The sequence below is a fragment of the Lotus japonicus genome, chromosome 3 (genome assembly GCF_012489685.1).
Source record: "Lotus japonicus ecotype B-129 chromosome 3, LjGifu_v1.2".
NCBI lineage: Eukaryota > Viridiplantae > Streptophyta > Magnoliopsida > Fabales > Fabaceae > Lotus > Lotus japonicus.
The window spans coordinates 82714109-82827624 of NC_080043.1; the positions used below are offsets into that span (position 1 = coordinate 82714109).

The 113516-nt window shown below is 36.3% G+C and overlaps 6 protein-coding genes, 1 long non-coding RNA gene and 1 pseudogene across 13 annotated transcripts; 5 read left to right on the top strand and 3 right to left on the bottom strand.

Moving 5' to 3' along the window:
- The first annotated feature begins 8323 nt into the window (after positions 1-8323).
- Positions 8324-10480, top strand: LOC130744855 (uncharacterized). Its single transcript, XM_057597017.1, has 3 exons — positions 8324-8895; positions 8980-9844; positions 9902-10480. The coding sequence occupies exons 1-3, from the start codon at positions 8324-8326 to the stop codon at positions 10478-10480; spliced, it is 2016 nt and encodes a 671-aa protein (XP_057453000.1).
- A 3215-nt stretch (positions 10481-13695) lies between these two features.
- Positions 13696-15917, bottom strand: LOC130744856 (uncharacterized). Its single transcript, XM_057597018.1, has 3 exons — positions 15593-15917; positions 14602-15511; positions 13696-13759 (listed from the first exon to the last, which is right to left on the bottom strand). The coding sequence occupies exons 1-3, from the start codon at positions 15915-15917 to the stop codon at positions 13696-13698; spliced, it is 1299 nt and encodes a 432-aa protein (XP_057453001.1).
- A 2035-nt stretch (positions 15918-17952) lies between these two features.
- On the top strand, positions 17953-25800 carry LOC130746510 (seed linoleate 9S-lipoxygenase-like). Of its 6 annotated transcripts, none has more exons than XM_057599154.1 (10): positions 18151-18277; positions 20068-20497; positions 22707-22996; positions 23095-23188; positions 23356-23679; positions 23775-23860; positions 23983-24090; positions 24184-24473; positions 24569-24832; positions 24907-25800. In XM_057599154.1, exons 3-10 carry the CDS (start codon positions 22823-22825, stop codon positions 25658-25660), a joined length of 2094 nt encoding a protein of 697 aa, XP_057455137.1. In that variant the 5' UTR covers positions 18151-18277; positions 20068-20497; positions 22707-22822; the 3' UTR covers positions 25661-25800. The 6 variants fall into 6 exon arrangements, with proteins under 6 accessions (XP_057455134.1, XP_057455135.1, XP_057455136.1 ...); XM_057599156.1 differs by having other exon boundaries at positions 22707-22931; XM_057599151.1 differs by lacking the exon at positions 20068-20497 and having other exon boundaries at positions 17953-18277.
- A 19787-nt stretch (positions 25801-45587) lies between these two features.
- LOC130746505 (seed linoleate 9S-lipoxygenase-like) lies at positions 45588-51388 on the top strand (annotated as a pseudogene). The gene is made up of 9 exons (XR_009022134.1): positions 45588-45931; positions 47287-47576; positions 47691-47931; positions 48838-49161; positions 49314-49397; positions 49522-49629; positions 49722-50023; positions 50118-50381; positions 50456-51388. The product of XR_009022134.1 is annotated as a seed linoleate 9S-lipoxygenase-like (transcript).
- Positions 51389-67807: 16419 nt separating this feature from the next.
- LOC130746509 (seed linoleate 9S-lipoxygenase-like) lies at positions 67808-72825 on the top strand. The gene is made up of 9 exons (XM_057599150.1): positions 67808-68128; positions 69498-69784; positions 69998-70238; positions 70438-70761; positions 70845-70930; positions 71006-71113; positions 71213-71493; positions 71585-71848; positions 71926-72825. The coding sequence occupies exons 1-9, from the start codon at positions 67888-67890 to the stop codon at positions 72677-72679; spliced, it is 2586 nt and encodes an 861-aa protein (XP_057455133.1). The 5' UTR covers positions 67808-67887; the 3' UTR covers positions 72680-72825.
- Positions 72826-79662: 6837 nt separating this feature from the next.
- Positions 79663-85364, top strand: LOC130746506 (seed linoleate 9S-lipoxygenase-like). Its single transcript, XM_057599148.1, has 9 exons — positions 79663-79973; positions 82126-82415; positions 82506-82740; positions 82847-83170; positions 83318-83403; positions 83539-83646; positions 83726-84033; positions 84134-84397; positions 84469-85364. Exons 1-9 carry the CDS (start codon positions 79742-79744, stop codon positions 85220-85222), a joined length of 2601 nt encoding a protein of 866 aa, XP_057455131.1. The 5' UTR covers positions 79663-79741; the 3' UTR covers positions 85223-85364.
- Positions 85365-86777: 1413 nt separating this feature from the next.
- Positions 86778-90243, bottom strand: LOC130746512 (uncharacterized). Its single transcript, XM_057599157.1, has one exon. The coding sequence runs from the start codon at positions 90230-90232 to the stop codon at positions 88079-88081; it is 2154 nt and encodes a 717-aa protein (XP_057455140.1). The 5' UTR covers positions 90233-90243; the 3' UTR covers positions 86778-88078.
- Positions 90244-96217: 5974 nt separating this feature from the next.
- Positions 96218-97948, bottom strand: LOC130746513 (uncharacterized). The gene is made up of 2 exons (XR_009022135.1): positions 97099-97948; positions 96218-96993 (listed from the first exon to the last, which is right to left on the bottom strand). It is a non-coding gene; the product is annotated as an uncharacterized LOC130746513 (long non-coding RNA).
- Positions 97949-113516: the final 15568 nt, after the last annotated feature.

Below are 113516 nucleotides of genomic sequence, written 5' to 3' on the forward strand. Positions count from 1 at the left end.
AAAATTTGTGGGGTGAAGCTTTACATACTGCTTGTCATATACTTAATAGAATTCCTTTTAAAAATTCTGATAAGACACCTTACGATCAACGGTACCTCGCATACACTAACAAACCAATGTTAGTAGCACCAGCACAATAAAAGTAACAAAAAAATAAAAAAATAAAGTAAAGTCTTAAAAGTAAGAAATAGGTTCTATTATTCTAGACTAAAGCGCAATCCCCGACAACGGCGCCAAAAACTTGATAATTCCTAGGTAAGTGTACCTATTCGTTAAGTAGTAATAAAATATCGAACTCAAAGATTGCGGTTGTCTAAATCAATTTAACCTATTAAATAACTAAAAAGACTAAGTAAAAAGGTTTGGGGATGAATAATTGTTGTTGAAACAAACTTAATTAATTGCAAAGTAAAGTGAAAAGCAAGGACGTAGTATTGAAAACAATCAAAAGGGGAAGTACCTGGGGTAGGATTTCATCAATCTCACTTATGTCCTTAATAGACTAATTAACTCATGAATTATCTAACTTATTTATGGTGCTTGCCTAAGTTTCTACGTGATAATCTTTTAACTACGCAGAACTTCCAATTAAACTGCTAACACTAATCTCTTAGTTCCTAGACGAATTCAATTGGAGAATTAAAGTACTTAGTTACTAGCCAACACAATTAGAAGTTACCCTTATCTCTAAGGCGTAGGCGTTCTTAATCAATTCCTCACCGGATCCCTATTTTCTACCGATTTCTCAATCGCATACAAAATAGCAAAGTTAATCTTCATGCATAAAGATTCATAGATAAATGATGAGAAATTCATAAATAAAAATAGGATTTTTGAGTCTAAAAAGTACATCAAAACATAAGATCAAAAGAGTCAAATCAGACACTCCAAGTACCTACGGAGGTTTAGCCAAACATAACTTCCATGATCAAATAAATTATTGAAATAAAAAGAGTTCTTCAAAAAACTCAAAGTGATGCTAGAGTAAACTCAGGAAAAACTCCTGAACGGCACAAGAGCTGCTATCTCCCATCTATCAATTTTTTTTCCTCAATCAATATATTATCCCTAATATATATCCCTTTTTCCTATGTTGCTGCCGTCACCTGTTTCTCTTCTTTTGGTCACGTGATTTCTATCTTTTCTGGCTGATTTTGTTTTTAGTTAACACCTGCCACGTGTCGCTGCCCCAATGGTGCAGACATTATAAAGGAGAAATCCAGCGCTTTACAGCTCATTATCTTGTGGTGGACCTCTGGCATGATCACACCACATGGCAAAGAAAGAAGATGCAGCCGTCGGATCTGCGCACGTGCATGGTAATTTCAGTGGACGCTCAGCGCAGATCAACATCCCCCATTTGATGATTTTCCTGGAATTAATATTAAGTTATTAATATTAAGTAAATAAAAATAAGATAAATTAGATAAAAATCCAGAAATTAACAACCTAAATCCTAATCAAATCTAAAATTCAAAAAGTCCTAATTAAAGATAGATAAAAACTAACGAAATCTAGCAAATCAAAATAAAAACTCATAAAATCCTAAATTAATTAAAAATACGAAAATTATATAAAAATATCCTAAAAATTAATTAAAACCCAAAAATAAATTAAAAATAAAATAAAAGACCCATAAAAATACCCTTATAATCCCGGGTTATCACTAGACCAGTAAATGAGTGCTCTAGTTCTGGTTTGTCCTGCAGTAATGATGCTAATATAGATGTTGAACATGTACCTAGAAGAAGTAAAAGGACTAGAAAAGCTACCGATTTTGGTTCTGATTTTTGCACACTTTTACTTGAGGATGATCCTAAAAACTATAGTGAAGCTGTTAGATTCCCGGATGCTCCTTTTTGGAAGGAAGCTATAAATGATGAAATGAACTCCCTAAGAGCTAACAAAACTTGGTTCTCAACTGATCTTCCCCATGGTTGTAAGAGTATTCGTTGCAAGTGGATCTTTCGTAAAAAACTAAGAACAGATGGTTCCATTGAGAAATATAAAGCTAGGCTAGTTGTTCTTGGGTGTAGCCAAGTAGAGGGTGTTGACTTCTTTGATACTTATTCTCCTGTTTCTAAGATCACTACCATTAGAGTTTTCGTTGCTCTTGCTTGTGTTTATAATTTAAAGATTCATCAAATGGATGTTAAAACTGCCTTTTTGAATGATGATTTAGAAGAAGAGATTTGCATGAATCAACCTGAAGGTTTTGAAGAACCTGGAGTAGAGAATAAAGTTTGCAAACTTGTTAACTCTTTATATGGTTTGAAACAAGCTCCAAAACAGTGGCATGAAAAATTTGATCAAGTTATTCTTTCATATGGTTTTCAAATTAACAATAGTGATAAATGTGTGTATGTGAAAATACTTGATGATGGTGAATGTGTTATTTTGTGCTTGTATGTGGATGACATATTGATCTTTGGGAGCAACTTGCATGTTATTGAAGATGTGAAATCTTTCTTGTCTAGAAATTTTGATATGAAGGACCTTGGTCCTGTAGATGTTATTTTGGGCATTAAATTGATAAAGAAAGATGATGGCATTGTTTTAACACAATCACATTATGTTGAAAAATTGTTAAAGAAGTTTGATTATTTTAATGTCAAACCTGTTTCTACACCTTATGACCCTGCTGTAAAATTAAAGAAAAATACAAAAGAAGGTGTTTCACAACTTAAATATGCTCAAATTATTGGTTCCTTGTTGCATTTGACAAATTTCTCTAGACCTGACATTGCATATGTTGTTGGTAGATTAGGGAGATATACTCATAATCTTGATGAATCTCATTGGACTGCATTAGAAAGAGTTTTTAAATACCTCAAGGGAACCATTGATTATGACATTCATTACACTAGTTTTCCCGGTGTTATAGAAGGATTTAGTGATGCAAATTGGAATTCTGATTCTGATGAAACTAAATCAACAAGTGTTTATGTTTTTACTTTGGCTGGAGGTGCAGTATCTTGGAAATTGGCAAAGCAAACTATTATTTCACGTTCTACTATGGAAGCTGAAATTATTAGTTTAGATACTGCTACTAATGAGGCTGAATTTCTCAAAAATCTGTTATGTGATTTGCCTTTGTTAAATAAGCCTATAGCTCCAATTTCAATGCATTGTGATAGCCAATATGCTATAGCTAAGGTTAATAGCAAAAATTTCAATGAAAAGAGAAGACATCATAGAGTGAGACATAAATCTATTAGAAATTTGATATCTCATGGTGTTATTTCTCTTGATTTTGTCAGGTCAGAAAATAATCTTGCGGATCCGCTTACAAAAGGCCTGACACGTCAACAAGTACTTGAAACGTCGAGGGGAATGAGACTAAAGCCCATAAATTAGTCGCAACAACGGACACCCGTCTCCAAATTAATGGCGATCCCATGAAAGGAGTTCAACGGGTAAGAACGAAGTTGTTTGCTGATTATGGTACACCAAAATATTTATATGACAGAGCTGTTATGTGTCCCATTCCTATGGCATGGTGTACTTTGAATTTTAAACTATGGCAATTTCAAGGTTGAGGTTGGAATTACTTCTTAATGGACCCAATGACAATGGTTTGTAGGGGTGATGGTCACGGATCACCCTTTGAGGGTTCACCTAGTGAGTGTGGAGGTGGGGCCGCCTTTGTGAGATTTTGGGCTAGTCTCTAATTGACACTCACGAAACAAGATACATGCGCAAGGCCGTAACGCCTAACCACTGATGAGAACTTTGATTGAACAACTATATTGTATGTGCTGTATTCTAAAGTTTGGTTTTAGTGGATATGGCTCAAGACAATCAAGTCTCCATATCTACTCAAGCGGAGGTACATATGCACTAGGTGTGAGGCTCAAACCCGGAAGGTTCCTCATGCTAAATATACAATGTCATGTGCTCTTTGAATGTTGAAAAATATTTCTGGATTTTAAATTATGTGGGGGATTGTTGGAAAATTTCATATCTAGGTAATTTAAAATTCTATTTGATGTTAGTGATATTTTATTTTTAAAAGCCATATATATCTTTCTGATATGTTTTTTATTTCAAAGCCCTTATCCTACTTTTAGGGATTTGGTTTTCTCAATTCAGTTTTTATAGCTGATAGAAACTTTCTCCACTCCCATCCCATTGCACGTTCTTTATTTTTTCCTCACGTTGCCTATTCCTTGGCGGCACGTTGGCACAAAAGCTTTACAAAAAGGAGTCTTGAAACGGCTTTCTCAACCGAGAAAAACATAACATACAATTGCCTTCTTCTTCCCCTAATTTTTCACTGGTTTTTCCATTAATCAATATTGAAAGAGCACAGCTTGATCATCAGTTCAGGGATCTTTCGCTGCACACGACAGATTCAACGGGTTGACGTATCTTGGGAGAGGAGCGCATCAAGTTCTTAATCTACCCATTGCAGTTGGGGCGTTTTCTCTCTAAGGACAGCGCCTAGCGTGCTTCAACCCAGGCTACTCTGAACTCATTCTCTTGTTATTTTAATTATAGACTTCTTATTTGTATGTTATTTTGCATTGTTTGCTTCCTACCTTGTCTTGTCTGCTGTTTGCTGGTTTTCACGTGTTCTGCTGTTGTTTGTGTTTTCCACTGGTCTAAATTTTCTAACATGGTTTGCTCCTTCTACAATCGATTCTCCCAGAGAAACTTGAGTCTGGCTGTACAATCTGTCTAGAGGAAAACAGTATTGTGTTTCGGAGTGCGGCGAGTGGAGCCAAGGGTTGTAGCAGTGGAAATTCTCATGGCGGAGACCTTTGGTTGGCCAGGAGGTGGGTTGGCTTGAGGTGCTGATGCAGGATTTGGTGGGATGCAGGTTGTAGCGGGGGTGCGGGACAAATGGACTTGGCTTCCAAGTTCAGACGGCGTTTATTGAGTTAACTCTGCTTACATTTTTTTTGCAGGAACCAACGTTAACAGAACCTGATCCTGTTTTCTCTGTCATATGGAGGTCTTTGGTCCCTTCTAAGGTGAAGGCTCATGGATGGAGGTGTCTTTTAGACCGTTTGCCAAGCTCAGAAAATCTTTTAAAGCGGCGTGTGCTTGCAACGGCGGAGGAGGCAGTTTGCAAATTATGCCACAGTGAAATTGAGTCATGCTCACATCTTTTGTTTTCCTGTACAGTGGCAATGGATATTTAGAGGGAGGTCTATAAGTGGTTGGGTATTTCCACTGCACTCCCTCAAACTGCTAGGAGCCATCTTCTGCAATTTCAATTTGGAATCTCAAAAACCAGAGGCGTCAGTGCATTTTGATTGGGGACAACGTGGACTATCTGGTTAATTCGGAATGATGTCGTGTTCAGAGGTGTGGTACCATGTACTCCTAGTGCGTTGGAATTAATTAAGTGGAGGGCATGGCAGTGGGTTCGGGCCTATAAAAGTGGCTTCACCTATTTAATGTTTGAGTGGTATTCTAATCCACTACTGTGCGTCCAATGTATTTGATTGGGTTTACTGATATACTTGGTGGTTGCAGTTGGTTATCAATTGGGGTTGTAACTTACTGATATTCATACTGTTATTTTGTTTTCATGTTTTGGTGGTCTGGGTAGTGGGTGTCGAATTTGGAGGTGGGGTGCATAACACCAAATTGTTCTTTGCTGGCTTGTGTTGGATAGGTTGGTGGGTGGTCCTTTTGTCTCGTAGGGGGTCTTTGAGAGTCATCTCTTGCTGTTTTTGACTTTAGGTACTTTTTGTTATTTATTTGTAATATGGGTTGAGTACCCCCTGTACTCACTTTAATGTAATATTTTGGCTTATAAAAAAAAAACGTAATTTGTCGAAATTGATTCTCTCAAAGGAGGGTTACGCTTTTCCCTTTATACCCCATCTTCAATGGTCTTGCACCCTCATTTACTGCTTCTATGGATTCAGTGCCCCCTCCCAATTGGCCCTCAAGAAAGGTTTTGGCTTCCATTTTCTATCATGTGGGAGGATTTTTCGTGCACTTGGATCAGTGGCGGATCCAGGACCCCGGGGTCAGGGGGTTCAAAATTTTCAAATGAGCACATCGATAAAAAATATAATTAAAAACAACTGTAATATGTTTATACAAATACAAATAGTAGTGAGCATGAAAGTTAAGAAGCAAATACAGCCATTAACTAAATCTAACAGCAAAACATCAGAAAATTTCTTATTGGGGGCATCAGATAACACAGATCTAAAGCTCTTCATTTGGACATTTGGTATGGCTGTATCCATAAAATACCAGGTATGATATCCTTATCAGCACTTGTGTCGAGTGCTAGTGTGATGTTATTTTTGAAATCAATCAATAGCATTAAAAACATGTGGCTTCTGTAAAATTACATGAAACTCATCCTTCCTTCTCAAATGTAGGCTAGAAATTTGAGGATTAAGTTAACTTTTCATCATTGTACAGATTTTTCTTGAAACTTAATCAATAAAACTAATAAAAGTATAATTATTATGCATTCATGCAGATTTGACAGACCATGAGTTGTCAGCCTTAGCCAACAGCACTAAAGGCACTAATGGCCTTAAGTCCTTAACTGAGTTGATAGTCATCTCAATTCTCAACTGACAGTCTTAAAACATGGTAATAAATAATATCATTCAGTAAAAGGAAAATTTGCAGTCTTGCAACATCCATCAATATAACATCTTCAAAATTCCACATAACATCAAGTTGCACCATGGAAAATAGAAAGATTTATAAGTAGGTATTCCAGATTTAGTATAAGCTACCCCATTTTTATGGTAAAATCAATACCAGAGACACAGCTTATGAGTTCCTCAGGGGAGAAAAGGAAAAAACTAAATAAGTAAAGGCATGTTTGTTTTCCATACTTGCAAAAGGAAAATGGGTATTTTCTTCACAAGATAGAGTAGACTTAAATTAGATTAATACATGAAGTTATATACAAATCATTCATGACAGACTTGAGCAATCTGAAATCATTTCCCTTCACATTCCAAATTTCCAATCTCAAACCAAGACAACAAGCTTATTTTCCAGTCTAATTTCACTTCAATTTCATATACACAAACTAAATTCAGCAAAAGGAAAAGCAAGACAACAAGCTTATAACTCAATTCCTACATCAGGACAACAAGCTTATGCTAAATAAACTAAACTCAATTCCCTTCATATATGATATACACAATTCCTAACTAACTAAACTCAAACTCAATTCCTAACTTTCAGATTGCTTCAACAGCAGCACAATGATTTGATAAAAAGTGTTGGGGTTTTTCAATTTGGGGTTTTCAATTTGGGGGTTTAAGTCTTCAATTTGGGGTTTTCAATTTCTAACTAACCTTCAAGCTTCAAGTCTTCAACAGCAGCAGAGAGAGAGAGTGGTGGTGCGTTGGGCGGCCGCCGGTGGGCGGTGGTGGTGGACTGGTGGCGTTGGTGGGCTGTGGCTGCCGCCTGGTGGGTTGCAGCGTTGAGAGAGAGAGAGAAAAGAGTGAACACTGAAACAGTCGAACCGTGAATCAATGAGTGGTGCCGTGGTGGTGGCTGGGGCCTGGTGTAGTGGTGGTACCGTGGTGGTGGGCAGGTGGCCGGTGGTGGTCTGGAACTCTGGATCGTGATTCGTGAGTGAAGGTGAGAGTTGAGACCGTGAGAGAGTGAGTGCGTGAGGAAGAGAGAGAGAGAGAGAGGAGTGAGGAATGAGTGACTGAGTGTTGACTGGGACCTGGGTGCAATTTTCAAATTTCAGGGGGTTCAAAAAAAAATCACTCTTGGGGGGTAAGTAGGAAATTTTTTTTTCCAGGGGGTTCAGTTGAACCCCCTCAGTTCAACGTGGGTCCGCCCCTGACTTGGATGCAACGTTCATAACCCAGTGGCATTTTTTAGCAAGGCATTGCCGAAGTGCATATGACGTGCATGTTATTATAATTAAGGGAGTTAAGTCCTTGGTATCTATTTGAGTTTTATTTTTTGGTGGTGGATTTCATTTTATTTTATATAACAAAATGAGTGTCACTTTATTATTTAACATTCATACTCATTTTAGTCATATCATACTTAAAAATATCTAAACGTAAATCATATCACTTTAACTTATGTACTGTAATTGGGCTTACAACCTTTGTATTATGTGGGCTTACCGAATTTGTACTATTGGGCCAGGCGACCCATGGCCCGAACGGGTCAAAACATCATAATATATAAAGAGGACACCGCCCACGCGGTGGAGGATCCAACACTTTTTACTCACTTTGTTACTTTGCCTTGTTCTACTTTTGTTGCTTAATTTCTTAACCCTGACCGGAGTTCTAGACCGGAACATTGGCGCCCACCGTGGGGCCGAGGAATTCAATCCTAGGCTTCAAACTCACTAGACATGGTGAATCGATCTGGAGCAAACGGAAGGGACAATCATGTTAATCATGAAAATGTTCCGCCCGACATTTTGCAACAGATCATGGCGGATCTAACTGATCTTCGTCAACACAATCAACAACTACAAACTCAACTTGCTGAGATCAATCAAGATCGGGGCTTGCATGAGGGCGATCGTAGAATGGCAGAGATGGTGGTAGATTTTCAACCGTTCACAGAAGACATTGCAAACACAACCGTTCCGGATAACTTGAAGACTTTGGTTCTTGATTCTTATTACGGAGATTCTGACCCAAAAGATCATTTGGTGTACTTCAACACCAAAATGGTCATTGTGGGCGCTTCAGATGCTTTGAAGTGTAAAATGCTTCCCTCAACTCTCAAAAAGTCAGCAATGACTTGGTTTACAACGCTCCCACCGCGTTCAATTGCAGGGTTCATGGATTTATCGGCGAAGTTTCTGTCCCAATTCTCAACTAGTCGCGCCCAGAAAGTGACTCCAGCAGCTTTGTTTAATTTGCAGCAGAGGCATAATGAAAGCCTTCAATCCTTTATGGGGCATTTCAATCAACTGTCAGTGCATTTGGAGGATAAAATGCCAGAAATTTGTATTGCAGCTTTTGAATTGGGCCTTCAATCAGGAAGTCTGAACAGCAGTTTGAGTCGTAAGCCCGTGGAGACAATGGCGGAGTTGCGAAGCAGAGTTCAAGGTTTCATTCGAGAGGAGCAAAGTGATCGCATAAAGAGAAACCGCAAGAGTGCGGCGGTTACTGGCCAACAACAACAGTCAGATTCGAAAAAGGCGGCGGTTAACGACCAACGTTCGGGCGGAGCAGTTACAAAAGGAGAGAGAAGTTATAATAATTCAAGTCGTTTTGATAACCGCTCTAATTTTCGAAATCGTGCTCAGCCTTATGGAAATCGTGGTTATGGACAGTCGATGACGTGGACCAGAAACCAACAAGACAGGTCGACCTCACTTGCGGTTAATTTGACTGAAGCATTGCACATGTGTCTGGAGGCAAACACAATTCGTTTTCCTAAACAACCAAAACGCCCGCCAGGCAACGTGGACAGAAGAAAGTGGTGTGAGTATCACCGAATCGCGGGACACAATACAGATGATTGTTTTACCTTAAAGAAAGAGATTGAGGCTTTGATAAAGGCAGGTTACATGCGTCAACTGGATGGGCGAAAGGAGTCAGAGGGAGCTGGAACCTCTACGAAGCGTGATGACACAGGGAAGGAGATTGAAGAGTCTGAACTAAAGAAGCAAGCTGGAGGTGAAACTAAAGGGCGCATTCATTCTATATTTGGAGGATTTCGAGGAGGCGGTATGACTAATTCTTCAAGGAAAAGGTATGTTCATTCCATTAATGCTGTCTATACAAATGATTGGGGAAGCTGGGGAATCAATCAGCCCGATATCACATTTACTGTTAGAGATTTTGAGGGAGTTCAGCCTCATGAAGATGATCCCATTGTGGTGATGTTAAAAGTCGCCGATTACGAAATTGAGAGGGTACTGTTGGATCAAGGGAGTTCTGCAGATTTGATTTATGGCGATGCATTTGAAAAGTTAGGGCTTACGGAAACTGATCTGTTACCGTACGATGGGGCGTTAGTTGGTTTTTCAGGTGAGAAAGTATTTGTTAGAGGATATGTGGAGCTAAATACTGTGTTTGGTGAAGGTAAAAATGAGAAAGCCTTTGCCATTAAGTTTCTTGTGGTACAGTGTACATCGCCGTATAATGTGCTTATTGGAAGACCATCGCTCAACAAACTGGGGGCGATTATCTCAAAAGGACATTTAACAGTTAAGTATCCATTGGATAAGGGCGGAGTTGGAACTTTGAAGGCTGATCAGGTGGTTGCTAGGAAGTGCTATTCTGACAGTTTCAAGCAGTATGGTCACATGGGAAAAAGAGCAGTGAAGGAGGGACATAGAGTTTTTGGAGTTGATGTTGATCAAGACGAGGTTAGTTTGGATCCAAGAGAGGGCTTTTCAGATTTCAAGGTGACTCCAGAAGAGGAAACAAAGACAGTGAAAGTGGGCGAAAGGAATCTGAAAGTTGGGGTAAACTTAACTCCAATCCAGGAAAGCAGACTGGTGCAATTGTTAGCTGAGAACATGGACTTGTTTGCTTGGAGTGCATGAGATCTTCCAAGCATTGATCCAGAGTTCATTTGCCACAAATTGGCATTGAATCCTGGTGTGAAGCCGATTGCCCAGTTGAAGCGTAAAATGGGCGAAGAGAAAGCACTGGCGGTTAAAACAGAAACTAACAAGTTAATTGATGCAGGTTTTATAAGGGAGGTGAAGTATCCTACTTGGTTGGCTAACGTTGTCATGGTCAAGAAGAGTAATGGAAAATGGCGAATGTGCACAGATTATACAGATTTAAACAAGCATTGTCCAAAGGATTCATATCCACTCCCAAACATAGATAAGTTGGTCGATCGGGCTTCGGGATTTGGAATGTTGAGTTTGATGGACGCATATTCGGGCTATCATCAAATTCGAATGTACGCGCCAGATGAAGAGAAAACAGCATTTATGACAAACCAAGCAAATTATTGCTATCAAACCATGCCGTTTGGGCTTAAGAATGCAGGAGCAACTTATCAGCGATTGATGGACAGAGTCTTTGAAAATCAAGCAGGGCGTAACATGGAGAATTATGTGGATGATATGGTGGTCAAATCAGAGGAAATGGGCGGTCATTGTATGGACTTGGCTGAGGCTTTTGGAGAAATCAGGAAGCATAACATGCGTTTGAATCCGGAAAAATGCTCTTTTGGAATTCAGAGTGGAAAATTTTTGGGCTTTATGATGACTAGAAGAGGAATTGAAGTTAATCCCGATAAGTGCAAGGCAATCCTAGAAATGAAGAGCCCAACATCAGTTAAAGAAGTACATAAGCTAACAGGAAGGATTGCGGCTTTGTCACGATTTTTACCATGCTCAGGGAGTAAGGCGGCTCCGTTCTTTCAATGTTTGAGGAAGAACAAAGCTTTTCAATGGACAGGTGAGTGCGAACAGGCTTTCCAAACTCTAAAGGAGCATCTGGCTAAGCCTCCCATATTGTCAAAACCAATTCCAGGTATTCCGTTGTCAATTTTCATTTCCATATCAGATAATGCTGTGAGTTCTGTCTTATTGCAAGAATGTAAAGAGGAGTTGAGAATTATATATTTTGTGAGCTATGCTTTACAAGGGGCTGAGACAAGGTATCAAAAAATAGAAAAAGCTACACTAGCTTTGATTATCACCGCCCAAAAGTTGAGGCCTTATTTTCAAGGTTTTCAAATCAAAGTCAAAACTGACTTTCCCCTACGCCAAGTACTTCAAAAGCCTGATTTAGCAGGGCGTATGGTTTCTTGGGCTGTCGAATTTTCAGAATTTGGTATAGTATTTGAGAAGAAGGGACAAATAAAGGCGCAGGGCTTGATAGATTTTGTGAATGAGATGTCTTCGGAAGAAAAAGTATCAGAAGAAGTGAAATGGTTTTTGTCTGTTGATGGTTCATCAAATTTGAAAGGAAGTGGAGCTGGTATAGTTTTGGAGGGACCAGGCGGAGTAATTATTGAGCAATCTCTCAAGTTTGACTTCAAGACGAGCAACAATCAAGCAGAATATGAAGCAATAATAGCAGGGGTGAGGCTTGCTTTGGAGATGAATGTACGCTGTATTGTAATAAAAACTGATTCTCAGCTTGTGGCAAATCAGATAAAGGGAGATTATCAGGCGAAGGATGTTCAGTTGGCTAAGTATTTGGTAAAGGTTCAAGAATTGTTGAAGCAGATGGACAAGTTTCAGGTAAATCATGTTCCGAGGGAGGAAAATACAAGGGCTGACATACTATCCAAACTTGCAAGCACAAAGAAACCAGGTAACAACAAGTCTGTGATTCAAGAGACTTTGAAGGGTCCAAGTGTAAAGGAGGATGATGTTATGATGGTAACGGGCGGAGCAACTTTAGATTGGATGGATAGAATTCGAATGTGCCTGGAAGCGGATGGATCAGATTTAGCTCTGTTTTCAAAGGATCAGATACGAGAGGCGAGTCGTTATACAATGATGGGTGGACAACTTTACAGGAGGGGCGTAGGAGTACCATTGTTAAGGTGTGTTAGCAAAGAGGATGCAGAAAGGATTATGTTTGAAGTGCATGAGGGAGTCTGTGCCAGTCATATAGGAGGAAGATCTTTGGCTTCGAAGGTGTTGAGGGCAGGATTTTATTGGCCAACTTTAAAGGGCGATTGTATGGAATATGTTAAGAAATGTGAAAAGTGCCAAGTTTTTGCTGATCTTCACAGGGCACCTCCTGAAGTTTTAAGTTCAATGAGTTCTTCATGGCCATTTGCAATGTGGGGCGTAGATATTCTGGGTCCATTCACTCCAGCAGGAGCGCAAGTCAAGTTTGTTTTGGTGGCGGTGGATTATTTCACAAAGTGTATTGAAGCAGAGTCAATGGCGAAGATTACAGCTGAGAAAGTTAAAAAATTTTATTGGAGGAAGAAAATCTGCAGGTTTGGAGTGCCAGCAACCATTGTTTCTGATAATGGAACACAGTTTACAAGCAGGAAGGTCAAAGATTTTTGTGCAGAGATGGGGATTGAAAACAGGTTCGCCTTAGTGGAACACCCACAATCTAATGGGCAGGTTGAAGCAGCAAACAAGGTGATTTTGAATGGCGTGAAGAAGAGATTGAGCGAAGCAAAAGGATTATGAGCAGATGAATTGATCACAGTGGTTTGAGCTTACAACACAACACCCCAATCCACTACTGGAGAAACACCTTTCAAGCTTGCTTACGGAGTTGATACAATGATTCTAGTGGAGATACAAGACATGACTTTTCGAGTGGCTACATATGAAGAAAACCAGAATCGGGAAAATGTTCTAGTGGACTTGAACTTGGCGGATGAGGTAAAAGCAGAAGTCTGTTTAAGGGAGGCTGCAGTCAAACAAAGGTCAGAAAGGCGTTATAATACACGAGTTGTGCCTAGGAGCATGAAAGTGGGCGATTTGGTATTACGCAGAAAGGCAAAAAGTCCAACTGATTCAAAGCTGACACCTAACTGGGAATGTCCATATAGAATTCTGCGAGATTTGGGGCAAGGGGCTTACCACTTGGAGGAGTTATCTGGGCGCAGGGTTCCAAGGGCATGGAATGCACAACACTTGCGCTATTACTACAGTTGAAGTTGTGTTCTGTTTGTTTCGTTTCAGTGTGTTTTATTCTGTTCAAAGACTACGTCGTGTTCGTTGTTTGTGTTTTCTGTATTTGTTTAAGTGTCAAGACTATGTGGTTTGTCTATTAAGCCTTGGTAGCATGCACTCTTTTCTCTACCCATTAGGGAGAGTTTTTAACGAGGCATAACCTTTAAAAATTTCTTGAGTGCTTTGTTAGCATTACTTTTCAACTTAGATCTATCAATTGGGCGATTCCAGACAATTGAGAAAGAGTAAGTCTCTTAAAACTAGAGCGTTTGGCCATGAATTCATAAGCATAGCCTTAACTTGGATTAAGCTTGTCCAACTTAAGCACAAAGTCTCCAAGCGAGCGAATTTCTATATCAGAACAAATTGCGCTTCTGATCTTTTTATTTTTGATTCACTTCAAAATGCAAAGGCCTTATGAATTCAAAGAATAGTTGTTAAAGAAAAATCAATTTTTTCTTGAAATAAAAAATTTTGATAAGCCCAGGGCTTCGAGTTTTGGAAGAATTTGTTAAAGACTTCTTTATAAGGTAGGCAACTTGTTAAGACCAACGGTTTGCGGATAAACGAATCCAGATGAAAGGTATTTTCGCAGTACATTATTTTCATATTCTTATACTGTTGGAGCAGTACTTTAAGTTTAGAGAACACAATAATCTTCAAATTAGATTACTGAGTTATTACTTTTGAAGAAGGAATGGGAAGATTTTAGATGAGGATAAGTGATATTAAAGCATAGTATAGGGGTGACACTTAGATTCTGAACTTAAACTTTGTGGCGTTAATATTAAAAGGGGGCGTTACATTTAATTTAAAGCGGGAGATGCAGGAAGTAAAAAGCAGTAAACTAAGTCAACCCTTTGGTATAAGACCAGCGGGAACAAAACATCATTTCAACTTTTCTCAAGAAGGGTCAATTGCTTTCCCCTTCGCCCTCTTTGTCGTTGTTGTTGTTGTCCTTGTCTTCTTCTTCTTCTTCTTCTTCTTCTTCTTCTTCTTCTTCTTCTTCCTGTTCTTCTTCTTCTTCTTCATCAAAGTTGGGTGTGACTAACTTTCCTTCAACGATCCTAGCATAAGGATCAACGCCTTCGGTCTTGATAGGCATGTCAGGATTTAGGAACAAGATTTGTTCCTTAGCTTTGTTAAAGCCAGCTTCAAGTTGGGAAAGAATGGAGGCTTTCAAAGACGTCGCTTCAGCAGAGAGGTCATCAATAGTCTTGTTCAAAATTAGTTTTTCTGAAGCCAAAGAGTTCGCCTCTTCCTTCATTTTTTGTGTTTCTTCTTCTTTCGCCTTCAACAATGCTTCATTTTCTTCCAAAGTCTTTTTCAGTTTTTCCAGGTCCAGAGCTAGATCAGCGGCTTTCTTCTCGTTAGCCTTGTTAGATTTTTCCAACAGCTTCATCGTGGACTTCAGCTTTTCATTCTCTTTTTCTTTATCTTCAAGCTTCTTAGCACTAGAAAGCCCATCAAAGTTGTTGGATTCAATTTCTATCATCTTGGAAATGGCAGCAATTTCCAAACTCTTAGTCATGACGGCTTGGCAGGCCTCTTGAAGCCCAATTTTCCTCATCTTCTCCTTATCAGCTTCAAACACAAGGTTGGTCTCCACAAGTGAGTTGAAATTGATGCGGGAATCCCACAAGGAGGTGACTTCTTCTGAAGTCATGTCCTCAAATTCTTTCAGTTCGTGCTTCCACGAGGGAGGTGGAGCGCTTGAGGAGCCATATTGATTCGCCCCCTTGGTTGTAAATTTTTCCAGCGAAGTTTGTATGGTGGCTTTCTCAGCAGACTTCTCAGAATTTTGATGTCTCTTTCTTCTTTTCGGGGCTGGATTCTTTTCAGTTTCAGATTGACTCCCTTTAGGTTCGTTCAGAGACTTAGCAGGGGATCGCTTTTTCTTCAACGCCTGTTGTTCGCGGCGGAAACGGAGAATGTCATCTTCAGAAAGGCGAGACATCTTCGCTGAAAATTGTAAAATAGGAAAACAACGTTAGGATTTTACATGGGTTTTGGGGCGATTTAAGCCAAAAGGAATGTTCTTACCAACATATTGGGCTAAGTTTCTTTTCTTGAATGCTTCATAGAAATCATAAAGGTTCAAGTGAATCGTTGACAAGAAGTCAACTTCATATTTTTCAACAGGGGTGAGAGAGGATTCAGGAACTTTGTGGATAAGTTGGGGCTTATCGGTCCAATAGAAATGGAATCGAGGGGTTCCATCGTCAAAGTAAAAAACATCTTTACTTCGTTCGGATTCTTTTAGTTTGAAAAACTTGGATTTCCAGTGTTTAAAGTTGCTTCTAAAGAGGGTGAATACCCCACGCCCCCTGGCAGAGGATAAGGAAATATATTCCCCTTTCACCTTCATGCCTGTGGTTTCAAAGAAAGAGAAAAACTTTTTGCACGTTGGTATTATGCCTAAGCAGATGCATAGTAATCAAAGGCTCGAAGGTAAGCCCAACCATTAGCAGAAAGTTGAGTAGGGGCGATATTCATCAAGGTTAGGCTTGAGCAGGTAAAATCTGGAAGGGGGAGTTTGTAGTCAAGGTCTTGAAACATAGTTTTAAAGAAGTAAGTATGGTTTTTACCGTTAGGGTCAGGTTCACCGAAACAGCAGGGTTCGTCAGGGGCGCAGGCAACTATGTCTAAATGGGCGTCATTACCGTCAGCCCTAAAGTTATATTTGGTTATCAAATCCATTACTTTGGGAATAGTACAGAAGTCGGTGTATCTAGTAGCAACAGCCCGAGAGATCCATAAGGAGTCAGCGGCTGGAGGCTCTTTACGTTTCTTAGGTGATTTACGAGGATTTTTTGCAACCATTTTTGAAAGCTGGGTTTCCTGAAAATCAAGAGGAAATGGGGTTTGTCAGGTAGGAATTTTCAGTGAATAAGTGACGAAGTGGTTTGGATATTTAAGTTTAAGTTTTGGGGGAAATTATCTACATTCAGAAAGTGATAGGGTGCTTTAAGTTTGACAGGGAAGGGGTTTAAGAGAAATTGGAGGAAGCAGGATATGAACAATAAAGAAAAGTAGAAAAGATGAGTAAAAGTTAAGGGGAGAAGAGTTTACCAGGAAGGGAGATGACAAAATCTGGAAGGAAGTAGGAAGTGTTTCTGGTGAAATTCCCAGAAATTCTTCAAGCACTGGAGGCAAGGTTGCAACTGTTGTTTGAAACTTTAGAGAGAATTACTGGGGGTAGGAAGGATGGAGATTGGTAAGGAAAAGGTTTTTAGGGTCAGACTTTATAGTGTGGTGAAGAGTAGGCGTGTCAATTCACCCGTTAGTAGGGGTGGTAATTTCCAAGATGTGTCTCTTGATGGTCCATCAATTTCTACCTACGAAGCGTTTTCCAGAAATGAACGGGTGTGTAGAGTTTAAGTTAAATAATTATTACTTTTGTACCGTTTGTGAAGAAATGTCAGTGGGAATTTAATGCTGAGTGGATGTGGGTTTTGGGGAACTGTCAGGCGCCGTTTCATCATGAGGTATAATGGATAGTTTCAAGTTTCAAAATATTTGCATATCTTTTTTGTGATTATGACAGGAATATGATGGTGAAGTGACAGGAAAAGATCTCAATCAGAGTCTTAAAAAAGAGAGCAGGTGAAGTAACTTCAATAATCGACAAGGGCGAAGCTTCTTTTTGCTTATTGAAAAAGGCGAAGCTTCCTTTGCTTGTTACAAGGGCGAAGCTTATGTCGTTTCTTATGTGTCATCTTTTGCATGTAACAGTTATCTAAGTTTAGCGTTACTGACTTTATATGTTAAGGGGCTTTGAGTATTGTATTGTGGGCTTACTTATAAGACACGCTGCACCTTAAAATGGCTTTTAAGATTAGGTGTCTTGTGGGCTTGTGTACTGTAATTGGGCTTACAACCTTTGTATTATGTGGGCTTACCGAATTTGTACTATTGGGCCAGGCGACCCATGGCCCGAACGAGTCAAAACATCATAATATATAAAGAGGACACCGCCCACGCGGTGGAGGATCCAACACTTTTTACTCACTTTGTTACTTTGCCTTGTTCTACTTTTGTTGCTTAATTGCTTAGCCCTGACCGGAGTTCTAGACCGGAACAATTTACATTTATCAGATTTAATTCTGACTATACTCAATTCTGATAAGATTCAATTTCAGTAACGCTGTCGCTGATCCAAAATCCAAACACACCTGCAGTCATATTCATAAAAAAATGAATGTAGCAGTAGTTGCATAATTTATAAACTATATATAGTACTTGTTTTATTTATCATCAACGCTTGTCCAATTCAAGTGCAGTCACATTGCCCACTTGTTTCTTTTAATTTATACATAACTTCCCGGTAACATGTATGCCTAGGTACTTGCTTTCATCCAAGGCTAAAATACCATAAGCCAACTTGACTTGACTTCAGTGTTCGCCTATAAAAATCTCTGCCTTGTTACTCATACGCCACAAGCCTCTTCTCCCACACTTCCCTTAATAGTAATATAGAGTAAATTTCATAGCTAGCAAAAATGTTTGGTACCAAGCGCAAAAAAATCAAGGGCACAGTAGTGGTTATGCCCATAAATGTATTGGACTGCAACGCCATAACGACTATCACTAGGGGCGGTGTTCGAGGCATTGCTAAGGGTGTCAAGAGCCTCGCCGTCGACTTGGCCGGCCATGCATACGATGGTGCCCACGCCATCCTCAGCCGCGACATCGCTATACAGTTGATCAGTGCCACCAATAGTTATGGTTTGTTCTCTTTTAATTTAACTCTAATCCTTCTTCCACCATTGCTTAAATATTTCTTCTTTCCCAGTTTTGGATAATCGTGTTTTTTATTCTGCTATTAATGGACGCCTAAAGATATGTTTTGTTAAAAATAATTGAGTGATTTTTTTTATAGGCAAATGTTAGTAGTTAGTAAATTAGTACAAATGATTTCTCCTCAGGGTTTGAACCCTGACCCTTCACCTGTAATTACTATGTGAGCTACCCACCCACCTATTGAGTGGTAAAAGGTAATTGAATAAGCGAATAAGTTGTACCAAAAAAAGAATATGCAGTAGCCTAGCCTCTTCGTTGCCATCTTCATTTTAGGTGGAGTATTGATACATAAATCTTTTGTGGTTTGGAGGGTAGCTAGGATAAAAAATTCGTGAACCATATCCTAATGTAATATGCTATTTGATACGGTAGTATGATAAGACATTTTTTTAAAAGTCAAATAAAATTAAAGAAGCATAAGAGATGCTTCAACCCAAATATAACGATTGGTGCGTCAGCATGATAAAATAACAGAATTCTATTCATTATCATATCTCGTTCATCATGTGTAAAACTTATCATGAAGGGAGTTGAGTTAGAACCCAACAAGACATGATACGAATCTTCTATTCCCTTTTCATTGTCATCATAAATCTATTTATTTTAATTTTTATATTTTTTATAATTTATAATATATTTTTTTGGTTAAAAGAGGGAAAATAATAATAATAATAATGATTTATAATATATTAATTTATGAATGTAAAAATATTAATTTTATTATTTTTCGAATATTTTTAGTTTCTAATACTAAGTTAAAATTATTAAGTTACTCATATAAATTTATAAAAAGTGAACTAATTTATAAATGATGAATATATAGATTTTACTCATGAAAATAGACAAATTCTTCCATTATCACTGGTTAACATTATTGTTTTTTTTGAAAGCAAAAGGATAAATATATATATATATATATATATTGGGTTTGTTAACTTACTCCCACTTGTTATTTAGAAGGAGTAAGTTAACATTCAACACCTTTTCTGTTGGACAAAAAACTCCATCAATTTTTTCTTAAAGAAAACTAACTTCAGGGCTATTCATGTAATTCAATTTTATTTAAATTTTAAAATTAACCATTTCTCTCTACTCATTAATTTCAAATTAAAGTGACTTTCTCCGTCTTTTACCTCTTCAACTCTTTTAAGAAAAAAAAAAAACCTCTGCAACATTAACTCAAAATCTCAAAATTTCTCGGTCTCCTTCATGGTCTCACTCTTCCTGTCAATCCCAGCAAACAAAATCAAATTACGTTTTTTTTTAATGTAAAATCAAATTACGTTAACATATCGAACGTAACTTTGGGGAATTTGGATCCTCTCCTGCAATATTTCTCTCCTGCTCCCTCCTGCAGTATTTTGGACCATTGGATTAATCTAATGGTAAAAACTAAATGGGTCTCTAACAAAGGGAAAAAAATATGAGCAAGTTCCAGCGATATATTTTCCTTGTCGGTGACGGCGTCAAGACACTCACCCCTCCTTTCATCGCTGTTATGGTCATCTTTGGCGGGGATCTTGCTGGTCTGGTGATCATCATCATCCACGACCTTCGCTCCTCAACCACTACCTCACCCACATATGTTCCAAGCACCATGATTGTTTATCCAACTTAGCCAGATTCATTATCAAGTTATAGCACATACACTGCTATTCAATTTCTGAAATCGCATACAAAAATTGGTATTGACACCTTGTTGGAAATGTGTGCAGAAATTGGTGAATGAGTTGCTGCACAAAACGTGTTTGATGAAATGCCCCAGTCAAACTCTAATACATCACCCATTTCAAAATTCATAAGATCCCCAATTCCACACTCATACCACTGCTATGCAATTTCATTTTAGAAGGAGTGGGAGCACGCTGACGGCAAAGTAGAAGTGGTAGTTGGGGATGAGGAAGAAACCGTTAGGAACTGGGAATCTGGGATGACATGATGATGGCAGTAGGAGAGGAAGGGGTTTTATTATTATTTTAATGTGTGACATGTGAACCGTTGGATTCATCCAATGATCCAAAATGCTGCAGGAGGGAGATGGAGAGAGCATAGTGCTGGAGAGGATCCGGACTCAACTTTGGGGAAGAAAAAGAAACTGAACGTGGTTTATTTTTAATGACAGAACGTGGCTTTGCCTTTGAGGAGGTTACATTTTTTAAATTAATTTAAAAATAAGACTGAAATGAAAATTACAATGAAGCCCTTAATCTTGTGTTGTTTTTCTAACTTTTAAGAGTTCAATGATTTGGTTTTTTAGTCAATAAAAAAAGGTGTTAGTTGTTAACTTACTCCTTCACAAAATCAAGTGAGTGTAAGTTAATAGCCCCCATATATATATATAAGAGAACTGAGGTCAAAGCTCAGGAAAAGCAGGGGAAAATATGATTAGTACATTAAAAAAACTAATCATTGATCACTATACTCAGTCCCAAAGAAAACAACCAAGAAAAGCCCAAAAAAATCCTAATCCATCGAAAGAACCTATCAACACCCAAAAAGAATCTCAGGCAAGCCAACAAGACCCCTCTAATCAACATTGACTAAGCCCACGAGAACTAATATTAGCTGTTATGCCTTGGAGAGCCTCGTCTTCAGAGCAAGAAAGAGACAAACCTAGTCGAACCCCTAAGGCCAAAGCCGCTCTCGCCCGCGTCATAACACCCAAAGCTCCCTTGACCCTTTGAGAGTAAAAAACCACCAATTGTTTCTATGAAGAATCCAAAACGCCCTCCCCCGAACTTCGGACGGAAGACCTCTCATGCACCAAAACCATAGACGAACTCACCCGTTTCCTTGGTCGCCCACGGGGGTGAGAAGCCTTCACAAAAGAGCAACGACCGTTAGAAGTCCCTTCCCAAGGTCAAACAACATTATTGTGTTACTTATATTACAATTATAGAACAATAAACTAATTATTTACTAAGAGTAAAATAGACTACTCACTTATAAATATTGATTTATTAATAAATATACATTAATTTTCTCTCCTCACGTGCTATTACATACTTACTTAAAATTATTTCTCAGTTATACTTTTTTTAATAATTTCAATTTATTCTAATTTTAAAAAAAAATTGATAAGAATTTAAGTTTTTTTTTAATTTTTATTGTTTATCACTTCTACTACTAAATTAAGATTAATTACTTACTTATATAATTCTAAATCAAAGAGACTAATTAATAAAAATAATTTAATTTTAGTTACTTTTGAAGCATAGACTAATTTATAAAAAAATTAATAGATTAATTTCTCCTTAAAAAAGTTTAATTTAGAAAAATAGTATGTACTCTTTTCTTCAAATGGAAGTTTCATTTATTTTTCACTATTGATATCATATCCTATTTTAGTATTATTATTCAGATCACATCAAACACATGATATAAATAATGAGAAATAAATGAACTTTTCATTCGAAAAAAGAGTATATGATATTTTTTAAAATTAAATTTTTCTAAATTAAATTTTAGGAGAAAAGTAAATCAGCCCCATAAAATTTGGGTCACGTGTGACTTAGTCCTTGATGTTGTAAAATATTGTGTACATAGATCTTAAACTTTTTAAAGTTTGTTAAAATAATCATTTTATTTAAAATTTTATTAACTTTATACATGATTTATTAATTACTCATGTTCAATTTCTAAGCTACCCTTGTTAATTACTCATGGTCTTTTCCCTTTTGTCTTTACTTTATTTCATCATTTTTTCTATATTGAAAAATAAATTACTTTATCATTTAATAATATTATTTTTAATGTCACGTTAAAAAAATTAATGTCTCTCATCGTTAGGATAGCTCAAGTGGCAGGAGCTTGGGGACATATGGGTTGGGTAGGGGAAGGTTCATGGATCGATTCCTTGTGGGTGTAATTTATCTTTCCGATGTACCAAAAAAATTATACACTATAATGACTTCATAATTACTGTCGCAATCTAACATATTCATTTATTTATGAAAAAAAAAGTATGTAATTAAATTAAGATTTGTGTTCTTAGATTTAATGTTAGGAATTACCTAATGTCAATTTATTACCATAATGTCTTTTTTTAAATGTTATTACCATAATGTTAGGAATTCACTATTTTTTAATTTCAAAAATATTAATGAGATAAATTAATTTAAAATTTAAAATATTTATGAGACACATTATTATTTCAAAATTTATGAATATATGCATAGTATATGATATCACCACCTTACATCATCAGGTTACTAAGAATAGTATAAAAAAGAAGTAAAGTAAGACCAGACAAAAATTGAGAGGATGTCACCTAAAAGAGTTGTCATTTTTAGTTTTGAAAATAGTTTATAGTTACGTCCTAACCACTCTAATTTTTTTGTTTGTTGATTTGTAGCAAATGGGAATGGGAAACTTGGAAAGGAAACGTATTTGAAGAAACGTCTTCCCTTGTTACCAACCTTGGGAGAGACGCGTGAGTCATACAAGATTAAATTTGATCACGATGCTGATATGGGAATTCCAGGAGCATTTTACATCAAAAGCTATATGCAAATTGAGTTCTTCCTTGTCAGTGTCACCCTCAAAAACATTCCCAATCTGGGAACAATTCACTTTGATTGTAACTCCTGGATTTACAACCATAAATTATACAAAAACATGCATCGCATTTTCTTTACCAATCATGTAAGCTCTGTGCCTAGCAGAGTACTTATTGAATTACTATAATGTTATTTTTCTTTGTAAATGCATGTACAAATTTAATCTAACCTTTTGTTTTGAAGACATATCTTCCAAGTCAAACACCAACAGCTCTAGTTAACTACAGAGAAGAAGAGTTGGAGAATCTAAGAGGAGATGGAACAGAAGAACGCAAATGTGAAAATATAATACTTGTGAAATATGAATTTATTATGTTATATATAACATTGTGTAATTTGCTAACTGTTTGATGAATAGCGATTTTTTTCTTTTTCTGTGGTTTATGAATTTTTGGTTCTCTGGTTATTTTGCTGGTATTTATCCTTTTATTTGATTCTCAACAGATTCTACTTCTGAGCAGCCATCTATTAGGATGTATATACCAAGAGATGAAAATTTTGGTCACTTGAAGTCATCAGACTTCCTTACATATGAAATAAAATCATTATCACAGAACTTGTGGCCTTTGTATAAATCTGTGATCTCTGATTTAAACTCTGCGCGAGATGAGTTTGATAGCTTTGATGAAGTGTGTCGACTATATGAAGGTGGAATTAAGCTGCATACAAGTATACTCAGTAAAATTAGCCCTTTACCAGTCCTTAAGGAAATCTTTCGCACAGATGGTGAAGATGTCCTCAAATTTCCACCACCTCATGTAATCAGAGGTAGATGTAATTTTGAAATTAGTGCATTTGTTAAATTAGTGCATTTGTTGAATTCATCCTGTTTGACAATGATTTCTTTTTCTTATTTTGTGCAGCTAGCAAGTCTGCATGGATGACTGATATTGAATTTGGACGACAGATGATTGCTGGTGTAAATCCTAATGTTATTCGATTGCTCCGAGTAAGTGCAAATGATATTTTTCTAATTGAGCATGTGAAATTGTTAATGTTAAATTCTTCTAGTGGATTCTAAAAAGAAGCACTATTTTTCATCTTCCCTCACATTCTTCTTTGATATGGCAGGAGTTCCCACCAAAAAGCAAGCTAGATGCTAGACTCTATGGTGATCAAACTAGTACATTAACAAAAGAACACTTGGAGATCAACCTGGGTGGACTCACAGTAGATAAGGTAATGATATAAACATTCTCCACTTAAAATGCCATATTCATTTGGGACTCAAAGCAAAAGAGCCAAGTGATTGAAATTAAATTTGTGGAACAGGCACTTGGTGCTAAGAGGTTATTCATACTAGATTACCATGACGCTTTCATGCCTTATTTGGAGAAGATAAACAAAATTGCAAAGGCTTATGCCACCAGGACAATCCTATTTTTGAAAGATGATGGGGCTTTAACACCACTTGCCATCGAGTTGAGTCTGCCACATCCAAATGGTGCTAAAAGCAAGGTCATCTTACCTGCCAACAAAGGTGCTGAAAGTACAATTTGGCTACTGGCCAAGGCTCATGTTATTGTGAATGACTCGGGCTATCATCAACTCATGAGCCATTGGTATGAACTCCACCAAATCAGAACTACATACGATATTAGTCTATGTATACATGACATGATTATTAATCTATATATTTTTTTCATGGGGCTCAAAGGCTAAATACTCATGCAGTGATGGAGCCATTCATCATAGCAACAAACAGACATCTCAGTGTCCTTCACCCGATTAATAAACTCTTATATCCTCATTACCGTGACACAATAAATATCAATGGACTTGCTCGGCAGTCCTTAATTAATGCAGGTGGCATTATAGAACAATCATTTTTGCCTGGACAATATTCTATGGAGATGTCTTCTGCAGTTTACCAGGATTGGGTTTTCACTGACCAAGCTTTACCAGCTGATCTTATTAACAGGTGATTTTTATTAAATAGACACTGCGAATATTACGAAAATGTTTTGTTAATAACAAATATCATGCTTGATTCAGAGGAATGGCAATTAAGGATCCCTCTGCCCCCTATGGTCTTCGCCTTGTTGTAAAGGACTACCCTTATGCTGTTGATGGACTTGAGATATGGGATGCTATTAAGACATGGGTTCTAGACTATGTGTCCTTATATTACTCGACAGATGATGAAATCCAGAAAGACACTGAACTACAAGATTGGTGGAAAGATGTTGTACAGAAGGGTCATGCTGACTTGAAAGACAAGGCATGGTGGCCTAAGATTCAAACTCTTGATGAGTTGGTTGAGTCGTGCTCTACTATCATATGGATTGCTTCAGCTCTTCATGCAGCTGTTAATTTTGGACAATATCCTTATGGAGGTTATATCCTGAACCGCCCAACACTGAGCAGGAGATTGATTCCGGAAAAAGGAACTCCAGAATATGATGAGATGGTGAAAAATCCTCAAAAGGCTTATTTAAGAACAATCACACCAAAGTTCAAGGCCCTGATTAATCTTTCAGTGATACAGGTATTGTCTAGGCATGCTTCTGATGAGGTCTACCTTGGACAGAGGGAAAACCCAAATTGGACATCCGATACAAGGGCATTACAAGCCTTGCAAAAGTTTGGAAGCAAGCTGGCTGAAGTTGAAGGAAAAATTGCAGGGAGGAACAGAGATTCAAGACTGAAAAACCGAACTGGGCCAGTTGAACTGCCCTACACTTTGCTCCTTCCTTCTAGTGTGGAAGGATTAACTTTCAGAGGAATTCCCAACAGTGTCTCTATTTAAATTAATTAGTGTATGGTTTCCTTATCTATCGTATTTCTTAGTAAAGTGACAATGCTTCTCTATGCTACATTTAGGACATGCACATCTTACAAAGCTATGTCACATTCTACAATGTTAATTCTAAGAAAATGTTATACTCCCACCGTCTCTAATTATAAGTTAGGCTTAAAAGCACATTTGGTCCCCTACAAATTTGAGTCGTGCAAAATTAGTCCCTAAACAATTAGAAGAAGGTTGAAGTTGAAGAATAGACAAAGTTCTGGAGATGAGGCACTTCTGGAAAAAAAAAAAAGAGGAAGTTTTCTTTTACGGTAATGTTGATGATGAAGAAAAGAGAAGGTTCTGGAGAATTTTTCTGTTTTGAAATATTTTACACACCTTCCTGTCTCTCCTACTAATCTATTTCTCTCTCTTCCAAGTCATTTAAAAAGCTTCACATATGGAAAAATCATTTGAAATCTAACAGAACGACTGAGTGTGGTAACAGAGGATAACATGGGGGACTAAAAATGCTAATAAAATTGTTTAGGGACTACTTTTTCATGACTCGAATTCGTGGGGGACTGATAGGTTTAGGAAGGTTTATACCAGAAGGGGAAGGGCTCGTGGGTTAAGTGACTAGAATATAAGGACTAATCTGTAATAAAGTGTTTAGCTGTTAGTGACAGCTGTTGCCAGCTGTGGCAGTTAGAATAGATATCAAGTATAAATAGGGAAATAGCTTAGAGAAGAAGTTATCGGAATTTTAGTGTTGAAAACCTGGTTGAGGAACCAGAGAGATCGTGGGATCTCTATGAAACCCTAGAATTCAGTGTTCTTCCCCAATTTCCCAATTCTCTTGTATTTTCCCCAATTTGGTAGTTCAGGTTCTGTGCATTCTCGATTGTACTCTGTTTTGGAATTCAATAAAGTTTCTGGAGATTACCAGTGTTATCACTGGTATCAGAGCACCATCCTGGTGCCTGAATCACGCGATTGTGCTACTCTGAATGGTCAAGACAAGAACCATGGCAAGAAGCGAGGGAAGCTGGAACCAGGAGCGAGAAGAATTGCGACAGGAAACCGAAGGTTTACGCACACGTCTGGAGCTGAATGAGGCGCGCACGAAGGTGGCTGAGGATCTCATTGCAGCGCTGCGAGCAAGGTTGGAGAATCACGATCGGGATTTCTCTGAGGAAGACGAAACCGATGGAAGAAGGAACAGAGAGGAGCGAAATCGAGTTCCTATCAAGAATCGATGGAGGAAATTGGAAATCCCAGTCTTTTCTGGATCTGATGCAGTTGGTTGGACTCAGAAATTGGAGCGTTATTTTGCTCTGAGGGAGGTAACTGAGGAAGAAAGGATGCAGGCAACTATGGTGGCTTTGGAAGGAAGAGCTCTCAGTTGGTTTCAATGGTGGGAGAGGTGCAATCCATCACCATCATGGGAAGCATTCAAATTGGCTGTGGTAAGAAGGTTCCAACCCTCTATGATACAAAATCCTTTTGAATTGTTGTTATCTTTGAAGCAAGTAGGTTCTTTAGATGATTACATTGATGACTTTGAAAAATATGCTGGAGCATTGAAAGAGATAGATCATGATTTCGTGAGAGGTATATTTTTGAATGGACTTAAGGAAGAAATTAAAGCTGAGGTTAGGCTTTTTGAGTTGCATACACTGGCTGAGGTCATTCAGAAGGCCATTCTTATTGAACAAAAGAATGTGGCTGTTTCCAAGAAAGGAGGTGGTTTTGTCAGGTCTGCCAATTCTTATAGACAGAATAACTACAATAAGGTGGTTACCATAGAACCACACAATAGCACAGAACAGAAACAAGACAGTGCAGGGAGTGCTGCTAGGAGTGGGTCAGGCAGTGAAATTGTGAAGGCTAGGGGAGGAGATTATAAACACTTGACTGCTGCAGAAATGAAAGAGAAAAGAGAAAAAAACCTGTGTTTTAGATGTGATGAGCCTTTTAGTAGGGATCACAAGTGTAAAAATAGGCATCTCAGAATGTTGATCATGGAGGAGGAAGATGACTTAGAGGGAGGGGAGTTTGAAGATGCTCTCTCAGGAGAATTCAATTCTTTACAACTTTCATTGTGCTCAATGGCTGGTTTTACCACTAGCAAGTCATGGAAGATGAAAGGCATTATTGAAGGTAGAGCAGTGGTTGTGCTAATTGATTGTGGAGCCTCACATAGCTTCATTTCCAAGAAACTAATTGGAGAAATGTTGCTGCCAGTGGCTAACACCCCATCTTTTACAGTGGAAGTAGGGGATGGACACAAGACCATGTGTAGGGGAAAGTGCTCTAAACTGAAGCTCATGATTCAGACCTTAGAGGTTATCCAAGACTTCTATCTTTTTGGTCTTAGTGGTGTTGACCTGGTGCTGGGGTTAGATTGGTTGGCTAGTTTGGGAGATATTAAGGCCAATTTTGGTAAGATGAGGTTGTCTCTCAGGAGAGGAGGACAATGGATCACCTTGGAGGGAGATCCTACTTTGACCAAATCTGAGTTGACCTATGGAGCACTTATGCAGGTCTTGTTGGAGGAAGGGGAAGGTTTAATGGTCCATTGTGAAAAGGGGACCAAAGGGGACAGGGAAGCTAGCACTGTTCCAGCAGATTTGTCAAAGGTTTTGGCTGCATTTGCTTCAGTTTTTCAAGATTCTCAGGGATTACCACCTAGGAGAAGGCATGACCATGCCATTCATCTGAAAGAGGGAGCTGAGATCCCAAATCTGAGGCCTTACAAATGTCCTCATTACCAAAAGAATGAGATAGAGAGGTTGGTGGCAGAAATGCTAGAGGCTGGGGTCATAAGGCCAAGTGTGAGTCCTTACTCTAGTCCCATTATCTTGGTTAAAAAGAAGGATGGAGGGTGGAGGTTCTGTGTGGATTTCAGGGCTCTTAATAAGATCACCATTCCCAACAAATTTCCTATTCCAATCATTGAGGAGTTGTTGGATGAGATTGGGGGAGCTAAGGTGTTTTCCAAGCTAGATTTAAAATCCGGATACCACCAAATCAGGATGAAGGAAGAGGATATAGAAAAGACAGCTTTTAGAACACATGAAGGGCATTATGAATTTCTGGTCATGCCTTTTGGGCTTACTAATGCACCATCTACGTTTCAAGCCCTCATGAATGAAGTTCTTAAGCCTTATTTGAGGAAGTTTGCTCTAGTGTTTTTTGATGACATTTTGGTTTACAGCCCTGATATGTCTTCTCATGCCAATCACCTACAACAAGTCTTGGCTCTTCTAGAAAAGAATTCACTCACAGCAAACCGAAAGAAGTGCACATTTGGTCAGCAGAGTTTGGAATACCTGGGCCATATTATTTCAGGGGAGGGCGTAGCAGCAGATCAATCCAAGGTTGAAGCTATGAAGGATTGGCCTATTCCCAAAGACATTAAGGGATTGAGGGGTTTTTTGGGTTTAACCGGTTATTATAGACGGTTTGTGCGGGATTATGGAAAGATTGCTAAGCCCTTGACTGAACTTTTGAAGAAAGATGGGTTTAAGTGGTCCCAAACTGCTTTGGAGGCTTTTAATCTGTTGAAAGCAGCCATGATCAACCTTCCTTTGTTAGCAGTACCTGATTTTACTAAACAATTTGTGGTGGAAACAGATGCCTCTAGTAAAGGACTTGGTGCTGTCCTCATGCAAGAAGGTAGACCTCTAGCCTTTTGGAGTCATGGCCTCTCACAAAGGGCACAACAGAAATCAGTTTATGAAAGGGAGCTTATGGCTTTAGTGCAAGCAATACAAAAATGGAGACACTATCTCATGGGAAGGCATTTTGTAATCAAAACTGATCAAAGGAGTTTGAAGTTTCTAAATGACCAAAGGCTGTTTTCTGATGAGCAGTTTAAGTGGGCTGTGAAGTTAGTGGGTTTGGATTTTGAAATCCAATATAAACCAGGAAGTGAGAATTCTGTGGCTGATGCACTTTCTAGAAAAATGATGTACTCAGCCCTCTCTATTCTTACTACTGCTGAGAAAGATGATTGGAATTTAGAGTTACACCAGGATCCCAAATTAGCTAAAGTGATTCAGGATCTGCTGATTTCTCCTACAGCTCATAAGGGGTTCAGTTTCAAGAAGGGAATTTTATACTACAAAGATAGATTGGTGTTGTCCAAAAACTCCAACAAGATTCCATTGATCATGTCTGAGTGCCATGACACTCCAATGGGGGGTCATTCTGGCCATTTTAGGACTTATAAGAAGATTGCTAGCTTTCTTTTTTGGGAGGGCTTGAAATCAGATATCAGAAAATTTGTTGAAGCTTGTGACATTTGTCAAAGACAGAAGTACTCTACATTAGCTCCTGGAGGATTACTACAACCACTTCCTATTCTCACTCAAGTATGGATGGATGTGTCCATGGACTTTGTTGGTGGACTTCCCCGAGTCAAAGGCAAAGATACTATATTAGTGGTAGTGGATAGACTGTCCAAGTTTGCTCATTTCTTTGCGTTGGGGCATCCCTTCTCAGCTAAGGATGTAGCCTTGGTGTTCATCAAAGAGGTGGTGAAATTACATGGTTTCCCTACAACCATAGTTTCTGATCGAGATCCTTTGTTCCTTAGTCAGTTTTGGAAAGAGATGTTCAGAATGGCTGGCACACAACTGAAAATGAGTACTTCTTATCACCCTCAAACCGATGGCCAAACAGAGGTGGTCAATAGGTGCCTTGAAACTTATCTCAGAGATAGATGGTGCAGCGGATAAAGATAGAGAGAAGAGAAAAGCACACAAGTATTTTATCCTGGTTCACTTGATAAATCCCTCAAGCTAATCCAGTCCACCCGTTAAGGTGATTTCTTCCTTCTTAGAATGAAGGCAATCCACTAATCAGATAATTGTTACAACTGCACTTGAAACCTACAAGTGACTAACAATACACTGACTTAGCTATCACTAAGATTCACTCTCTTAGTCTTCTCTAGGATTCGATCAACCTTGATCTCCTAAAGGAATCACCACTAAGATTCACTCTCTTAGACTTCTTAAGGATACTGACCTACCCGGTCCCTTAAGGAAAATCAAACAACTGTTTGAGGTTGGTGTTTACAAAGGTTTGCTTCTAAATAAGCTGAGTGTAAACTAAATAAGAACAGATGAAGAAAGTAGAGGCTTGAATCTTTTCTTGTATTGCAGCTCTTTGTTTTCTCTCTTAGTCTTCTTCTTTTCTTCAGCCTTTTATAGTCCAAGGTGCAAAGGATATTTCTGTTGAGAGAATATGACCGTTGGAGGGCATTTCTGGAACTTCCAGAACCTGCTGTGGCTGAACCTTGGTAGGTAGGCTTTTCAGAATAGTACACTGCTCTTGTACTTCTAGATAGAGACATTTGCCTTTAACCATTGACTTCTGATCAGAGTTATGCTTCGTGTTGGAACTTGTGAAGCTTGGTGATCAGAGTCAGAGGGATGCTTGGATCCTCTGACCTTCGTAACTTCTGCTTCTGGACCTTCAGAGCTTCTGAACCTTTAGAGCCTCTGGTCCCTCAGAGCTTCTGGTCTTCAGATCTTCTGATCCTCAGATCTTCTGATCCTCTGATCTTCTGATCCTCTGATCCTCAGATCCTCTGATCTTCAGATCCTCTGATCCTCAGATCCTCTGATCTTCAGAACTTCTGACGAATATATCTTCTGGTGTCAGAATCAGAACCTGTTTGTCAAAACACTCAAGACAAACATTAGAGTATCATAGTTGTTCATCCACAAATAAATACTTGTTATCATCAAAACATAGAGTTGTACCACATGACCAAATCTTGATCTTACAATCTCCCCCTTTTTGATGATGACAAAACCATGTATTTTGATGAGCAACTCTAAACAAATAAACTGAATACACTCAGAGTATAAGGTATCAGAGTTAAAACTTATCCTGATGTGTATAGTTTATCTTGCTCCTTCTGAATCCAAGACTCGTGCTTGATTCTGAGCTAAGCTCCCCCTGAATCTAATACTTAATATCAACGTTAGTAATATCTAGATTCTGAGCTAAATAATATAGGAGTTGTCAAGATACTATAGGTTCTCCCCCTTTTTGTCATAAGCAAAAAGAATGAAGGTGGAAATCAAAAAAAAAATAGTAAGAGCATAAGACGAAATACTCCCCCTCAGAAGGAATACCAAGGGATACTTGGCTGCTGATTAGTGTATCTTCTGATGAGAGCAGAAGTGTGGTTCTGGTGACATCTCCGTTCTGGACAAAATTTCATCTTCAGATACTTCAGAATGAGAAGCTATGAACCTACTCTTCTTCTGATGACGCAAGTCAGAAGTTGTATTAGCATCTTCTGATGTTGTTGCTTCTGGTTTGACAAGTTCTGAGTCTTTGTTTCTATCTGAAACAGTCATGCTCATCTCTACAAGCTTTTTCAGCTAGCTTTGACTTGTCAGAGTCAAGCCTTCTCAGAGCGCTTCAGCTCATGACATTTCAGTATGCTGATGAGTTCTTCTAAACTCATATGCTCAACATCTCTTGTGAGCTCTATTGAAGTCACCAAGGGCATCCAGCTTTCAGGAAGACATCTGATGACCCTTATGACATGATCTTTAGTTGTGTAGCTCTTGTTGAGAGGTCGTATTCCAGCTACGAGCGACTGAAATCTGGAAAACATATCCTCAATGGATTCGTTAGGTTCCATGATGAAGGATTCATATTTCTGGATCAAGGACAGCGCCTTTGATTCTTTCACCTTCTTGTTTCCTTCATGTGTCATCTTTAAGGAATCAATGATACACTTAGCGGAATCACGATCAGTAATTTTCTCATATTCTTCATATGAAATGGCACTTTGCAGAATAGCTCTTGATCTGTGATGATCTCTGAACTCCTTCTTTTGATCTACACTCATCTTCTTCCTTGGGATCTTTACACCATGTACATCAACAGGAGGGGTGTAGCCATCAACAACAAAATCCCAAAGATCAGGATCAAAGCCAAGAAAGAAGCTTTTGATTCTGTCTTTCCAGAAATCAAATCTCTGACCATCAAAGATAGGTGGTCTTGCACTGTATTGATATTTGCTTGTAGTAGTGGTGGAATCCATGAGTTTTTCACACTGGCCCGGATCTACTGAACACTGTTAAGTGTGGTAATCAGAACTTGTTTACTTTAAATCTTAAGGGGAAAGTTTTTATATTCAAAACTCTATTCAACCCCCCCTTCTAGTCGTTTTTCATACCTTTAATTGGTATCAGAGCCAGGTCCCGTGTTCGAATCCCACGGAAGGCATGCTGTGCAGCTAGTTTGGCTGGCAGGTGCTGGGGGGGGGGATTGTTGGGTCCAGGTGGGCCAACATCCTGCCTGCAGGTAGCATTCGAAACGGGGCGCTGTCTGCTACGCTATAAGAAATAACGTTGCGCCCTCACTAACACCAATTGGTTTTGGCGTAGTGGTAAGCGCGTGATCCTACAGGGACACTCTTCCCTCTTGTGATAATTCTTGGGAATCAGCTGCAAGAATTCAAGACATATTTCCCCTGTTTCCCCTTGAGGACAAGGTTCGACTTTTAGGGGGGAGTATTGATAGGTTTAGGAAGGTTTATACCAGAAGGGGAAGGGCTCGTGGGTTAAGTGACTAGAATATAAGGACTAATCTGTAATAAAGTGTTTAGCTGTTAGTGACAGCTGTTGCCAGCTGTGGCAGTTAGAATAGATATCAAGTATAAATAGGGAAATAGCTTAGAGAAGAAGTTATCGGAATTTTAGTATTGAAAACCTGATTGAGGAACCAGAGAGATCGTGGGATCTCTATGAAACCCTAGAATTCAGTGTTCTTCCCCAATTTCCCAATTCTCTTGTATTTTCCCCAATTTGGTAGTTCAGGTTCTGTGCATTCTCGATTGTACTCTGTTTTGGAATTCAATAAAGTTTCTGGAGATTACCAGTGTTATCAGGGACCAAATGTGCTTTTAAGCCTATAAGTTAATATTGAAACCTTTGTGCGGATAGCTCTTTCATACTCTTTGTTGAGATTCTTGATCTCATTGACCTACCTCTTTCAAATAGAGAGTTAGTTCACTCGGTATAGTCTCACGGTGATGGAGTTTGAAGCAGGTCCTTTGTCAGGTTTATGGAGTGTGTTGCGCTCTCTAGTTTGCGGCTACGAGTATGACATATGTGCAGTTTGGCTATCTGCTCGATGTCTCCTTTTACAGCTTCTGGCAAGCTGCTCTCGTGTGCCATGGCTGGTGCCTGGTGGGTGGAGGCTCCAAGTTCTGTATGCTTCTGGAATAGGACTCTTGCTTGAGAACTTTAGTGAGACTCTCTTTTGGCTTTCTAATCTCCAGGTGGTGTTTAGTGTTGTTTTATTTTCTTTGTCTCATGTTTTCCTGTTTTTGATGTTTTTTTTTTGTTGCTTTCCGGTTGCTTTTGTAATAAGTGCTCTCATGATACTTTTACTTTGTATCTTGACTTCATTAATAAATTGCTTCTTCTTTAAAAAAAAAAATTAAGATTGAAACCTATGTGGTCGTATCATTAAATATAAGCTAATTATGCAAAAGTTAATTTTTTCCTATATTTGTTCCTGTATTTATTGGTTTTCAATTCCAAAATTTTGAAATTGAAATTCACTCTTCTTCTCTTTCCTCCTAGTACTAACCAGACCACTTAAATAGGGGTAAATATGAAAGACTGTACAATTTTTTTAAAAATAAATGCATCAATTAAGACTTTCTTCATAAGTGTGATTTTTACAATTTTAGCTTATAATTAGAAACGGATGGAGTAATTTATTGGTATTCTACCATCCTTTTAATGAAAGGAATCTCTAAAATTATCACCCTTTTACATACCTTCACCATCCCCTTTTTTATTTTACAACATTTCATTTGTAGAATGTATAATTTTGTACTCTTCAATTAAGATTGCGGCATATATTTTACATGTTGGGCTTTGCTGCATGGAATGAAATCCATTAGCCTTTGTCCAAAAAAAAATTGTGTTAAACTTCATGTGCGCTCGTCTATTTATATTTTCATCTCCATTATGGTTGTTCTTGATAAGAACCCTAGGTACTAGGTCAACCAAGGCTAAGCGGCCGGTGATAAAGTTCTTTAGAAAAACAAACATGTTTCCTTATGTACTTAGGTCCTCGTTATATAGGGGAGGATTTCATCTATTACAAATTTCCCGTAGAGGAGAGAGGCAATGTGATTTACAATAAAGGGTGAGAAGAATTTAGATAATTACCGTAAAGGCATTTATGTGGACTGCATGAGGAGGATAATCTAGTGGTTGTAGCCAAAGGTGGCAATCTAGGTGCTTGATCCGAAGAGAGACTAATATTTGCTGAGCAATTGTCGGCTGGATGAGAAGTCTATAACAGCTCACAGTCCCTCACGACTTGGTGCAGAGTAGCCTTAGCTACGAATTGAAAGCCTTGTAAATGGTTGATGTAGGAATTGTCAGACTTCAACGCCCTTCGGAATTTGGGTTTAATGTTTTGGGCTTGTGCCATATTCAAATGAGTGAAAACCAGTCTAATAAAATGAAAATGTCTATTTAAAGTTACTTGCATCACGAAAATCTATTTCTCTCTATACTGAGTTTTACAATTGTGTGTGCGCGTAAATACTTGAATGACAACTGCTTAACTACAACTTCATTAATTATCGATTCAGAAGTACAATATTTTGAAACTAGAGGTTACTTACTTAAGTATGAAAGTCTAAAGAGTAGAATCTTACTCCCTCCGTTTCTAGAATATTTGTAGTTTAAGGTTGTGGCATGCACAAAGAGTATAGAAAGCAATTATTATAGTATAATTTAACTAGATTGCCCTTATTAAATTTTACTAGTATGATGTGCAACTATTAAATTATACTTAGATAGAGAATAGTTGTGGTTGGTTAATATGAAAAGTGATAAGTGAGAGAAAATGTATTAATGAGGGTATAGGTGAAAAAAATTAATAAAAAATGTATTGGTTTTCTAAAACAACAAACATTTTGGGATGTTGAAAGATGGTTCAAAACAACAAGCTTTCTGAAACAGAGGGAGTATATTATAGCAATATAAAATATAATCCTAATAAATCATCTTAACAAAATAGTACTCCAAAAGAGATACTCTCCTCCGTTCCTTAACAAGTCATATTTTTTGAAAATAATTATCCCTAAATATAAGTCACTTTCTAATATTTAGGAAGCATTAAATAATTTTTTTCCATATTTACCCTTATAATTAATATGAAAAGAGATGATGAACTTTTTAAATATTAACTTGGAGGATCATGAACTTTCTAGTATCTACTATATTTATAGCACAACATATACATTTCAAATTTAAACCGGGATAACAATCCTTAATACTACTAGAAGAAATGTACCAAAAAAAAATACTACTAGAAGGAGTGATTAGGTGCTTTAGCTGGTTGGTCAAACCGTGTGAAACTATATATTGATCATCTATCTGTATCCTTAGTTATTTTACCTAACCCTTAAGTACTCTAATTATTCTAGCAGAATTGTTTTATATATATGTTTATTCAACGGGTGACTCGTGAGTGAATTATAAAATTTTCTCTTGTCGATCGAGACTAATTAAAGAACATATTTAATTAATTAATATGTAGTGAAGTCCATCCAATTTTGGTTTTTATATAGTAATGATTATTTTTTATGGTATAATGGTTTTATTAATGTAAAGCCAAATCATAATTATTATATGCTCGAAGGATAGATCAAGTGATAAGAGTTTTTTTTTAATAGGCAAAATTAATATATTGAAGGAAGTACTAGGTGTACTTCAAACAAAAAAAATACAAAGAAAGAAAAAGAAAAAAGAAGACAAAACTACCATCCAAAACTTTTACCAGTAACAAGAGAAAAAAACAAGGGATAAATAGAAACAAAACTAATGTGGGACATATGAGTTGAAGATGGAAATTAAAGATTGTATAATTTATCTTTTTAATATAAAAAGAATCATAACTGTCCACAACTATATGGAGAATTAGGATAATGATATAATCAATGTATTTTGATTTGGCTTGTGTTCTCAATTTATTTATAAAGAAAATTTGGCTTAGCTATCCGATTGTTCATCATGTGACACCCACCAGAATATCAAAACAAATCATGATATAAGGATCGAGTCCTTAATTAAATAAGGGAAAATTAATTCACACTAGCTTCTAAGGTATGACTCTATAGAATAATTGACATACATTTTCTCCGGGGAGACAGATAAGAACAATTTCCCTGTCTCGATCGTGAGTGGGAAATCATAGAAACATGAAACCCATCCAGTTGGAAAATTTCATTCATTTCACAATACTTGCATTCATAGTCTATTTATTATGGTTAAGTATAAGTAGTGGGCTGGATATAAAATTAAAGCTTAGATCATCAAGATTCATCTTATTATTTTAATTTAGTGTTTAACTATAATTTTTTGTTGAATTTAGACAAGGTTTTATTTTATAGATATTATATATATATATTATCTTAAAAGAGTTGAATTAAATTAAAATAGACACAATCGCGTAATGAACTATAATTGTTTCTAATTTAATATTATATTTTTCATTTTCTTACTAGTGTGATAACCCGTGCGCTGCACAGAATTTTATGTTATAATTTTTAACTATAAATAAGTGTGTATAAGTCAACCGTGTGATATTATATAAAAATAAAAATAAAACAAATAAATGAAATTTTCTTATTTGGTAGAGGGCCAGATGATTTTTTCACAAAAAAAAGCCAACAAATGTTTTTTTGTATTCATCATAAAATAATACAAGGCAAGAAAAGATTAAGGAGCAGACACCGGGTTTCTCAACAAAAGAGTTTCCATATCAAAGTCAGGAACCTCTAATACATTCACACAAGAAGTGGTAGTAAATTTAGCCCCAACTTTGGCTAACTAGTCAGTTGCGCGCGGTGTTGCAAGCTAGCTCTAGGAATCCAATGAACAAAAACTAGCCAATCTCGCCTCAGAAGCTGTTTGATATCGCGCACTGTTGGTACAAATCTTTCAGGGTCGCTTTCTTCCAGTATAGATACCAACTCCACGCAATCCGTCTTGTAGATTACACTCCTATGTCCGCGATCCCAGACCTTGGAGAGGCCAAGTTTCAGCGCCATGGCCTCAACAAAAACCGGGTTGCCACCACGCTCATGCTCAGGAAGGGCAAATTAAAGATCCAACAACATTGCTCATCTCACACCAAACACCCGACTGTCCAAGGGGTGTCATCAAGAATGACATTATTTCTCCATTTTCAAAGCCCCCATAAGTAAGCCAACAAATGATTTTAAAGTTGAATAAAAATTAATTAATTTTATTTTAAGATATTTTAAAAGAATTAAGTTATATTTCTCTACAAATTATAAAAGAATTTTTTTATTTTAAAAAGTGATTTTATTCGCCGCAATTTACTTCTTTTTCTATTGGATGCATGTGTCTTCATCTTCATTCAATTCTTATCTTCGACCGAGTTAAGCTTCAGATCTTTTAAGTGTCACATGTTGATCTCATGTTCATGTACTTTTTTTTGAAAACGAAATATATGATAATATACATGAAATGTTGAGAAACAATCCCTCTCAACATAGGTATAGTAATCTAGTCAACCACTACAGTAAGAACCTCCCAAGAACTTCGATAAAACCACAAGAGAATTGTTATTTAAACCCCCTCCCCCCACAGCTATTCAGACCCAATGAAAAACTGGAAATCCGAAAAGGCCCCTTTCGAACGCACCTTGTAGTGCGTGTCTATCGCACATACCCATGGAGCGACGTAGACGCACCTTGAACATGCGTTGCGAGCGCACGTTCAAGGTGCGATTAAGTAGTGTCAGAGTTGATGTCCTAGTCTCTGACTATGCATAGGAAAGGCGTTACCATCGCACACTGAAAGTGCGTTGGTCACGCAGTTTTAAAGGGCGAGATTTTGCAGAAACAAACAGAAACTCCAACAGAAACAGAAACTTTAACACAACAGAAACAGAAACTTCAACAGAAACATAAATGTTACATTACAATCTATCATTGATACATTACAACTAATATGAAAATTTGCAAATGGACTACTACAACATCACGAAACTAATCTTCAGCGAGATTTATGATTCCATCGATCTTATGTATGCCTACATTTGCCTTTCGATAGAGTTCGTTGAATAGGCAAGCAATAGATTTCAAAAAGGTTGATGATTGTTTCGGTAGCAAAAGCACATGCAAATTAAACAAAGTGAGAATAAAAAGGATAGATATCAAGATGAGAAAACTGTTGGACTTGGAGTTCACCGTTTAACTACTACTGTCCTATGATTCTATATGCAAATTCATTCCTATCTATGATTCATCTACACCAGTTCTACCCTACTTCATTGATTCCTCACATGAGTGGATATATATAACTCACTTTCCTAAACCTTGATTCCTCACATGCATAGAAAAGCTAAGTTATCCTTAAGCTTAGGTGTTTAAATGACTAACAAGCCTAATTCCATTCCTAGACATAGGCTATGTTTGGCATGCCATTTCAGCTAGCTTATAGCTTATTTGACTAGCTTAAAGTTTATTTGACTAGCTTAAAAGCTCTTCAAAAGTGTTTGGTGAAGGAGCTTATTTTAGTAGCTTAAAGCTTTAAGCTATAAGCTATCTCAGGTAGCTTATAGCTTAAAGCTTATAGCTTATTATATTTATTCTCATTTTTATCCTTATTATTTTATTAAAATTCTACCATTACCCTTATATATTTATAAAAACACTAAACTTATTTTTCCCTCACACTTACGTATGCAGTTTCCGCCACCATTCCCGCCACACCGCTGCGCACCACAAGTATTATAAATATTATATTAATAAAAATAAATATTATATTTTTAAGATGATATATAACTGTAGCTAATAAAAATATTTAAAGTGATAATAATTTTAATATTAATATCATATTGGTATTAATGTGAAAATAAAGTAATGTTAAATATAAAAATAATTATACAAGTATGTCCTTTTATGTCATTTTACAATTTCAGCTTGTTTAACATCTAGTTCTACCAAACACTTTTGTTTCAATCACGTAGCTTTTCAGCTTTCAGCTATCAGCTTTCAGCTAGCTTATCAGCTTTCAGCTAGCTTATCAGCTTTCAGCTAGCTTATCAGCTTTCAGCTATCAGCTAGCTTATAAGCTTTCAGCTAGCTTTTCAGCTTTCAGCTAGCTTATCAGCTAAACATGCCAAACATAGCCTTGGTTTATTAAATGGTTAATCCTAGGTCGGACTCTAGACGTCGTAGCTTCCGCTCTTACGCCGAATCAAGCGATATGTTCTAGGTGCGCAAACTAAAACATAGCATTAAGAACAAGAGACAATCATTGAATCATGTGATAGAAACTATATTACATATAGAAATCAAGAAGAACACATCATTGTTAAAGGCTACATCCAAATCCAACAAAGAAACTTAGCAACTCATATCCATGGATTGCTTACAAAGCTTACAAGAGGAAACTAAGGTGAAAGCGGCGACCCATGTCGTCCTCGGTGTGTCTCCAGCACGATGGATGGTGGATCAAAGCTCCCAAAGTTTCTCTCTTCCTTCTCTCTGCAATTTTCTCTCCAAGAGGTCCAAAATATGTTAAAAGATGATTAAATCCTGATTTGGTCGAGCTTTTTATAAAACAGGATAACAATCTCGCTTAAGCTGATAAAGGTGTCGCTTAAGCGAGCAGGTTTCTTCACGTTCAGGTAAGGTCTTTGGCTTAAGCGAGACCATTTCTCGCTTAAGCCGAATTGTCTTCCAGAACCACTGCTACTGCCATGTAATTCGGCTTAAGCGAGGCAACATTTGGCTTAAGCGAAGTTCAATATATCTACCACTGCTACTGCCATGTAGTTTAGCTTAAGCGAGCCAACTTTTGGCTTAAGCGAATGGTTGGATCTTCTTGACTTTTCTCCTACAATAAAAACCAAAGAGTCTAAATGATAAAACTAATATATCTTACATAATATCTATATATAAACTATCTACTTACTAAATTAACATATTTGAGGGATAATTTGAAAGATAACTTACACATTTAGAACATATAAGTACCCAAATTAATATAGAAAATCAGGTAAATTAGGCACTTATTAGTCATGCGATCCAGGTATGGTAGCTGCCAACCACAAGCTTCAACAGTACAATGATACATCCATTTGTGGATTAACCGTTGGCAAAGGAAAGTCACTTGAAATAAGCACCTACAAAATGATCAATTATATTGTTAAGTATCTCATAAAGTTCATGTAATGTAAGGTAAATTCATACTAAATGTAATATTGATCAGTACCTTCACCCAATGGTTTTTGTTGACAAGGAGTAAACATATAATCTGGTGCTCTGACGGATGTAGCACTGGATCGGTGAGAGGGAAGTAGGTGGCGCCCCCTCGATTCGACAAGGTCACGAACACAATCTGGTACATCGTAGCAACAATGTGGCCCATATCCGGCACGCATAACTACTTCTCCTCCGTTGCAAACTCATTTGGAGCAAGATGCAAGGCTTGTAGTACTTTTTGGTAATGTATGTTGGTGCCATACATACCATGATAAACACATTGCCGTAATCTAAGCTCCTTTATCATGTCTTGTCGGACTTGACGCCGATTTTGTTCTCCCTTACCCATCAAGGAAGCAATGCATCTATATCCACAATTCTCATCATCTTCAACGTTTTGAATGTCAATGACATATTCACGGAGGAATTCAGACACTTCATGGATGTAGTTGGCCGAGTAAACTTTGCCTTTAGGGTGTTGTGGTAGGAGTTTAGCTGAGTTTCTTGTAATCCTTTTGCTTCTCTTCTTAGGTGCAGATTGCTTCAAAGGAATGCTCTTTCGTTTTGCTGACCGGGTCTTACGCCCCTTGCCTTGTGGAGCTGATGAGTTGCTAGCTTGCTTTGACCACTTGGCCCTAATATGTGTCATCCGCTCATTGTAGACTTGCTTTATGGTAGTCAGATTCTGAGGGTTGACATCCTTCAATGCCAGCAACATGTTACCTGGCTTGACTTTATTGTCAACCATTTTACCCACCATATCATTTTCTTGACTTGTAAGGCGACCGACATAGGCATGGCCAACCAGAGTATCGGCTGGCGCATGGTTGTGGTCTCCACGTACTACAATCAACCTCCACAAACCATCTTCTGATGTGTATCTCGCCTTGAGCCTGAACGGACAATCACATTTCTTGGTTCCTGTCCCCTTCCGTATCAACACAGGCTTGTACTGTTTGTACTTGCCTCTCATCTCGCACACCAAAATAGCAAACTGTCTGCCTTTACTCCCACGACCCTTGCTCCCACAATCAGACATTCTAATAATGATCACAAAGCCTAGTTGCTTTCCTACATTTTTAGCCCAATCCAAAAGCTCATCCCGAGTAGCAAAAACCTACAAAATATTAACACATATACGCATCACATATCAATTCAACTTATTTGACATAAACTCACTCATTGGTTATGAAAATACCCTGTCTGTGGTAAATTATTCTGTGTAGTCCGCTGCGCTGCAATTGGCACATCATGTCGATCTTCTACATTGGCTAATTGCCTTTCTTCCACCCTTTCTTGTGGCATGTCCACTTCATATGACTTAGGGAGACTCATTCTGAAATGCAAAACGAAAATTGCAAATTGTTTACTGTTTCTGTTACAGGCCAGAATTGTATAAATCGCACTTATAAAGCGCGTGACAAACACACTTTATAAGTGCGACAGAGACGCGGTTTAACATTGCGTTGTGTTGACCCGGAAATATAAGACTATTTTTGTGGGTCTTTTATTTTATTTTTAATTTATTTTCTTAGTTTTAATTAGTTTTTAAGGTATTTTAAGTAATTTTTGGATTTTTAATTAATTTAGGATTTTATGATTTTTTATTTTGATTTATTAGATTTTAGTAGTTTTTATCTATCATTAATTAGTACTTTTTAAATTATAGATTTAGTTATGATTTAGGTTGTTTATTTTTTGGTTATTATCTTTTTAGTATTTGATTTTGATTTATCTTGTTATTATATTTAGGATTGTCGGAATAAAAAGAAAAAGAGAAAATCAGGAAAAGGGAGCAGATCCTGCGCTGAGGATCCACGCAACTATCATGCACACGCACAGATCAAGCGGCTGCGATTTAATTCCCTGCCACGTGACACAATCGTGACCAAGGTCCACTATAAGGCCGTGGGTTGCGTATCACTTGATTTTCCACTTTAACCAAAGCCCAATACCGAACTGACACGTGGCAGGGTGGTTGAATTGCCAAAAAAAGTGAACTGCACGTGGGAATGGAAGAGCAATATTTAAATATTAGGTTTTGCAATATATAGAGAGGGACCAGTACGTATATTGCAGAGAGAAGGTGCAGAAACGGCGAAAACGAGGAGAGGAAAAAGACATTGAATCTTTCATAGGTTTTTTTTACACCTTTGTAATTTTTATGGTCATGCTTGGCTAAACTCTTTTAGTACTTAGGATGTGGATCCTTTTTAGGATTATGTTTTGATTCGAACATTTACTTCATATCAATTTTGTTCATTAATCTACGTAGTTGTTTCAATTTATCTTGATTATACTTGAATGCATGCCAATAATTTACTAGTTCTTATGAGAATGGAAGTTGATTAGGAATTAGAGAAACAAGGAAACAATTAGATTAGGCGTTCCCTACTGCTTGATTCAAGAGTAGAACCTAATTGCGTTGGCTAGTTTATACAGAACTTAATCTTCAATTCCATGGTCTAGGTGCTCGTAAAACAGACTTAATAATTGAATTGAAAGTCTAGGGCGTGTGAGTTATCAACATCTTAGAACATAGGTTAAATCGTTGTAGAGAAGTTTATTTGATTCATATGAACATTGTTATAATGAAAGCATAGGTGAAACGGGACCCAAGTGCTATTTTTCTCATCTGACTTCTTAAACTATTCGATTTTCGCTTTTACTTTTTATTAGTGACTGCTACAATCTTCAAAATCCTTAAAATTGGTTTTTATTTTCATAATCTAAATACTAGAAGTCACTAGAATTAGTATTGAATCACAATCCTCGAGTGATCGATAATTTATTACTACGGGCAACTTTGTACACTTGCAAAGGAGCTATCACGTTGGGATAATAATAACAGAAAAACGCACTCTCAGTGTGCGTCTCTGTCGCAATTTCAGAGTGCCACATTAACGCACACTGAGAGTACGGTGCTAATGCTTATTAAAAGTGTGATAAATCTAGATCGAGATTAGTGCAGTACCTTCACCGACGACGACGACAACGAGGGAGGAGAAGTCGGGTGAGGATGACGACGGCGGCGACAGCGTTGGTGATGATGTTGGGTGAGGACGACGACGGCGATGGCGTGGGTGGTGGAGGCGGGGGCTGGCAACAATGTGGGTGTGGGAGTTGAGAGTGAGTTTGGCAGTTGAAGAAGAAAGAGAATGTGGTGAGAGGGGGGTGGGGGGGGGGGGGTTTGAACAAAGCATTAGGAAGAAGGTGAGGATGGAGGGAGGGGTATTTTTCAAATTTTCTCTTTTCATTATGGGTAGTTTTGACATTTTCTAGATTTTTGGGGGTCTGAATAGCTATGAGGGGGGGTCTGAATAACAATTCCTAAACCACAAACACATGCAAAATGTGCTTTAAACCCCGCATGTTTACCCATTAGCTAGCAAGGTTCCTATTAAAGTCGAAAAACAATATCAAGATCAACCGACAAGAGATCCTAATAAACTGCTCGACACCTGCAGAATAGAAACCAAACCAGTCAAGCAAACTATAAAACCCTACCAAAGCCATAGGGCTGGAAACAACCTGAGGGAAACAACACCATATATACAAGAAACAAAATAAGAAATCACAAGACAAACATCCGCAACCACATCACACAGAGATCCCTTGGAAGAAACCTACTAACATAGCCAAAGCGCTCTACTTTAACAAAAAGTATTTCAAGATGCGTTATATTTTTTCATTTTCATCTTTTTTCTAGCGATAATCCAAACATGAATAATCATTAAAAAGTGACATTAGCATACATAATTTATAAACTACTCCCGGTCATTTTTATAAGAAAAACTTGGCCAAATCACACAAACCAATGAAACATATATTTTTTATAAAATAAACTACTATGCTTAATTTCAATGATGTTTTTTCCTTTTTACAAAAACAATCACACTAATTACCATAAATGTTGACCATGCCTATTGGGTGCTTGCAATTTCCCTCCAAATTTTTGCATTGAGAATATGTCTTTTTACATTGGAATTGATTATTTGACTTAATTTTATAAAAATATTTCTTATAAAAAGGACAAAAAAAAATTGCTAAAGTGTTTCTTATAAAAATGATCGGAGGGAGTATTTATTTCTTTTCGGTCAATGCTTTGTCTAAAATAAAATATTAATTTTCTTGTCAAATTCAAGTGCGTCACATTGCCCACGTCACATAATTGCCCTCATATTCTTAATTTCTATCTTCATTGTATTATATACAATGAGTGGAACAGCACTTACAACTTAACAAGTAACCATGACTGCTTTCATATTTATATAAAATTAATACATGCACAAGGAGAAACACCAATTAAGTGTCACGAATTACTCCTTCCGTTCCTTATTATAAGTCACATTTTTTGAAAAAAAATTGTTCCTAAATATAAGTCACTTTCTAATATCTAGGAAACATTAAATAATTTTTTCCAAATTCACCATCATATTTAATATGAAAGAGATGATGAACTTTTAATATATTAACTTGGAGCGAGAAAATTATAGAAAAGTAAATAAGGGTAGTCTAAGAAAGCTAATCATTTCCTTTACAAATTTATTATTACTAACTACTTTTCTTAATTAGTTTTTTGTGACTTATAAATATGAATAAGGTTTATTCGCCTATATATAAATACCACTGGCTTGTTCCTTACAGGTTACAGGCCTCTCCTCCCACACCTTAACCTGAAGAGTAATTTAAATTTGTAGCTTTAAGAGCAAGAGTTAGCAAGCTAGCAAAAATGCTTGCTGTAATGAAGAGCCGAAAGATCAAGGACAAGGGCCAAAACATCAGGGGCACTGTGGTGTTGATGCCCAAAAATGTGTTGGACTTCAACGCCATCGCGTCGGTCACTAATGGGGGTCTTCTGGGCATTGCGGGGAGATCCTTTAGCCTCGCCAATGACTTGGCCGGCCATGCATATGACAGTGCCACCGCCATCCTCAGCCGTGACATCGCCATACAGTTGATCAGTGCTACCAAGACTGATGGTTTGTTCTTTCTTGGCTCTAATCCTTCTTCCACACCATCGATCTGTTTTCTTCTTTCTCAGTTCTGGACAAACATGCTTTGTTTTGTTTTTGTTTGTCAACGGACGCTAGGAAAATAATTTTTTTGATGGTAGGAAAATAATTGATTGCGTAAAACTGTAAAATAATTGAATGAACGGATAAGTTGTATACCAAATCAAAGGTAAAAATGTCTTTAATCCTTGGATTTAGTCCACTTAAAGAATCACAACTTAAAAGTCAAGAGCTTGGTAGGTAGGGTTATTAATTAAGCCCTGCAGCACAAGTGGCTTGGGTTTATCCATGCTTCTAGCATGTTGTGGGTTCAAACCTGGCACACACCCTCACCATCTCAACAACCAAACCCTAAATAATTAAATTGTGAATGTGAACTAGTAATTCTTATCCATTTTGATGTATTTTTATGCATTAGTTTTTCTTTTCTTTTCATATACGCAGCATAGGTGGGAGTGATGAACTCACTGTAAAAGAAGTTTTTTATGCATTAGTTGCAATTTTTCAACCGTCAAAAAATATATTAGTAACAATTTAAACCGTAAAATCTACGAGAAATTGTTACGAAATGAAATAGGTAATGCTAGAACACAAGACTATAAAAAACTGTTAGAAAACATTTTTCTTGTCTACAACTACAGTACTTTTGAAAAGCAATAAATGTTGTAGTGTACCAAACATAGAATGTACATAATATTAAACTTAGGGTAAAACTTACATCAAGTTTCTTACTTCCATTTCATTAAGTTTATGTGTAATTTTTCAAATTTTGACAATAAATTCTTAACAAATGACATTTATTTTTAGAAATATATAATAGCACATGTGTCATCACATGATAGTAAATTTGATGAAATAGATTTAAGGAACTTGATCTAAGTTTCTCCCTTAAACTTATGTTTTGTTGTCATTCGGTTCCATTACCAACACTTCCTAAAACTAGAAAAAATAATCTATATTATAGGATAAACATATTTTTGAAATAAGTAAGAATTCATAAAGAAAAAGTTAAGAGTTCGAGGGTTCGATTTCAAGACAAAGTGTATGAAGAATGATTTGTTATGAGAGTTTCACTCACGTAATATGACCAACTGAGTTCGAGGGTTCGATTTCAAGACTAGTATAATTACTTATTTTAAACAATAAATTTTGATATTAAGTATATTTTTAAAATAAATAAAACCTAAAATAAATAAATAGTTAGGAACTAGGAAACTCACATGGGCACACAAGTGAATCATTGATCTTATGTTACTTCGATCACGCACTCACCTTTTTGTGTTTTATGAGAATTTTGTCTGTGTTGTTTAATTTGTTTATAGCAAATGGAAATGGGAAACTTGGAAAGGAAACATATGTGCTGAAACGTCTTCCGACATTACCAACCTTGGGAGCAAAGCAGGAAGCATACAAGGTTAAATTTGACTATGATCCTGATTTTGGAATCCCAGGAGCATTTTACATCAGAAACAAAATGCAAGCTGAGTTCTTCCTTGTCAGTCTCACCCTCGAAGACATTCCCAATCAGGGAACAATTCGCTTTGATTGCAACTCCTGGGTTTACAACCATAAATTATACAAAAACAGGCATCGCATTTTCTTCACCAATCATGTAAGCTTTGTGCTTAGCAGCAAGTGCTTTTGAAATTATAATGCTGTTTTTTTTGTTGTGAAGTTGCAAACTTTAGCCTAACTTTTTTGTGGGGTTTCTTTCATTATATTGAAGACATATGTTGTTGGTCAAACACCAGTAGGACTTGTTAAGTACAGAGAAGAAGAGTTGGAGAATTTAAGAGGAGATGGAACAGGGGAACGCAAATTGCATGAAAGGGTCTATGATTATGATGTTTATAATGATTTGGGGAATCCAGATTCTAGTGCCGCTTTGGCTCGCCCAACAATTGGAGGCTCTACCACCCATCCTTACCCTCGCAGGGTCAGAACCGGTAGAAAACCATGCAAGAAAGGTTACATTTCTATCTTTTTTTCTTCTCAATTCTATTTTAGTTTTTTGAATTATGCTTTCAGTGTCCCCCCGAATGATAGTTCAAGTGGTAAGAGCTGAGAGGCCTATGTGTTGGGGAGGGGAAGGTCCAGGGATCAATTCGTGGAGGGGAAATTTGGCCGATCAAACAAATTATGCTTCCAGTAATGCATAACTATAAATAATATCTAATGACACTTGAGTATTGTAGCATGATTGTATTGATGTTCACGAAGTGAACCTAGGGAGACTAAGCAGAGAAAAGAGAACTCAGTTCAAAACTCTGTCTATGTATATTCAAAAGTGAACATAGCCATTATCAAAGGCTGCTCACCTATATATACAAGGGAAACCCTAGGCTAATACAGAACCGCCTCTAACCACATGTCGCCTAAGCTAGTGTCAGACCTTAACACATTGCTTGCTTCGGAAGTCGCCTGCTTCAGCTCAGTATATGCTAAGCCGAAACAAACAACTTCCAGCCCAAGTCTAGGTCGCTCATATTAGTCCACAAGCCCATAAGAACAAGACACCAAGCCTTAAGCATTGAGACGAAGCGCATCTTAGAACTTGCACAGCCCAATTCTCTTCAAATATCACTTCATTGCTACTAAGATCGCCCGCGTCAAATCTGTGACTTAGTTTCCTTAAACGTCGCCATATCAGTTCAACTGATATCATGCAATGTAACTAATTTGGTGCCATTTCTAAAACACAAAGCCAGGTCAAAATGTGAAAAAAATACCTGTGACTTATGAATTTATTATGTTATAAAATTGTGTAATTTTCTAACGGTTTGATGAATAATAATTTTTTCTCCCATGGTTTATGAATTTTTGCTTCTCTGGTTAGATTGCTGATATTTATCCTATTATTTGATTCTGAACAGATTCTGCCTGTGAGAAGCCTGCTGTGGACATATATGTCCCAAGAGATGAAAATTTTGGTCACTTGAAATCATCAGATTTCCTTACATATGGACTGAAATCTTTATCTCAGAACGTATTGCCATTGTTTAAATCTGCGATTTTTGATTTAAACTTCACGCCAAATGAATTTGATAGCTTCGAAGAAGTGCGTCGACTTTATGAAGGTGGAGTTAAGCTCCCTACAAATGTACTCAGCCAAATTAGCCCTTTACCGGTCCTTAAGGAAATCTTCCGCACAGATGGTGAAAATGTCCTCCAATTTCCGAAACCTCATGTAATCAGAGGTACGTGGTATCTTAATATAACCACTTGTAGTAAGTTAACAAACATGTCCACTCAAAAAAACTCATTTTATTTGTTTTTATTATCGTATTCAGAGTGCGCATTTGTTGAGTTCATCCCTTTTGACAATTATTTCTTTGTTAATTTTGAGAAGTTAGTAAGTCTGCATGGATGACTGATGTTGAATTTGGAAGAGATGATTGCTGGTGTAAATCCTGGTATAATTTGTTTGCTCCAAGTAAGTTCAATTGTTATTTTGCTAAGGATATGAAACAGGGGATTCTATGTTAAATTCTTATTGTGGATTCTAACAAAGAGGCACTATTTTTAATCTTCCCTTCCATTCTTCTTTGATATGTCAGGAGTTCCCACCAAAAAGCAAGCTAGATGCTACGGTTTATGGTGATCAAAATAGTACATTAACAAAAGAACACTTGGAGATCAACCTGGGTGGACTCACAGTAGATGAGGTAAGGATATAAACATGCTCCATTAAAATGCCATATTCTTTTGTGACTCAATGCTAAGGAGCAAAGTGATTGAAATTAAAATTGTGGAACAGGCACTTGGTGCTAAGAGGTTATTCATACTAGATTACCATGATGCATTCATGCCATTTTTGGAGAAGATAAACAAAATTGCAAAGGCTTATGCAACAAGGACAATCCTATTTTTGAAAGATGATGGTGCTTTAACACCACTTGCCATCGAATTGAGTCTGCCACATCCAAACGGAGTTCAATATGGTGCTGAAAGCAAAGTCATCTTACCTGCCAACGAAGATGCTGAAGGAACAATTTGGCTACTGGCCAAGGCTCATGTTATTGTGAATGACTCGAGCTATCATCAAGTCATGAGCCATTGGTATGAACTCCACTAGCCAGAACTACAAACAAGTTTAGTCTATGTATATATCAAATGCTTATTAATCTATATATACTTTTCATGGGGGTCACAGGTTAAATACTCATGCAGTGATGGAGCCATTCGTCATAGCAACAAACAGACATCTCAGTGTCCTTCACCCTATTAATAAACTCTTATATCCTCACTACCGTGACACAATAAATATCAATGGACTTGCTCGGCAAGCCTTAGTTAACGCAGATGGCATTATAGAAAAATCATTTTTGCCAGGACAATATTCTATGGAGATGTCATCTGCAGTTTACAAGGATTGGGTTTTCACTGACCAAGCTTTACCAGCTGATCTTATTAAGAGGTGATCTTTATTAAATATACATCACGGAAATTACGAATATGTTTTGCTAATAACAAATATTTTGCTTGATTCAGAGGAATGGCAATTGAGGATCCCTCTGCCCCCTATGGTCTTCGCCTTGTTGTAGAGGACTACCCTTTTGCTGTTGACGGACTTGAGATATGGGATGCTATTAAGACATGGGTTCTAGACTATGTGTCCTTATATTACTCGACAGATGATGAAATCCAGAAAGACACTGAACTACAAGATTGGTGGAAAGATGTTGTACAGAAGGGTCATGCTGACTTGAAAGACAAGGCATGGTGGCCTAAGATTCAAACTCTTGATGAGTTGGTTGAGTCGTGCTCTACTATCATATGGATTGCTTCAGCTCTTCATGCAGCTGTTAATTTTGGACAATATCCTTATGGAGGTTATATCCTGAACCGCCCAACACTGAGCAGGAGATTGATTCCGGAAAAAGGAACTCCAGAATATGATGAGATGGTGAAAAATCCTCAAAAGGCTTATTTAAGAACAATCACACCAAAGTTCCAGGCCCTTCGAGATCTTTCGGTGATAGAGATATTGTCTAGGCATGCTTCTGATGAGGTCTACCTTGGACAGAGGGACAATCCAAATTGGACATCTGATACAAGGGCATTACAAGCCTTCCAGAAGTTTGGAAGCAAGCTGCAAGAAATTGAAGGGAAAATCACAGAAAGGAACAAAGATTCAAGTTTGAAAAACCGAATTGGGCCAGTTGAACTGCCTTACACTTTGCTCCTTCCTTCTAGTGAGGAAGGATTAACTTTCAGAGGAATTCCAAACAGTATCTCTATTTAAAATAGTGCGTGGTTTCCTTATCTAGTGTATTTCCTCATAAAGAGGCGATGCTTCTCTGTGTATTCATATTTGCTGCATATTTGAATCGTTAGGTTATAACTTATAAGTGTGCTTTGGCTGTAAGTTTGTATGATGTTATGTTCACTAGTATATTTAAGGTGATTGTGGCTATTTTCTTACTGCTTAGTTGTTTAGGGTGTCGCACCCTCGTTTAGTTGCTTATATTTTTTAGAGTAAAGTACACTCACCCCCCTTAAGGTTTGTTAGAATTACACTCCACCTCATTCTTATCTAAAATCTACATCCCACCCCATTTTATATAGAGGCAAATTTAGTGACGAAAAATATTTTTCATTAATAATTAGTTATTATTTAAATTGTTAATCAATAATTTCAAAAAAAAAATCAATATAATCCAATAAATTTAAAAATGAAAACATCACAATCCTCCTCATTCTCTCAATCGCGTTTTTCCTCCGTAAATTCATAATGCAAATTATGCAATAGCACACCTGCCCGATTTACAAACCATATCTCGAACATAGTGAAACATGCTTGTGTTTTCATATTTGGTAATAATTCAATTTTAATCAAAATAATCTCTTTATACCTCCAATTTTCAAAATTGGGTTGTAGGCCAAAAAAGCAACACAAATGGGTGAAGAAAATAGAGAAACAAAATTATGAAAATATGAAGTGGATCTGAGGTTATTAGAGCCCAACGAGGCGGTGGAGCATCGTTTTTAACAAAATCCAACAATATCTAAGACCAACAGAGCGTTCGCTCACAACTTCAAGGGGTGAAATTCACAAGAAGTAGTTGAACAAGTGGCTTTAGGGATGTGCGATTCACGTTCTGGGGTTCAGGTTGCAACAAAACTTTGAGGCATGGAGATGCCATGGGGTTTCACATTGTGGGACAGTGGAGCCGTGTTAAAGGGAGTAAAGGCTTGGTGGTGGCCGTTTGTGGTGAGAAATATGATTTGGAGATAGATGGGACGTGGACTTAACAGACAGAGTGAATGGTTTTTTTAAATTTAATTCAGTAAAATTATTTTCATAAATTAATGTATGATAGTGTATATGCATTAAATTTATTTAAATTTTTACTAATTAGTAATTAGTTTTTAGTAGTGAGGAATTTGTTTTCGTCACTAAAATTTGCCTTTATAAAAAATGGGGTGGAGTGTAGATTTTTAAAAAGAATGGGGTGGAGTGTCATTCTTGCAAATCTTGAGGGGGGTGAGTGTATTTTACTCTATTTTTTATGTATACTTTGTAAGTTTATTTTTAGAATCTTTTGGTGATTTTGTCTTATGGCTCATTTGAGTGAAATGAGTATGATGGGTGGTTTAAAACTTAGGTGAATTGTTTGAGCTTAGACCATGTACAATGCTCTCAACAATTTACCCCCCTCTCAACACCATTTTTTCTCTTCCCAACACTCTACATCATCTTCTCTCTCAAATTCAACAAATTCTCAACAATTACCCACTCCAATGGTTTTCATTCAACACCCTACCCCACCACTCACCCTACCTCCCCACTTTTTTATTTCATATTTTTATTTAATTTTATATTTTTGTTTTATTATTTACATAAAATTATAATTATTATTTTAAATTAAATTAAAACAATAAACACTTAAAATTTTTTTTTTTTTAAATTTAGACAATAACTTATTTTATTTCCTTAACTTAAAAATGGAAGACGACAAACTAAGCACACAATAATTTATTTTATTTTCTTAACTTAAAATGTAAGACAACAAACTAAGCACACAACACACAAATAACGTAATTAGAATTCTGGGTGTTTAGTTGGGATTTTGGTAGTTATTTGGGTAGTTAGAAGAATTCTGAGTGTTGTAATGGTGATTGTTGGGATCCATTTCAAAACAAAGGCTAATAGAAAGATAATAAGATGGTGAGAGAGATAATAAGATGGTGAAAAACTTGGTTTTTTTTTTCTGTGTCCTAATCAAACGAACCAAGTCTCTATTTATAGAGAAAAAAAATCATGAATTTTGGTATAATTTTTTGTTTCAGAATTTTTTTTTTTTTGATGAAATAATTGAGTTCAAAAGATAAGGATAAAAGAAATCCGGCGGGCCAATCACCACGTGACACTTGTCGCAGAAAAAAAAGCACTCTCTCCTGAAGACAAGGCGCGTTAAGGTGCGTCACGCACCTTGTCTGCGCGTGTCATACACACGCCTGTCGGTGGCCACTGGCCTCGCGCCACGTGGCACACCGCAGGTGTTTCAACAATGTTGAACATCTTCAACATTTTTCCCCTCTCTCTCCCCTCCACATCACCCTCAACAATCTTCAACAACCATTATAACCTATCGACAATCTTCAACAATTTTCAACACACATTTTCAACAACCATTATAAATGGTCTTATATGAGGATATTTTCACTGATTCAGAACTGTGCAAGCTGACAGATTTTATTCTATTACTGTTTGGCCAGAATGGAGAACTCTCAGGTATTCTTATGTTCTAGTACTTTTGTATCAAGATAATTTTGAGGTTCTCATTTGTTTGAACTATCACAAGTTAAATTCCAAGATTATTCATCAGAATCCAATTCATCATACTTGACAACGGGTTGAGGACTCATAGACTTAAACTACTCTCTCCTAAGACCATATACAATGGTTAAACAAAAAATGTTTTGTTTAACCCTTTTCTACCCCACTTTTTCTCTTCCCAACACTCTACATCATCTTCTCTCTCCAATTCAACAAACTTTCAACAATTACCCACTCCAATGGTTTTGTTTAACTCTCAACACCCTACCCCACCACTCACCACTCACCCTACCCCACCACTTTTTTATTTCACATTTTTATTTAATTTTATATTTTTGTTTTTATAATTACATAAAATTACAATTATCGATTTAAATTAAATTAAAACAATAAACACTTAACAATTTGTTTTTTTTTTTAAATATACTTTTTTTAAAAAAATATAGACTATAATTTTTTTTTCTTAACTTAAAATGCAAGACAACAAACTAATCATACAAGAATTTATTTTATTTTCTTAAAATAAAATGCAAGATAACAAACTAAGCACACAATATCTTAAAATGCAAGACAAGAGAAAACTAAGCACACAACACACAAATAACGTAAATAATACGATACAAATCATCTTCAATCCTCAGACATTCCAAACTTTGCCCAGATGTGCTTCACTAGATCTGCTTGCAGTTCATGATGAACATTTGAATCACGCAACTCAGATCTAGCACGCACATGATTTGCAAAAGCGGGTAAAACCTCGGTCGAGTATGGTTGCTGTGTACTAGATTCACCTTCCCCAGATTGCTCAAAATCGGTCGAACGTTGAGCATATGAATCTCGTTCATCCTCGACAATCATATTATGTAATATGATGCATGACCTCATAATGATACTCAAGTCATCTATGTCCCACAAGTGAGCTGGTTCACGGATGATTTTAAAGCAAGCTTGAAGAACTCTAAATGCACGTTCGATGTCCTTCCGACATCCCTCCTGAACTTTTGCAAATAACTTATCGGGTTCACTTTGAGGAAGTCTAATCGTTTTGACGAAAGTTGGATAAGAAGGATAGATACCATCGGCTAGATAGTATGCCATATTATAGGGACGACCATTCACAAAGAAATTCACAGCTGGAGCCTTTCCCTGTTCCACGTCATCAAACACTGGTGACCGATCTAGAACGTTTATGTCGTTCAACGTTCCAGGACATCCAAAAAAGGCATGCCAGATCCATACGTCATAAGTTGCAACTGCTTCAAGAATAACTGTTGTGGTTCCCTTATCCCCTCTAGTAAATTGACCTTCCCATGCTTTAGGACAATTTTTCCACTCCCAATGCATGCAGTCAATACTCCCGATCATGCCTGGGAACCCCCGCATGTCATTAGCATGTAGTATTCTTTGCAGGTCTTCTTGGGTTGGTGCTGTAACACCCCGATTTCGGTGGCGTCACTTTAGTAACCAAAATAAACTTAATGCGGAAAAACGTAAATATTTTTTTTTTATGACAACTAAGACTGAAATAAATAAAACCCAAATGCGAAAGGTAACAGAACTAATACACAATACATATAACATTCCCCGCTGTAAGTAGCGACCTCGTCACGAGTAACCTCCAGTGACGGAAAGTAGAAAAGTGTAACGCCCGTAGGCAAAATGTACAATCCCCAAAATGATAGGTCAAGTGTCAGCAACACAAGCCCTCCAAAAATAAGAATAAGTCAGAGCTATGACACTAACACCCAACCTTAATAGACTCTAATCACCCATCCCCCATACTTCCATCATCGACTCCCATCTGGTCATGCATAAAGTCCGGGTCCACGTCGAAGGCTCAATAGTAGTCATTTCGCTCCGGGTCTTCCCCGAACGACGAGGAATCACGGAAGAATCCACCAACGACATCTGACAAAAAGGGCATACATAGCCCCCCGAACACAGGTAGCACGTGCAAGGGTCAACTTACGGAATATAGGATAGAGAATACAAGACAACAGGTAAAGTATAAGGGGTATAGATATATATGTTATATATATACATATAAGTTCTGCATTGTCTACCCTAAGGTTTAAACATAGCATGTTATCAACACTCTAGTACAATTTCATCATCAAAGCACATAACGATATCTATCAACATCTACTCATCAAAACACATAACGATGTTTATCAACATCAACTCATCAAAACACATAACGATGTTTATCAACATCAACTCATCAAAACACATAACGATACAATTAGAGTGCATGATATGTCAATGCAACGTCACTCTCGACGGTTCCAGAAAGAATAGGCTGGGCACGTTTGAGTCGGTCCTAACACTGGCATTGTGTCGACCATAACCCCCGAGTGTCACTTACAACCTTGACATAGCCGGATCAGTCCTAACCCTGCGGGTCGACTTTTCCCTCCGCTATGCCCGACAATCAACAGGTCGATCCTAACCTCACGGTCGATCATATCCCCCGTCGATGTCCGAATTACCCGAAGGTATAAACTGTACCCGAAGGTATAAACTGTACCCGAAGGCATAAACGGTACCCGAAGGTATAAACTGTACCCGAAGGTATAAACTGTACCCGAAGGCATAAACGGTACCCGAAGGTATAAACTGTACCCGAAGGCATAAACTGTACCCGAAGGCATAAACGGTACCCGAAGGCATAAACTGTACCCGAAGGTATAAACTGTATCTCGTGATGATCTCCAAATCATCCGACTCATCTCTATCCGATGGTCAACACTGCTCAACGAGCAAAGAGCATCAACATGCTCGGAAACTACTCGTTTCCCGGCTTATCTCTCAGATAGCCCAACAACACAACTGCTCCCAGAGCACAAGAGTATCAACATACTCAAAACCTCTCAATATCTCAACACTTGGATCCGACGACACTTCTCGTTTTCCAAAACTAAGATTCGACTCCTAAGCTTCCTTCGAGATTATTATCATTACTTAAAGATTTAGAGGTTGTTTAAGGTCTTATGAGTTTTCTTCACAAAATAATATCCTTTTAGCCTTATCGCAATTCTTATAAGTTCTCGGGATCTCCAAATCCCCAAATGACTCCAGAGAATGTCTCGATCCATAAAACACCATAACAAGGCCCGAATCTCATTCGTCCTATCAAACTTTCCCCAAAACTCTCAAAATAAAATCGGCATGACCTGCCCGCTATTCTCACTATTCAGAAACTCAGATTTCATTGCTAAAGCATAAATAACTCAGCACCATCAATCAACATGTCATATATCAACATAATAAGCAATAACCACATAGCACTTAGCATATAAGGCATGCACCACACATCCTAGATTACCCACATAGCACATAGCATGTAAGTCAATCTCAAAAACATAGTAGTAGATTCATCATCTACATTGTCAGTCGAAGCCTCAGAAAACATTTTCCCAGTCATACACAAACAAGTGCATAAACAGTAAATCAAGTCGAATGCGTCGACACCTAAGGCATTAGCTAGTAAGGTAAGTTGCCCTTACCTCTAGTTATTCCAGCGTTCTCCTCAAACGTTCCTTCACAATGAGCTCCTTGATCTTCAGAAAATTCTTCAAAAGAACCTTTAAAGTAAAACCACAGTATTCTATCAAAATCTATCGGAAACTAAGCTATCAATGCTCACTAAGGTTACACGAAGTAGTTCATACTCCGAGGTACGATAATCTAGCGCGAAAGGACAAGTTTTCGGAAAAGGAATTTTCCTCCTCCTCCCCTATAGGGCTCGGCCACTTTTCACAATTGTGGGGCTCGATTTTTCTTCGATCAAACTTGGTTCCTATGCTTTCATTAGCCGTAACTAAGGGTATTCTGAACTCGGAAAAATTATCGGATCAAAAACTGTCGCAGGGGTATTTTGGTCATGATTTTTAACTTAGAAATTTCAAAACTGAAATCCCAAAAACCAAATTTTGCAGGGACGTTACTAACGACGTTTATGACAACTAATCCTACTAACACTAAGCTAAGGCGATAGTTTTTAGCCTAAAGGTTGAAGCTTTACCTCAAAAACTCCAAAAATGGGTATTTAAGGCTAAAATTGATTCCGGCGGAATTCCGGCGACATAACGGAAAATCTAATCCGGCAGGAGTGATCTTGGGCACATATAGAAGAGGTTTAGAATCAGAAATGAAAGATTCATGATAGTTTTGCAAAAACCCATAAACTATCCGCTCAGAAAACTCTACAGAAAAGCTATGGAAAAAGCGATCGGAGGTAAGGATTAGCGACTATACCTCGAAACCTTGAAGCAGCAACTGATTAATCAACGATCAAGCAAGGATCGAACAAAATCTTCTTCTCCTCCTCTCCTCTCAAACTCGCGGCCTCCTTGGATGAAATGGGTAAGATATTTGTTTTTTCTCATTTCTTGGCTATATATAGAGGTTGGCAAAACGCGGGAAAATGAAAGTTTCGCGAATCTGATTTTTCCGGCGTCATTCTCCGTGAATTCTAAGATAGGTTTTGGCGAAAGAATTCCAAAACTAAAATGAGGTCTCCTTATATTTTAGGTGACTAATGCAAAGTCAGTGTAAAACTATTTTACCCGATAAGTTGCTTTTTGCATCGAATGTCGGAATAGAAAACTTCCTTCGGAAGAAAGATTGAAATCATCAAGAGAAATGGGTGCACGCGTGTAGAATATTCATTTGAAGCTCTGAATAGATAAAGTCTTCATTGTCGAGAAATTCTAGGGTTTTGAAATACCAGGGTTTCGGTTTCGGCAACCTTCCGATGATTGGAATCGGACGTTCGTAGATCCTAGAGTTTCGCCTCGAAACGATTGTGATATATGGAAAAAGAGAAGTTCTAACATTTCTCTGAAGATTTTTGGAATTAACTTCCATCGTGCCTATAAATGAAAATTAGCTATATATTAGGGTTTCTGACCTAGGTTTAAGCGTATAACGATCGTGCTATAACTTTTATCGACTTTGATACGATCCTTTGACTTTTCCTGAACTTTCTCCTTCATAAATTTATTTCATTTGGTAAACTCTTGTTCAGGTTTCCTTTCACGATACATCAAGCCTAATCGTAAATGGAAATCTCTTCCACTTATTCTAAGCTTAAAATCTCGGGTCTTACAGGTGCTCTCAGGTACTGTTGCTCATACAATTGTATGATTCCTTTACAGAATCTACGTAAACACTCCAATGCTGTAGTACCTCCAATTTTGATGTACTCATCGACCGCATCTGCTGTCACACCATATGCTAACATTCGCATTGCTGTGGTACATTTTGCTAAGGGTGATATACCTTGTTTATTGGCTGCATCAACGCGTTGGGTGAAGTAGTTATCACTACTTGAAAGGTCATCAACGATTCGAAGGAAAAGATGTTTTTGCATCCGGTACCGACGACGAAACATTGCATCGTCATATGTAGGCTCATTGGCAAAGTAGTCGCCAATTAGCCTCTGGTTTGCCGCTGTATGATCTCTACCGAGATATTTTCTACTACGAGGTGCAGTATCTTCTCGAATTTTTCTTCGACGCTCTCTAAATCGGTTGAGTACATAAGCTTCTTCAATTTGACTATTTTGAATGTATGCTGCAAGATCAAAAGGACACTCAGATGGATCCATTTTTTGTGAAATTTGAAGTAGATTGGAAGAGATTTGGGATATTGGTACATCAATGGATATATGAGTCCATATAAGTAGGTACATTGAATGGTGGTTGAGGGCCGGATTTGAAATAAGTTATCAACCAGAGTTAATTATCGGAAAAGGACAAGATTCGAATTGAGTGGTACATATTCAAACACAGTTACCCGAGAATCATAAAAGCCAAACACTACTGACCTAACACCACGGGAAAATTATTAAAGCAAACACTACAGACTTGACACCACTGGTGGATTTGAAATAAGTTATCAACCAGAGTTAATTATCAGAAAAGGACAAGATTCGAATTGAGTGGTACATATTCAAACACAGTTACCCGAGAATCATAAAAGCCAAACACTAGTGACCTAACACCACGGGAAAATTATTAAAGCAAACACTACAGACTTGACACCACTGGTGGATTTGAAATAAGTTATCAACCAGAGTTAATTATCGGAAAATGATAAGATTCGAATTGAGTGGTACATATTCAAACACAGTTACCCGAGAATAATAAAAGCCAAACACTACTGACCTAACACCACGGGCAAATTATTAAAGCAAACACTACAGACTTGACACCACTGGTGGATTTGAAATAAGTTATCAACCAGAGTTAATTATCGGAAAAGGACAAGATTCGAATTGAGTGGTACATATTCAAACACAGTTACCCATACATTAAAGCAAACATTACATAGCTGTCACCACTTGAAAATTATTAAAGCAAACATTAAAGCAAACACTACAGACTTCACACCACTGACAAGTTTGACCGAATACAGACAAAGACTCGCTTGAAATTAATTTCCAAATAGCTCTTTGGACAACTGCTCTAACAACTCTTTCTTACGGTCACTGAGATGCTCTTCCGAAGTTAGCTTTAGATACATACTAACTTTCTTAGCATTAGTCTTCTCTTTCATCGCATTAGTCTTCTCTTTCATCAATTCGTTAGTCTCTGCTTGCACCGATGCTATCTTGTCCAATCGTTCAAGCTCTTTCTCCTTGAAATGGATATAAGAATCCCACTCTTTGTTCACCACCTCGTCGGCATCTTCTCTAATTTTCTTTTTACTCTTTTTTTTAGCTGCCTCCCTACCCATTGGACGAGGAATTGATCCTATAGAGTTTGAGCCACTTGCATCACTGTCGTGTGATCTCTTAGATCCACTACTTCTCGAGCCACTATTTCCTCCTACCTGACTACAAAAACGTGGTTGATCACGGAGAGCGCGCCATTCTTCCATCAAAGTAAATTGACCAATCTTCCCACTTGCGAATAATTCATGCGCTTTTGCGATAACATTATCCTCCGACCAACCGCTTCGTTGCTCACGCTTAGCGCTATCATAAGCGCCAATCCATTTACCCAATCTTGCGTTCATATAATTCCAACGGTTTCGGCAGGCAACCCAATCGCGCGGAGGATCGAATGAGCAATGCTCATTACAATACTCAGCAATATCTCTCCAAAATGTTTCTCCTTTCTGGTTTCTTCCGACAACACTGCTTGTTCCACAATTAATCCACCCACTAATTAGCACTAGATTTTGTGCAGTGTTCCATGCGGGTGGAACGGTTTTTTTGCTCTTAGGAGTGACTTCATTGACTTCATTATCAGCTGACCCGCCACCAAGATTGACTTGTGTTGAAAATTCCGGAAATTCCGGCACATCAACACTCGGAAAATTTTCAGGAACCACTGGCATATAACCACTAGACTGGGGTGTTTGAGATGAATATCTCACAGATCCATAAGATGGATGAGAGTTTGGAACAATTGATGACTGGTTAAAATTTTGTATGTTTTGAGGAGGTTGGTACGAATATTGATTTGGATCTGGATAATAGTTTGGATTTCGAGAACGTTGGTTGGAGATTTGATGTGAGACTTGATAATAGTTTGGATTTTGAGGACGTTGGTTGGAGATTTGATGTGGGACTTGATAATAGTTTGGATTTTGAGGACGTTGGTAAGAAATTTGATTTGGATCTTCATAGTTGTTTGGATTTTGGTTGTAAAATGGGTTGTTTGAAGAATTCTGGGTGTTCAAATGGTGATTGTTGGGATCAATTTCAAAACAAATGCTAATAGATAGATAAATAAGATGGTGAGAGAGATAATAAGATGGTGAAAACTTGGTTTTTTTTTTCTGTGTCCAAATCAAACAAACCAAGTCTCTATTTATAGCGAAAAAAATATCACGAATTTTGGTATAATTTTTTTTTTCCAGATTATTTTTTTTTATCAAATAATTGAGCTCAAAAGATAAGGGTAAAAGAAAATCCGGGGAACCAATCAGAGAATGACACGTGTCAGGACCATCATCCACCATCATGTTTTCTCTCTCCGGACCTGCCACTCACGCGCCCTGTCGACGCGTGTATTACACGCGCCTGACCGAGCCATTCAGAGGGCGCCACGTGGCGTCCCTCTCTCCTCTCAACAATGTTGAATTTCTTCAACAATTCAGCCGGTTCTCTCTGCTCTAATCACTCCTCAACAACCATTGCATCACTTCAACAATGTTCAACACTCTTCAACATCAAAATTAAATAACCATTGTATATGGTCTAACATTTAAGTGATGAGTCTAGGACTTCATTTCTTTCTTGTATTTGTTTGCCTTCTTTGTTGTCAATCACATGACACAGTTTAAACACTGATAATGACTAATGCGAGTTTCTTATTATCTTCATTCTTGAAAATATTTACTGAATCTGCTTTTATGTAGGTGAAACTTTAATCTTATTCAACAAATAGATGAAAGGGAACAAGAGGATGCAATTATGTGTTCGTATCATATTCATATAATTGTGTTAAGATTGCTTTTGTGCTTTTCCTTTTTTTCTTGAATAACAGACAAACTTGGAAGGACAAAAATAGATTGTATGCAGCCTGGAAATACCAATTATTAGATTGTAGTTGAAGTGACACCTAATTTTCATTGTGAATATTTTCATAAGGGTCATATTGTAAGTTTCTGAGCTATGATGTCAGTTACATTGCTTCTACTGATATTCAAAAGATAGATATGACAGACACTTCCACTTCATTTCCATTAATTTTGAGTTTAATGCTAATCAATTTAACCTAATCGCTACTCCTTCCGTTCCTATATAACTGACACTATTTTTAGCTGAATTTTGCCAATACTACATTATGTGTCCTTGGCACAACTAATATCCGTGATCATGTGTTGCTAAATTAAATTAATCATGATAAATAGCTTGTGGGACACATGGCTTTGGGTGTTAGGTTTTTGTTGGATAATGTGAAAGTAATTATAAAAAGGTAAACCTACGGAGTGATTTTTTTAATTAATCTAGTTTCGCACGAACCACATGGTCAAGGTGGATTCTTGATCCTTCTCCACAGCTTTATCACTTATGACATTAGGTTAGCCCAGCTGTCAGTTCAATTTTTATGGGCTGCGATTAAAGGGCCCACACTCCATAGGCCCAAATGACTTCTAAACATCAGAGCATTGTTTCAAAATGAAAAGAGGAAAAATTTTGAACAAAAAACAAAAAAAAAGAGGAAAAATAAATTTTTTATAAGAAAGCATGATCCCACTAATGACTTCGGGACTGAGGTTCTTTTGTTTGGCATTTTTAGTTCTTGGTTGTATATCAAGAGTGAGCATGTTTTGTTCTGTAGACTGTAAGTCTGTAACCTTGTAGCATAAGTGCATAACCGTAGTCTTTGGAGTAATGATTTCACTTATTTGATATAAGTGTCAAGACCCTATGAGTCTCAATTTAAGCATCTTTGGCAAAAAAGAAAAAAAATCATAGGAGGAACTCATTTAGTCACTTTCTTCACATTCATTTATTAAAATGATTACACATCTTAACTTCTTAATAAACAACATAAATAATATAAGATTTATATATATGTGCATATATATACTTCAAAATAATCAGTTTCATACCACCGAAATAAAAAAGAAAGACTAGAAAAAAAAATGTAATGCATATTTTACTAATGTGTCAATTTTATTAGCTAAACTTTAATTCAGACCATTTAGCGGGGTCCCTCATATGTAGGGGTGGAAATAGGCCGAGCCGAGCCAAGCTTTGCGTGGCCTATGCCTGGCCTGCATTATCTTTTCGTGGCCCAAGCCTGGCCTGTGGCCTATCAATAGGTCTGGCCTGGCCTACAAGCCTGCTTAAAAGTCTATTTAACAGACAATTTTATCAAAAGAATAGGCTGGCGGGCTAATAAGCCTTTTATATATCATTGCACTTTCTTTTCAAATAAAAAAACCTGTATCATTGCATTTCAAAAACTAAATTTGTATCATTGAATATGTCTGGAACGTTTCTAATCTAGGTTAGGGTAGAGACTTGGGGTTTTCTTTTATACTAAACTATACATCAGTTTTAAAAAATCAAATAATATATTATTATATTATATTTATTTATATTATTAATAAAAATAATATATAAATAGGCCGGCCTGTTAGGCCAAATAGGCTTTTTTAATAGTTTGGGCCTGCCCTTTTTAGTTAAACAAGCTTTTATAAAAGCCTAAGCCTGGTCTTTTTAATAAACGAGTCGAGCTGAGCCGAGCCTCTAACGAGCCAAGTCATAGGCCCCTAACGAGCCGCCTGGCCTATTTCCACCCCTACTCATATGCATAAAAAAAATTGTGTAAGGTTGCACAATCTCAAAATGACATTATATCATAGGTTTCTTGATTTTACTGCTTTTAAATAAAAAATTTATCAGTTTCAATTTTTGATCCACATTTACTCAAAATTTGGCCCCCTCTCTAAATTAGGACCCCTTCCTTCCTCCACCTCCACTCCAGTCCACCAACCTCCCTCCCCTCAAACTCCTCACCCTCCGCCACCACCAACATCAGATATTCTTGTCCATCCCCCCACTTACCACCGCTTCTCCTTTCCTACACCACCCTCTTTCCCCTCAACCTTTATCGAATGAAGTGAATCAAGTCCTCAAACTCCTTCCGCTTTCGAAGGCTATACTCACCTAGCTTGGTAGGGTTGATGATCTTCAACTTTAATGGTCAGATCTTTGCCTCGTGGCACTCCCTAGCCTCTCAGAGGATTTGATCCGCGGTGATTTGAATCAAGGCGTGGATTTTGTTCTTGACCCGAGTCAGGCGAGGAAGGATCACATTTGTGTTATTCTGGGTCGATAACCTAGGTTTCGATCATCTTCTTTCCACGAAGACATGGTCGGAGTGTGGTATTTGACAATTTGTGCCCAATTTCTAAAACTACAGACAAATTATACACGAACAATCAAACTATGAAGAATCGTCCCTCGCCTATTCAGAGTTGATATAATTCACCAAACTCCCCCTCACTTGTCATACTCGTGAACCAACAATCGGGGAAGAAAAGTTGAAAACGCTACACTGAGTGCCGATTGATGAGTATGAGGTATTAGGGTTTCTAACGGGTTAGAAGAAATGTGTGATCACCCTCCCCCCCCCCCCCCAACACTCTTCATTTTGAAGTTGAGTGGGATAACTCTGGCTCATCATGTTGGAAAAAATAAATAGGGAGGTCTAGAAAACTCTTGAAAAAGTCTCGCATTTCCTAGGATGGTGCATGAAGAGGGATGTGAAGGTCATATGTTGACTCAAGTTCTTTGTTTTGAGTTGCACCAGTTGAGAGAAATTTAGGCTTGTATATGACTTTGTTATTTCTTTTACAATCTTGCTTTAGGGTATTGTGAATTTGTGATATGTAGTTTAAATATTTCTTTTGGAGAGTGAGTGTACTGAAATTATGAGGTGCTGGTTGAGAGGTAAATTCTGTTGATATTGGTGTGAGGGAGCAGTGACGGATCCAGAAATTTGTTTTTGTGAGGGCAATATATATATATATATATAACATAAATTCGTAAAAAAATAACATATAGAGCATCTTTTACCAAATGGGACACAAGTGAGATATTTTTTATCAAATGAGCCTTAAAAAACCACATACTTTTACACTCAAGTGAGGGCATTTAGCCATGTGGCAAATAAGTGAGGGAAAATTTTACCAAAGGGGCTATTGAAAACCACATACTTTTACTACTTAAATTTTTTTCTAACGATATTTTCCAAAATCAAGTGAGGGCACATGCTCTCACACCCTTTAACCTGCATCTGTCTCTGTGAGGGAGTATACCCCATAGTTATGGCATGAGAGGGGCATGATCATAAATATATTTTTAATCACATTGGATGAGTTTTAAACTACATTAGTGAACATCTTTCATCCAAAACTCTAAGGCAATAGGTGTATAGGTACTTTCACTTATAAACTATCCATCACTCTCATTTTTATCCAATGTGGGAGCTCCCTTTTTTTTATTGCTTACTTACACTAAGAGAATTTCCAACAATCTCCCCCTCATGTGTGATCTATTATTATATTACCATACTCCCTGCAACGGAGCATTGTTGGCTATCAACGTCGTAACCATCGACTCCGATACCAGTTGATATTGGTGTAAGAGGGTATACCCCATGATTATTGCATGATATGGGTGTTGTCATGAATATATTTTAACCATATTGGATGGATGAGGATTTAACCATGTTAGTGAATGACATCACAATGGAAGGAGATGCATCATCAAACATAATAGGTCAACCACCATTTTAACCATTTTGATCGTGAGGAGTATGAGTTATGAGCAGCAAGAATGACCACTCATCTTGAAGTGTTGGATCTTTGGGAAGCACTAGAAAAAGACTATGATGTTCTTGAACTATCTGGAAATGCTATGGTGGCTTAGATGAAGAATCACGAACAAAAGAAGAGAAAAAAGACTAAGGCCAAAAATTGTCTCTCATCTTATGTGTTCAAGATCATATTCATACGAATAGTGACTTTGAAATCGCCAAAGAAATTTAGGAACATCTCAAAGCATAATATCAAGGTTCTGAAAGAACTGAAGGCATGCAAGTGCTCAACCTCGGCAGGAAATTCGAGATGCTGACAGATTCTTAAGCATAGAAAATAAAATGCAACTTCTTGGTAGAGACTTTTCTAATGAAAGAATAATGCAGAATTTTTTTGTCACTATACCCAAAAAATATGAATTAAAGATATCAACAATGTAGGAGTCAAAAGACCTATCAACCATCACATTGCGAGAATTGAGCTCATCCAAAACGGGCCTTAATTAACGCTTTACAAGCACAAGAGTAGAGAAGAACGATGAGACAAGAGGAGGTGGTGGTACAAGGTATCTATTGTATGAAAACGCAAAAAAGCAACAAGGTAAGATTTTTCTTTTTTATCCTCACTTCAAAAAGACTAAAATCCTAAAACAAGATGTTTTTGGAGACCGGACATTAAGTGCTGAAAGGGTGGAAATAGGGGACATGTAAAACGAGTCTGCAAGTCTGAAACAGAGGAGGCTAAGGTGACCATGAAGGAAGAAGAAGATGATGAACTATTTTCATCACATAATGATTTACTACAAGAAACATCCCAAGCAATTCATGGTTGATAAATAGTGGTTGTACAAACTACAAACCACATGACCAATGACAAGAAGCTATTCAAAGAGCTTGACAAATCCATTGTTTCCAAAGTAAAATTGGGAAATGGTGATTTCATTCCAGCCAAGGGAAAATGAACTGTTGTTATTGAAAGCTCTACAGATTTGAAATACATGTCTGATGTTTTATGTCTCTGATATTGATCAAAATTGCTCAGTGTTGCACAACCTATAGAAAATGGTTTCAAAGTCATATTTGAAGATAACATGTATTTAATAAAAGTTGCAAACGGTAGCGACATGTTAAAGGTGAAGATGAAAACCAAATGTTTTGGCTGATATACTCCCTATATATTTGTTCTATAATTAGAGCATACAATTATCAATAAAAAATTGTTTAAGTGGCCGATAAAAATGTTTTGGCTAAATAATTCATGGTCAACTTAGATGAACCAATCACATTTAAGATAAGTAAAATAGATTTTTTATATTTTATTTATTAATTTATCCATAAATAATCTTATTGGTTCGTTGAGATGAGGTTAAGTACCGATTATGAGTCATTTAATATGTCTTTAAATAACAAGTTCCGTCTATTCATATCATAAAAACTCAATTGTTATAAAAAAATTGTCATATTGTTTTTCTCTGGTAAGTTGTATGGTTGTATACGTCTACACAGCGATCATGGTTGTTTTTTCAATTTTAGAGCTTTCCACATTAAAAATAAAAACATGGTGATGACATGACATGCTAAATTATTGAACTGAAAAATATTACAATTTAATATCATATTGGTGAAGGACAAAAAAGAAAAAAGTAATGATGTTTACAGATCATGTTTAGCACGAGGAGCCTGCAGGTTCATAAAATAAAATAATATAATAAAAAAACATTTAGACATCGATCTCTACTGACAAATAAGTCTATAAATACATTAGGCTTCTTCTCAGAAGCCACAAGCCTCTCTTCCATCTGGCATAAGAGCAGTGTGAGACTGTGAGTTGATCTTAGCATTTTGCAAAGATGTTAGGAGGATTAGGAATCTTTGACAAGAGTCAAAAGATTAAGGGCACTGTAGTGTTGATGCCCAAAAATGTTTTGGACTTCAACGCCTTAACATCCATCCCTAAAGGGGGTATTCCTGGCATTGCCGGCAATATCTTCGGACTAGCCACCGATGCTGCCGGCAAAGTAGTGGATTTTTCCACTGCCATCCTCAGCCGTAGCGTCGCCATACAGTTGATCAGTGCTACCAAGACTGATGGTTTGTTTTTTCTCACACTTCTCTATAGTCTTCCAGTTCCACAACAGTCTTTTTGCTTAAAAAAACAAGTTCTGTTGAACCAAAATGTTTTTTAATTATGCTTTATCTCTCCACTTTTCTTTTTCAATCTTCATAGATCCATGTCTATTTTTTCTAACATCTCTCATTTCTATACACTTTCTTCTCTTATCTTGTTATTAGATCACTAATCAATAATCATAACTCTAACTTTCCTTTATGTTAGTGTTTTCTCTCTCAGAATGAAGGTGGAGTTTGGGAGTCAATGAGTCTTTTCCTCTTCTTCTTTTTTTGATATCATGTGCCATATCATTTCATATTTTTTTCATCACGTTTAGTGTAAATGTGAGAGCAAAAACAAATAAACAATAAACTATAATGTAAAAAGAAAACAAGAAACTATAAAATTAAAAATATCCTTATCCACATAATTAGGTAGAATAAGTATATAGGAGTAAAAAATTATTGAATAAAAAAAGAGTAAAAAATTATGGTGACAACAACACTACAATTCAGGATGCTAGCTGGCGAGTAGGGCCAAATTGATTTGATCGGGATTTGAAAGGATTATTATTGTTCATGTCTATTTTTAAATAAATATATCTTGTATGTTCAAATTTTATCATAAACATAAAAAAAAATTATATGTGTAGGACGGTAGGTCTTATTAAAATTATTTAATTTACTCAATAGTAAAGACGGATCACTTTCTTTTAGATGATTGTTGGTTCGACTTCCGCTATCAATACGAGAGTTGTGTTGAACAATATATAAGTATCTGCATAAGTGATTTATGGTCTCAGATACATGTTCAGGTTCATGGTGGTGACCGGAGTTAAACCTAGCTACTCAAACTTTTTCTTTGTTAATTTTTTTTTAAACCAAACCATTTTTAATTGTTTCAAAAAATCATTTTAATGAAATAATTAATTATGTATATATGAAAATAGAAACTTAAAATGAAAAAATGAGACAAAATATCACCAAAAAATACAGTTTTGCTTGTGCGGATTGGATCATTGAAGAATGAAATTTTTATAAATCAGATCAGACAAAATACCAAATAGTAAGAACTGGAATTTTAAATGAAAGCTGTCGTTGTAAGTTGTAACTTGTAATTAACGTAAAAAAAAAACTTTACAGTGATTGCTGCCCACTTAGAATAATAACTATAGGAATTAATGATGAAAAAAAACTTCACCCCCATTCACACCAACTTTTTTTTTTTTTTTCATATATTTTTCCTTTGCATATATGAGATTAATTCCTCTCCTTTTACTTTTTATTTTCTTTCCATTTTTTTTCCTTCCTCTTTCTTTCCTCCCTCTTACCAAACAAATCATTTTTGCAGCATCTGGAAAGGGAAAGGTTGGAAACCTAACCTACGTGGATAAACACATTCCCTCGTTACCAACCTTGGGAGCTAGGCAAGAAGCATACAGCGTCTCCTTCGACTACGACGCCGATTTCGGAATCCCAGGAGCATTCTACTTCAAAAACTTCACCCAGGACGAGTTCTTCTTCGTCAGTCTCACCCTCGAAGACATTCCCAATCACGGAACCATTCACTTCGTCTGCAACTCCTGGGTTTACAACGCCAAAAACTACAAGAAGGATCGCATTTTCTTCACCAACGATGTAATTCAACTCTATATACAGTCTTGCGAGTTTCATTTTAGTCTTTCGACAAAAAAATGACCGCAGTAAAAAACAGTCAGTAATTATGAAATGACTGTTTTACTGGATTACATTTTTTCGCCGATAGACTAAAACTAAATGTACTTACAAAATTAGCGACTAATTTGACATCAATCCTGTATTTTTCAACTAATTTTTTTTTCTGTGTTGAAGGCTTATCTTCCAGGTTCAACACCAAAAGCTCTGGTTAAGTACAGAGAAGAAGAGTTGGAGAATTTGAGAGGAGATGGATCAGGGGAACGCAAAGTGCATGAAAGGATCTATGATTATGATGTTTACAATGATTTGGGAAATCCAGATGGTGGTGACAATTTGGCTCGCCCAACCCTTGGAGGCTCTGCCAATTATCCCTACCCTCGCAGGGTTAGAACTGGTAGACAACCAACCAGAAAAGGTTAGATTTTTGAGTTTTAATTTTCTGGGTTCAATTTTTATTTTGTAGGTAATAATGTATAATAAAAGCAATAATTATTTTTTTCATTGTAGTTTTGTTCAGAAATTTAATTATATTGCTATCATGTTACTGATTTGGCAATAGTTTTTTGTTTGTTTGTGTATTTCTGCTAATTTTACTGTTATTTCATTGTTTATAGATCCTACATGTGAGAAGCCTGCTGTGCAGTTGTATGTGCCAAGAGATGAAAATTTTGGTCACTTGAAGTCATCAGATTTCCTTGGTTATGGAATAAAATCTGTTTCTCATGATCTGATACCTGCATTTAAGTCTTTGATCTTTGATTTAAGTATCACGAAAAGCGAGTTCGATAGCTTCGATGAGGTGCGTGATCTCTTTGAAGGTGGAATTTGGCTGCCTACGGATTTGCTCCGCACAATTAGCCCCTTACCGGTTCTCAGTGCGGTATTGCCCAGTGAAGGTGAAAACGTGCTCACATTTCCGAAACCTCATGTTATCCAAGGTATGTTGTTCATCTTTAATTGAATCACCACACTATTACTCAAATAATTGTCTGTTAATTTTGTTTGTTATTTTGGACTGCAGTTAGCAAGTCTGCATGGATGACTGATGAAGAATTTGGAAGAGAGATGATTGCTGGAGTAAATCCTAATGTGATTTGCCGTCTCCAAGTGAGTACAAATGATTTATTGTTAATGTTAAAACTGTAAATTTTGCTGTCGTTGATTAACTCTTTGATATGGCAGGAGTTCCCACCACGAAGCAACCTTGATGTCGCTATCTATGGCGATCGAACTAGTAGAATAACAAAAGAAAACTTGGAGATTAACCTTGGGGGGCTCACAGTAGAGGAGGTAATGATATAAATATGTTTTTCAATTAAAAAATCAATAATATTTAGTGGTTGAAATCTATGAAACAAGGTGATTGAAATTGACTTGGTGGAACTGCAGGCACTTGGTGCTCAGAGATTGTTCATACTAGATTACCATGATGTGTTCCTGCCTTATGTGGAGAGGATAAACAAAATTAAAAAGGCTTATGCCACCAGGACAATCCTATTCTTGAAAGATGATGGGGCTTTAACACCACTTGCCATCGAGTTGAGTCTTCCTGATTCAGAAAGCAAAGTAATCTTGCCTGCAAATGAAGGGGTTGAGAGTACTATTTGGCTATTGGCTAAGGCTTATGTAATTGTAAATGACTCTTGCTATCATCAGCTCATGAGCCATTGGTATGAACTCCTCCAAAAGCCAGAACTACAAAAAGTTTGTTATATGTATTTAGGACATGATCATTAATCATTTTTTTTCATGGGGCAACAGGTTAAATACTCATGCAGTGATGGAGCCATTTGTCATAGCAACAAATAGACATCTCAGTGTCCTTCACCCTATTTATAAGCTTTTACATCCTCATTACCGTGACACAATAAATATAAATGGACTTGCTCGAGAGTCCTTGATTAATGCAGGTGGCATTATAGAACAGTCGTTTTGCCCCGGACCTAATTCCATAGAGATGTCTTCAGCAGTTTACAAGGATTGGGTCTTTACTGACCAAGCATTACCAGCTGATCTTATTAAGAGGTAATCCTTATTGAATATACATCAGTAGTAAAAAATTAGTTGTCTTTTGTTAATAACAAATTTTTTGCTTGATTCAGAGGAATGGCTGTTGAGGATCCCTCTGCCCCCCATGGTGTTCGCCTTGTTGTAGAGGACTACCCTTATGCTGTTGATGGACTAGAGATTTGGGATGCTATTACGAAGTGGGTTCAAGAGTATGTCTCTTTATATTACCCAACAGATGATGCAGTTAAGAAAGACACTGAGCTACAAACTTGGTGGAAAGAAGTTGTGCAAAGAGGTCATGCTGACTTGAGCGACAAGCCATGGTGGCCTAAGATGCAAACTCTTCAAGAGTTGATTAAATCCTGCTCTATTATCATATGGACTGCTTCGGCTCTTCACGCTGCTGTTAATTTTGGACAATATCCATATGGAGGTTTAATCATTAACCGTCCAACAATCAGCAGAAGATTGATCCCAGAACCAGGAACTCCAGAGTATGATGAGATGGTGAAAAGTCCTCAAAAGGCTTACTTAAGAACCATTACGCCAAAGTATGAGACTCTTATTGATCTTACTGTGATAGAGATATTGTCTAGGCATGCTTCTGATGAGATCTACCTTGGGGAGAGGGAGAATCCAGAATGGACATCTGATACAAAGGCAAAACAAGCCTTCCAAAAGTTTGGAAGCAAGCTGGCAGAGATTGAAGCAAAAATCAATGGGAGGAACAATGATTCAAGTTTGAAAAACCGATTTGGGCCAGCTCAACTGCCCTACACTCTGCTCCTTCGTTCCAGTAAGGAAGGGTTAACTTTCAGAGGAATTCCCAACAGCATCTCTATTTAGAAGACTATGTGGCTTGGCTTCCTTATCTATTGCACTTCCTTATAATAGGGACGATGCTTCTCTATGAATAAATATTTGTCTGTGTATGTTTGTACTCTGTGGAAGCTCCATTAATATGGTTTTCATATAATAAAGTGTGTTTCTGATATCAGTTTGCATATGTTTACATAGAATTAATTACATTTGCTATATGCTTTGCTGGAAATCCCAGCATATGGATTTATAGACTTTAAATGTTCATGTTTTACAAATACAACAAACCTTGTGTTCCAATGACAGATGAATACGGCTTGCTCTGAAATCTCACTGAAACATAGTGGAAACTGCTCTCATGTACGGTGGAAATGACACTGATTGAAGTGGAAAATATTAATTTAATTTTGATGAACTCATGATATATGGATTACACTATAAGAAAGACACACAATTAAAAGAAAAAACATACAAAATTTGTCTCCACCTTAGCAATAGATGCTCAGATTTGCAATGTATTACTAGAAGGTTTGGCTTGTATTATATATATCCGGAAAACGAAGCCTTACTTTTATATTTGTCATGTAAAGATAAAAGATTTTATAATAGGTAAGAAGTCAATGGACAATGGATACTTAAACTCTTAAAAATTAAATCAAACCTTTTCAGTGTTTATACTTTAAGTTTGGTTATCTTTGAAAAAATGAAGAGTAAGAGATTATGACATAATAAATTATAAAGTCATTTGATGCTATATTAATAAGTTTTTCTTTGAGTGAATGTCTCAAAAAAATAAAATTGGGGTACATGATTTTTCTATAATTTTTTAATTGATGAATTTAACAAATTTTATCATGTAAACAATCTTCACTCAATACGTACCAATTGCAAACTTGCATTAGTAAAAAGTGACTATTTAACTCCTAGGTCGAAGGCTTGGTTCTTAGAAGTCATGCTCTTAACAAATTGTAGAAGCAAAAGGAAGAAGGAACTGAATTTGTTATTGAATGAAAAATGAATGAGTGAAGTGGATTTGTACAGAGGTTCTTGCTTATATACAATGCAAAGAGTAAAGTTACTCTTAACTAACTGACTAACAAACTAGGAAACTAACCTAACTATCCTAACTATCTCAATAACCAAGTAGCTGACTCAATAATTAAGATTAGCAAGGTAAAGGTAAAAGTAAAGCTGTAAACTATTTATTCACTATATCTAAAAGCCCCCCCGCAAACTGGAGAGTGTATATCATACAATCCGAGTTTGGAGAAAATGTGGCGAAAAGGAGCAGGAGATAATGACTTTGTAAAGATGTCCGCGAGCTGAAGTGAGGAAGTAACTGGAAGAAAATGCACGAGTCCTTGCGTGATCTTCTCACGAACTATGTGACAGTTCAGTTCAATATGCTTGGTCCGCTCGTGGTGACTTGGATTGTGAGCTATGTGTATAGCGGATTGGTTATCACAGAGCATGGAAACAGGGGATGTCTGTGAAACCTGAAGATCTTGTAACAAGTAGGTGAGCCACTGGACTTCACAAACAGTAGCTGCCATGGCTCTATATTCAGCCTCACAAGAGGATCTGGAGGTGGTGGTTTGCTTCTTTGAACGTCAGGACACCAAGGAAGATCCTAAGAACATGCAATACCCGGTAATGGATTTGCGAGTATCCACACAGCCAGCCCAATCTGAATCGCTAAAGGCTGTTAGAATAGTTGAAGAAGCTGCAGGGTAGAAGAGTTCACAACCAGGACTACCTTTGATGTAACGCAAGACACGATGTGCTGCAGCTTCATGCATATCTGTGGGAGCTGACAGAAATTGACTCAGTTGATTAACCACGTATGCAATATCTGGTCTTGTGGTGGTGAGATAGAGAAGACGACCAATAAGGCGTTTGTAAGAGCTGATATCTGAGAGTGGAGTGCTTGAACTAGCACTGAGTTTCTGAGAGCAATCCATTGGAGTTGTAGTTGATTTTCCACCAAGCAAGACAGAGTCAGAGAGTAGTTCCAGTGCATACTTGCGTTGATTCAAAATAATCCCTTTTTGGGATCGTGCAATTTCAAGACCAAGGAAGAACTTGGCTTCACCCAAGTCTTTGATGCGAAATTGCTGATAAAGAGAGTGCTTCACTGACTTGATCCCATCCATATCATTCCCAGCTAAGAAAACATCATCAACATATAAAAGTAAAGCTGTAAACGAACCAGCAACTGATTTCTTGATATATAAGGTATGATCTGCAAAGCTCTGTGTGAATCCCAGACCTTGAAGAGCTTGACATAAAGTAGAGAACCACTGCCTGCTGGCCTGCTTGAGACCATAGAGGGACTTTTGACGAAGGCAAACTTGATTAGGCTTATCAGAGTTCATGCCTTGAGGAAGTGACATATAAATTTCTTCATCCAACTTGGCATGAAGAAAAACATTATCCACATCCAATTGATGAAGAAACCAATTGTTGGTGGATAACAAAGACAGCAACACCCGAAGAGTAGTCATTTTGGCCACAGGAAAGAAAGTGTCCATAAAATCAATGCCCTTAATCTGTGTGTACCCCTTTACTACCAAACGTGCCTTATATCTATCAATGGTCCCATCCTGCTTGTATTTGATTCTGTAAACCCATTTGCACCCGATTGGTGTCTTGTCGGGGGTTTATCTAAAAGGAGCCATGTATTGTTCCTTTCAAGAGCTTCAATTTCCTGATTCATAGCAAGTCTCCAACACTCATGCTTAACAGCCTCTGAATATCTAGTAGGCTCAACAGTGGTGGTAATATTCATAATAAAAGCATGGTATGAAGGATCTAACTTGTGGTAGGAAATTACTTGTGAAAGAGGATGGGATATACCTTTGCTTGAAGAGTTGGCTGGCACAGCAGTAGAGGTTGCAGCAAATGTGCAGTGATAATCCTGCAAGTAGGTAGGTTGCTTTCTATGTTTCTGAGAAACCCTTTGGACAATTGGCTGATCTGAGTTTTTAGAAGGATCTGAGGACAAAGGTTGTGTCTAGACAGGATTATCTGATGGAACAGGATACTCATAATCAAAAGGTTCAGAGGGTAAACAAGCAGCCTGGGGAAATGTACTAGACTTACACTCATTATCATCTTTGTGAAGCTTTTAAGGAAAAATATTCTCATGAAATATAACATTCCTAGATATAGAAATATCTCTTGTTTTGAGATCATAAACCAAGTAACCTTTGGTTCCTGACTTAAAACCAAGGAAAACACACCTTTTTGCCCGAGGGTCAAATTTGGTCATATGACTGGCTAGAGTAGATGCAAAACAAAGTGATCCAAACACTTTTAAGAATGTGATATCTGGTAGCTATTTGTGTAAGAGCTGAAAGGGACACTGATTATCTAAAACAGGTGTAGGTAATATATTGATAAGGAAAACATAATGAATAATGGCATGTGCCCAAAAAGTCTTTGGAAGATGAGCTTGAAACAAAAGTGATCGAGCCACATTAAGTATGTGTCGATGCTTCCTTTCAACAATAGAGTTTTGTTGAGGAGTCTCAACACAACTTGTGTGGTGTATAATTCCTTTTTCAGCATAGAATTGACTCAAAGCAAATTCTTTCCCATTATCACTTCTAACAATTTTCACATAAACACCAAATTGGTTGGTTACAAAAGCACAAAAGTCTTTAACAAGAGTTTGAACCTCAACCTTAGACTTAAGCAGGTATACCTAGAGTAGTCATCAACTATAGTTAGAAAATATGAGAAACCATGCAAAGAGATAACAGATACTGGTCCCCATATGTCAACATGAATCATTTTAAAAATGCTAGCAGAAGTAGGATTACTAAGAGGAAATTTTGAAACGTTTTTGTTTTGCTATTGGACATACTTGACAAACATGATCTTGAGTATATTGTACATAAGGAAAGATATCTTTTATTGATTGACCCTTGACAAATGAGAGGTGGCCTAGCCTATAGTGCCACAAGTTTTGTACACTAGGTGAGAATCACAAACTAAATTCTGAGAATTACAAGTGGAAACAGAATTACAAGTAGGAAAAGGGGAAAGTGAATCCTTATTGAGAATGTAGAGGCTTCTCACTGCTCTAGCTGTGCCAATTATCTTGCAAGCATTGGAATTCTAAATCAAGCAATCATCATCAGAAAAAGTTAGCCTAAAACGCAGACTTTTCGCCAATTTATGAACTGAGATCAAGTCAAACTCAAAGTTTGGTGAAAATAACACATTGATGAGAATGAAAGATGGTGAAAGCTGTACAGAGCCTTTGATTGTTTCTGACTCAACATTCCCATTAGGTAAAGATATTGGAATAGGTGCAACATGTTTATATGAACTGAAATAGCTAAGTGTGTTGCAAATATGGTCAGTAGCTCCAGTATCAAGAATCCAAGTAGTGTCAAGGGAATTACCATTTTTGGTGGAGATTTGACTAATGTTATTACCATTCTTGCCAGGAAGCATTTGAACACAGGAATTGACACTAGCAGTATGTTGAGAAGCTGAATTCTTCTGCTCTGAAGGAGGTAGTATTGCCAACAAATGATGATATTGATCCGCAGTAAACCCAAATCTTGCAGCTTCTAATTCTTGAGTATTCCCTTGACTAGTTGATTCATGATCCTCTTCAGTAGTGTGAACAAGATTTGTTGACCGATTTGCATACTTGGGGTTCTTGAACTTGAACCCATGAGGGAAGCCATGCTTCTTGTAGCAATCTTCCACGGTATGACCCATTTTTCCACAGTATGAACACTTCTTGTTGGAATATATGTTGCTCCCTGAATTGGAGTTATAATTCCCAGAATTTGATTGAGAGCTTCTTCCATCATTGGAATTCTCTCTTGCAGCGAGTAGAGCCTTGGACCCAGAAACATTCTCAGTGGAGATCGAACTGTCTCTCTTGTTGAGCAATGAGAGCAAAGTCACGATTAACATTGGGCAATGTATCAAGCATCATCATCTAAGATCTGACTCCTGAAAACTGATCATTTAACCCTCTAAAGAATCGCACAACCTGATTCTTGTTCCGCTCTTCTTCCATTCTGGTGATCGCTCCACAAGCACATCGTGGATTGCAGGTGCAAACATGCAACAGATTCAAGATATCCAATTCATCCCAAAGTGTTTTCATACTAGTGTAAAATTTTAAAATAGAACTATCACCTTGTTTTAAGCTGAAGATTTCTTCCTGCAATTCTGAAATTCTGAATAGATCTGCCTGGGAGAAACGCTCGCAAAGCTCTTTCCAAACATCTGGAGCCTTATCGCGCCAAAGAATCGATTGAGCAATCTCAGTGCTCATGGACTTGATCAACCAGCTAAGAACAAGGATATTGCATCTCTGCCAGAACGGTTGCATTGGATGCCCTTGCGGTGGCTCTCCGATCGACCCATCAACGAAACCCACCTTGTTCTTCGTCATGAGACTCATCTTCATTGCTTGCGCCCAGTTGTGATAGTTGCCATCAGCGAGCGGTGGTGAAACAAGAACGGTGGCTGGACTCTCGTTTGGGTGAATATAGAACGTATCGGAAGCGATTTGTGCATCTTGCACAGTGAATGGGTAAGGGGCTTCTTCAGCCGCCATTGATGCGCGCATCTCTGAGAGAGCTCTAATACCATAACAAATTGAAGAAGCGAAAGGAAGAAGAAACTGAATTCCAACTGAATTTGTTATTGAATGAAAAATGAATAAGTGAAGTGGATTTGTACAGAGGTTCTTGCTTATATACAATGCAAAGAGTAAAGTTACTCTTAACCAATCAGCTAACTCACTAACAAACTAGGAAACTAACCTAACTATCCTAGCTATCTCAATAACCAAGTAACTGATTCAGTAATTAAGATTAGCAAGGTAAAGGTAAAAGTAAAGTTGTAAACTATTTATTCACTAATATCTAATAGCTCTTGAGAAGATCTTCGACCTTCACCGTACCTGAGTTAAAATATTGAGAGCAATTTAATAACAAAATATAAACAATCTTCAAATTGAAGCTAACAATAAGCAACACCAAGAATTTCTGAGATGATTTTTTAAATGCACTTTTGCCAACATATAATCTAAAGCCTCATTTTTAGATGGGGAGATAGGAGGAGCTATAGTGGTCAACAACAAAGACCACCAAAAAATTTGAATTAACATCTCACTCATACTTTCACACAATTGAATTCTAACCACTTTTCTATTGAAAAAATTATCTTCTCTATTTTCATGACCACTATTAAATTATATCTTCTATTCACAACCCCATCCTTTATCGTAGCATCTTGCTACTCAGACAACAAGTACAATCTTGCTATAGATAATCTGATCAAAAAAGGTCTCTCCTCCATCATCCTTTTTTACTATATTTTGTGAGATCTCCAATAATTTTTACCATCCGATCTATTATTCCAACTCTACTATGTGAGTTCTTTTACTAAATTGAAGAATTTCCCTTCAAACAAATGCTTTGCTAAGTTCCATTACTTTGACAGGATGACCCTACACCATAGCAAAAAAAAAGGTATAGAAAAATACAAGGGAATTGAAAGTGTGAATGTATGAATTTTGAATTGCTCATGTACAATTCATAATAAGGTACGTGGGAAAAAAAATGCACGTGAACAATGCAGAGAGTGGGGAAAGAAGGTTTCACACCTTGTAAAGTTTATACATAGATTTAAATATTTTCCACAAGAAAATAGTATAATTTACATAAAGACATAAAAATAAATTTGAAATCTAATTAAAAATATGTTAAAAATATTTATCTGCAACATAAATAAATTCGATTTAATGACAGAAAAGTAATTCATAAAAATAAAAATAAAATACTGAATGATAGAAGTTATTTATTTTTTACATAAAAATCCATTTGATAATAGGAATTTCAGAATCGCGTTTGGAACGTGGAGCTAGTTGCTAATAAAATAATATATCCCTTTGAACAAGAGAGTACATGTATATCAATGCATCACGTTTATACTCGTCGCTGTTCTACTATAAATACCACTAGCTTGTTCTTCATAGGCCATAAGCCTCTCCTTCATCTTTCAAAAGAGTAGTGTTTAGTTAACAACATTATTAAGAGTTAGTTAGCAAAGATGTTTGGCATCTTTGACAAGAGCAAAAAGATCAAGGGCACTTTGGTGTTGATGCCCAAAAATGTGTTAGACTTGAACGCCATTGTGTCCGCCCGTCGAGGTGGTGTTCTCGGGCTTCCTAGGAGCGCACTCGGCCTCGTTATTGACGTTGCCGGCCAAGTGGTTGATGGCGCCACCGCCATCCTCAGCCGTAACATCCATGTCCAATTGATCAGTGCTACCAAAACTAATGGTCTGGTTCTCTCTTCACCCTGACTCTACTCCTACGACTTTCTTAATTATTTCTAAGTTCCTGACAAAAAAAAACATACATGCTGAGTAGGATAAGGTGCAAATGGCTATTGACTTGGACCCATAAAATATTATCTGAGGAATTTTGTTGCAATTTACATGATTCAGTGACTAATGTGAAAATTCTGTATGACATTGTATTAATTTGACTATATCATAATTCAAAAATAATAATTAAAAATCTAATGAAAGTATACCCTCCGTTTTAAAATAACTTTCAACTTAGAGTAAAAACTTATTTCATATTAACTGTTCACTTACAATTTTAATGTAGCATTAATTAATATTTTTCCATATAATACTCTTATAAAAAGAATATATAAATGTGGAGTGATAAAAGTATACTTCAAAATAATAGTAAATTAGTAAAACATATATATATTTTATAAATTAATAATGTTAATAATATCTTTTAATATGTGTTTTTCTTCTCTTTCTTTCTGGATAGATTTGGAAACAGGGGTAGTGTATTTTAATAAATTACTAAACACAATTTATGTACATTTTTTTCTCTATGTCTCACTTTTATTACTTTAAATCAGATCTCTCATTTCTATTTATTTTATTTCTTTTCTCACTCTACTAAATTTACCTGTCCACACTTTATATGAATGAATGTCTATTCACCATTATACTCTCTCTGTTTTACAAAGGCGGTAGTTTTAGCATCTCTTCATATTTTCTAAAATATTTGTTGAATTATAATATCATGACATTTTTCTAATTTTTTTCACCCACCCCTTTACTTAATAATTTTTCTATCACATATTACATTTCATATCAACTAACCACATCTTTTTTTTATCAAACACATTATTTTTTTATTGAAAGTAGAATTTTATAGTTGCATATAATTGTCAATCTCTAGAAATATCTCTTAAGATTACGATATCAGGTACAAAAAACGAGATCAGCAGAGATTTTTTTTCCACATCTCGAGTGATCTCTAGAAATATCTTTTAATCGCGAGATTACGTATTAGCTTACTTGGTCCGAAATGTTAAAAAATAATTATTACAAGGGCATTTCAGACATTTGACCCACAAACTTAGGGTTTTTGGTAAAATCAATCGTCGTTCTCGCATTCACGACCATTGTTTGTTTCACTCACATAGCTTTTAGCGACTTAATTATTCTTTTTTATGCTTATCATAATTTATGTTTATGTTTTGTCAATTTGTTATGACTTACGTACCTTAGATTTAAATATTGGTATTTTATGCATAGTTTTAATTGTCATTGTTGATTTATATAAATAATTTTTAGTAGTATTAGTATGACTTCATCATTATTATAGTTTTAAAATATGTTTTATACAAGATAATGTCTTACGAGATTATGTTATGAGATCATGTTACGAGATTACCTCCCTCCACGACATTAGGTAATCTCTAAAGATTGACAACCTTAATTGCACCTAATACGAGTAAAACTAAATAAGGGTATTTTAGTAATATTATATTATTAATAATTTTTATCTTACTCTTTTTCTTTTTGTGTCACAACTTTAAACAATAATTTTTGTGGAATTGAGGAAGTAGATTTTTAATTATTAATATCTTGAATAAAAATAATGTTAGGTTCATCATAATTTTTACATTAATTACTGTGACAGTGTAAAAAGTTTTACACATATATCTAATCATATCTTTCAATTTTTTATTTTAAATATTCTTAAACTCAAATTTAATTATGGCAAACAAAATTAATAAATTCTAATTTGGTGAATATGTAAAACTTTAAATTTACTCCATTTCTTACTCCCAATTCTTTCCCTGTGAGAGTTAGCTTTGTTTCTCTTCTTCCACGTGAACCATTAACACAACCACAAACTTATACTGACCAACACCGGCCACCACGAAGCCAACGGCGACCACCGCGAAGCCACCTGCGTTCATTATCCTCCACGTACGATTTGGCTTGTCATAACTTAGTATTGGTTTCCTAACATCATCTGTTTGTGTCAAGGAATTGGACAGAATAAAATAGCACAACAAGTGTTTGATAAAATGCTTAAGTCACCTAGTAAAACACTATGCTTCTTGATTCATCTTTTTTGTTTTGTAAAAAAAAATTCCTGTATCTTTTTGCAGCAAGTGGAGTTGGGTTACTTGGAGAGGAAACCTTTCTGCAGAAACATATTCCCTCATTACCAACCTTGGGAGCGAGGCAGGAGGCATACAGCGTCGAATTTGATTACGATGCCAATTTCGGAATTCCTGGAGCATTTTACATCAAAAACTATATGCAATGCGAGTTCTTCCTTGTCAGCTTGACCCTCGAAGACATTCCCAATCACGGAACCATTCGCTTTGATTGCAACTCATGGGTTTACAACTTTAAATTATACAATAACAGGCATCGCATTTTCTTTACCAATGATGTAAGCTCTGTGCCTAGCAGCGAGTTCTTATTCAATTCTAGTAGTAGTAATTTTCTTGAACTAACTTTCTTTTTTTGAAATATATTGAAGACATATCTCCCAGGTCAAACACCAGCAGGACTTGTTAAATACAGAAAAGAAGAATTGGAGAATTTGAGAGGAGATGGATCAGGGGAGCGCAAAGAGCATGAAAGGATTTATGACTATGATGTTTACAATGATTTGGGAAATCCAGATGGTGGTGCACCTCGCCCAACCCTTGGAGGGTCTGCCGAACTTCCCTATCCTCGCAGGGTCAGAACCGGTAGAAAATCTACCAGGACAAGTAAGATTTCTCTGTTTATTTTTTATTTTTAATTCAATTTTGTATTTTTCAATTATGCTTTCAGTAATGTGTTACCATACTAATTTTCTTATTTGATTCTCAACAGATCGTGCAGCTGAGAAGCCAGCTGTGGACATCTATGTCCCAAGAGATGAAAATTTTGGTCACTTGAAGTCATCAGATTTTCTTACATATGGAATAAAATCTTTATCTCAGAGCGTGTTGCCTTTGTTCAAATCTGTGATTTTCGATTTGAACTTCACGCCGAATGAGTTTGATAGCTTCGATGAAGTGCGTGGACTCTATGAAGGTGGAATTAAACTTCCTACAAATATAATCAGCCAAATCAGCCCTTTGCCTGTTCTTAAGGAAATCTTTCGCACTGATGGTGAAAATGTCCTTCAATTTCCACCACCTCATGTAATCCGAGGTACATTGTTCATCTTAATAGAATTTCATGTAGTTAACATGTCCACTGAAATAACTCATTTTATATTCAGTGTCAACAGAAAACTAGCTAGTGCATTTGTTGAATTAATCCTGTTTTAACAATTGTTTCTTTTTTTATTTTGAGAAGTTAGCAAGTCTGCATGGATGACTGATGTTGAATTTGGAAGAGAGATGATTGCTGGTGTTAATCCTAATGTGATTCGTTTGCTACAAGTAAGTTCAAATGTTTGATTGCTAAGAATATTAATTAAACAGGAATTTATGTTGTTAATGCTAAATTCTTGTTGTTGATTCTAACATAGTGGCACTATTTGTCATCTTTCCTGACATTCTTCTTTGATGTGGCAGGAGTTCCCACCAAAAAGCACGCTAGATGTCAATGGTTTTGGTGATCAAAATAGTACACTAACAAAAGAACACTTGGAGATTAACCTTGGTGGGCTCACAGTAGATGAGGTAAGGATATAAACATCTTCAATTCTTTTGTGGCTCAAACCTATGGAATAAAGGGATTGAAATTAAATTTGTGGAACAGGCGCTTGGCGCTAAGAGATTGTTCATACTAGATTACCATGATGCTTTCATGCCTTATTTGGAGAAGATAAACAAACTTCCATCCTCAAAGGCTTATGCCACCAGAACAATCCTGTTCTTGAAAGATGATGGGGCTTTAACCCCACTTGCCATTGAGTTGAGTCTACCACATCCAAATGGAGTTAAATATGGTGCTGAAAGCAAAGTCGTCTTACCCGCTAAAGAAGGTGCTGAAGGAACAATTTGGCTACTGGCCAAGGCTCATGTTATTGTGAATGACTCAGGCTATCATCAACTCATTACCCACTGGTATATGAACTACACTAGCTAGATCTTCAAATAAGCTTAGTCTTTGTATGTATGATAATGGCATTATTAGTATTAATTTTTTTTTCTGATGGGGTCACAGGTTAAATACTCATGCAACGATTGAGCCGTTCGCCATAGCAACAAACAGACATCTCAGTGCCCTTCACCCTATTAACAAGCTCTTATATCCTCACTACCGTGACACAATAAATATCAACGCACTTGCTAGAGCATCCCTGATTAATGCAGAAGGCATTATCGAGCAATCATTTTTGCCTGGAGAGTACTCTTTGGAGATTTCTTCTGTAGTTTACAAGAATTGGGTTTTCCCTGACCAAGCATTACCAGCTGATTTAATTAAGAGGTAACATTTTTAAATATAAATCACAATCTTAAGTTTTTTGTTTTAACTAACAAACATTTTGCTTGATTCAGAGGAATGGCAGTTGAGGATCCCTCTGCCCCCCATGGTGTTCGCCTTGTGTTAGAGGACTACCCTTATGCTGTTGACGGACTTGAGATATGGGATGCTATTAAGAAGTGGGTTCAAGACTACGTCTCCTTATATTACCCAAGTGATGATGCAGTCCAGAAAGACACTGAACTACAAGCTTGGTGGAAGGAAGTTGTGCAAAGGGCTCATGCTGACTTGAGCGACAAGCCATGGTGGCCAAAGATGCAAACTCTTGAAGAATTGATTCAATCTTGCTCTATCATCATATGGATCGCTTCGGCTCTTCATGCAGCTGTTAATTTCGGACAATATCCTTATGGAGGTTATATCCTGAACCGGCCTACACTGAGCAGAAGATGGATCCCGGAAAATGGAACTCCGGAATATGATGAGATGGTGAAAAATCCTCAGAAGGCTTACTTGAGAACCATCACACCGAAGTACCAGACTCTTGTTGATCTTTCTGTGATAGAGATATTGTCTAGGCATGCTTCTGATGAGATCTATCTTGGGGAGAGGGAGAATCCAAATTGGACATCTGATACAAGGGCAATACAAGCCTTCAAACAGTTTGGAACCAAGCTGCAAGAAATTGAAGGGAATATCAATGCGAGGAACAAGGATTCTTGTTTGCTAAACCGAACTGGGCCTATTGAGCTACCCTACAGTTTGCTCCTTCGTTCTAGTGAGGAAGGGTTGACATGTAGAGGAATTCCCAACAGTATCTCTATTTGAAAGTCTATTTGGTTTCATTATCTATTGTACTAATTCCAATAACTGAGAGACAGCGCCTCTCTGTGTATTAGTTATTGTGTGTGTGTTTGTACTAATGTATTTCAGAACTTTCGATTGCATGTAATAAAATGCATTTTCACTATGTCAGTTCTTGCTCATGCCTCTCTGCGTAGAAATTACACAATTTTTTGTTGAATAGCGATTACACTTTTTTATTTATTTATATGCTACAATCTCAATTTATGAAAACTAACAAATTTTTATATGCTGATAAATACACAATTTGACATCCCCGTATTCACAACTAACAACAATAACAATCCCCCTCTTGTGGCGGAAGCAATGGCTTTTCGGTGTTTCATTGGCAAAAGACCTTGGTTTCTTCCGCATGGTTCTGGAAACGGATTGCTTGCAGTTATTTGATGATTGGCATAAGAGAAAGCATGGTGCTTCTTATTTATTTTCAGTTTTAAATGATTGTAGGGACATGGTCTCCTCTTTTAGTTATTTTGATTTGTCTTTTGTTCGCCGTTCCGATAACTCAGTAGCTGACATTTTGGTAAAGAACTCCTCAAAATTCTCCAACGTTGTTTGGATTGAGGAGGTTCCGCCGGCTCTAAACGTTGGTGTCTTCTGATGTATTAGCCTCTATGGCTCCTTAATTTCAATATATTACCCACTTAAAACAAATAACAATCCATTATGAAAACTATGAGAATTACGCATGTCAAATTTTATAATGTAAATTATACCCTCATATAAAAAGTAATATAAATAAAAAATTGTTATTGCCAAAAAAAAATATTATTTTTCAAGAATTCCAATTCTATTGGCAGAGGTGGATGGAACTTCTTGGGAGAACATAGTGGCCCCCAAACTTTTCGGAAAATCTTATAGAATAAAGTACATCTAAGTATTTTTGTATTCAAATAAATCATTATAGATACATGATAAATCAAACACTATGGCAAGTGGTAAGGGTGACTGCCTCTTTTCAAGGTTCAAATTAGCATTTCTTCAACTAATACTTCCATATTGTTTCTTCTTCTTTTTTTCACTAATTGACTCACATTTCATTAGCAAAAAAAAAATTTGACTCACATTTCATTAGCAAAAAAAAAATTGACTCACATTTCACCAGAGCTTTTATGCATATGTGTAGAAATTTCAAAATTTATTTTCTCTACTACTCTTTAAATATTTATTTGGGATTTTAACTATGTTTTTTACTTATCATTAATCTTGATGGTGATTTTTTTACTATTAATTATTAATAGTGTGTCTACCATACAAGCCCAAAATGAATCTCAATGACATAGATTTTGTTCTTTGCATAGAAAAATGAGAGTTAGAAATATAACAATAATATATAAAGTGTGATAAATTTCTATAAAAAAACTTATAATCAAGAGTAAATGTCTTTCCCGATTGGGCAGTTGTAGGGGTTTTGGTTTGGTGTTAATGCTTGGGAGGGTTGTTAGATGTCATTGGGAGGTTTTCACTAAAGTGGCTGAGCTTTTACCGGCTTTTTATTGGCTAGGTTACTTTACCCATGTTTTTTTTTTTGACAGCAAAAAGATTAACTTTATTAATATTGAAACCTCCATGAGAACAACACCCTCATGAAACTTGAAAACCAACCAAAAGCAACCCAACTCTTGCTTATAGTTTGAGCCTCATTAAAACCTCTCTAAGGTAAAACCCAATGGGAAAAAACCTAGAGTAGGAAAAAGAGTACAACAAACTATAAAGAGCAAATGAACAATACACCATGCCATACCATTACAACCACCCCAGAAAAAAAAAAACATGAAAAAGCAAAAGCAGCCTGTATTCAACCAATTTTTATGACACAAAATATCACCTAAAGTAACCAATGCCCAGCATTCAACTCCCCATTCAAAGGCCAGTCCATAAACAAAATTCTTCCGAGCTATTCACGCATAGATTCCCCAGAACTACCAGCACCACAACACTTAGCCACTGCCACTGCCAAACTTAAAGATTGATTTGATTGAACAAATATTAAACATGGTAATACCCCTCCAAAAAAAAAGACACGACTATACCTCCACAATGAACATTCCACCCAATTCATATACCATAGAATTTCCCTTCAATTATCAAATTAAAAGGACACAATCTGCAATCTGAACAAATTCATCACAGGCACATTCTGCAATCCACATCATTGTTAAAAGTCCCTTCTAAGACAGCACCCAGTAAAAGACAAAGAAACCACCCTTACTGACACCAGCATAATTAATTACCCGCAAGAATTGAAAGACATCAAATTCCCACACCTTTATCCATCCACATCCACTAACAACCTTGCCTCCATGAAACATATGCCTGATCTGTCACACAATCACACCCCACTTTCTACTGAACCGAGTCTACAACAACTAGCACCCATTAAACCATTGAAAACTTTCCACAAAACCACCAAATTATCTCCACTCTTATAACCAAACGCACAAAAATCAGCGCCATAGATAAGGCATGCCACATACCAGATAATCAACCACATTTCAGCCAATACAACCCAAAAAAAAAAAAATCTGCATAAACCCTGCATTATACCTGCCTGAACCCTGCATTATACTTTCATCATACTTTCATCATAGTGATAGTCACCCACACAACTCAGACCTCCACCCTCACCAGGTCCTCACCAGATTCAGCTACACCCCAAATTGCCTCATCACTATCCTCTGATCATATAATGACAGAACACACATCCTCCAAAGCACCCTCATTTGACAGCAAAGAAATTCCATGACATAACATATACATTGTACACATCTTCTCTTACTACCTCCCATCAGCACCAGCATTGACTTCAAGGCTGGAAAGTTACTGTAGATTAGGGTGGTTTTCTCTGATCTGAATCTCGAGCCTTCTGATCATCTCCTCATCAGCACCATTATAAACAACCCCTAAACGCTTCGCCAATCTCCAAGTCTGCCTTGCTCTAGAACTTATGCCTTCACCGCCTGAATCTTCATCTGACCAAGCATGAACCTCTTCCTCCACCCGCTGCTTTTTCGGCTTGTTTTTACTACCCTTTGGTCTACCTCTTTTTGCACGACTTTTCCCATCTAATTTTCTGCCCCGAGTACCGCCTGGAATCCCTCCTTTATTGCGCCCCCTTCGTTGCTTCACAGCAGCTAAAATTGCGTCATCAGAATAAACCCTTTCTTCAAACTCTGTTTCAACATGATCCTCTATCCCAGTCTCAAACTTGCAATTCTTCGCAGGAATGGGCTCTTCAAAATTAATTTGGGACGCCCCCATCTTCTGACCCACTGTTATTTTTAATGTTTCTGACCCACCAACATTAAGCCTCGCCAAAGCTTTTAGCTTTAACACTGAGATTCTTCCTCCAGTCAAAGGTTTTTTAAGCAACCAACCTGTTCTTGACATCTGGCCCTCTTTTTCCACATCTTTTATTTCTGTTTCTGCTGTCCCCACACTCTTGATAACAAACTCTTTTATTTTTGAATTTGCACCCAAAAAATTCGCTGCACTCCTTGAATTTAGCCATACATTCCAAGGCTTAGCACACAACCTGTTCCCAACATCATTTGAATTCCAAAAGCCCGTCCCATGCCCCCACCGTACTCCATTCCCCTCATATTTAAACCCAACGAAACTCCCTCCTTGATTTTTGGCTATTAAATTCTCACCCTCATTACTTGTTAACAAGACGTTTGAAGGCTGAGGATTCAAAATGTTTGAAACTGTCATTCCTTCATTCTTCTCATGTAAATCCTCCTGGGCGTTACTCAGATGCTTGAAGCAAGGCAATACCATTAATTCTTCAACACTGTAACCAGCCTCCCTCAAGTGTGTAAGCGTTACGACCAAGTTGTCGGCAACCGGCCCCTCCTTGTCATATGATTTGTAACCGCTCCCGGGCATCTCATTCATTTCTGCCGTTACCGCATGATCCTCCGCTGATGCCTCCGACGCAGATTCATCAGACCCATTCACTGGATCGGCAACAGGTCTCACCGGTTGCGCCGCTACTAGCTGACCCCACCCCGGCTCCTTGACCACCGTCACCGGCACCAATTCATCATCCAGTCGCACCATGATGACTCCCTCGCGCACCACCGGCACCGTCGATTCCACCAAAATCCGCGCAACATCCAACCGGGACCAGCTAGACGTAGCTCCATCCAAGCACACCAAATTTCCGAACACACTCGCCAGAGCTTGGAAGAACTCGTAGCACCATGCCACCACTGGTACCCCATATAACCTTAACCATATCAAATGATTACGAGCGACGGATCTAGCCGAGCATGGCTTCAACACCTGAAACATTTGACTCAGAAAATCGCTGCTCTCCTGAAGCGTTTCCTCCATCTCAGCTCTTGATGGGAATTCCAATATCACCTCCCGCGCCCCCATGGATATAACCCCAATGTGCGAGAAGCCATTCGTAATCAAAAAATCTTGCACCATCTCTTTGCTAACCACTCCCCACAACGTCGCTTCTGCCAGTCTTTGAACACGTTCCCTCTCAGCATCTTGTGATTTGAAAATAAAATCTGGTTTCAATTCACTGGGCCTTCCTTTCTGTCGACTCCCCTCCTTGCTCCTCCATACCATAGTTTGCTTAGGAGCTTTTGGCTCCCATCGTTTTTCCACCTGCCTTGGACTCTGACCTTTCATCACCCTTCCACCATTCACATGTTGCTTTATCGGATACTTAGCAAAGCTCACTGACAACCTCGCCTTCTTCAGTAGAGCACCGTCAAACTGTTCCACTGCCCCTCGAGCATCCACATCGAATACGTACCGGATAAATCCAAACCGTGATTTCCTTCCTGACTTCTTTGTCCTTGATAGAAACACCCCCTTAATACGTCCCGCTTGTGCAAAAAAACTCCTGAGGTCCAAATACGTCGTGTCATCCCCAATACCATCAACGAACAGAGACACACCCCTCCATTCTTCTCCTACTTGCCTTCTTCCATAACCTGCCCTTGATGAGCGCATTCTTTTTTCAAAATTTTGAGAGGGGGTGTTTTATATATATATATATATATATATATATATATATATATATATATATATATATATATATATATCTTTCATTTTCGAAAAATAAAAAGAGTAAAATAATAAATTCTTTACTCAAGAAAGACTTGCATGTGAGAATAATTATTAAAAAGCTATTTTTGATTCATCAGAAATTATATTTTTTTAGGTAAGCCAAAATTGATATAAAGATAAGTACTATGGGTACTTCAACCATGTACAAAGATAACAATTAGCAAATAACTAATTTGTAGTATACTAGATACATCAATTCTTAAATGACAGAAAAAAAACCGTAAAAAGCTTAGCATAAAAGCTAGCAACAAGGCTAGTATATAAATGGTAAGAAAAAATATCAAGAATCAAAAACTTGAAAAAAAGAAAAGAATATTTCCAAGTTTATTAATATAGTCTATAAGAATTTTTCAATATTCATGTATATAAATTAGTTTAATCTTTATTTTTTTGTTATACTAGTACGATAACCCGTGCGCTGCACGAAATTTTATGTTAGAATTTTGTAATAAATAAATTAGTTTTCATATATATGTAATTTTTAAATCATACATAAGTCAATCATGTAATAATATATGAAGAGAAAAATAGAATAAATAAATGAAATTGTGTTGTACACATCAAACATTTCAAAAAACTTCCTTAAACACTACATTTATAGTACTGGTATGTTGTTTGCCTGACTCATCCAGTATTCAAAGTTTAAGACCTTTTCTTGAGCGTACTCTAGAGAGAGCTACATATAACTGACCATGAGTGAAGACGGGCCTCAGAAAGAAGAGCCCAACCTGAGATAGTGTTTGTCGTTGGCTTTTGTTTATGATCATCGCAAAGCATACTGCAATTGAAAACTGTCTTCTTCTGAATTTAATTGGAAATTTGGATCAGAAGGAACCAAGTCCATTATTGAAATGTGCACTTTGTCATTAGCATTGGTTTCAGTGATAACAGTTGCACCAATATAACGTTCACCAAGTTCATCAACAATTAATCTGGTTCCATTGCATAAACCTGCTGCTTGGTCTATATTTCTCAAAAGCATGATTGGAATACCAACTTTTAATAATAGTTTTTGGTTTGACATTCCTTAACTTTTAGTGTCGTTCAAAAATTATGTGGTAAACCACTCACCTCGGATTTCAGAACGCTCATAAGATCGCAAGGCAGAGTTGGAGCTCAGATATTCATGTTCTGGTGTAGCTATCAAGCCAAGCATGTAAGTGTTTATCATTTCAACAGCCTCCAGTGTAGGAGTTAATATTACTCTATCTTGAAATAATTGCGGGTCTTTCATTCTGTGCGGAAGGTCAAGATATGTACATTTAATCTATTCCATTATTGAGTCAAGACTAATTGGGATGAGCTCATCTGACATATCTAGTTTTATACTCATGCATTGGAGATATTCTATAGTTTTATTTACATAAATATTTTGAAAAATTAAAAAAATACATTGAAATTATATCAAAATTATTTTTGACATGAAAATATATCTTGTCGTAAAAGTTTTTAACAATGTAATTTAAACTTAATATATATATATATATATATATATATATATATATATATATATATATACACATTGAATTTTTTTCTAAACCTCATATAACATAATTTTACTACTACATTTTCATTATATCATAATTATGAAAAAATAATTTTTAATAGTTTTAATAGGAATAGATTTTCATGTAAAATGTTTCTTCTGTGAGATATTTTCATCCTGCAATTTGTACAAAAATAAAAGAAAACTATGTTTACATGAAATTATATTTCAAAGTAGTGAGATTTTCTTAAAATTTACATTTCTAGTATTTTCATGTAAAATTTACTTCTAAAATTATTTTACAATAATGAAAAAGGTATTGGAATGATATTAACGATTTTTCTAATATGCTCGTTCATACTTATTCTATATTTACTCTTAAAACTATTTGAAAAATTATAAAGAATGTACATAAACTTTAAGAATTTTTTTTTTATGTTAGTTTTATCATGAAAGTAATTTAATTTCAAATGTACCTCCCCGTTGGAACTTTTAACCCTGTAATTTGTACAAAAATTGTTTGATGAATTTCTTTTCCTACTTTTAGTTAATGAAAGTGATACACTGGTGCTTTTAGTTTCACTTTTAGAATTTCTTAAACTCATGTTAGTCCAAATTTATTATTTTTCCTTATAGAATTTGTTCTTAATACTAACTAAAGTGTTCACTTATCTTGGGGATACAAATGGAATCTTTAACAAATATGACGGTGAAGTAGTTAAGTTGATATTTTCAAAATTAAATTTCAATTAATGTTATGATTATTCAATTTAATTGATTCTTTCTTTATTTCTCTCTTGTTCTAGTTTTTTGATTGAGACTTTAATGTCATTACGATTTCCTATAAAACAAAATTTAATCTGGAAATTTCCTGACATAAAAAGCAATAAAATTCCTTTCTATTCTATAGTACATTAGCACGAATAGTAAGTTTCCTCAAATCGCAAAATTCATACATAAGCATGCAACATAAGCATGCTTGTAGTGGAAAAACAAATTTGATTTGAAAAGCTCAAGTTCTTCATCAGAATTAGCTCGATATGGTGTCAAAACCACTCTCTTTATAAATTGTCTAATTTCAAGGTACTTTAAAAAAAAAAGAGCAAAGTTCGAGAGTCAATGACATGTGCTTAACATGTTAGTTTTAACATCACAATATTTTCATTAAAATTTTCCTTTCCACCGGGTCTTTGTACTCTAAAAAATATTGAAATTATATTAAACATACAAAATGTGAAACATCATTTGATACATCAATTATAATCATAATAGAAAAGAATCATCCCAAACCCATTTTCATTTAAACAACTTGAGGAAGAATTTCTAATCAATCTATTTTCCAGCAAATTTGGAACTGAAATACTTCGAACACCAAAAACACCATCAGGAGCAGCTCCTACTGAATAGACACCATCTTGTTTCCTAAAACAATTGTACTCTCCAAAATTAACTATCTTCAACACAAATTCTCAGGGTCTGATAGAGAAGTGATCTTATATCTTCCAAAGAAATATCTTTTAAATATATTTTCAGAATCAATCATTTGAAATCTGAACAAATTAACAGCTCTTTGTACAAAAGTTACATATATGAATTCCACAGTGAAAAGCACAAAGTAAGCACGAGCAATCACACCCTCTCTCCATTTCTCAACAACTCAAATGGGGGCCTCATTTTTTTATATTGTTACTTCTTCAAGCACATACTGGTATGTAGCTACTAATGTCAGTTTCTTATGAAATTATATTAGTAAAAGATTTCACTTATCCAAATATTGTTACCTTTCTATATTGCACACATCAGTGAGGATAACTTGTGATTAAATAAGAAAAAGCAAAGGAAATGACAGTGCATATGTTCCACTCCAATATGTTCAATGTCAATAGTTCCACATTTCAAATCACTTGGATATGAACTCTTATGAATAAAGTTCATGCTCCATCAACTACCCCTAAAATTTGAGAATAGAAGTAGAAAAATATTCAATATAGAAGACCAAAATTATATGAATGAAGTGCTTTGCTCACTATCTTGTGCAATTCTGCATCAGGTTGTGAAGAGAGTGCTTGATAAGTGATAACATAGACTAAAGTATGAAACTGATACACAATCATTTTTTTTAAATTTACATTTTAAAATTCTATAATAATTTTTAAAATCTTATCCCGTATAGCTTTTGTTTGACAATAATATAACCATTTTATTAGCTTTCTTTGTATCCAATCAACCTTTTCTCTCTCTCTCTCTCTCTCTCTCTCTCTCTCTCTCTCTCTCTCTCTCTCTCTCTCTCTCTCTCTTTCTATGCTCCTGACTGCTGCCCATTTCCTTCTTTCAGCTTCTTGTTGCGTATGTCCAGCGACGCCTTGATTCTTTGAGGTTCCGATTTCAGATTAGCCTAATTCAACCAACCAACACACACATGGACCAAAATATAAAACAGACACAAAAGTAGCTTCAAACTAATGCATTAATCAAACAGTGCCAACTAAATTAAGTTTCCACTTACCAAAATAGACCTGCCTCCCGCCATCCCAGCCATGTATGCATGATCTCGTGAGATGTGATCATTCCAGATCCATACTTTCAGTAAAAAACCTGTAAATAAAAATACATTAACGCATATTACTTGAGGGCCTATTATTATATAGAGAAACTTCAACCAATCCCTTGGCTTGATTTGTTTCTGACATGTCATCCATGAAATTGGAGCAATTCTATATGCCACATCATCAATGTCATAAGAACCCATAATTCTTCACATACTGCATTCTCTTACCCATTGAAAATTTGATGATGACTATGTTTTCTCCAAAAGCTAAAATTAAAGGGGAAAATATAGGGCAAGTATGGACAATATACCGCCCCTCTGTGAAGAGTACTTCACATTTAAACTACTAATTATATAAAAATGGAAACCTCTCAGAATTTAACAATAGCTGAAATGGTAAATGACTATCAAAAGATGTCATAGGTCCTGTTATATTTTGTGTCTACAACCAACCAAAAGAGAAAACAATGATGGAATGCATTTCGTATTATGCAAAAAAAAAATAAGATGATATTTTATAAGGGGACACAATTAGGTTTAGATTGTGATTCAATTATCTAGTATTTTTCCCTTGGTTTTTCAAAAGAAAAGCCTAATAAGAGATAAAAGAAAAAAAATAAGAATTAAAAGAAAGATTTCAAATAATAAATTTGATTATAATCTAATTGGGATTCATAGTCCTTTTCTATTCATTTCAGAATAGTCAGACAAAAGAAGTATATTAGTATATTTTTCTTATAAAGGAAAAATCAGTTCAATAGTGTATGATAGACCAACAATATAACAAATTTAAACTCATACGAATCTCTCTAAATGCGTTCTGGACTAAAATGTAGCCTTCTCGCAACAAAGGCATTAAAATGCAGCTAGCTCCATTGTTAATAGAAGCAAGTATTGCGGATAGCTTGGCACGAAATCTTTCATCAATATCTCCAAACACACATCCATGTATATTGTACATTGGAAGCATTATGCAGAAAAATACTTAGACTTAGAAACATAATGCCTAAAAAAATAAGAGAAGAAAGCAACTTCATTGGAAATGTGTTTGATTCAACTATTTTTATAATATTCATAAAATAATTTGAATATAATAAATAATGAATAATTTATATAAATTTCAAATTTTTTGGATAATGATAATTTTTTGTATATTTTTTTAGGATAATATTTTTGTCTATTCATTATTGAAAAATTTGTAAATAATTTTTTACAATATGTATTTAATGATATTAACGATTTTTGTGTTTCTATTAATATATAAATATAAATATATTTTTCTATCAATGGTTTAGGTCTATTTTTTTGGAAAAACGTATATTTATTTTCTACGGAGCAAATATGTATATTGTTTTTTAAAAGTAAATATGTATATTGTTTTTTGACGGTCAAATACGTATATTGTTAATACTGTTGTGTACTATACATTTATTAATATACTACTTATAATACATATTTAATATATTGACAACACCAAAAACAGTATAAATACTCCTCTAATCACATTATTTTTATCGATGACAGCATGAAAAACAGTATAAAAAAATACTTGCTGTAAAAAAAATGTATAAAAGAATACTTTTATTGATGTAGACTGCAAAGTGCAAATGGACCAAATGTCAAAATTCTTATTTTTGTATCTCAGTCAGATTCGAACTCACGGTCATGGACTCATGTTATAAGTTTAGAACCTGTTTCACTTAAAACTCTACTTATTTACGAAACTGTCACCTTGTTTTCATCTCCATGATTTATGTCAACAATATGAGACCAATCAAAATTAGACATTTGGAAATTCAATATTATCAACCAATAGAATCAAAACATGTGGAAATTAAATAACAATGTGGCCCACTTTGGTGGATGGGCTTTATATATTATTAAGATTAAGATATGTGTGCGTTGCTAATAAACATATTTGAATTTTTGTAATGAAAAATTATTTTAGACCCTTAAATTTTTTTCTACTTCCGCCATTTCCTATTGGCATTTCAGCTTTTCTTTTGCGAATTATTCAGGTGTTATAACTCTTACAAGTCAGTCCTAGTTTTTCTTTGCGTCTTGTACCAAAAGAAAATTTTATAAAAGAAAAAGTCTCACAACAGGTGGTGTACGTAGAGACCTAGCTGACATGATAAAAATGTGCTTGTTTAAATTATTCTAAGTAAATTCGTTTTATATTGAGTGAGCTACGGAAAAATTTACTATGATCACCTAAAAACTTGTGTAAAGTTACACTAGGCTATTTTGACCCACTATAACAGGTTTTAAAAAATAATCCAAATAAATATTTTCTTAATTAAACATTTATCTTTAATTAATTTAGAAAAAAAACATTTATCCTTAATTTAAGTTAAGCTCATCTAGGTTCCTCTTCATCCTCAAATCCATGTTCATCATCCAACTTCTTCATTCCTCAGACAAAGCTTCAAGCTTAAAGCTTTTTAACCCATCAAACTCAGCAAATTAACCTATGGATGTAATATCAAGCTTAGCCCTCAACATAAACAAAAGTCCTCAACAGAAACCCAGATCGGAGAAGCATTAACCCTCAACAGAGCCTTCAACTTCTGGGTCGATTTGAAGCTTCAATGGATATAATATCATCATCTTCAACCATCAGAAAGGAATCATCATAAAATCAGAAAGGCATTGAATCACATTCCTCAACCAGAAACAAAAAATGATAGTAATAGAACCAGATCTGAAACTCACCTTCAAGAGAAAACGCAAATAATCATAAAATCTGAAGGGCATTGAATCACATTACTTTCTCTTTGGCACACAAAAACAACTCCATACCTCCTTTGTAGAGAGTTGAAGCCAACGACCACCACCACCAAAAACCCAGCAGCCACCGACACTACTCTTCCTTCCCTAACCTCCCCTCTGACCACCGTGAACCATCACACTCAACCTTCACCTGAAACTTCCGGCCACCACACAACCATCTTACTCCCCAAACTCGCAGCTAAACCCACTCCCTGTAGCCACTCTAAAAGTCTTCCTCGATCTGGTCTTCATACGCCTCCTCCGCTTCGATCTCCGTCAGAGCCACCAAGTGCAAAGCCGATGCAGGGCAAATTAGTGGTGGTGGTGGTTCAGTCTTCACCACTGCTGCAGAACCCTAAACCCAGATGACGGCGACGACATTTGAGGATTCCGAGAGCGTTGAGCGTTGTTGATGACGGCGACGAACCCAGATTGAGGTTGGGGGTCGATTTTCGGTTGTGGGTTGCAATGGGGATGGGTGAAGTTCGGTGGGGGGTGGTTGTGGGGTTGCGGCAGGGATGAAGGGGGTGGGTTCTGGGTTTGTGGGTGAGTGCAAGGAGGAGAATAATCAGTGGTGCTGGGTTTCTCATGGGGTGGGAGAAGATGATGGGTTGAGGAAGGAGGAGGATAATTTATTCACTAATTAACCTAATCCTTCATTAACTAATTTACTAATATATATGTTTTTTGATTTTTTTTAAACTGCTACTGCAGGTCAAAATGGCATGGTGTAATGTGTATAGTAAATTCCTCCGTGAGCTAATAATATTTTAACATGTGTTTTTATAAAATGTTAGCTCCTGACAATGTCAAAATACTAAATCACCTATAAGACTAGGGTTGTTTTGTTTCATATTTACTTATGCTAATTTAGACAACCCCAATATAAGAAAATATTCTTTTGTATAAAGTGAGATAGTAAAAGTCATTTTGGAGAAAGATAAAGTGCCTTAACTGTGCACAAATCTCAAATTATGAATAATATGTATCTAAATGATACTTCATTTATCTACATTTATAAGTCAATTTTACCTAATTTTTTGTTATTAAGAAAATTAATTAGTTGCTATATAAATTGGTAAAAGTTTTATGACTTTATCAACTTTCCTAGATTGCCAAGAATTTCCCTCTCCTAATTAATTTTCTTCAAAATTACATTATCTCTTTCATATTAAATATGAAGGTAATTTTGGAAAAAAATGTATTAAATATTTCATTCGTATTACAAAGTGACTTATATTTTGAGACAATAAAAACTCTCAAAAAAGGCTTATATTTTGATACTATGTCAAACAATCAATTATCTCAAAAGTTTAAACGGTTGGGAATGTCACTTGAATTATTTTATGTTTTTATTTAACAGATCGATAGGAAGAAAACGTGAGTGTAAATTAGATGAAAATGAAAGTGAAATGTAAAAGAACCATTACTCAACCTTAATTATTTCACTTTACCGTCCTGGACATGATTTTGATTAATGTTATGTTCACACTTCAAATTACTCACACCAAAAATGAGAGAGAGAGAGAGAGAAAATTGTAGGTTATGATAAATAATATAATGCATGTGATGTGAAAAAAAAAAGTGATAAAAAGAAAGAAAAAATTGGAAATATGATGATCAGGAAGATTAGTGTGAATTATTCTAACAGCTAACAGAATTGTTTACTCAATGCGTGACCCACGAGTGAATTATAGTAATATTTTCTCTTGTGGATCGACTAAAGATCATGAGGTTATATAACCAAAAAGAAAAAAAAGATCATGAGGTTTAATTAATCTATAGAATAGTAACTTTCAAAAAAAAGAATCTATGTACAATTTTGGGTTTTGTATACTCATTTTAATAATGCAAAGCCTAATCATAACTGTCCACGAGGATATTATATTACTCCGTTCACAATTAATTAATGTTTTCTCTTGTGGATCGACTAAAGATCATGTAGTAATGTTTAATTAATCTATAGCATAGTACGATTTTGGTTTTTGTTTATTAATACAAAGCCTAATGATAACTGTCCACGAGGATATATATGGAGATCGGATAATCAATGTATATTAATTTGGCTTACCTATATGATTGTTCGTATGCCACCCACCAGAATATCATAACAGATCATGATAAATCATGCTTTCGCTTTCATTGCCAAAAGGATGACTTAATTTAATACTTTTGTATTTTCTCCTTGGAGACAGATAAGAACAATTTCCCTGTCTCGACTCTCGATCGTGAGTGGGAAAGAGAGGACTATTTTTTATTTTTATTTTGTGAATAAAACAAGAGAGGACTATATAATATTGCTTGCGAAGTTACATGACATGATATAATTGAGGCCGAATTAAACAATAAACAATGTAGTTAGCAGGACCACTATCAATTGAAAATTAAAGTTTTGATCTTCAAGATTCATAAATTTATTATTTTAGTGTTTACATTAACCAAAAAAGATTAGCCAAAAAATTTATTTTAAAAACTATTAGTCTATTATACCCATTAAAATATATTATCTTTAAATTAAAATATATTATTTTTTAAAAAAGCCATATAACATTAAAGAAGCGAATTAAACTTTACTCAAATATACTTAAGCATTTCATGTTCTAGATTATCATTTTTTTATACATCAAAAAATAAATTGCACCCTTCAAGGATTAACCTCTGCACCTCTCTTACGCAACTCATATGTCCCCTAACTTTAACTACTTGAGCTATCATTCGGGAAACTAACTATATATCATTTCTAATTAAGATTATCTTTTACTTAATTTTTTTAAGTTTAATTTTTATGCCCGATTAGTGTTTACAGTTTTACACAGATAGTTTATTAACACTTGCACTTAATTTTAATTTTAATTTATTTAAGATTAAATAAATTTATAATGGGCTGAAGTCACCTAAATGTGTGTCTATGTAGAAAAGTTTTACAATATTAATGCATCAAGTTTTTACTCTTATTTTAATCTTTTACCAAATAAACATTTAACCTAGCTACTACTACTAACAATGGTTCAATTCTTAAATCTTTATTTAAATATTAAACTATAACAACTCTACACCGTTTGATTTTATTTTCCCATGCTATACTAGTGGCTTAGAAAATTTATCTCCATATACGGATTTAATTTTCATAGATAGTCTAAAGAGTGTGATTCAATTAAATCTCTTCATTTTTTCTATTTAAATTTTTTTATTTTTTTTTATAGCAAAGGCGAAATAAAAGAAAAAAACAACAAAGGACTAACGCCTTAAGAAAGCAGTCCCAAACGAATTCGCTCTTAAGAAAGAAGAGACGCCGTTCAGAGGAGCATCCCACACTGCACTAAAACTTGGAGTCGCCGCCCCCGGCTTAGCTAAATAGTCTGCCACAACATTTCTTTTTTTTTTTTTGATAAGCCAAATGAATATATTGAATGAAGTACAAGGGGTACTTCAACCCAATACAAAGAGGAAGAAAGATAAAGTAGTAAGAAAGAAGCAAAAAACAGTGAAAAAACATGTCAGGAATATAACCCCCTCCTCCTTGAAAGCACAGCATAATAAAATATGCATCATTAAAACCTTCCCAGGAAAACCCCCTTGGGAAAAACCTGGAAAAGGAAAAAGAGTACATATTTTAGAAGGCCATAACAATACCTCCAAGGAGAAATTACAAAACCTACCCACTAATTGAAACTGAATGAAAATAAATTCATAGCAGATGATGACAATGGACGATCCAATTCTTACAGAAGTAACATTTTATCTGGCTAATAAGATGCAAGCGTCCTGATAGTATGGAGGATGATCTTGCAACAACAAACCCAAGGCAAGCATAGAATTTGTGAATAACTCTATCTGCCTGAAACCTCGATCCCAATAAAGAGAGAGACCACTGCGAATGGCAAACAACTCCGCACAGATACTATCTGAAATCTCAATGTGTCCATTAAATCCAAATATCCGATTACCGTCGTCGCACCATACAACACCACCTAATCCAGCTGGACCCAGATTACAGACAAAGCTACCATCAGTATTGAGAGTCACAAACCCCTGTCTAGAGGATTGCCATCGAACTCAGTGAACAACTGTAGGAGGAATGTCGCGGTAATAAACATGAGCAACTAAAATCCACAGAGAATCATTATAACATAGAATTATTATTAGGTGGCTGCGTAATGCTACCACAGTACATAATAATTAAACTCTCCATATAATTGTACCTTCCTCTTGTAACAAAAAGAAAAACTATCCATATAATTGCAATATCTCATGTGATTCACGTTCTTTTTATGAGCTTAATTGATATACATTTATGCTATGAAATAGTTTTACATTTACAACTAATCATAATATGTCATATATAAAGAATAATAACTTTCTTTTTAACCCTAATTAAAGTAAAAAATATGTTTTGATGTGACGCAATTCAATTAAATGATTATATAAATAGAGTTTACTGACTAGTACGCATCTTGAATCCTTCTTATATAACCAATGTGAGATAACAATTATTAAAAGGATTAAGGTTCTATGCACCGTCAGTGTAAACTTTATTTACACAGTTAATTATTTTATTGAACTCCAGCAAATAATATTTTTAATTAAAATTTAAAACAAATGTGGCTGTTCTACTTCTTCCTACATAACATACGATAATTAGATTTCAGTATAAAGTTATCCATATCTATAAAACTCCTATAAAAAAACGAATCTTATGCAATGTGTACTTAAAGAGGGTGAAAATTGAAAGTGCATGTATTCAAACGACATTTTCTATTGTCGTGAAGGACAACATTACCAAAAAACAAATGAACATGTCCACGTCAGCTGATTCATTCATATATTATTATAATTTTAATATAATATCATGATAAAGATATTCAAATCGTCACGTGCCAAATTATGCAAAGATTTTTATGGCATTTTCGATATTTTACAATAAACTTGCTTTTTTATTCTCATGCAGAACCCCAACCTCATGTAGTTAGTATTTATTTCATGTCCACATATGACTGGCAGCTTTTAAAACTCTTCAATCGTCTTTCGGATAAGGGCACATGCATGGCCCTATAGTTTTAATGATTATTATAGACATCAGGTACAGGTTTCTCTCTTTTTTTTTTTTTTTTTTAAATATCCCATCTTGTAGTTATGAAACTAATCTTTCGAGACTTTGAGATCACAATAAGTAGGTAGGTCTTTCATAATAAATATTTCTCCATATGCATCGCACAGGAATCAAATCCAGGACTAGATGGTTAAGGAGTTCAACTATCTACCAGTTGTGCTATACCTTATTAGTCCATTTTTTTCTATATTGCCCATCTCAGGACACTTGTCGCATTAATGTTTGCAAGGCCAAGGAAATGAATAGAAGAGAAAACGATCTTTCAAAAAAAAATCCCTTTAATTTGCTTGAGAAAAAAAATGTGAGGAAATAATAATAATTGTAATAGGACCCACATAAACTTTTTCCACCCCCAACGAGGGCCAGAAAATGAGTGAGGGGGTTATTTATGATATTTTATTATAATACCCCTAACTTCATACAATTTAGAGAGATAGTAAAAAAATATTACTAAATGTTAATAAAATACAATAATGTATATTTTGAATTTTTATTATATTTACATTTTAATTAACAAAGGAGTTTTATAAACATATCCTTTTCTTTTCAGTTATATTTCTTTTCAATATCACTCCAATCAAACAAGTAAAATCATTTTGTTTTCTATTTTTTTTACTACTTTTCTATTTCTTTCTCTTCATTTTTTTTCTTCCTTTTCTTCTACATTCCAAACATACCCGTAATAAACAAACTTGAAAAAAAGATTACAGGCCATTCCGTACCCCTACTTATGTTTGGTGCTAAGCACTTTTTCTCACATACCTTCCTATAATTGAATGTCTACAACACCGTCAATACTCAATACATATAAATTAAATCCCTTAGCTTTAGTTACCATACTAATTATAAATCACAAAACCAAACAAGTTCTAACACCAAAATGTTAAATGTAATTTTTCACTCACTTTCTTTCCCTTTTATTTTCCCTAACATATATCACTCATTCTATTTTCCATTTGAACATGAATGCAAAACCAACCCGATCAATGATGGCGTGGGTTGGACATATGTGTCGATCTTTTCTGGAGGTGAATTCTACCATACCTTCATTGTATGGTACATGACTGACGCGATTTGATGTGTACCAATAGGAAATCGACATTTGATAGAATATTTAAAATTTTTATTCATTTTAAAACATATATGGTAAAAAGAAGAAACACCCACTTAAATGGTATTGGTCCACCTCACGTCTTGTATTATATCTCAACTAAGTGTTGAGGTATCCTAGCAAGCACCTTTCTGGATTTGTTGCTCTTAACTGGTCTTCTTAGTCCATGGCCCATTCAATATTGACAATTACCTTATTATTTATTACTGATCAAACATTTTCGGATCATCATTCATCCTTCATTAATGACGAAAACGACAACGATTATATTATTGTGTGCTCTTTTTTGTAATATATTATTTTTAAAACTTATTAGAAATTGGGAGGCCTATACTCAACCACAAAAGCTAGCTCAAGAGTTGAGGTTTGCACAACCCTTATAAACACTTGATTGGCCTTATCTCTAGGCAATGTGGGACTTCTAACACACCCCCTCACGTCCAGGATTGAACAGACTGGAACGTGGGAACAACAACGGGTGGCCCAAATATGGGAGGTCTCCACACAACAAATGGATCTAGGATAGACTCTGATACCATATTAGAAATTGGGAGGCCATATTAGAAATTGGGAGGCCTATACTCAACCACAAAAGCTAGCTCAAGAGTTGAGGTTTGCACAACCCTTATAAACACTTGATTGGCCTTATCTCTAGGCAATGTGGGACTTCTAACAAAACTGAGCCTCTTGTTTGGTATTGCTTGCTTTATTAAGAGATGATTCTGTTTAAAGGTATTAAAGAACGATATTCATATTTTTATTTTTATTAAAAAAATAGTTACATGGAGGGCCTTAGCACAAGAAAATACAGTCTCTACCATATTAAGAGAACACAATCTGTGATACTATCAAAATGGAGAATCCGTCAGATGAGCATCGAAAGAAAAATGACACTCTATGTGAGCCAAGTAGTCGGCAATGTAATTTTCATCTCTATGAACATGATGAAACTCCATTGCCCCATGCTCTTCCTGCAACTAATTAAAAAGCCAAATTCTCCAAACGAATGAGAGGTAACATCAAATGCCGAGAGCGACGTATGACATCAAGGGTATTGCGCTCTATAATAAACCGAGGAATATCCAAGCCAAACACAATCTCCACAACTGTGTGAATTACAATAAACTCAACTAGAAAAAACATTGTCATGAGCAAGATTGCCCATGCATGTTCTTTCAATACCCTCAAAAGTCGAACCCACTAGCCATAAGAGTCCCTCAGCACGTACCGCTCCGCGCAACTCACATGAAGTTCCTCCGACACAGCTCCATCGATGTTGAACTTGGTCCATCCATCCCCTGTCTGGTGGCCTCCGTCGAAAATGTTGAACTTGCTCCCCAATGCCAAAGAAACACTGGTTGACAGAATACATTGGATCTCCATTTCAAGAGAATTTAATAAGCCATGAATTCTCTGAACACTAGGTTGGAGTCGATTGAAGACGTACTCTCATTCCTGAGCCACCAAATTGTCTAGAGGGTCGTAGCGGAAAAAAAACATGGCTAGTCTGCTCCTGTTATGGAGATACAGACGCTAAGCATTTTTAGCGGCGGTTATAACTGTAGCTTAAATGCAAAAATAATCGCTGCTAAATCTCTTGTTTTTGTAGTGGCTACCAATAATCACTAAAATTTAGCATTGTTATCCCCATCCCTCATAACACGCTAGGTTGATCTTATTGTGATCATGAAACAAAGTGGATATAACTCTCTTGGTCGACATTTTCATTAAAATTGAAATTATTATATTCCATTTTCAATGTCATTTACCTCTTATTAATTTTGATTTCTTCAAAAAATAATATAAATTATTGCATGTGATTAGCTCCTATAATAAATATTTTGGGTGTATATGATGAGATGAAATGAGTATTTTTTTTATGCGAAGTGAAGAACAAAGAATTTGGAGTTTTGCCCATAATATAACCCTATACAATAGGGCTGTCCAATAAAAACTAAACCGGCCCAAACCGACCGGCCCGAAGGCCTTTTTGCTCCAGTGGGTCGGTTCGGGTTGTCCACGGGTTAAACGGGTGAGCCTTTTCGATTTTTTATGGTTTATTTCGATCGGTTTCGGTTTGGGCTGCTAACCGACCGAACCGACCGAAGTAGTTTAAAAAAAAAAACTACAGCCCAGCCCGTTTGAGTGAGAAAGAAAGAGAAAGTTATGGAAAAAAAAACAAGCCCATTTAAAACAAATAAACCTCACCACTCACGAGCATTACTCTCTCCATCACTCTTCTCTTCCCATCTTCAGCCAACCCTAGCCGCCACTCTCCATCACTCTGCCCTTCCCACCATGAGCGAACCCTAGCCGCCGCCACACTACCCCACTCCACCACCACCGTCGCCGCCATGTCTCTTCTCTTCCTCTCTCATAGATAACCTCTTAGCTATTTTGTTCTCTTCTCTTCTCCCCACTGTTAAGGTAGCCACCACTGATCTTCTCTTCTTCTCGTCACAATACAACCCACGAGACTAGATCTGGAGTTCTGCGACCCCTCCATCTACAGTGGCGCTCAGATCTCTCTCATCAAGGTGTCCATTTTTCCTCTACAGAAAGGTGAAGCTCACAGCAAGGTCAAAGGTTCTTGATCTGCTAGTGTGAACCCTTACGTGCGATTTTCCCGTTGAGGTTCCTCTTCGATTTGTTGTGTTTTTGGGTTTATTTTGCTTCTATTGTATTGAAATGTGAAATATTGATGAAAAAATCATGTTTACTTCTCTGTGCCCTCTTTTCTATAATTGTTGTTTTTCTTTTTCTTCTCAACCCGATTGACCGAACGAATACATCCGAAACCCGACAAGACCGAACCCGAAAAAACCGATCATACTCGCCGGACGGTGGCGGTTCTCTATGTTTGGTGGTTTAAACCGACCAAAACCGACAATATCGGTCCGAACCCGCCCGAACCCGTCCGGTGGACACCCCTACTATACAAGTTGAAATAAAAATTTATTTATGTTCAGAAACTATAAAAAAAGTTATATAATTGGTCAGATCAAATGGGATAATGATTTATAATACCTACCAGCTTTAATAAATGCGATATGGATCTTGATTTTTAAAATAGAATTAAAAATTAACCATATAATTGATCACCCCATCTGTGAAATTTCTTGGGTGACGGACTGCTGGCACATTTTATTCTATACTATATACTATTTTCAAAATTAAAAAGGGATAACTCCAACAATTGTTACTATGGGTGGAAATAGGTCAAGACAAGCTAAGTTTTGTGTGGTCCAAGCCTGACTTGCATTATGTTTTCGTGGCCTAAGTCTAGCCTATGACTTGTCATCACAAGCTGAATTTTAAGGCATAGTCTGGCCTTTTATAAGGCCTGATATGCATGACCTACAAGTCTACTTAAAAATCTATTTAACAAATACTTTCATATAAGGAAGACCAATAGGCCGGTGGGCTAATAGGCTTTTTTTATATATAATTATAGTTTCTTTTCAAAGAAAAAACTTGTATAAGTCTGAAACGTTTGTGATCTAAGTTAGGGACTTAGGATTTTCATGTTTTATGAAAAGGTAAATAAAGATTCGTTTAAAAAAAATCAAAATATATTATTATATTATATTCATTTATAATATTATTAATAATAATAATAGGTAAACAAGTCGGCCTATCATGCCAAATATGTTTTTATTATAGCTAGTGCCTATCCTTTTTAGTTAATTAAGTCTTTTAAAAGGTCTAAGCCCAACCTTTTTAATAAACGAGCCAAGCCAGACAAGCCTCAAACAAGCAAAGCCACAAGCCCTTGTTGGGCTGCCTGACTTATTTCCATCCCTAAGCGGCTAAGTGTCATCACCCCATTCTATGTCTTTCTTCATAAGTTTCATTTTCCACACTATAATTAGTAGATAGATGATGCCAAAATTATAACTTCTGATTTTTCGGTAATTTAAATATTAAATAATTTCATATTTTAAAAATAATTAATGTTATTGTATTTAATCGTTATTAGTGACACTAGAATATTAATAAAAGCCAATTGTGACTTTTTTCAAAAATAACTACTGTATTAATTTGACATTCGATGTTTATTCAAGACACCATAATAATTAATAAAAGTCAATTGTGACTTTTCTACTATTAGAATGTATGTCGACTAAGTCTTTTTTAGAATGATTATGGTAATTTTTTAGATTACAAAATAAAAAAAAGTTTTGAATGTTGTATCTTACGTTCAAAATGCATATCAAATATATCGTACAAACATTGATATCAAATAGTTTTAAAGGATTGATTTGAAAATTAACTAAAAAATATTATATTTTATGTTTTCCTATATATCCGATCAATGTAAAAAGATCTTGTCATTACTCCCTCAATTCCAAAATAAGATAATACATACATCATTCGGCCACATATATAAGCAAAAAAAAAACATTTTAGGTTCATTAATTTAATAAATATATCTAGTCATTAATAATATCTAGATACATTCATTAAATGAATGAATCTAAAATAATTTTTTGCTTATATATATGACCAGAGGGTGTACAGTTTAAGAGCTCACTTATTGATATAAAATTTGGCTAAAACACATCTATTTAAAGGTGATGCAAATTAAAGAGGGAATAATAGTTACTGGTTAAATAATTAGTGAAAATTGTGATAGGTGAAAATTGGAAGTAATATGTGTGAAAATTGAAGGTAATAGGTGTGAAAATTAGTATCTATAGGGCCCGTTTCATGGATAGGATAAGCAGATCATATCCTGCTGTAATATGTTGTTTGTTTCACCAGCAGGATATGATAACATTATATTGTACATTATTCTATAATGTTCAATCATAAAAATTATCAGGATATTTAGAAAAAAAAACTATTTAGAAAAATTAAATTTTAAAAAATATTATGAATTTTTTAATTCTAGGAAAAATTTAATACATTTTCATTGTTTGTATCATATGTTATCAATATCATGTTCATCTCAAGCGCGTGATAAGAAAGTATACTATGCTCTTATTATCATATATTTTAATTATATAATTATTTATATTATTATATTCTTATCGTATTCTGACCACCAAACTGACGCGTAGAAGTATATCCTTTGGATATTCCATTCTTTACCGGTGGTCCAATTACATGGTTACAGATGGACGTTTAAAAAATGGCATGCATGTGATGTGGGGAAAATGATGCGCCAGTGATGTGATATGATTTAATGATTATGTAGCTAACTGACTCCGTCATGTATCGATATGATGTGACGTCTAAGGCAAAAAGATAAGCAGTGTACATACCGGGACACAGCTTTTCAACTATCCTCCAATTATATATGAATGGACAAATTAAACTTCCCTCTGCGTGTCTTTTATCTATGGAGGGTGGACACAAAGATGCATATATACAAGATAGATGAAAAAATTTAAAATAAAAATCAGCTAAAAATATATTCCACTACAACTAACAATAAAAATTTAAAAGAATCCAAGGATAACACAATAATAACCAAATCTTAATAAAGAATTGATCTAAAATGTTTCTGATTTTATGATATTAAGAAAGCAATTACCTTAATTATTTTTTTCTTTCATTTTCCATTTTACTTTAGAAAAAAAAATGGTGAAGATGCAAACAGTGTAAATTATTACCATATAGCCGTTTTTGTGACGGTTTTTAACAGTCACAAAACGTACTAACAATAAAAAATCATCATAAAAGTGATGTGCTTAATAATAATTTGCACTATTTTAGTGTTTGTGTATCGTTGCTCTTACAAAATTAAAAAAATAAGAAAATATTTTCACATTTTGAAATAATACATTTTATTTTTCTTCCTCTTATTTTCATATTTTCTTACAAATCATCAATTTATATTTTTGTCCTTTTTTACGGTATTTATCTTTTCCTTTAAATTATAAAAATGAAATATATGAGAGATCCTATATTTATGAAGAAAAAGTTAAATATTGGTTAGCCATTGGCCCACTAGTACTCCTCGTGGTTAGCGTTCTGCAATTTTTAAATAGAGATGTTCAACACCAAGTCACCAACTATCATCAATTCAGCATAGAAAACGATATATCTTTAAAAAAACACGATATCTTATCTTGATGGAATAAAGAAAATGATGTGACCACGTCTATTTAAACACTGGACTGGACTAAATAATTGTGGTTACATGCTATTTTTGTCTGTTGAACGTTTGGGTTTGCCATATGGACCACTAAATAGAATAATTTTTTATTCACACCTCTTAAATGATATGGAAAGAAGTAGAGGAAGAAGAAAAGAAAAATAAAATAAAGATATGATATATATATTTTTTTATAGACAAATGTTAGTGATTAGTTGTTAGTAAGTTATAAAATCTGTTCAAAGTTCTCTTTCCGAATTCGAACGATGGACCTTCCCCTCCCCACTCTTATGTCCCCTAGCTCTTACCACTTGAGCTAATCCTCGGGGACTAAAGATATGATAGATAATTTGATTAATAGAAAAGAGAGAAATAGATAAAAATATATAGAACTAGTTAAATTACATTAAATTTGTTTTGAATTAAAATAAACTTCCAAAACTACCTTTTATTATTAGTGTTGGAGAGTAGGAAGGAGAAAAAATAATTAATGAAACACATTTTACTAATTATTAGTTACAATTAATAAGGCCATCATTGGAAAAAAATTAATATAACAAAAACTTTCATTTAAATTTTATAAAAATGACAAAAGAAAATCTTCTCTTTAGTTCTTATAAATAGGAATGACCAAAAATTTTATTCTCTTTAGTTCTTATAAATAGGAGGGGAGGTAATACCACTTTTTATTTTTACACACCCTCAATTTTTTTGTTTACATTACACACCCTCAGTTTAATTTCTTTTACCTTATCATGTATTAAATGGTAGTCATAAAAATATGGTTAAAGAGTAGTACATCGGGTGGGAGTGCCCATCCACTCTTGCAACAATCCTTATCTGACATTACGTGTTGTGATTGTGACTCTTTCTGCTCCACCACGCCTTACTCGTGCTATCCTTACAATAATATGGTCTTTAAACATTATTATATTCCCCTCGCGTACCACGTTCCCCCATTTTTTAATATAAATTTTCTTATTTTGGAATCTTCCTGGTTACATATACATTTTTTGTTTTGTTTAATACAGCGAAATAAATTATTAACGTCAACCCTTCTTTTATCTCCGAACTGCACTAATGGATAATTGGATATGGTAAGTCGAAAGAGTACTATTCTTTTGTTTTGATATGTTTGGTTGGAAGAGAAACTGAGAGGAAAGAAAAAGAAAGAAAAGGAAGAGAAATTAAAGTGAGATAATTTTTTATTATTCGGTTGGAGAGAAAGGTTAGAGAAAAGAAAGGTGAGAGAAAATATCCATAATAAAAATAGAATGTAAAATTAATTTAAAGGAATTTTTTTAAGCACTATCTTATAAAATTATAAGCAGTATCTTTCCCTTTTCTATATTTTAACTTGAGTTTTATAATTTAAATACAAAGCTGATTTATGTTAGCAGTGGCGGACTTTGGTGGTGACAAGTGGGAGCCTTGACTCCTCCATACTTTTGAAGAAACTAATATGTATATATAAAACACGATGGAAAATATTCATTAATTGTGTTGTGTCCTAGTGGTTGTTCGTTTGTAGAATGACTAAGAGGTAATGGGTTCAACTGTTGCAATGTTGTTTGCTCAATAGAGGATCCTTTCTGATTTGCCTCTCGATCAATTGTCACTTTCTTTACATTCACACATTTGGTGAACTTTTGTTTGAAGCAATGCTTGTTGTACCATATGTGTATGAATGATGATTGGGTCATGGATAATGTGTTTTCCATGTGGGGAGTTATAGGGAGCTGTAGGAACAAGTTTGTTTTAGGGTTGCAACCTTTTGGTGGAACAAACTCTGCGGTTGACTTCCTCTGTTTGTATTGTTCCCTCTATGCTCGCGTCAATTTTTGCAGGTATTGCGACCATTAATGGCCATGCTGACATTTATGGTGTAGGTAGGGGCGTTTGGTCCCTTCTCCTATGGGGCTGTGAAGGTGAATGTAGACAATTCCCATCCAATAAATAATCGAGTTGGTGCTAGCCTTGTCGCTCAGGAATCAATGAGATTTTGTTCTTGCATATGCTTGTCATATCTGTTATGGTTCCAACGATGTCGCATTGACTGAATCTTTGGCTTTGTGATGGGCGTCGCAACTCTCCTTGGAGTTGGGGTTTCATGATGTCATTGTTGAGACATATAACTTGATTCTATATAACGTGTGGAGGTCATATCACATCCAGTTTCGTTCTTGGCATCTATTGATAAAGACGCTTGTCATTTTTCTTATTTCTTTTCTCTTAGTTTGTTGCACGTTCGCTAGTAATTTTGCCGCTAATGTGTACATTGGGATTTCCATGTTCGGTATTAGGCCTGATAAAATTTTAATAATATACAACGTTTGATCATGCACTGTATAATTTGGTGGCGACAATGGTGGTGTGGTAGCAGTGGTATTAGGGATGACAATGGGTAGGGTTTGGGTAGGGTACTATAGTACCCATCCCCATACCCGCGTTTTCAAAAATTACCCGTACCCGTCCCCATACCCGCGTGGGTATCAATTTGAATACCCGTACCCGTACCTTCTGGGTACTTATATGCCCGTACCCGTGCCCACTACCCACAATTTAGCTAACCAAAATATAATTTTTCACTATTTTTGTTAATCGAAAACAAAAATACAACTAACTTTTTAAATAAAAAACACTAATTAAAAATACAAAAGATTATCTAAAAACTTAACAAGTAAAATCATTCAACTAAGCATATTTTTTTAGAAGGAATAAGCGAGAAAGGTATAACTTTAAATTTATAATTTATAATATAGTCTTAAAATTGTAGGTAATTTAACTTACTAATTTTAAAAATAAGTGAGAGTAAATTAGCAATAGTTATAAATACCTTAAATACTCAGCTATTTTTTTTTTAAAAAAAAGAGTAAGTTTGAAAGTTATAGCTTAAGTTAATTTGTTAATAACTTAATTACTTAATATATTACCAAATAATAATAATAATAATAATAATAATAATAATAATAATAATAATAATAATAATAATAATAATAATAATAATAATAATAATATATGTGTGTAGGTATGAGGTGGGTTGGGTAGTATAATGCCCATACCCGCACTCATACCCACTACTTTTTGCGGGTAATTACCCATACCCAACGCCATACCCATCTAACGGGTTTTTACCATACCCATAGTGGGTATTTTTTGCGGGTACCCTATGGGTCCGAGATCCATTGCCATCCCTAAGTGATATTGAAAGGTGATAATGGTGGCAGTGGTGATGGATGGTGGCAGCGGTGGCAGTAGTAGTGGCGGTAGCGGCGATGGTGGCAGTGGTGGAGGGTGGCGGTGACAATGGTGGTGAAGGCTGGTGACGGTGGTGGTGATGGTAGTAGTAGCGGTAGCAGCGATTGCGGTGGTGGTGGTGGGTGGTGGCAATGATGGTGGTGAGGGTGGTGGCGGCAGTGGCATTGGTGGTGGAGATAGTGTTGGTGGTGAAGGTTAGTGGCGGCGGCGGTGACGGTAGTAGAGGTGGTAGTGGAGATTGTGGTGGTGGGTGGTGGCAACAGTGGTGGTGGAGGCAGCTGTGGTGGTGGCGGTAGTGGTAGTGGCGATAACGATGACGGTATCAACGATGGTGGCAGTGGTTGAGTGTGGTGGTGGTGGCAGCAACGACGATGACAGTTGTGGTTGCGGCGACGACGGTGGCAGTGACAGTAGTGGCGATAACGATGACGGTATCAAGAATGATGGCAATGGTGGAGCATCGTGGGGGTGGTGGTGGCGGTGGTGTGGGTGGTGGCGGTAGCGGTGGTGGCGGCGATGGTGATGGTGTGGGTGGTGGTGGTGGCGACGATGACGGTGGTGGTGACAACGACGGTGGTTGTGGTGGCGGTAGTGGTTGTGGTTGTGGTTGCGGTGGTGGTTGGGGTGGTAGTGGTGGTTGTTGCGGTTGATTAAATATATTAAAGTAGTTTATACATCAAACCCTTATCATGTCTTATCGATCATCTATAGGGTGGATTAAATAATCCATCATTTTGATGTATAAGACATGATTGATGTATAAGCCTATACAATACAAT

Excerpts from the sequence above, each read along its gene's own strand:
- LOC130744855 (XM_057597017.1), top strand. The coding sequence starts at position 8,324 with ATGGTGAATCGATCTGGAGCAAACGGAAGGGACAATCATGTTAATCAT. Across the intron at positions 8,896-8,979 it reads ATGGGGCATTTCAATCAACT|TTTGAGTCGTAAGCCCGTGG; the intron begins GTCAGTGCATTT and ends TCTGAACAGCAG. Across the intron at positions 9,845-9,901 it reads CCGATTACGAAATTGAGAGG|TTAGGGCTTACGGAAACTGA; the intron begins GTACTGTTGGAT and ends GCATTTGAAAAG.
- LOC130744856 (XM_057597018.1), bottom strand. The coding sequence starts at position 15,917 with ATGAAGGTGAAAGGGGAATATATTTCCTTATCCTCTGCCAGGGGGCGT. Across the intron at positions 15,512-15,592 it reads AAACTTAGCCCAATATGTTG|CGAAGATGTCTCGCCTTTCT; the intron begins GTAAGAACATTC and ends TACAATTTTCAG. Across the intron at positions 13,760-14,601 it reads GCTAGGATCGTTGAAGGAAA|ATCTAAGTTGAAAAGTAATG; the intron begins GTTAGTCACACC and ends CCCAATTGATAG.
- LOC130746510 (XM_057599151.1), top strand. The coding sequence starts at position 18,052 with ATGTTTGGTACCAAGCGCAAAAAAATCAAGGGCACAGTAGTGGTTATG. Across the intron at positions 18,278-22,706 it reads CAGTGCCACCAATAGTTATG|CAAATGGGAATGGGAAACTT; the intron begins GTTTGTTCTCTT and ends GTTGATTTGTAG. Across the intron at positions 23,189-23,355 it reads TGGAACAGAAGAACGCAAAT|ATTCTACTTCTGAGCAGCCA; the intron begins GTGAAAATATAA and ends GATTCTCAACAG.
- LOC130746509 (XM_057599150.1), top strand. The coding sequence starts at position 67,888 with ATGTTAGGAGGATTAGGAATCTTTGACAAGAGTCAAAAGATTAAGGGC. Across the intron at positions 70,762-70,844 it reads GAAACCTCATGTTATCCAAG|TTAGCAAGTCTGCATGGATG; the intron begins GTATGTTGTTCA and ends TTTGGACTGCAG. Across the intron at positions 71,494-71,584 it reads CATCAGCTCATGAGCCATTG|GTTAAATACTCATGCAGTGA; the intron begins GTATGAACTCCT and ends ATGGGGCAACAG.
- LOC130746506 (XM_057599148.1), top strand. The coding sequence starts at position 79,742 with ATGTTTGGCATCTTTGACAAGAGCAAAAAGATCAAGGGCACTTTGGTG. Across the intron at positions 83,171-83,317 it reads ACCACCTCATGTAATCCGAG|TTAGCAAGTCTGCATGGATG; the intron begins GTACATTGTTCA and ends TATTTTGAGAAG. Across the intron at positions 83,647-83,725 it reads GTGGGCTCACAGTAGATGAG|GCGCTTGGCGCTAAGAGATT; the intron begins GTAAGGATATAA and ends TTTGTGGAACAG.
- LOC130746512 (XM_057599157.1), bottom strand. The coding sequence starts at position 90,232 with ATGCGCTCATCAAGGGCAGGTTATGGAAGAAGGCAAGTAGGAGAAGAA.